Raw genomic sequence first — 126,306 nt, 5'->3', positions numbered from 1 at the left:
GGATGCACTTACTATGAGCTTGAGAAAGTGAAGAAACCCTAGCTTGAGAAAGTGAAGAAACCCTTGAAGTTTCGGCCCTATGGAAGAAGATGAGCACATTTTGCCATCTTTTTCCCTTTTAATTCTTTTTATTACCAAATGACTAAAATGCCCTTCATTAAAACTTTAGTTATTTTTATCTATGCATGCCCATTTTTGTCCATGAAAATCTAATGGTCTAATTACCATTTAAGGACCTCTACTTCAATTATGCACTTTAATTAAATCCTTTATCATCTAAAGCTAATATTTATCCACTTTTGCAATTAAACCCTAATATGCAATTTAGACATGCAATCGCTGAAATTTCTTATCGGTATTCTAACACATGTATCCAATCAATCTGTAAATCATAGAAACTAATCATAATAAACTTTTCTATCTCAAATTTATGGTTTCGCAACAACTGTTCCGTTTAGGCCCTATTTCGGGATATTACACAGAATAAACCTACTGGTTCAGTGGTTATGAGTGTGGTAGGTTACCTTCGGGTCTCGTGTTCGAGTTTTTATGAGTGTTTTAGATATTTATGTATTTTTTTATTTTATTTATTTATATTATTTTAGTTAGTGAATAAAAAAACTTAAAAAAACTTAAGCACGTTCTTTTCTCCCTCTCTATCACGTTTTGTTTTTTTTCCTCTCCTCCTTCTCCATTTTATTTTTCTTGGTGGTTTTCTTTTGGAATCTTTGTAGTTTGTTCTTCTTATTTTCTTTCCAATTTCACATGTCATTGCCTCACATTTCCGTCTAATAGGAGTTTGAACCGGGTAAGTGTCGTCTTTTGATGTCTTTCTGTGATTTTTAAATTAAAATACTCAAGTTCTTAGATTAGTTGTTTGTGGAATTGAGATTTCAATTAGGTAGGTGGTGACGTCCGATCTCTTCGGTTCCTTTATCGAATTACTGCTTGAGTTCTGCGAAAATTCGATAATTTTTGTGTATTTCTGAAATTGACTGTTTGAAGTGTTGTTTTGGTTTTGAATTGTTGTGAATCATGGGAAATTCTGTAATTTTTGGTATGTTTTTGAGCTTAAGCAACTGAGGGTCTGTTTGGTGGTGAATTATGTGTTTTTCAGGCTATTGCGGTGTAGTTTCGTGATTACACGAGTGGCCACACGGGCGATCCAAACGATCGTGTGCAATTGGGAATTTAGGGTTTCTGATATTTTTAGTGCCACGCGGCCTGACCACACGGGCATGTGTCTTCACACAGGCATGTGAATTCTCCACACAGCTGTGTCTCCTTTGCTCTTAATTTTTAACACTTTTGGACAGTGAGTTACACGGGCTGCTCACACGGGCGTGTGTCCCCTCCACACGGGCACGTATGGCCTTCACACAGACGTATGTGGCCTTCACATGGGCGTGTAGACCCCCACACAGCCTAGGCACTTCCACACAACCGTGTGGCCTTATGTCGCCAAATTTTGTACTGTGTCTATTTTTTATCTGATTATGATTCTGTGTGTTTCAACCCTTGACTAGGTCTCTGTAAGGGTGGTCGGGACTTTGTTTCGGCCTGGACTTACTCATTATTCACAATCATAGCTTTAATTAAGCGATTCGGTTGAATACTAATTGGTGTTATGTTATATATGATTCTGATTTTTGGCATTTGAATGTGTGCATTTATTATTTCGTACTCTGTTTCTGTAAGTCTGTCTTTAAATGGTGCGCATTTTGCATTTGCATTAATCTTTTTGGGTTTGGTTGTGAAGAGAAAGGAGTCTCGAATCGCTCGGCGCTTCAATCGCAACATGTCTGTCTGAGGGTTTACTGCAATGCACAGTACGACATATATGTCAGCTCTGCTGCATATTAACATTTGAGTGGCTTAGTCCACAAACTTGGTATGTATAGTTTGATGGGCCTTTCGATGTCTTATGTGGTGTGCATGGTTGGTTGAGCTTAATTAGCTCTTTTTGGGGTGTGATTGGGGGACGGAGAGGTGTTTGGCTGGTTGGGTGGGTTTTCATTGCTTGTTGCATTCATTTCGCATTTTGTCTGTCTGTCTGATTGCGATACTAACTATTTATAGATCGAGGTGTTTCAGAACTAATACGTTTGATTTGTTGGTGAAGACTATTTGTATTTCAGATTGCCATTGAGTTTTATTATTATTTTTTATTTTATTGTGACATTTTGGTGATCATTTATCTATCATTTTCGAACTCACACTGAGCTTGTGTAGCTCACCCCCTTTAGCTTATCGCTTTGTAGGTACCCTCGTTTTCTGTAGCTGGACTTGGCATGTCGGAGGTCTCACAGTGACATGTTTTAAGCCGGACTAATAAAAGGATTTTTCAGATTTTTAAATTTGTGAACTGTTTTGGACTATAAATATCTATAAAGATTGTGGTAGAATCTAATTTTGGATTTTCGTAAGTAGTTTTGTTTTGATTTCTAGAAACTTAGGAACTTTATTTCCGAGCGCTTTCAACGTGACTTGAATTCTCTATTTTGAATCCTAAATGAGCTAAATGGTTTAGTTCAATTTTAATAATTGTGCTTGAATAAGTTTTTAACAACTCGTTTTGTAAAATTATTTCAGATCACTTCAGTGATCAATGTGACCTCCGAAATTCGGTCTAAACTCCGTGGCTGGGTTATGGGGCACTACAAGGTGCTTTATTTATAAGCTCCTTTACATTCAGTCAATAAATGTAAATTAAGTCTTCTTAATTACTTCATTTAAACATCTCATGGTCATAAATAAAATAGAGAGTTTTATCTCATTATTTTAATAAATATTTAAAAGGAGTTATAGACATCCATTATTAATGTATTTATAACATTTACACATAAAAATAAAAAAACATTGGGGCATTTAAAAAAAAAAAAGAGGACCCAAAAATAAATATGAAAAGAGTTGACTAATCAGTCACATCACGTAAATTATGTCAGCGACGTGATAGGTCTAGAGGCTAGCTTGGCTTTTAACATTTAAAAAAAAAAAAACAAAACACTTACCTGACTTAAGGCTGCCTCCCTCCCACAACTCCTTATCATATATAAAGGGAGTGGACCTTTAGTTTGGCCCCCAAATTTTAGAACTAAAATTTCAAATAGAAGAGAAGAGGAGAGAGAGGTTAATTTTTTTTATTAGTTCTAATCTAAGTTTATTGTGTCTGTTTTAGTTGGTGCTATTTGAAATTCGAAGTTAATAAATATGATTAAGGTATGTAAATTATATATTTTGATGTGCATGTATTATATTAAAAGTAGTTACTGTAATGTAATATTTAATTATATTTAATTTATCAAGTGGTGGTTAATTTTTAAAATTATGTAAATATCAGAACTTATTCTTCAAGAAATACATATCACACTGCATCGAAGGTCAACGAAACAGTAAAATTGTTATATCAAAAATCATTTATTAGCATGATATTTATTTATAAAGCGTGATATGTTTTAACACTTAATTGCCCAATTTATTATCATTATGCTTACAATTTTGGATTCATTATCTTACTACCTACTTGATAGGCTTGGATTGAATTTTGAATTCAACATTTAAGAATTTTGATTGAGTGTTTTATATTATGTAATTTGTTATGCCTAATAATTTAAATATAATACTACATTATATATATGTTAAAATTAGTTTCTTAGGTTTTATATTGAAAATTCTTCTTTTTTTCAATTCAACATGTTTTTTAGAAAATAATTTATTTATAATTTAAATATATTATATTTATTTGTTAAAATTTTGGAATGAAATTTTACTAGTTAAATTTAAATATATATTTTCATTAAAATTTATTATATAATCAAAATTGCATCAATGTTTAAAATTTGAAAAACAAAAATATTTAGAAATTGTAAATTTCGAAAACGAAAAAATACTTAAATTTTGTATAAGTTAAAATGCATATTTCATTTAAAATATATATTAAGTTATAGTTAATTGAGATATTAATTTTTTATTTTACCATAAATTTTAATTTTTTAGATATTTGATTTATCCTTTTTTTTATAAAAAAAAGTTACCATACATTATGAGTATTGGGTATTGAGGTCGCGTATCCATTTTCCCAAGTACTGTGCAGATGAGCGAATCATGTCTTACTTATAGTTGGTGGGATTTGGGGACGTGGCATTGATCTGAAAGTTTGACCAGAGGGGTGGCACCTAGAGACCCACACTTTCCATATGTCCTGCGAAGAGTGCACAATCACATTAGAAGACATCACTATGCAACTTGGCCTACAAGTTGACAATGATGTGGTCACGGGACGAAGCAGAGTGTTGGAACCTTCGATGGTATGTAACAACTTGCTTGGATGGTCCCCTGGTGCTTGGAAATAGAACTTTACAACTTTGAAATTCTCATGGTTGAGCGTGAATTTCAAGAACTTTTCGAGCACCACCACCAAGAATGAGCTAAGGTGCGCTGCTCGAGCCTATATTTTGCAACTGCTAAGTGGGGTACTTATGTCAGATGAAACGTCTAATAGGGTCCACTTAATGTACTTGTCTCTGTTGGAGGATTAAAACAGTACTGGTACTTACAACTGGGGATCAGCAATGTTGGCGACATTGTACCAAGAGATTTGTCGAGCAACAAATCACGGGGCACATAACATGGTCGATGGTTTGGTACTGTTACAGTCCTGGGTGGTATATAGGATGTCTTTTCTGGCGTCTGTTAGGCACCAACCATATACGTGGCCACTTGTAATAGGTAAAAAAAATTATATTTAACATTTAACGACTCATATAAGTGTGGATAATATTTTATGGTTTATGTGCTAACATGTTTGTTCCAATTTTAGATGGGCCACGCCTCCAGGTATTGGAACAAGACACTTTGTTCTTGTACTCCTTGTGGAAGTTGACAGTGATGTGGCGAATGTAGTAGACGGACCACTACGAGACCTCAGAATGCCAAGTCGTAGCAAGAAGACCCTTGGATCTGTTAGAGACAATGCAAATGTCATCTTGCCTGACAACATACCTCCTCAAGTTCCTAATAAAAAATTCTCACAATTTAAAGTTCTCCGACTCCATGATGGCAAATACAATTGGTAGTACATTTCAGTTACCGTCCTGTGCAACCACATCTCATCAACTTGCACTAACGGTTTGCAGTGGGAGAAGACCCTAACACATGGATCGAATGTCTAGAATAATCGATGAAAAACTCTTCTCCCCGGTTCAAGCTCCCCATTCGGGCCTCTGTAAGGCAAAGTCTGTAAGTTCATGACAGTACTTTGCACGCACTCCAGAATCACTGAAATCCATCCATAAAGTTCATAGTATGACTCATCCCAATTATCGTACAACTACTCTATGGCAATTTGTTTCGCCCACCATGTTTTCCTGTACGACACTCTATACTAGAATTGGGCCTACATATTCGCAATCAGGACCAATACAGGAATGGTTGCCATATCTTTCACCAGTGGCTTGATGCAGTTACAAATACTTTTAACATCCAGTTTCTGATGGTCTTACATCATACGTGTCACGGTGCATATATGAAGCCATTCTAAATATAGCTCAAAGTCGCCAGTCACACCCTTCGTCAGCCCTCCAACATTCCCCAACATATAATGTCGGTGTAGACTTTGTGACCTTATAATCAATCGACACCTTCATGATATACTATTTTATGGAAAACACGCAGTCCGCCTTGTCCTTGAACTATTGCCCAACGAACAACTCTTTCAACTGCGAATTTACTGTTAATCTATTTGCAGGGGATATATCGGCGTACTAGAAGAACTCGGGTGAATGCATTGCATCTGGATCTACGCTCAACATGTAGGCCCTAGGGTCATTCTGTAAAACAATGTCACGACTCGGGTTCCCTAAAGAAGGGGTGTAAACATCTTCAACCTCATTCGAGCTTTCATCGTCGATATCGTCCAGAACCTTATTAAGATCGAGGTCACTAAAATCTTCAACATCGTGATTAGAATCTTCATCAGTACCGAACCCTTCTTCGACGTCCGCATCGGTGCCTATCACCTCCGGATGTATTTATAGACGAGTACTCATTGTAAATTTCGAAAACGAAAAATACTTAAATTTTGTATAAGTTAAAATGCATATTTCATTTAAAATATATATTAAGTTATAGTTAATTGAGATATTAATTTTTATTTTACCATAAATTTTAATTTTTAGATATTTGATTTATCCTTTTTTATAAAAAAGTTACCATACATTATGAGTATTGGGTATTGAGGTCGCGTATCCATTTTCCCAAGTACTGCGTGATGAGCGAATCATGTCTTACTTATAGTTGGTGGGATTTGGGGACGTGGCATTGATCTCGAAAGTTTGACCGAGGGTGGCACCTAGAGACCCACACTTTCCATATGTCCTGCGAAGAGTGCACAATCACATTAGAAGACATCACTATGCAACTTGGCCTACAAGTTGACAATGATGTGGTCACGGACGAAGCGAGTGTTGGAACCTTCGATGGTATGTAACAACTTGCTTGGATGGTCCCTCGGTGCTTGGAAATAGAACTTTACAACTTTGAAATTCTCATGGTTGAGCGTGAATTTCAAGAACTTTTCGAGCACCACCACCAAGAATGAGCTAAGGTACTGCTCGAGCCTATATTTTGCAACGCTAAGTGGGGTACTTATGTCGATGAAACGCCTAATAGGGTCCACTTAATGTACTTGTCTCTTGGAGGATTAAACAAGATCTGGTACTTACAACTGGGATCAAGAATGTTGGCGACATTGTACCAAGAGATTTGTCGAGCAACAAATCACGGGCACATAACATGGTCGATGGTTTGGTACTGTTACAGTCCTGGGTGGTATATAGGATGTCTTTTCTGGCGTCTGTTAGGCACCAACCATATACGTGGCCACTTGTAATAGGTAAAAAAAATTATATTTAACATTTAACGACTCATATAAGTGTGGATAATATTTTATGGTTTATGTGCTAACATGTTTGTTCCAATTTTAGATGGGCCACGCCTCCAGGTATTGGAACAAGACACTTTGTTCTTGTACTCCTTGTGGAAGTTGACAGTGATGTGGCGAATGTAGTAGACGGACCACTACGAGACCTCAGAATGCCAAGTCGTAGCAAGAAGACCCTTGGATCTGTTAGAGACAATGCAAATGTCATCTTGCCTGACAACATACCTCCGCAAGTTCCTAATAAAAAATTCTCACAATTTAAAGTTCTCCGACTCCATGATGGCAAATACAATTGGTAGTACATTTCAGTTACCGTCCTGTGCAACCACATCTCATCAACTTGCACTAACGGTTTGCAGTGGGAGAAGACCCTAACACATGGATCGAATGTCTAGAATAATCGATGAAAAACTCTTCTCCCCGGTTCAAGCTCCCCATTCGGGCCTCTGTAAGGCAAAGTCTGTAAGTTCATGACAGTACTTTGCACGCACTCCAGAATCACTGAAATCCATCCATAAAGTTCATAGTATGACTCATCCCAATTATCGTACAACTACTCTATGGCAATTTGTTTCGCCCACCATGTTTTCCTGTACGACACTCTATACTAGAATTGGGCCTACATATTCGCAATCAGGACCAATACAGGAATGGTTGCCATATCTTTCACCAGTGGCTTGATGCAGTTACAAATACTTTTAACATCCAGCTTCGATGGTCTTACATCATACGTGTCACGGTGCATATATGAAGCCATTCTAAATATAGCTCAAAGTCGCCAACGCGAATTTCTGTTAATCTATTTGCAGGGATATATCGGCACTAGAAGAACTCGGTGAATGCATTGCATCCGGATCTACGCTCAACATGTAGGCCCTAGGGTCATTCCAGTAAAACAATGTCACGACTCGGGTTCCCTAAAGAAGGGTGTAAACATCTTCAACCTCATTCGAGCTTTCATCGTCGATATCGTCCGAACCTTATTAAGATCGAGGTCACTAAAATCTTCAACATCGTGATTAGAATCTTCATCGACGAACCCTTCTTGACGTCGCATCGTGCCTATCACCTCCGGATGTATTTATAGACGAGTACTCGGATGGGTTGTTATACAAACTCCCACCAAAATTTAGATTTTTGAGCATTTGCGATGTCCCCACAGTCTAAATAATCTTTATGCGACATTAAGATCAAAGCCAAACTCATGATGTTGACTTATTGGACTGACATTCTCAACAAGCTCTAAATCTGTTTATTCCCGATCGGCAACCATATTGTCATCATAGTACCCAAGCCATCATCATCTAACACTTGCATCTCTATAAATTTCCACGGATCGTAGAGATTGGAAACTTGTAAAATAATCTCGACATTCTGGAAAATGTGCCCATATTATAATAAACATGTAATTGTTTTCTATTTATTTGAACGATGAATAAATAAATAAAGTTAATTTCATATTTCACTATTATGTCTTTTATATTTTGCATGCATAGTGAAATTGTGACAAGCAAATATTAGCTCATTAATTGTTTAAAGTTCAAATTGAAGAATGTTTACATTGCGAGAAAAACAACTTACTTCAGTAGATAATCTAAATGAGTTCGTAATCCCGTAAAAGAATCAAAGTGAAAATTTGATTCAAATACTGAGAAAGATTATTATGTCATCTATAATTCTAATTGGGGAGATGACTAGTATTGGCTACAGAGCAATTAACTGTACGAGTAGAGATATAGATGTATTCATTGGTAGAATGATACATTGGACTAGACCCAAGATAATTAATTCTGAATCTGTTTGTGAATTAATTCACTTATGACGTTCATGGTATGATTTACCTAAATCCTGAGTTAGTCATTGATTATGTGTATGCAACTCATGTGCTTTGATATAAGTAGAGACTTATGCTCTAAAGATGATCGAGCCCATAGTCGGTATGTTGGGTACACGGGCATGACTTTACTAGCAATAGTAGAATTCATAGCTCAATTAAATACTTAATGATACCCTCTTATTGACATTATGTAGATTGATAAATATGTAATGTGGTCATGGGTTGCTTGATCTCGAACGAGCAATTTATCACAGTCATTTATTGACAGTGATCATCTTAATCATTAAGAATATACAATGGAATCAATGAGATAAAATAGGATTGTACTAAGTGAATTAATTTAACTCAAAAGAATCAAGTATATCATATGAAGGTAACACACACATTACGAGGTCATTGGAAAAAGTAGTTGGATGAATTGCTTTCATAAAGAGTATACAATAAAGACTTTTCAATCATGGTACTTCTTATGGCCTGATTCCATGATTAAGTAATTGCAATTATCGAATGATGCTTCGGACATAATTACAATCACTAAAGCCTAATTGTATATGTCGATTGGTCCTTCCGCTAGCTCAACAAAAGCTCGATCGACTACATTTGAATCGAAGAAAATTACGATTTTGGAAATAATTTAATTGAGTCGATTTATTTGATATGGAATTAAATTAGATGGTCGTGAGAATTATTCAACTAGAGAATTTGATTAAATAATTTTCTTAAAAAATAATTTGGAAAATCTAAGTGATTTTTGGAAAAATAATTTTGATCAAGTAAAATTAAATTAATCAAATCAATTACAACTACTCTATGGCAATTTGTTTCGCCCACCATGTTTTCTGTCGACACTCTATACTAGAATTGGGCCTACATATTCGCAATCGGGACCAATACTGGGAATGGTTGCCATATCTTTCACCAAAGGCTTGATGCGATTACAAATACTTTTAACATCCAGCTTCGATGGTCTTACATCATACGTGTCACGGTGCATATATGAAGCCATTCTAAATATAGCTCAAAGTCGCCAATCACACCCCTTCGTCACCCTCCAACATTCCCCAACATATAATGTCTGTAGACTTTGTGACCTTATAATCAATCGACACCTTCATGATATACTATTTTATGGAAAACACGCATCCGCCTTGTCCTTGAACTATTGCCCAACGAACAACTCTTTCAACTGCGAATTTCTTTGTTAATCTATTTGCGGGATATATCGGCATACTAGAAGAACTCGGGTGAATGCATTGCATCGGATCTCGCTCAACATGTAGGCCCTAGGGTCATTCTCAAAACAATGTCACGACTCGGGTTCCCTAAAGAAGGGGTGTAAACATCTTCAACCTCATTCGAGCTTTCATCGTCGATATCGTCCAGAACCTTATTAAGATCGAGGTCACTAAAATCTTCAACATCGTGATTAGAATCTTCATCAGTACCGAACCCTTCTTCGACGTCTGCATCAGTGCCTATCACCTCCAGATGTATTTATAGACGAGTACTCAGGACAGGGTTGTTATACAAACTCCCACCAAAATTTAGATTTTTGAGCATTTGCGATGTCCCTCCACAGTCTAAATAATCTGTTTATGCGACATTAAGATCAAAGCCAAACTCATGATGTTGACTTATTGGACTGACATTCTCAACAAGCTCTAAATCTGTTTATTCCCAGTCGGCAACCATATTGTCATCATAGTACCCAAGCCATCATCATCTAACACTTGCATCTCTATAAATTTCCACGGATCTGTAGAGATTGGAAACTTGTAAAATAATCTCGACATTGCTGGAAAATGTGCCCATATTATAATAAACATGTAATTGTTTTCTATTTATTTGAACGATGAATAAATAAATAAAGTTAATTTCATATTTCACTATTATGTCTTTTATATTTTGCATGCATAGTGAAATTGTGACAAGCAAATATTAGCTCATTAATTGTTTAAAGTTCAAATTGAAGAATGTTTACATTGCGAGAAAACAACTTACTTCATAGATAATCTAAATGAGTTCAGTAATCCGTAAAAGAATCAAAGTGAAAATTTGATTCAAATCTCGAGAAAGATTATTATGTCATCTATAATTCTAATTGGGAGATGACTAGTATTGGCTCTGAGCAATTAAGCTGCAGTAGAGATATAGATGTATTCATTGGTAGAATGATACATTGGACTAGACCAAGATAATTAATTACGAATCATTTGTGAATTAATTCACTTATGACGTTCATGGTATGATTTACCTAAATCTGAGTTAGTCATTGATTATGTGTATGCAACTCATGTGCTTTGATATAAGTAGAGACTTATGCTCTAAAGATGATCGAGCCCATAGTCGGTATGTTGGGTACACGGGCATGACTTTACTAGCAATAGTAGAATTCATAGCTCAATTAAATACTTAATGATACCCTCTTATTGACATTATGTAGATTGATAAATATGTAATGTGGTCATGGGTTGCTTGATCTCGAGCGAGCAATTTATCACGATCATTTATTGACAGTGATCATCTTAATCATTAAGAATATACAATGGAATCAATGAGATAAAATAGGATTGTACTAAGTGAATTAATTTAACTCAAAAGAATCAAGTATATCATATGAAGGTAACACACACATTACGAGGTCATTGGAAAAAGTAGTTGGATGAATTGCTTTCATAAAGAGTATACAATAAAGACTTTTCAATCATGGTACTTCTTATGGCCTGATTCCATGATTAAGTAATTGCGAATTATCGGAATGATGCTTCTGGACATAATTACAATCACTAAAGCCTAATTGTATATGTCTGATTGGTCCTTCCGCTAGCTCAACAAAAGCTCGATCAGACTACATTTGAATCAGAAGAAAATTACGATTTTGGAAATAATTTAATTGAGTCGATTTATTTGATATGGAATTAAATTAGATGGTCGTGAGAATTATTCAACTAGAGAATTTGATTAAATAATTTTCTTAAAAAAATAATTTGGAAAATCTAAGTGATTTTTGGAAAAAATAATTTTGATCAAGTAAAATTAAATTAATCAAATCAATGAAAATTAATATGATATTTTTGGAAGTTAATTTTCAAGTCAGACAATTGGCCTGATGGGTAATTGAACTTGAAAAATGGACCTGAGATTGTAAATTGGGCTCGGGAGCCCAAAACCGAGACCAATACCCAAAAACTAGTCGAACCTAGCTCGGTATGTGAAATCATGCCCGATAAGTGAAACTAGGCCAACAGTCCAACCGATGGCTAGACCGGATTGGTCGATTCATCATTGACCCGGACCGAATCAGCTCGGGTTGCTGTAAGGGTGTTGCATCTGCACCACAGGACACGGCAGTGCCGATGGCTACTACGGTGACGTCTCGGTGGTCGACGACGGTTGGTCGTCGGTGGTTGAGTAGTGGAAGAGTTACACTCCTACTTGGACTCTATTAGAGGACTTGATTTCAGATTAATTATTCTAAAAATAATATTATTTTAATAGTTTAATATTAAATTTAATTTAATACTTATCTTAATAGTATTTTATTAATTTAATATTGATGTGATTATCTTAATATTAAATTTAATTTAATGTTTATCTTGTAGAGAAATATTCTATTATTTTAATAAGATTTAAATATTATATTAATTTAATATTAAAGTGATTAAATTTAATTATAGTTGAACTCTCTAAGCTCTCTCTATATAAAGAGAGTCTTGGGTTATTATTTTCACACACTTAAATTCAAGATAAAGTTGTAGAGAGAAAATTCTCTAAAGAGATTATTCTAGAAATTTTCTAGAGATATTTTCTAATTTACAACTTAACCCAAAAATTTAGAAAAATTACAAAATTACCCCACTGGTAATTTTTGTGATTTTTTTTTATTCGAAGAAGCTCACACTAAGCAAACGTGAGTTTGAGAATAGCGGAGAAGACTACTTGGTTGAAGTGTTCATTCTAGACGAATCGAAAATGTATAATTTTGACTAAATGTTTATTACTATAGATATCACAACCAAGATCTTGTTTTGGAAAAAAATTTTAAAACTTTGATTTTTCCCTAAATTTATTTTCCGCTGCGTTTTCCAAACTCGTTTTTCCAACAGACATCGCCCTTCCACAACAGATAGTTATTTTCGCACTGATCTTTCTTTTCATTTCTTCTAGCTTCACAATTTTATTGAATCGCAATCCATTCTCTGCCGACCTTGAAATACACAACCAACATCACCTTCTACAATTTCTCCATAAAAAAGAACGTGCACCAAAAACATGGAATTTTTCATCTTTACCACAATTTTTTAACTCTCCTAGTAAACACAACAAATTTTCTCTTTTCTGTCCTTTTTTTTTTCAATTCAATTGTTACAAGAGTGTCAAGAAAAAATTGTATATGCAGACCACTAAGGTAGTCAAGGCAAAGAGAATAACTCCACAAAAACTAAAAAAAATATATTTTTTTATTAAAAAACAATTTTAAAAAACTTTAAAAAATAATGGAAGTGGGTAGCGCCAATTTCTTTGGTTCCACCAACTTTTACTATTCATTTCTGGTCATTTACGTCCATGATAAAATAAAGTGGTGAGTTTTATAATTAATAAAAAAAACTAAAAACACGTTTCTTTGTAATTCTTTTTTAATCACGATCCACTATACAAAAATTACTTTTACATATTTCTTTAAATAAATTGATATTCAAAAGGAAAGATAAGCTGCTAAATCTTCTTTTTAAATCAAAGTGACCAAAATGAAATAAGAAAGTTATATGCTTTTTATTAAAATATATTATTTGTTATGTTTTAAGGGTAAATTTTACCAGATCAAAATAAATGATAAAATTGTTAATGAAATATTATTTCATAATAGATAATATATATTATAGTAGATTAAATATTAACTTATTTCAATTTTTTATTTCAATTTATCTCAACATAAATTACGAATATTTTTTATTGTTAAACTCAAGCTCAACTTTGGCACCTTGTATTTAAAACATTATATTATTTTTATATAAATATAATACATTAAATACACTCAAAACATTAAAATAAATATTTCCCAACAAATTGAAAATACATAAAAAATAAAAAAAGTCCTTATGCTTAAATAACACTAAGATAGTTGCAACTTAGCAAACAAATGTCTCTAAGTTAGTAGAAAAATTAATAATAAAACAACATTTACACAATATCCAAACAATAACAATAAAATAATAGCAAAATAGCTGTGAAAAGAATTTAGGCAAATTCAGGCCGGACGGGGGCCTAACCAAAAAATCTTACCTAAGGCCTGCCCCATTGAGAAAACGGGCATTATTTTTGTCCAAGCCCATTTTTCGGGCCTATATTTTTGCCTAAACCCTCCTACTTTTCGGGCGGGCCTTCGAGCCTAGGCGGATGGGCCGGCTCATGATCAGGTCTAAAGTAATCTTCCTTCAAACATTAGAGGCATTTGTTTTGCATTAATTAGGCTTGTCTTCTTCACGACTTATTACTTTCTGTCATCATTTTAGCATCACTTAATTATCATCCAAATTTTAAATCAATCCCTAAATTTTAAAAAGTTCTAATAAGTTTTTAAAATATAAGCATTATATCAATCAATCCTTCCATCAGGCTACCTCTAAATTTAAGCTTAAATGGGTCAGATTATGTACCGTCATATTTTGGTCCGTATCCTAACTCTTTTATTTTCAAACAAGCACAAAATATTTCTGTTTTTAGTCTTATGTCAAGTTAGACTGTTGGTCATCCATCACCGATGTGGTACACACCCGAGCCATCTCATTTCCTGATGACCATGATGCATACAACCGAAGGCGAACCCCAACAACCACAACCTTGACCGAAAGCTGAACCTAGAAGGAATCCAATGCGTAATTGTCAACCACCCTGATGTGGCACAGTATCATTTAAATTAATATAAGTTCTTTTGATTTTTTTATAGACTATCTGATTTTTGCACCATTAAACTCTAATCAAAATTCGAATTTACTTTGAATATTTTCACATAGCACTACAATAAGATTTGATTTGAACAGAAATATCAAATTTTTTTTGTTGAAAATTCACATGAACAAATATTAAATTTATTTTGGATTAACAATGGCTAACAATTCCCATCAAGACATACTATAATGTTTAACTTCGATGTGGACAAGACGGCATTTTATGACCCAGGTTATTACACCACCCACATAACCTTTCATTACACCAAAACAGGCTTTTAACGGCACTTGGACAAAAAAAGCTGGTAAAAATCGAGCATTAGCAAAAAACGCCGCTAAAAATAAGCATTCGCGGCGTTTTTCGAAAAAACGCCGCAAAAAACAAAAGTCCAACGGGTTGTTTTCTTACCTTTTGGGCCTTTAGCAGCGATTTCAAGAAAGCACCGCTAATGCTCGGGGCTTTAGCGGTGTTTTTGAAAATGCGTCGCTAATGCTCGGGGTTTTCGCGGCGTTTTTGAAAAGGCGCTGCTAATGCTCGGTGTTTTAGCGGCATTTTTTAAAAAGCGCCGCTAATGCTGGGGGCTTTAGCGACGTTTTTGAAAAAGCGCCGCTAAAAATATTTTATCTTAATTGGTTTATTTATATTAATTAAAGAAAATTCAATTTATTTCTAATTGAATATTTAAAATCTTCAGAAAAAAATAATGACATGTAAAAATAATTTGAAATAAAACACATGGAAAAATTAAAATACTATTATTTAAAATAATTTTAAAGTTTTTGGGTACATGATTACTGATTGTTTTTTAATTTATATATTAAAAAATTTCTTATATAGTCGTAAAAGAGATAGTATTAATTTTAAAATATTGAATTAATTATCACTATAGTTTAGGGTTTTTGGTTTAGGGTATATGATTTATTTAAGATTTAAGGCTGATTTAAGAGTTACTATTTTAAGGTTTAGAGAGTATGGATTTAGGGATTATGGTTTAAGGGTTGGGATTTAATGTTTAGGGGTTAGTGGTTATAGGTTTAGGGGTTAGACATTAGGGGTTAAGAGTGAGAGATTTAGGGTTTAAAGATTTAGGGGTCGAGTTAGGGTTTTGGGTTTAGATTAATTTTTTTAATTTATATTTTAAATATGTTCTTATATAATTGTAAAGGAGATAATAATAAATTTGTTTAGAGTTTTTAGTTTAGGGTATATGATTAATTTAAGATTTAAGACCGGTTTAGGAGTTCATATTTTAAGGTTTAGGGAGTATGGATTTAGAGATTATGGATTAGGGATTATGGTTTAAGGGTTGGGATGTAAGGTTTAGGGGTTAGGGGTTAAGAGTTAGGGATTTAAGGTTTAGGAATTTAGGACTCGAATTAGGGTTTTAGGTTTAGATTAATTATTTTTAATTTATATTTTAAATATGTTCTTATATAATTGTAAAAGAGATAATAATAAATTAAATATATTGAAATTATGAGTATAGTTTAAATTATTTAAGAGATATATAATAGATAGACTTTATATGTATTGAATGATTAATTTAGGGTTTAAGGTTAAGGTTTACTTGAGATTTAATTGTTAAATGATGAAATTTTATACAATCAATTAATGTTTTTATATTTAAAATTATTTAATCTTAACAATTTCATATATTTAAATATTAGATTTTAAAAATATTGATAAATAAATAAATAAAAATAATGATTGATATGGATAGGTAACTATCTATTTTGGATAGGACCAAATTCTAACAAATAAAATGAAATACAAAACCTAAATTCATTCCACATCGAACATATAGCAAAATAGTTATATTTTAGTTAGGAAGAAATATCTCCAATAAAATGGAGATTAGATTGAAAAAGAATAATATAAAATCATGATTAACGTCTCAATTTTTAATAGAAATTTGAAATGTGAGAGATTGATTGCTTACATTGAATAATTCTATCTTAATAACTAATTACAGTCATTTAATCATTTGTTTTCTTATTAAAATATAAGGTATTTATTTTGTTTACATTGAGAATACTTGGTTTTTTTATAAAAATTCAATTTATAAAAAATAGTAATAATAAATGTTTTATAAAATCACTTAACTAATAATTTTTAGCAGACAAAATAAAGAATTTTTAGCTGAGTAAAATGATGTCATTTTGTTTAAAATGAAATGATTTTTTTGCAGCGCTTATATGAAAAACGCCGCAAAAAATAAGAAATATCGACTTTTTTAATAAAAACGCCGCAAAAATCATTTTACTTAAAAAAAAACATGGCGCCGTTTTATTTGTGTGATTCATTAATGTTTGATTGCAGATTAGTAGGGATTCAATATGGATTTCTGTTAATGTTTTTGATTTCGTTCTGTTTGTCAATTTCCATTGTAGGATTTAGGTTACTTGTGCTATTTCAGACATCTTTTAAACTGATATTGTATGAAATTCTCTCTCTCGCTCCATGATTGCTAGGATTTTCATTCTTGGAATTTTTGTGACTGTTTCTGTATTAGGTTTTAACAAGCCGAACTAATAGCCTTGCTTAGCAGCAAGCACTACATACCAACGCCAACTGAAGAAGGAGACGAAGAACCAGAACCCTTTTCAACTTGATGTGGGAAATCTCCTCACTTTTAACCCTTTTCACAATTTTCCTTCCCTCCCCACTTCCAGGTTTGCCCCTTTTGTTCCTTCATAATTATTATTGTTTTTGTAGTAGTTTGCCTCAGTTTGATTTTTTAGTTGATCTGTTATATGGATATTTTTCGTCTTTCTCTTTGGGGTATTTTTTTTATTGGAATCATGAGAAATTTCTTAGGGGCAAAGGTGATTTGGAGCTCTAAAATAAATTGAATAGCCATGCACTATGATACTTATTTCCTTCAAACTTGGTTAAGATTGTTTTTTTCTTCAAAGCATGAACTGCAGATTTTTGTTTTGCTTATTTGATCTGTAAAAGATGTGGAATTTTATTCCTTTTTGGTTTTACCCATTCTTTGAATATATGTAGAAATTGACATTGCTATTTTCTAGAGTAAAGATTTTTTGCTCCTTTTTTTGGACAATATCTTAATCATATTCAACACATACTATTAGTGTTATTCCAACCTGCAATTCCCATTCTTTGATGGAATTCCCTTGTACCCTAATATTTATGTCATTTTAGCAGTTTAAATGTTAGCCTATGATTTTACATTTCATGCTTATGGGTGTCGATGGTTGCTGGAATTAAACTTCGATCTCTTTTCTATAAGCATCATTTTCATCCAAACTTTCTAGTTCTTCATGAGGAGATGAGAAGCTTGATGAACACGGGGACGCTTATGAAACAAAGGATAATAGTGATATGTACTTGGACAAAGATGGGAAAGATCGTGAAATGAATGTAAAGATCTTAATTTATTGCCTTTTTTTGTTTTTACGATTCTGTCTTCTTTTCTAGTGGGTTGTTCGGGAGTCCTGAAAAATCATTTGGGCAGATCTTAACTTGAGGCAATTGCTGTGTTTGCAACATAGACGCCCTGATTTTGTGCATTTGAGATTCCTTGGATAGGTTTTATGCACCCTTGAAGGCATAAGAATAGGTGGTAAAAGAAAATGTTTAGACCTGGAATCTTTTTATAGATAGATAATGATGTCTTGTAGATTTGCTGCTAAATAAAGAATTAATCCTTATTTTGGAGTTTGGCCTTCTTGCTTCTTGGTTTAGTTCTCTTTTCTACTGTTATAAAGGTGGTTTTAATATTCTTATGTGTCAACTTTTTTCTACCATTGTAATAGACAGAGCTATATTTTTAGAATTTCTTTCTGGCCAAACTATTACTCTCTTTCTGTAAGTGAAAAATTGGAAAAGGTTAAATCATTTAAAGATTAGTTATCCATGTGAGTCTGTATAAAAAAATTATACATGCAAGTCAAATTTTAAGAGATTATGAAATCAGTAAAATATTTGGTGAAGAAAGGAAAATCGTAACAAATGTAGCAAAATCATAGTTGATCCCAAGCTGTTAAACTATTATAAGTAGGCATCAACTCTTCACTGAGTTTCTCTTGAGTTGCATACTTAAACTCTCCCTTACAGCAGTTTTGGATAACTCTTACTTTCTCCCTACTCCATGGCCTTTGGTAAAGCTTTGTAAAAGAAAATTATTTAATGGGTGCTCGAAGTCAAAGAAAAATATTTAAGGTAGCTGAGATCCAACCAACTCCAGCCTTAAAAAATAGAAAGAAAAAAGAATAGAAGAGATTTTTTGACCCTGTTCTGGTTAGCTGTCATGATAATGTCAATTACCATTTATTAAAGTTCCTTTTCCATTTGTGCATTTTAACTTTTTGACCATATGATTGTAGAGTCGCATGGGAACTAGATCTGGGGTTAAGGATTCTATTCCTGCTTGGATCAAGTTCTCTGTTCAAGCACCTGGTGAAATCCCATACAGTGGAATATACTATGATCCACCAGAAGAGGTATATTTAGTGTGGTTTGCTTGGAAATATTAAATGACTTAATTCTTTTCAAACTATGAGCTGCTGAAATAATTGGAGCCTGGGTAAAATCAGGAGTGCTAACTAATGTTTGTAATACTTTTAAAATGAAAGCATGAGTGTGAAGATGCACCAGCATGCATGAAAAAAGGAGTTTAAAGAGAAATAATTTCTTATACTTCTTTGAATAATTATGCAAGGAGGTTGTTTTTTTATGAACGTAGTGTTGGTGTTAAGAATCAACTCCCTTAAAAAAGTTTATAACTAACCGATTTTGGTTGGTTCACTTTCGTATGTGAAATCAGTTTTTAAGTTATGTTATTGCATGTATCTAATCTCAAAGTTTTGTTACTCTCTTGTGTGACTAACGGAATTTATATTGTGACAGGAAAAGTACGTATTCAAACACCCCCATACAAAAAGACCAAAATCACATGCTGGAATGAGTAGCATCCTATGCATCTCTCTTTTCCCTTGCATGAATTGTTATTCCAGTCTTCTGTCAGATTGCTTACCGGTTCTAATTTGTTGTTACTTGCTATCATGCCATATTTTTTGTACTGTTTCTTCCAATATTTTATATGACATGTTCCTCCAAGACTTTGAGAATGAAAAGAAAAGCAGGAGTTTTTTATACTGAAAAATCATCTTGGTATTATATTTAAAAACATGCACTGGGAAGTGCATCAAACTGTATAGCTGTCTCAAGAAACCTGTTAATTTTAAAATGAGTCTGAATCCCGATGACAGAGTGACCTCTCCTAAAGAGAAAAGGATGGATTAAGGTTTCAGGTGTATGTGGCCTACTTCCCTTGTTCTTTGATTAAAGGAAATTAGACTGTCTTCCATTTGGATTGCATTAAATATTGAGTATTACTTCTGTAAATGATATTACAAATGCCAAATAACTAGTCACTTGGATCTCTGTTAACTGCTTTGTGTATTGAAATATCTCACTTAGCAGTTAGAAATCAACAAAATAAAAGTTTAATTGCATTTCATTAGGATTCTTCACCCATTTCTGAAACCTATTAAGAAGCCTGGATTTGCAATTAAACCAAAATCTGGAACTATTTTTCAACTTCTTGTCCATATGATGGTTATTAACTAAGGTGTCTATCTGGGTCCACAAGGTCCTGTGACATGGTATTACAAATATATAGTTTTAAGCGATTTTGGAGCTTCTTGCGTCTTAATAAGCTAAGTTGTATGCAGCTTACAGACCATTAATATTCTTAAATGTAGAAGACAACCATTCCATTTTTTTAATTTTTGCTACATGTTACTAAATAGGCTATTTTACCCAAATAGCCCAAAAAAATATTTTATTCACAAAAATAACCCAGGTTTAAAAACAATAACGAAAATAACCTGAAATAAACAGTAAAATTGGGTTGTGGCCTGTTAATGGTCGGAACCAACTCGTATTTTGGACTCATGATTGCCTAATAATTGTGTCACACTAAAAAAAAATTAATTTTTTTGGTTCTGCCCTGTCAATGGCCGGAACCAGTATATTTGTTTCTAAGATTGTATAATACTGATATACGAAGAAGAAAAAAATTTTAAAGCTGGCCTGTCAATGGCCGGCACCCCTGTACACACAAAAAAAAAATCGAGTTTTGGTCTGTCAATGGCCGGTACCAGAGTACGAGAAAAAGTAAAAAAAAAAATATTTTGTGGTGGCCTGGCAATGGTCGGCACCACTTTTTTTAAAAAATTTTTTTACTTTTTTCGTGTCAGATAAGATATCAATATACGAAAAAAGTAAAAAAAAAATTTTGTGGTGGCCTAGCAATGGCCGGCACCACCTTTTAAAAAAAAATTTTTACTTTTTTCGTGTCAAATAAGATATCAGTATACAAAAAAAGTAAAAAAAAAATTGGTGGTGGCATGGCAATGGCCGGCACCACCTTTTTTTAAAAAAAAATTACTTTTTTCGTGTCAGATAAGCTATCGGAAAAAGTAAAAAAAATATTTTTTTTGGTGGTGGCTTGGTAATGGCCCGCTCCACCTTTTTAAAAAAAATTTAATTTTTTGTGTCAGATGTCATCTTTACCAACAAATCTCCAGACATGGTTAGGGAGTATGGAGAACTGGCAATGGACTCAGAGTTACGATGAAGGGTATCGGTATGGGCAGATGACGACTAACCTCGTGGAGGCAGTGAACTCTGTATTCAGGCTCACACGCCATCTCCCGATTTCTGCTGTATTCTCGGCAACATTCTATAGGTTGGCGACATTGATGCCTAAGATTGGGTTGAAACAAACTAAGCAGATCGAAGCCGGGCATGTGTACGTAGAGGTCGTCCGAAAGGCCATGGCGGTAAATAGTAGAAGGGCACCAACAATGAACGCAGAATTGTATTCGCGTGACTTGGAGATTTTCCGAGTACAGGAGTACATCGGTCGCCGTTCAGGTCTTACACCTAGGTCGTACGCAGTTGATCTGCGAAACAGGCGATGTGAGTGCGGGATATTTCAAACTCTTCGATATCTGTGTGCGCATGTTCATGTAGCGTGTGCGCATGCTCGTATACTGATAGCTTATCTGACATGAAAAAAGTAAAAAAAAAAAATTAAAAGGTGGTGCCGGCCATTACCAGGCCACCACCAAAAAATTTTTTTTTTTACTCTTTTCGTATACTGATAGCTTATCTGACAAGAAAAAAGTAAAAAAAAATGTTTTTTTAAAAGGTGGTGCCGGCCATTGCCAGGCCACCACCAAATTTTTTTTACTTTTTTCGTATATTGATATCTTATCTGACACGAAAAAATTTAAAAAAAAATTTAAAAGGTGGTGCCAACCATTGTTAGGCCACCACCAAAAAAATTTTTTTTTTTACTTTTTTCGTATACTGATATCTTATCTGACACGAAAAAAATAAAAAAAAATTCAAAAAGGTGGTGCCGGCCATTGCCAGGCCACTACAAATTTTTTTTTTTACTTTTCTCGTACTCTGGTACCGGCTATTGACAGACCAAAACTCGAATTTTTTTTTGTGTGTACAGGGGTGCCGACCATTGACAGGCCAGCACCCAAATTTTTTTTTAATTTTTTTCTTCTTCATATATCAGTATTATACAATCTTAAAAAAAATACACTGGTTCCGGCTATTGACAGGCCAGAACCAAAAAAATTAATTTTTTTTAGTCTGACACAATTATTAGGCAATCATGGGTCTAAAATACGAGTTGGTTCCGGTCATTGACAGGCCACAACCTGATTTTACTGTTCATTTCAGATTATTTTCGTTATTGTTTTTAAACCTGGATTATTTTGTAAATAAAATATTTTTTTGGGCTATTTGGGTAAAATAGCCTACTAAATATGCTTTTAGCACTCACAAACTGTTATTGTATCAGTGTGACCATTCCTTTTGTCTTTTTCTTGGTTCTCATTAGTTTTTTCTCTGGGAATTTTAGTTTCAGGCCTAATTTGTGTTTAGATAGATTTTCTGGGAATTTTAATTATTTTTTTAATAGATGAATGGACAACTTATTTCTTTGTTGCTACTACTGATTGTGCTTAATTTGATATTAGAAATGTCCTTTCCAAATATTATAGAATTGGAAAATTAGAGGTCCATTCATCACTTTTCTTCAAACCCGAATCCTGACTTTCAACAGCTAAACTTTTTTAACAGTTTAAAAAATGGAAATTTCTGCTCATGAGAGTTGGTGTCTGGTGTAAAGCTTGATGAGGGAAGAGTATAGAACTTAGTGATATTATGATGGTTTTTGAATTTCCATTTTAGTCTATAAATTTTGAAGTTTACAAAACATGCAGTTGTAAGTCAAGTTTTTTTATGTGATTTTATACTTTTTTTTTTGTTTATTTGCTCTAACTTATTTGTTTTTTTTCTTTGCAGGATGCTGCTACAGGCAGTGTTAGTAGGAATCTAGATAATCCATTGTTAGTTGTGCCTCTTAAACCCTCTGTTGCGGAGTTTCCAGCCGCCAAGAAGGAAGAGCAAAGTGATCAATTGAGTAATTTGGTTGGAGCTGGTTACCAAGCTTTTGAAGATGCTATTTTAAATAAGCTGACTAAGGTATGACCTTGCTGCCATATATTGTACAGCCGATTCTGTGAGCTAAATTTTGTCTAGTAATTAGATTTAGAATATTTAACTTGATGTGCCATTTCTTCCTGGTCCAGAATCTCAGACTTTGGCCTTTTTTCCCCATTGTTGAGTAGGTCAGGAGTCATGAATGAAGTTTGAGATACACATTAGCCGTTAAATCTGGTTGATTTTTGCTACTATAAAGTATTTATGGAATGGAAAGAAAGCTATGCATTATTATCTGTTAGATTTTAATCTAGCTGTTCCACATTTTTAAGATGTTATTAGAATTGCATCTGCCAAGCATTAGTGTTCTTAGAACTCTGTTATATCATGTTAAATGCATCTTTTCCTACTTTTGTAATTTGAATTTCCACCATTTGTTTTTATATTTGATCACTTTTCCTCGACATTTATTATTGACCAGGCTGCCGAAAAACAACAAAAATGATGACAAAAAGGTCTTAGGAGCAGATTGCAAATGCATCAGTGGCATTTTATCCACAGATGTTTTGCCAACATGTCCTAAATTTACTAGTTCGGAATTGAATATTAGCTTTCTGAAGTATACCTTTTAAGAAGAGAGATGAACCATTCGACATAAGTTCTTATGTATGTAAATTCTATCTTCATTTATTAATGCTCAATACTTCAAACTATTTGTTTCCTTATTGTAAGAATATTTTTAACATTGTAACTTTTAACATTATTGTAAGAATATTTTGAATTATACTCCAGTTATCAATTTATATCATATATCTTTCGTTGAATTTGAAGTATCATTTAGATTTGTTGTTTTTGGTTGGATTTCATGCTACAGGAAGGGTTGTATACAGATGAAAATTGAATGTTACAAATCTAAAAAAGTTAGTGGCGTTTTTTCATAAACCCCGCTAAAGAAACGGTACTTTTAGCGGCGTTTGTGATAAAAGCGCCGCTAAAGGCCATGTTCTTTAGCGGCGTTTGTGGGTAAAGCGTCGCTAAAGGCCATGTTCTATAGCGGCGTTTTTTGCTAAATTTTGCAGTGTTGTCTATAGAGGCGTTTTTTGCGACGCTTTTAAATAGTTTTAGCGGCGCTTAAAAAAATACGCTAAAAGCCTGTTTTGCTGTAGTGTTTGTTGGTTTGAGCACTCCCAAATATCCATGTTATCACGTATTTGGGTCGAGCACAGTCAACCTTTTGGTTTGCGACGCAAGTCTCTATCGGGTAACAACTTAAATGGAGCAAGCGATACAGACGGCTACTTATGTTCATCTAGGACCGATGGGAATATGTGTCTCCACACGTGCGATTTTTCTGTTTTGTACACTTCGTCAACAAAGTCTATTGGATCCAAACAGATATTCATACAACCTGCAATTACATGAGCGCATGGATAACGAAGTGTGTCAAATATCCCACAGCCGCAAGTCATGTTTCTCACATGTACCCGGTACACCTCTTGGTAATACCTTTGTACGACCTGTCGAACTCCGTCACCCAAAATCATAGGTTGTCGCGCGAGTGAAAAACTGTGTGTATGCAATTTGCTCGTGCCTTACCATTATTAATTTCTTCTACTACCGCCGGGCACCATACATGGCCTCCCTGTAATTTTTCGGCATACTCGCCACTCACTTTGGGAACACTTCCGCCAAACGGAAGTATGTCTCTTTTACAACTGTGATTATCGGCAAATGACGCTTTCCCTTTAAAACGAAATTGATGCATTTCGCCATGTTAGATGTCATGTGGTCATATCATAGCCCATTGTCATATGCTTGTGTCCACTGTTCGAATGGTATGTTTTCGAGATATGTTGTCTCTGCCGAGTTAGTTGACCCCAATATTGTCAATATCTCATGAAAACGGTCTTTCATGATCTCGTACCCTATCAATATAAGTGCATAGCGACAATTACATACCAAAAAAATAAAAATACAAACGAGATATTACAAACCAAATAATATTGGTGGCAATCAGATACCCATGTTCATCACTTATCGTCACTCAATGGTAGACCGATGTTATTAGTAATAGTTGGACGCAATGTGCCTTAGTCAATATCAATGGTGTGTGTGATCCCAAAGGCTTATCTGTCGTTCAATTGTAGACAGTATTCCAAGTCCCCAATCTAAGATGATGCATATATCAGGTTGGGGGCAGACATGTCTCCTCAACCTAGACAAAAAGAAATATCAGTCGTCTATTTCATTTCCCGTTGTTATTGCAAACGCAATTGGAAAAATCTTTCGATTACCATTATATGCCATAGCCAACAAAAACCGATGGGTATATCTACCATACATAAAGGTACTGTCTATTTGTGCCAACTACTTGTAATACTGGAATGCATCCCGGCATTGCTTGAAGGTCCAAAACAGACGCTTAAACACGCAGCACCCACGGAGCAAGAGATTGTTGTAATATGCAAGACCCGTTTCAAGATTTGTTACGCAACCAAGTACGTACCTCTCTAGCACTTGACACCACTGTCATACCTCGTGATATGATGCGTCCCACCTACTGTGCATATTCTACAATGCCTTTTGCTTGGCTTTCTACGCCTTACAGTACAAAGGTGTATAGTTGAATTGGCTATGAATATTGGCAATTAAAACTGACACATTAGTCCTCAGATCCACCTTAACCATCAGTAGTATTAGGCCCGTGATCATATCTGAATCCAACTTCAGATGGTCCCATGAAAACTTGCAACTTCACGAGTACATTAAATTAATTGGATAGAACCTTAAACCCTAAATAAAACCCTAAAAACCCAATGATAATATACCAAAGGCAAAAAAATTTAATCGTCTATAACCCCATCTTTTTCTTAATAGAAGCCATGATTTTCCATGAGCAGCTGATGTCTCGCACTGCACACTTTCTCTCAAACTTCTCGGATTTGAATTTAACCACGTGGAAGTTAATCTCGGTCTTGATGTTGTATCGCTTCAATGCTGCGAGAAAACCATCTTTACTGAAAAACTCCCTACCCACTTCCGAATTACCCGAATCTGATAATGCATTTCTATAGCCTGGCCTCCTGTGTGAACGGTTTGCAAACTCAAACGCATCATCTGTTGAAAGATCGAAATTATGCATGTGGGTTGGCGACAAGTACACCGTGAATTGTAGATCTTCATCATCATCATCTTCATCACCCTCTTCACCATCTTCAAGTTCAGCTAGGACAGGCTTTGGTTCAAAAAGTAATCTAACTTCTGAACCATCGACACCAGGCACTCGGGGTGGATCCACATCAGATTCATTGTCATCTTCATTCTCCGACCTACTAACATTTGCCATGTTGGAGATCCCCTCACTGGTGAACATCGTATGGCGTAAATCATCCATTCTCGTGTATATTTCGAAACGTCCAAAATCACATGTCGTTTGCCAACCACTGCTATTCCCTAGTAAGTATTCCCAGTGTTGAACATCAACCTACCGAGGTGCATGTCTCATCCACTAACTAGAGATGTTCATGGTAGGGCCGGAGTTCGGCCGGCCCAGTTTGGTCAGCCCATAAAAATTTTGGCCAGAGTCCTAGGTCCCGGCCCGGCCCGAAATATGGGCCTAGAATTTTGTCCATGCCCAGCCTGGGGGAAAATTCCTAAGCCCGGGTCTGGCCCGGCCCGGCCCGGCCCATTTTTTAAATAAACACCAAAAAAATTTTTAGAAAATTAAAAAAAGTATTTTAAAATATTTTTAAAAATAAAAAATATATTTATTATATTGGTGGCCCGAGTTCTGCCCGGCCAAAAAGTGGTGCGAGGCCTACCATTTTCTAAATCAGCCTCATTTTTTGCCCAAGCCCATATTTCGTGCCTATATTTTTACCCAAACCCTCCCATATTTCGGGCAGGCCGTCGGACCGAGCCGAGCTGCTCGGCCCATGAACACCTCTACCACTAACTAAGTTTCGTATAGGGGTTGTGTATTTCGTTCAACCACCAAAACTCGATGGTTCAATGTTCTTCCTCCCACGATTGAAATCTAAGGTTGATACGGATTAGTGTCTTCCCGTTGATGATCCCGAAATATCATAATGGGAACTTTCTAATAGAGTGGTTGTACTATTGACATTTTCAATCGTTCTCACCTCTCAGACAAGAAGAGATGTGAAATCGCAAGTCATTTATTCGGTCTTGAAAATTCCACATATAACTTAAGAAACGGTGATCCACTTTCAAGGTGCATCTGCACCATCGCCTCTAAGCCTCAAGCACCTTTGATATCAAATGAGTCATACCTCGTAGGATCGACCGAAACACAAAATCAGTACTTAATAGACGAAACTCTCATTGCAATATATCCGAAGATTTTTCGCCTAATTCTTTTACGAAATTTTGTCAACTATATATTCTGGTTAAAAGCCAGTCGCACTATGTTCTCCGTTAAAAAAGTCACGTTGTTCTCGGTGTCACGGAACTTACCGTTGTAATAAATAATAGCATTAATTCGTCCACTCATTTTCAACCAATTTATATGTCAAGAGAAATTCGAAACACGAAAAATTAACACGTAAAATCAAAACGTTATGCAATAAATATAACGCTTCATATAAATATTAACACAAAAAATCAACTTATACATTCAACCCCAATTTTTATTCTTCTAAACTTCTTCAATTTCTATTGCTCCAACTTATGCCATCAGAGGCTAAAATATGGATCATTTATAACCTAAGGGAATGCATCCCACTTCTTTCTGTAAAATGCTTTGGATAATGGGGGTTGAAATTTGTAGAGGAAAAATGCTCCAAGTAGGACGCACTATCAAAAGCAATACTGAAAAAGGGTGTCCAGCTGGAAGCGTTTTCAGTACTTTTGCTGAAGTGCATCTTGCTTTGAGCGTTTTTCCTCTACAAACCTCAACCTCCACTATTCGAGGTATTTTTCACAAACCTCATCTCGGGATATATTTTTAGAACCATCTCATCAAATTTATTTTCTCAAAAGCAGCAATACTGAAAAGGGTATCCATTTGAAAGCGTTTTCTGTACTTTTGCTGACTGTGCATCCTACTTAGAGTGTTTTTTCTCTACAAAACTCAACCCATCTCATCAAAATTATTTCTTCAGAACTTATCCCCTCAAAACTATTTTTTCAAAACCCATCCTATACAAATTATTCTTTTCAAAATCTTTAAACCCTAAAAATAAATAAAACCCTAAACTTAACCACCTAAAAATAAAAAATCCTAAATCTTAATTTTATAAACCATAACCCTAACCCTAAATAATTAAAAAAACCCTAATTGGTACTAGGAAAACACGGGCAAAAGCACGCCCACGTGAACACTTTTTAGTAAAATGCTTCCACGTCAATGTGTTTTACATGTCATCAAGGAAAAAGTGTTGAGCTGGATGCACTTTTCTACGTTTCTCCTGAAAATGACGCTAACTCAACGCGTTTTTATAAAAACGGACCATTCCAGTTATTAAAAAAAAACTGGCCCATTTTTGTATTTTTTTTTTAGAAATGGGCCTTTTCTGGTCAATTGGTCGCTAATGAAAATGTTATGCTTATTTTTATTGGATGTTAGTGATAGTTAAAATAAAATGAAATGAAAATAATAGTTTAATTATCAAAATGAGATTAAAAAATTTTAAATTCGAAAAAAAAAATGTATACTTAAAAATGAAATTATAATTGAAATACTAAAACAATGGATTTTAAATCTAGACTTTCAATTGGTTCAATCATCTAGTTTAGCGCCATTTTGTATGGCGATTAGTGTAAAAACAACGATAATGGTGAAATTAAATACTACAGTAATATTATAGTACGAGACAAAAAGAAAACTAAATGCACCTCACTAGAGACAAACGTCCATCCAAAGGAACTCTAAGTTTTATTTAAATAAATTATTAAAATCATAAATATTTAAACATAGAAAGAAACTACAATTCATTTAAAATCTGGTTTAAGTCTTTTTTGGGATGGATATATCAATCTGTTGCTACTCCAATTGATTCGTTCAATTCCAACAATCATCATTGGAATCGAAATGAAAATCAAGACTAATAACACGCGTCCAAATGTAAAAACATATGAATCAATATCTATCATAGACCCGCAACACAGGTTACCAGATCTTCTCCATCTCCATCTCCACTTCTGTCTCAATCTTTTTCACAATTTATTCTCTGTTTTGTCTGAACATCTTTCTACTCTCTCGTCTTAAAGCAAAGAAAAAAAGCAGTCGATTCCCTTCTCTCTAAATTCAAATTTATCCCACTCCGGATAACAAAAAAACAATGGGCCCTGAATCGAGCTCCGCAACACCATCATCATCATCGACACCGTCTCCATCTGGGAAACGAAGCAGAGATCCCGAAGATGAGATTTATATCGATAATCTCCACTCTCACAAGCGTTATCTCAGTGAGGTTTCATAGTTTCTTTTTTCCTTGTTTTTTAAATGCCCAAATCATCAAAGTTTCAACTTTTTGTAATCTTTGTCTAAATAATTTTATAATATTATACCCGAAGTTCTGGGTAGTTGTTATCTCCACGTACGATTTGTTTGTTTCATCGGATTATTTGCATTAAAGGGGCTTCAATTATTGAAAAACTAAAAATACTTTTGGGCAGATAATGGCATCTAGCTTGAATGGATTAACTGTTGGGGACCCACTTCCTGAAAATCTCATGGAATCTCCTGCTAGGTCTGAAACCATGTTCTATCCCAGGTTTGTTGTCGGTCTCAACCTTAATCAACTATTTTTTAAGTTACCCTGAAATATGAATGTGCTATTACTGTTCATGTTGAGTTCAATACCGTTATAAGTGGATTCGATCGTGTGTAATTTATCTTTCTATATCCAATTAGCTCTCTTTTGGTGCTAGAAATAGAAGGTGCAACGGCTATCTATGGCTATATTGTAGTCTGCAACTTGGTTCACTCATCCTTGTTATCTTTCCAGGGATGAAATGTCTTGGCAATATTCATCGATGTCCGAAGATTCGGATGACTCGAGATTTTGCGAGACACCTATGATGAGTACTTGTTTATCCCATTCCGATAGCCGGCCTACTAGTCCTGTTTCTCCATACCGATATCAAAGACCAGCGAATGGTGTCACCTCTGCTCCTTCAACTAGTTCATACCCTTTGCACGGGAATGTCAGCACCATCGGTTGTTCTCAGCCACGCCAAAGAGGCTCGGATTCAGAGGGACGGATCCCATCCTCACCGAGTGATATCTGCCACTCAGCTGACTTACGGAGGGCAGCACTCTTGCGGTCCGTGCAGATGAGAACACAACCTTCCAGTCCGTCATCATTTGAAACGCCAGTTGAGGATAGAGAATATCAGATTGAGGAGTGTTCTACATTGGGTATCTCAAAGCCTGAATTTAGCCAAGAGAAATCTTTGCATAGTGAAAGTGGATGAATACGGTGATTAGAGGTCTTCCATCATCGTTCACCCTCTTGTTTCACATGCTTTTCTCAAAATCTGGCCTACGGAACCTTTGTAAAATCAGTCTACTGTTTAAACGTGTTATTTCACATCTATATATTGGTTTAATTCAAAATAAGTTTCCAGGAAATCTATAATAGTAAAAACAGGAGCAAAAATTCGAATAAATGCCGAGTGAAATCACTGGTCAAAACTAGTTTTAGGAGAAAATTTCATCATAAGAACTTTTACTAGTTACTGGTGCTGCGGCACGCAAATGGTGCTCAAGTCCTAATCAAGGCCTAGCGATTTGCTGCTGAAAGATACCCAAAACATAAAACGCTAAGATGTTCCCAGTCCTTGAAAACGTCGATGAAACTTGAACCCACCGCAGCACTAGACGAGCTGAAATACATTGATCTAAGAAGATGCAAATGTTGATAGGATGTTCTTCTTGATCGTGAATTCATCAGCTTTTGCTGGGCTTAGTGACTGCATCAAGAACAAAAGAAAAAAAAAACTCATGGTTCAGAACAATCACCACTGAATATTTTAACCGTTGGCAACTAACGGTGTAGAGCCAAGTGGATCCCAAATACTGGCAACCTCAAGCTCGACTAGAAACTCAAGGTTTTGATACTCAAGTTGAGCTCAATTGAACATCAATTTCTAAACTCGAGCTCGACTCGAAACAAAATTGAGCTTTGAGTAGCTCAATCTCGATTAACTCATTCACACTTAAGCTCCTTCAACATGAGGGTAAAAATGCAATTTCCTAATATAGAGATATATTAAAATGAATAGCTCGATTAGGCTCGTTAGCCATTCAAATCAAGCCATTATAGTGTTCGAATTCGGCTCGACTGATGGCTCGAGCTACTCAGCTCAATAATTACCGAATTGAATTCGAGTTTCTTCTAATCTCAAATAGCTTACAAACATTTTCTTCTAGTTGATCTCAAATAGCTTACAAACATTATTGTAAATGACCCTTATTAAGATATGGCAAAGATGATTCAGGGCACCATCCTGTTAATTAACTGTAACAGTCAAACCACTCACTATATGTACTTCTATTACAATAGTAACTCTTTACCTTGTCAAGCATGCGCTGCAGCCGCTCAATTTCCTTGTTGGGGTAGTCAGCACCTTTCTCTAAACAGCTTTTAGCAGCTTTCAAGTATATCTTTCCATGCCTGACAACCAGCAATATGAACATTTATACATAGAAATAATAGTAGTCCTTTGACACAAAATTTTAAAATGGAAAATAGGTACTGATGAGTTCTCCTTTGGAGCTTAATATTGAGAAACTAAATGAATACCTCGCGGTAGAACCCTTGAGCTTCTCAACTTCCTCTTCAATCTTGGAGAAGACTGCTTTCTTCTCGTCGGCAGAAGCAGCCACAAACTCCTTCACTAATGCATCCAAACTTGACAAAATACCAGCCTATGCAAAGAAAAACGAGAACAATTAATCCATATAGAAGTATTGATGACAAATATGGTGTACCAGCCTACATATGAGCTACCAACCGTTGAAGTTAACTGCCCTTTTGCATCACGACTGGTCCCACATTTCTCATTGATGAAAGAAACAAAGTCATCTAAATCCCTGCCACCGTCGTAGTCTTCGCCAGCTTTGTTACCTTTAGGGAAGAATTTCAATGTTGGAAACCCACTTATTCCATACCTGCAACAAAAGCATAGGCCTTAAAACCCACTGATAACTCCCTAATTGTTAACAAACACTTCATAAAATAAAACCGAGCTTGTTGGATAACTCCATGCTTACTTTTCAGCTAGATCCCTGTATTTGTCAGCATCTAGATTAGCTATCACTACATCTTCTTCCGATTTAAATGCCGTTGCTACCTTTTCATAGGTCTGTAGAGACAAAAACAAAGGTTTAGAATGCAGATCCCCACTTGTACCAAAAGAATAATGCCTACTTTATTAAACAAAGATAGATGCTTACAGGAGCAAGGTTTTTGCAATGGCCACACCTGGCAGAAAACCAACCCAGAACTTGGTCAAAACAAGTTCATATAAAAAGGGAGATGGAACTAGAAAAAGCCCTTCGGTTTCCCTCCAAAACAGTAATATTACCAACCCAAGAAAAAAAAAACACGCTTACCAAGGTGCATAAAACTCAACCAACACATCTTTGGTTTCATCAAGGACAATCTCATCAAAATTATCCGCATTTAGCACTGCAACATTGGATGGCAAAGTGGCTATCTTCACATTAGTCCCTGTCAATACATCAGTTTAGCAAAATCATATTGTGTTTTAACTATTTTGGGTATCAATCTACATTCAGAAAGTCAACCACACACAAGAAAGAAGTAATGGCAGACCACAATGGGAAAATTCTTCAGAAGGAAAAAGACATATGTACCTCCTTCAGTGTTAACAAATTCAGCAAGTGCCTCAGCCGTGCGTGGTCCTTCATACCTAGGTAAAACAATTTTGATTTACTAAGACCATGGTTTAAATAAAAATATGAGTAAAAGAAACTAAACATAAAACAAGACCTAACTGTCACAAGATCTGTTCCAACATGTTAATTTATACTCACTTTTTAGGTTCCAAAGAGCCTTTAGGAAACCACTGAACAGTTGGGTAGCCTTGAACACCATATTTGCTGCATAAACTCTTATGTTCATCACAATCCACCTACACATAGCAATAGCAAGAAAAAAACTTCATTATAGTAAAAAAATTTCACAATTCGAAAAGCCTCGATAAACAATAATTCATAAATCAACAAGCAAAGCTATGTAATTATAAATCAAAAAACCTTTCCAATCAAGACGGATTTAGCCTTCTTAAAACTTGCCCCGAGCTTCTCGTACTCAGGAGCTAGCTTCTTACAGTGTCCACACCTGTAGTCCGAAATCAAAATAACATATATTCAGAATATAACTAGCTGGATCTTAAGTTTTTTCCATAATCTAAATCCATACTCAGAAGTATACCAAATTCAAAACAAAAAAAAAGAGGAATATCTTTAGCAACAATTCAGTGACCTAGAGAGTATGATCCTAAGAAACAAACATCAGAACCAAAAAAATGAATAAGAGAAAACAACCGATGTTCAACTATGACTTGCTGAAGATAGATCTAACGATCGATTAATGAGGATCTACTCTAAAACATCAAAAATATACAACATAAACACTAATCTAAAAAAGAAATGAAAAACAATAGGCGATAGAAAAATTATTTACCAAGGAGCATAGAACTCGATGAGAGCTCCTCTATCTTGACCAACTTCCTTATCGAAGTTCGCTTCGGTCAGTACGACGACGTCATCGGCCAAAGCTGAAGCTAACAACAAGGCCAAAGTTCCAAAGGCTAAACAGATCTGAGACTTCATTTTTTTTTTCTCTCTTCTTCTTTTTCCTCTGTTTGAATCTCCCTCTGGTTTCTTTATTATTCTGCCGGTCTATTGAAGACTTTTTTTTTATTATAGCAAGTGCTAGCCGGTAGGTTTTTTTTTTTTTTAATTTCTACTTTTTTATATAAAATAAGTCTTTTCTTTTTGGATAAATTTATCCAAGGACGATGCTTTGAAAAACAGGGACTATGTGATGACGTGGCGAATTTTGAATTGTTGAACTGAAAATCATGAGTAGTATATTGGTGTATTGTTGTACGATGATGCGTGGCGGATATGATACGCTCCATGGCTATTGGTAAAGCGTAGGCTCAGTGACGTGTTTATAATGACGTGGCATGCTGTGATAGGTTCGATTGTCGTGGAGGAGTTTTAGGCTTGGAGCCGCCGTAGCCCAATACCTTTGTTTACAAAGGACTGTCTTAAGTCTTAACCCAATTAGTTATGTAGGATTGGGCCAAAACCCATTTTATATACTTTTCAATGAAAACTAAAAATAATAATAAAACCATTCTCCAATAAAAATGGTGTGGTTTTTTTAATTGGTATATTTACACATTTAATCCTCAACACTTACACATTCTTCCCATCAGAAATTGAAAATAAAATCCCCCATTATCTAATAGGTTAAGTTTATATCCAATAAGGAATAAAAGATGTAGAGATAAATATTATGAACTCATGAGTTGAATATGATTTGTTTGTCATAGATTGAAATGTAAAAAAGAAGAAATTTGAATAATTAAAGGTTTAAAAAGAGAAGATTTGCTAAAGAGTCTGTCGTTCCGCTCACACCAAATGATATGTATAAATGCAGTCAATGGAAGTTTGAGAATGCAAACTATGAGAAACATGCTTTCAAGTTTGAGAATGCAAACTCTTGAAACCAAGTCCCAATAGGTCTTGTAATACCACAGAGAACCAAAATCAATCCCCAAAGCCTTCGGGGAAATTCACATTAAAAAAAGATGTGGTCTCTTATTTCAGTAGCAGAGGAACATGGAAGGCACTTGTTATCAATGTTTAAGACTGTTAGAGTAGCTGTTAATAAAAGAAAGTTAGTTATTAGTTAGTCTTCTGTTAAGCTAGCAGTTAGTTTGTTAAAGAAGTTACAGTCTCATCTGTTAGTATAAATGCATGTATCAGCTCATTATAATTTTTCAATGAAGCTTATTATACTCATTCAATGTTATAGTTATTGAGTATAATTCAACATTGTATCAGATGTCCATCTCGTCCTGGGATTGATGTTTTAAGTTTCTATTTTGTTGCATGGATCTACCATTAAGTCCATCCGTTGTTCAATCTGCTACTCCCACGATGGCGTCTAATCTCACTAATGGTGTTATTGATAGTAGGTTCTTCTCTACCAAGAAGGTTAGTGTTCTTCTTGATGACTCCAACTACCTTTTATGGCGGCAATAGGTTCTGTTGGCAGTCAAAGCTTATAAGCTTCAAAGCTTTCTTGACTTGCATATTGTACCACCTCCTTCGATGGTTCCAGATGATGATGATGATGTGCCTCAAGAAAATGTTGAGTTCACTAGGTTTGAACAGCAAGATAGTGCTCTTGCTTCTTGACTTCTGTCCTCGGTAAGTCAAGATGTTCTTCATCATCTCATTGGCCTCGACACCAGTGCTCAGATTTGGAATGATATTGTGGCGTTATATGTCAGAAAACTACTTCTCGACTGATGTTCTATCGTTGTGCCTTGCACTCTCAACGTAAGGGTGATTTGTCTATGAAAGAGTTCTTGTTGAAGATCAAGTCTTACTGTGATAATCTTGCTAGTTGTGGGGAGGTCATCAATGAACATAAACATATCACTGCTATTCTCAATGGGCTGCCATCCGAATATGAGTCAATTGTCTCAATCATTCTCACTGGTCAACTTTCATACTGCGTTTAGAATGTCACAACCATGCTAATTGATACTGAGGCTAGACAGCAAGTCACGATGGCTGAGATTCCTAACTCTGCCAATTTAGTTTCTCAACAACCTGAAGAGTCAGTTACAAATAATTCTGCACCAGCTCATCATCCAACAAATTGTCGTGGTTATGGGCGTGGTCGTTCTTCTGGAGCCCGTGTTCAATGCCAGTTATGCGGAAAATGGGACACCTAGTTGATCGATGCTATCACAGGTTTAACGCATCTTACAAAAGCTCTAGTTATAGGCCTTTATCACAAGCAAATATGTGCATGTATGCACCTGGCCCATCTCTCTAGACACTACTTGTTGTGCCAGTCATGCCACCTATGTTTCCACCTTCTCCGCCCATCTGGTCCTACCAGTCGACACCTACATCTAACTGGGCACGTCCTTTTGTTGGTGACTCCTTGCAACAGGCTTCATCTTTCTCTTCTACTGTCTTACAAACGCATGCTTTAATAGCTACACTTGACACTGTAGGTGACTCCGCTTGGTATCCTAACTCTGGGGTGACACATCACCTTACTCACTCTGCTGCCTTCCTCAGTGATAATCTGTCTCACAATGGGCCAGGTAAGGTTTATGTTTGAAATGGTAATGATCTCCTTGTTTTATGCTCTGGTCAGTCCTCTCTATTCACTAGGACACGACCACTTTACATGAAATATCTATTGTATACACCTTGAATAACTAAAAACTTACTTTCTGTGTCCAAATTCACAATAAACAACTTGGTAATGTTTGAGTTTCTCCCTACACAGTGTCAGGTACGCGACTTAAGGACCAATGAGGTACTTCTTGAAGGCTCAGTGCACCATAGCTTGTACAAGCTTCATTTGAACGATGCTTTCAGAAATACTCAGCCTACTCGCACAGCTTACTATTTTACAACTAGTGCATCTGTTCCTCTAAGTGTGTAGCACTCTAGACTAAGGCATCCTTGTAAAAATATATTGCTCAAGGCTTTACAACATTGTAATGTGTCATTCGATGCCAATAAAGAATTGTTTACTTGTATTGCATGTCATCTAGGCAAAGAACATAAATAACAATTTCCTTCTTCAGTGTCTTAGTATTCTGCTCATTTGCAATTGGTGGTAGCTGATGTTTCGGGACCAACTCCAGTATCTTCGAATGGGTTCCGTTCTACGTGGCCTTTACTGACACCTACACTAGATATACATGGTTTTATTTCTTGCATAAGAAGTCTAAGGTTCTTACTGTGTTTCCTCATTTTCACAGACAAGTCGAGCGAGTTTTTTGTTTACAACTTCAAACTTTGCAAACAGATGGAGGGGGTGAGTTTCAAGTTCTCAAGCACTATCTTGCTCAACATGGAATTATGCAACGATTCACATGTCCTTACACCTCGACTCAAAATGGTCTCGTTGAACATAAGCACCATTAGATTGTTGAATCAGGCTTTTCCATGCTTGCACAGGCCTCCATGCCTGTAACCTATTGGAATGATGCTTTTAGCAGTGCTATCTACCTCATCAATAGACTACCTTCTGCTCCTTTAGGCTATATCTCTCCATATGAAAAATTGTTTCAAACCAAACCCAACTATTCCTTTCTTAAACCTTTGGTTGTCTTTGCTTCCCGAATTTCAGACCATATAATAGTCATAAACTTCAATTTTGACCCACTCCATGTACTTTCTTAGGATACTCCTCCGTTAATAAAGGGTATCGGTGTCAGGATAGTAATGAACGAATATACATTTCTCGACATGTTACCTTTCATGAAAACATGTTTCCATTCAAGGATACCTGCACCCATCCTTCCACACCCAAGCCCCGCATGCAGACCAGTTCCAAGTTGCTTGTTCTATCCCCCAGTCCTCAACCACATAACCACCCATCACCTAGCACTATAACTAACAACATTTCTCCATCATTACCCTCCACTCTACCTAATTTGTCTGTATCAACACACTCTGTTCAACCTATCTACCAGTCATCTCATTGTCCCACTAGTAACTCTGTGTCTCTACCAACCATCCCTACACGTATTCAACCTCCACTCCCTATCCCACAAAATTCACATGCTATGGTCATCCGCAGCAAAGCTGGAATCTTCAAACCAAAGGCCTATTTGAGCAGCACATGCTTACCGCCTGACACGCCTACTGATGTTCATACAGCCATGGCTCATACCTGCTGGAAAGATGCAGTTCATGTTGAGCTGCATGCTCTTGTCAGCAATAACACATTGAGTATTTGTCCTCTCCCTCCACATCGCCGGACCATAGGCTGTAAATGGTTATTTAAAGTAAAAAAGAGAGCTGACGGCACTGTGGAACAGTATAAAGCTTGGCTGGTAGCCAAAGGATCCTCTCAGCATGCAGGAACTGATTTTCAAGATACATTCAGTCTAGTGGTTCGCGTAGTCACCATCAGGGCAGTTTTTGTTGTTGTTATAATAAAGGGGTGGCCACTGCGCCACGTTGACGTGAATAACGCTTTATTAAATAGGGAGCTAACTGAAGAAATTTTCATGGATCAGCCGCTTGGATTTGAGGTGCCAAGTCTCGACAACCAGAAGTTAGTGTGTAAGTTGAACAAAGCCTTGTATGGGTTGCGCCAGGCTCTCCGTGCATGGTTTCACACCCTCAAACACTTTCTGGTCAGTAAGCTCGGGTTTCATGTGTCAAAGACCAATCCATCACTGTTTATTCGCATCTCTGGTGATAGTCAATTGTTGCTTATGGCCTATGTAGATGACATCATTCTCACTGGCAGCTCTAGTCAATATATCGATAGTGTGGTGCACCAGCTTTATAGTAGGTTTACTCTCAAAGACTTGGGCCAGCTCAATTTTTTTCTCGGTATTAAAGTACAGTCTACTTCTCAAGGGTTGTTTCTCAGTTAGCGAAAGTATGTGCAGGAGATACTACAAAAAACAAGAATGGCAGGTACAGCTGCTACCCCTACGCCTATGGTCAGCTCACCTAAGTTGAGTGCCTCTGATGACAGTCAAGCTCTTGCTGATGGTCATCTTTATCGTTGCACTATTGGCATGCTTCAGTATCAATGTATTACACGACCGGATTTATCCTTTTGTGTTAACAAGCTCAGTGAATATATGAACTCTCCCGGTGAAACTCACTAGAAAGCAGTTGAAACTATGGAGCATGGGTTATTTTTCTCATAAGGACAGTTTAAGCTCGTTTGTTACTCAGATACTGACTAGGCATCCTCAGTTGAAGATAGACGATCCACTATAGGCTATGTCTTGTACTTAGGGTCCAACCCAATAGCCTGGTGCTCCAAGAAGCAAGTAGTGGTTTCCAAGCCGTCCTCAGAAGCTGAATACCGAAGCTTGGCCAACTGTATGTCTGAGCTATTATGGGTTAAACAGCTATTGAAAAAATTGGTATATATGTGGAACAAACACCAGTGATACTGTTTCTATGTCAGCTAATCCAAATTATCATGCAAGAGTCAAGCATGTTGAGATCGACCATCACTTTGTTCAAGAAAAAGTCATTGATGGCTCTCTGCAAGTTAACTTTGTTCCATCAGCTATTCAAATTGCTGATGTGCTCACAAAACCTATCATTCCTAAGCAATTTGTAGTTTTTCGGCATGCTCTTCAAGTCACAACAAGGAATACATCATTTATTTTTCAAGAGGTTTAAGAACCGGGAGAATGTTAGAGTAGCTGTTAATAAAAGAAAGTTAGTTATTAGTTAGTCTTCTGTTAAGCTAGCAGTTAGTTTGTTAAAGAAGTTACTGTTAGAGTATGCCCAAAGATCAATCATTAGATGGTTGTAATAACATACTTGATTTATCATGTTTATTAATATAAGGCGTTATCATTATTATTTCAGTTTCTTTTCTGTGTGTATAAATAAACTGTTTTCTAATAATGTCCTAAGAATAATATGATTATTCTTAAAAGATCCTTAGTCAAGTATTATTGTTGGATAGGACAACAATAATGCATTAAGACTAACATGTAGTTGATTGATGATAAAGAGTTATCATTGATATGGAATATCAGAATCGATGCATGAATATGTGTGTTAGAGAACAACATATTAGACTGACCCATTATGAGTATGTTTCTTGGATTATTATGTAATTGTCACAACATTACTTATAGTGATTAATATGTATATGATCCTCAGACTTGAGATCATCATAATCCCAACATCGTGAGTAGTATATTTTGATACAGTCAAACGTACACTGTAACTGGTTGTTCTATAAAGGCTGGTGTTGAATATACCACAATCGATGTAGATGGATATGGTTGGTCGATATAGAATAAGTCCCTCCTACATAATGGGAGTAATATCTTAGGCCACTTGATTAAGTGATACTAGAAATGCATGGCCATGCTCAAATAAGTTGATATGAGATGTCATACTTATTTGTATATCGTAGTCTGCTTAAAATATCAAGGAACATGGAATGGACTATACAAGTGTGACTATTCCATGACTTGTGTCCAATCCAAAGATAAAGGACTTAAGGATTAATGCATAAAAGGTTAATCATAGCAGGTTATGTCGAATCATGATCTCTTGTGACTTAGGTAGCAATGATGCATTGCTAGATGCCACTCATTGTTTGTAACATTGGAATCGTTCTAGTATTACTGCTAACGTTACAAGAACCTACAAGGTCACACCCTATAGTTAAAATGAACGGAATAAACCATAGTTGGTATTGTTTTTAGGTGTCACTTGAATTAAATTAATTATAGAATTAATTTAATTCGATTTCCAACACATTATGTACAAGGTTGTTGTACACATAATGATGTTAGCATATGAATTCAAATAAATATATGGTTTACCGAAATTATATTATAATTAATGTAATTATAATTTTCTGTTTAAAATATTATTATATTTATTTTAATTCATAAATAAAAACCCTAAAAATAAATAATAAGGATATAAGTATCCTGTTTTTCTTTGTTTTGGTCTAGCAGCCGTCAAAGAAAATTCACTCTCAAAACTATTTTGGGGATTTCTTCCGTTCGTAGTCAACTGGGTGGATCACATAGAGGTCAGAGTCTCGATAGATTGCGGCTTAGTTCGACTGTAGATCAAACTACACGTTGTTGAGAAGTTGTTGTCTACTCAGAACAGCATTAGGTAATTTCGTAACCCTTTTCACCCCGATTCGTTCCTCACACATGGATCCATGGTTAGGGTCGCCGATTATTAAATTTTTCCGCTGCGCCATAGGGGTGCCGGCGACCCAACAGTTACAGTACTCATCTGTTACTATAAATTCATGTATCAGCTCATTATAATTTTTCAATGAAGTTTATTATACTCATTCAATGCTATAGTTCTTGAGTATAATTCAACAAAGACCACAAGCAATTAACCTGTCTCTTGTAGGTAGCCTGTTCAAAATAGCCATCCATGTAATAAGTGAGTGTTTAGGCACATGAAATGGAAACCAGATAAGCCTCTACCAAGGCATCTTTTCCCCTTTCATTCGAGTATCCTCCTAGAGCTTAGTGGTAGACACATAGACACCAATAGGGAACCACAAAATAGATTCAACAGTAAGATCCCTCAGCTTAAAGAGCCTCCTCCTTGTCCAGCTGCTAGAGGAATTTAAAGAAACATTCCTGAAAGAATCCCCTTTTAAAACATACATTTGGATCCAAGCAATCCATCAGGAACCCTCAGAAGCAAGCAAGGCTCGAATCAGTTGAAGCATGCAAGCCTTTTTCCACTCCTCCAAATGGCTGATGCCTAATCCTCCCTTTGACTTGTGTAAACAGATTGTCCCCCAGCTTACCCTATCCCCTGCAGCACTGCTATTAGACCCTTTCCAGAAAAATCTTGAGCACAGCTGGGCAATACTTTAGAGAATAGACTTAGGCAGAAGGTACTATTTGCTCTAGAAAGCTTGCACACTGAAGAGAACAAATTTGATCAATTGAAGTCTGCTAGCAAAACTCAAGTATTTGGCAGACTACTAATTAAATTTTTATTATTTTGTATTGTTGTTAGAAAGTGTTTTTGAGAAATAAAATGTTCATTTTATACATGATATTGTGAAGTAAAAATATGAATTTAAAAATGCTCAAATTTTTCATATTATGATATTTTATTAAAATAAAAATAATTTATTGTAGCTCATTATTAATATTTTAATATATGAAATATAAAATTTAAATATTTGTAAGTAATTAATATTAATTATTTGTAAAATTTAATTTGAATGTATAATCTATATTTTAAAAATATAATTGTTATAAATTTAAATATATAACATTTTATATTTGAAATAAATTTAAATACAAAATAATTATATACTTATATAAATATTATATAAAATATATCAAATTATACCTAAGGGTTAAAGATGTCATTTTGGCTCCAAAAATATTTTTTCAAAAGCAAAAACTAAAAAATAAGCTGCTTTTACTTTTAGGTCTTGGGTCTGATTAATATTGATTATGACTTCAAAAGTATTTTTAGAAAGCAATTAGAAACAAAACTTTAGTATGAAGTAAATGTGGATTGCAATGCAAGTTGAGCGCCAACATCGTTAAGAAATTATCATTTTAATCAACATTTCTCTTAAAAACGAATTGAGTCTTTTTGAAAGATTAAATTTAATTTAAAGAAAAAGAATAAAGACCAAATTAATAAAAGATGTAAACATTAAGGGTTAAATTTATCGCTAACCAATTAATTAATGATGTTTGGACTAATGATTTTCACCATGCATTTTCTTTATTAAAATAACAAAAGGAGCAATAGGTAGTTAACAAATGAACAGATCATCATCCAGGAGACGCACATAAAAAAACAAGGAGACAGATTTATTAATACTGTCTAGCTAAGCAGTTCACATCTAAGTGAAACAGCCAGACAACCATGGAATATCATGTCTCCCACACTAAAAACTCCTTACTTTCCAACATATATATATCCCTTCACCATTATATTCACTATCCTACAACTAAGATGAGATGCAGTAGTACTCTCAGCATCAGTTGCATCAAGTAGAACTGGCAAATTAGACAGCTTTGAGCCAAGAACCTCAAACCAATTGCTAGAACTTGAAAAGTGGACTTGCTTCTTAGGAGGTGGAGAAGGTGAAATAACAACTGTTGCCCTTTCCTGATTCTTCATGAGCAAAAATACTATCAACAACAACACTGTCAATAATAATATTATCAAACACTGAATCCTCAACCAATGTACCAATAACCACTTGATCAACAGATTTTTTTGGCACCCATATCGTATCCTTGACAGGAATCTACTTAGGGCAATTCTTCACAGAGTGCCCAAAAGAACAATAAGGAGGACAACGAGCAAACATGACACCATAACAGTAATGGAGATGAGAGATCCATCACTCAGTTTCACATTGATAGAACGAGGAATTACGGTATCAACAAAAACGAGTTTGAAAGGCAGTTACACTATCCATGTACAAAGGAGTACCAATAGCACTCGCAATGTAACTTAGGCCTTTTTGCGTAAACAATTCCAAAATGACTCGATAACATTGGATCCATACAGGCATCCAGCCTAGATTTAATTCTAACTTCCTAAGATTAGGTTCCCACTTCCTAAGGATAACATAAATATTCTATATGTGCTGATAAATGCCAAAAGCAACATGTTTTAGCCTTATTCTTAATGTGTTTTTTGGATAATTATTTGATTTAAAATGGTGAATTTTATTTTCTCAGTCCTTTAAATTTATGTTTCTATACTTAGAAGAGCATTTTGGAGCAAAAGGAGCGAAAATCAGAGCAAGTTTCAGGAGCCACATTGGCTAGGCCATTCCACATGGGCTGGACACAAGGTTGTGTGAGTCCCATGGGCTGACACATGGTCATGTACCAGACCCGTACGGATTTCACGAATCGCACTCCAAACATGCAAGAAAACGTAATTTTTAGGTTTTTCGAATATTCTAAGACATATATATGACACAAATAAGAAGATAGGAGGGAGCCATCATAGAATACTCGAGAAAACAACTTGAAAAACACCATTAGAGTAGACTCTGAAGCAAATTTCCATCAAGATTGAAGATCTCCTTTTGATTTCTTTGAAGTTTATTATGAGTTTATTTATTTCTTGTGGTTATACTGTCTTTGAGATTTTTTTATTTGTGATCATGAACTAATTTTTCAAGTACTTAGGGAGATGAACCCTAGGATGGATTTTGTTATTTGATTTCTATTTTCCGTAATAAATATTTGGATCTTGTTCTCAAATATGTGTGTTTAATTCTTGGTTTGATATTTCTATATTATTAATCCAGATTTAATGTACTTAAAAGAGGAGGAATAGACTCTATTTAAGAGTAGATCTAGCATAATTGAGTGGAGTTACGTGTAATCCTAGAAATAAGACAACATAAATCTATCGAATTAAAGTTAAATCTAATAGGGGATCCATAGATCGAGTTAATGTAATAATAGGAGTTTTAATTAGAAAGAAATTACGATTAGTAAACCTAGAGTCGATTGTTCTTAGTCTTGAAGAGATATATTAGCATAATTTAGTAATTTATATGGACCAAGATACTAAGTGAAGAAATTATGTAATTTAGATTTATAATGATGATGAAATCTAGGTGGATTCTTTCCTGGTATTCTTTCGTTTCTTGGTTGTTAATCGATTATTTTCCTAATTTGTTATTTATTGTGTTCTTTACTTAATTAATTTAGTTAATTTTAGTTTTAATCAATCACTCCAATTTGGCGATTAAATAATAGAAAGACGGTAATTACTAGTACTTTTAGTCCTTGTGGGAACGATATCTTTGCTCACTGTAGTTATACTATTAATTGATAGGCGCACTTGCCTTAGTCGAATTTTTAGTTAGTTTACGACTGCACCAAGTGTCAAGATATATGTTCCAGGGCGTAGTCAAGAGGAACAGAAGAACCAAATTGAAATATGAACAGATTGTCACCTAGTAGATGCACAGTTACTTCACATTGTTTACTCCAAAGAATGTTGACTAGTCTCTGCATTGATACAAAATTGGGCGCCTTCCCGAAGATCTAAGCCACCAAAGTGTGCTGCCATTTACGTACCACCTTCCACCAAAACATCAGCAAGGGGATTCATAGTGACCTCACCTTCCAAGGCTTACGGTGGAAAGTATGCAAGTGACTGCTCATCAGAAGAAACAAACAATGGCCTCTAATCAAGAGGGGCAGACATGAACCAAGGAAATTGAAGAGCTCAAAAAGAGAATAAGAAACGGAGATCAGAATAGCTAACAAATAAAACCAAGAGAATGAACCGAGAAATCGTAAGAGAATGAAAGTAGGCCAAGGAAAATCCGATGCAGGATAAGCCTGCTAAAATGCACCGAGAGCATTTCCCTAAATGTACGCCTTCTCTCTACCTTATGTATATATTTGAACTAACATAAGATGATGTATGTACAGCCCAATTTCAGCCCGGGCCCATACCAGCAGAATAAACTAAAAATTTATAGTCCATTACAAATGGCCCAACTGGCCCAAAAAAAAATCCCGATAAGCCCAAAGAGCTTAAAATTTTCAGAAACCCTAGGGTTTCCTTTCCCTTCTTGCGCCGGAGCCCTCGATCGGAGACCTAGGCCGGTTTAAGGGGAAGGCTGAGAAAGAATCTCTCTCTCTGGTTGTTTTTTTTGAAATAAAAGGAGAAATGAGGATTCTTTAAACAAATTTAGTTTTTATACTATTATAAAACAAATCGTTTAGTTCGGGGTTTTAGCGCTAAAAGCAGCACTGCTCATGCGACCCGTCTTGCGACGACCCGTTTACCCTCAGGATCCGCGTGTTTTAGCGGTGAAGGGTCTATTTGCGCTGCGGATCCTTCGGAATTTCGCCCATTTTGTGATTTAGTCCTTTTTTGTCATATTTCTTCTATTTCTAATTTCGCCCTGAAATTTTGTTCCGATTGCATCGGGGTCCCTTGAAGTGCTGCATTTTGGAGGGCGGGGTATTTTCCTCTTTGGTCCCTCCTTGTTATTCATGCACTCGATTGAATCCCTCTCTTTTTATTCATTTGCAAATTTGTCCCCCATATTTCCGTGTTAAGTTCAAATTAGTCTTTTTATTTTATTTATGCTATTAAATTAACTAATTTTGGTAATATTATCATTATTATTACTATTATTATTATTTTTATATTGCTATTATTATCATCGTATTATTATTATCATCATGTACTTATATATACTCTTTGATCCCAAGCTTTATTATATACATGTACATACACACATGTTTGTCTTTTCTATATATACATATTTAATATTTACATACATATATATGTTTATATTTTTTATATTTTTAATACATGTATGTATTTATATGCGCATTTTAAATTTTTACATGTATCCCTTTTATAAATATATATACACGTACTTATACATACTCTTTATATTTTAAAATCTATATTTTTCTTATGTATTTTCTATAGTCGATAATTCATATATACATATACTATTATATATTTTCCAATATATACATGCACATAATATATGTATATCTACAAACGTTTTTAATTTTTATAAATATACATATATATACCTACCTTTATATTTTTTATATCATAACTTTATATATATTTACATACTTACCCATACATATTTTTATATACATGCATATATACATATTTATATATTTTATATGTTTTATAATTTATACACATGACTATATATATCTACATACACATCTTCTTTTCATAAATATATACACCTATTTATATATTCTCTATATTTTGAAATGTAAACCTTTTATATATATTTTTATTTTATAATTTATATACACATACATCATTTATATATTTTACAATTTATATACATACATATATATATTTTACATATATCCTTGTTGCCTTGTTTTTATATTTTATAATTTCCTGTACATATTTATATTTTTCTATTTTTATATTTTTATTACTTTGTTCATGTTCATTTTAATTATTTATTCACGTTTTCATTATTATTTTTAAAAGAATATTTCAACCTAATTTGTTCATATGTTTATTATTCTACATGTTATTAATTTGTCCTCTTTATCCATTCATTTTATTGTTGTTGCTTGTATTATTATTTTTTTACTATCGCATTCAATATTGCTTTGTACGCATATTAACCTCGTGCTTTGTTTCTGTTATCCCGAATTAGATTAATTTATCTCGACGCATAAGTTTCAACTTGTTAACAAGCAAAATTTCATGTTTAGATTCGAGAGGATTGAGCACTAACGTATTGGGTTTCAATTTTCTTCGTTAAATCTAAATAATCGAGAATGCTCTTTAATAAAAAAAAAACACATAAATAAAAATCTCATTATATGGAATTCAATACGTTGTGTCCTAACGCATTGGATATGACACGTTGTTTTCTCGAGATGAGGATTTTTCTAAAAATAATAAAGGCAATAGTCAATGTTTAGAATTTTGAGAAATTGTGCCCTAACGTATTGGGCTGCGATTTCTTCATCTGACTTAAACAATTGAATATCCTTTTGAATTTTATTGCATGAGTTTTTAGGATAAACTCATTTTCGAGGATGTGAAATATCATGCCCTAACTCATTGGATGTGACATTTTCTCTCTCCGAAATGAGAGGGTCTTAACATGTAATTTGATTTATACAAGTTTTTTTAAAACAAATGACCGTATTTTAAATCTCTTCAAAGTTTTCAATTTTCGACATTAAGACATTAACTAATCAACTAGGTACCAATTTTTGGGCATTACGAGGGTGCTAATCCTTCCTCGTACGTAACCAACTCCCGAACTTATTTTTCTAAATTTCGCAGACCAAAAGCATTGTTTTAATAAATCTAAACCGTTTATTAAAAACAATCATTTTACCAGGTGACACGATCACACCTCATCAAAAAAGATTGGTGGCGACTCCAGTTTTCGTTTTCGTTTTCGTTTTCAAAACCCAAATCGACCTCGTTTCATCAAAAAAATGGAGTCAACAATGTATTACAACAATTAATGAGTCATGTACTAGCAATTAAAACTATCAATGGCAGCATCATGTCTCTGTAACTCAAAGTCCTTGGCTTCAATGCTGAACTCACCCCACTGGCTTAGTGACACAAATCATCATTTGGTCGTTGTGTTTCACTATCCATGATGTCCTTGAAACACAACACCTAACTGCTTTCAATGTCTGTCTCTTTCTCAGCACTACCTCTAGGGGATTTGGCCTTCAATTCTTTCAACTAACTATAGTTTATCCATTTATCTAACTTGTAATTTTTTTTCTTCCTTTTGTAACTGGTAACATAAAAATCAAACTCGAATATTTAATTAAAAAAATTCAAGTGTAAATTGAAAATATTATGTATTAAATTGAGACAAAATAAAACTCAAACATAAAATTGAATGTCGAAGACAACCTCAAGTATCAGATAGTAGTCAACAACCTCTAAACCCAGTAGAAAAATATTATGTTATAGAAATGAGAGCTTGAGCTTAATCCTAAGCAGCTATATTCCCTTCCCTAATTATTAAAAAAAAAGTATCAGATAATACATTAGCCCTTCTAAATTTGGTTTACGAAGGTTGGTAAAGCAAAAAAAAAAAAAAAAAAAATTTAAGTAGCATTTTTTTTGGGTAATATGTTTTTGATAATTTAGGGTCAATTTAACATTGCTATTGCAATTTAGAATTACTTTTGAAAAGCTCGGTTTGGGAAAGAAAAGTTTTATTAAAAAGTGTTGTGAAAAAGTGTTATAAAAAAAGTGTGATTTGTTAATTTAAGGTATTTGGCATTGCTCTCAAAAGTTGCGTTTAAAAATTAAAATGCTTATTTTAAACATGTTGGAAAATTGAAAAATAAATAAATTTAGATCATTTTAAATAAGTCAATATAATTATACATAAAATATACAGTTTAAATACTCTTTTTAACAATTAATAAGTTATTTATAAGCTTAATTATACATGAAATAATTTAATTTTAAATATAATAGATATTATTTAAACAATTAATATAATTATACATAAAATACAAATTTACACAAATAAAAGTATTTTAATAATTTACACTTCAAAACCCAAAAAGTCAAAAGCACTTAAACCTCCAGTTTTGCATTTGGGTGGAAAAGCCACCCTAACAAAATCCAAACAAAGCTTTAGGGATAGTTTCTCCTTCCTTTTCTAAAATGTCGTGAATAAGTGTTATTTTTAAAAGGTTTGGTTTAAAATTTAATTGTTTAGTATTTTTGTCAAAAAATATTTTTAAGAAATAAAATGTTCATTTTATACATGATGTTGTGAAGTAAAATATGCATTTAAAAATGTTCAAATTTATTCATATTATGACATTTTAATAAGAATAAAAAATTTATTGTAACTCATTATTAATATTTTAATATATGAAATATAAATTTTAAATATTTGTAAATTTTAATTTGAATATATAATTTATATTTTAAATATTATTAAAATATAACCATTATAAATTTAAATATATAAATTCTTATATTTGAAATTAATTTAAATAAAAATAATTATATACTTATATAAATATTACATAAAATATATAGAATGTTTTCCAAAACACGGGTAAAATGAGTATGAGTTAACGGAAAATGTCTTACCGGTTTTATTTCTGTAAGACATTTTCCAACTCTCACCAGGTTACTTTCTCCTTCTTCCTTCCGTTCTTCATCCCTTCTCCTTCTTCATCCAGGTAACTTTCCTCCTTCTGCTTCTTCCTTTCTTCATCTTTTATAATCTCTTCTGTTTTTCCTTAGCTGTGTCCGTCTCATATCTTTTCTTCTCAGGCAAATTACACGCTACTGTTTCATTTCACTCAAATCTTCCTCTTCGCAGGGTCTTGGCTTAAGGTATGGCATCTTTTTTCTCTTCTTTATCATTTTTGTTTCTTCTTGTTCTTGAAAAAATGCTTAAGGTATGCCATCATTTTGGTTCTGTATTTTTATACTGTTGAATACCCATTTGTTTTTTTTTTTTTTGCTGAATTAGTGGTGGGTTTTATCTGAAAATGTAGCAGCGTTGGTTTGGGTTTTATGCCTTTCTTTGTTTCTTTATTTTTAATTTTTTTTCTAGGTTTGGGATTAAAATATGAAAATGATAACCCAAATGATGAAAATGATAATTATTTTTAACTCAAGATGAGGGTAAAGTTAGATACATGAAGAGGCATATCATTTTAAAATGATGTATTATTTAGAAGTGGAAAGGGATATGCTTAAAAATGATCCTTAGAGCATAAATTTCTCACCATAGGTTGATTTAACAATGCCAATTTGCACCACATATAATAACATTTATTTTTGTTTTCTGCTAATCTCAGTCCAACCCTATTTTAGAAGCATTTGGTAATGCTAAGACTGTTAGGAACAATAACTCAAGGTGAGTGTATTTTGTTTTAACAAGTTTTACACCCTGTATGTAGTAGATTCTATGTTATAGTCGTTTTTTTTTTTACCTTTACATGCATGTTTTGAATGATGTTGTCGTTTTGGTAAGTTTGTGGAGATTCAATTTGACCAAAGGGAAAGGATTTCAGGAGCTGCCATCAGGACTTACTTATTAGAAAGATCACGTGTTTGTCAAGTGTTTGATCTTGAGAGAAATTATCAATGTTTCTACATGCTTTGTGCAGCACCACCTGATAACACTCTAGAATAACGTATTTTTATGTATTAACTATGTATTTATTCTGAGTATGATCCTGCTAATTTGAGCTATTTATGATCTTTTATCTCATAGGGACTAAATTTGAGGCAAAAGCAAAATTAAGGGCCAAAAGCATGAATTTAGAGATAAAATGGGCCAATGTGCGACACAAGGAAAAGTTGGTGCCAAAAGTGCAAGCATGGAGGACACAAGGGTTGAAATGTAAAAAGAAGAGATTTTATTATATTAAACTCTATTTTAATTATATTAGGATAATTAAATAATTATTAAGAATTTTTTTTAGAATTTTTTTATTTATCTTTATTTATCTTCAATTAAATGTATTTATCTTTTAGGAATTTAAGTAGGATTAGACTATCTCCCCTAGCACTATAAATAGGGGGTGAAGTGACTCAAAAGAGATCCGATCTTTTTCTGTAAACACTCTCTCCCCAAAAGTCTAGGCTTTTGTTCTTCTCATATTTTCTTTCAATAAAATCTCCATTTTTATTTTATTTATTTTCTTTTCCACCACAACCATGAGCCACTAAACCCATCTAGCCGAAGGTTGTCGATATTCCCCAAAAAGGGTTCTTGAGGCTTAGAGTCTGTACTTAACCTCCTCGCCGAGTATTCATCATTTCTCCGCACTACGGGGCTCACGCTTCCGTCCATGTCCCTTAGGAAGTAAGCTTTTCAATGTATGCAAAGACGGTCACTTTGTATGTTTTGGGAAGGTTGCACAGTCAGTTCGTTAGCTTATTGCGTCAGAAGTTGGCGAGCCCAAGAGAAAAAATGGAGTGGGATTCGCCATTGAGAAGCGTTGATCTAGCATAAGACGATCCCACAGAAGCGATTGTTGGCTAGAGTCAGGTTCCACTAAATCGTAAGTCTAAATCCTTGGAGCTGGTGGTCGAAGGCGTCCTCTTCCACTATAACTGGCTTATTCGGTTTAGGAAGGATCATCTAAAAGTCGAGGATTGAATCCAAGGCGGAATGAGACAACTGGAGGCTGGAATCTCCTATAAGAATTTTCTTTCTCTCAACTCTATTTTTAATTTCTCGAATTTTTGATTCAATATTCTTAATTATATTTTTATTTTATATTTCGTTTCCAGATCCAAACCTTTAATTCTGTTATTTTTTTATTTTTTTCAGGAACGTAGGTTTTCTTGGGCAAGATTCTGCTTGGGATTTCACGGAACAAAATATTGTGCAAATCTAGTCCCTGAGGATTTGACCTTACTTCCCTTTTACTATTCTTTTTTATTATTTATTAGGGATAGGATATTTTTGGTGCTTTTAACGACCGCATCACCACCAGAAGTAAGTAGTTTTTGATTGCTTTAATCAAGTTGCTTATAAATTATTTGATACAATGTGTTCTTATATAGTCTTTCCCCCATTAAGCATTTTCCATGTTTACTTTTAATGATTTCTAGATTATCTTAGTACCAAAATGTTTTGTTTAGAAAATGATTTGGGTTGGGAAGTTCCATTGTGAAAATGATCTTTCCCTTATTTTTAGCTTGTGATTTCAATATATCTGGATATGCTTAATGCTTGAAGGTTGTAATTTGGGTTGAACTATGATAATTTTTATTATCTCTCATTCTTTTCTATCCCCCTTTTCTATTTGATTCTCCATCTCCCTCTTATCTTTGATTTATTTATTGGTATCATTCTCTTAGCCAACAGAAGAACAACTTACAAGTTAAAGAGTTTCACTTTAACATTCTCTTTGCCAAATTTATTATTGTTGAACTGGGGTCTTTTAGGATGTACATTGGAGTCCCTAAGATAGCATTATTATGTGATTATGTGATGGCTTCCATGTGATGTGATTATAGACATGAGTCATTTATGGCTCCTACCTAGTTTACCTTCTTTTAATTCCAATCATTAATTTGGGTTCTAAAGTTGTGTTGGTGTGTACAATCTATTATCCTCCAAGCTTAGTGTCTAGTGATTTTGTATCAGATTTCCTAGCATGCTAGTGGTCCCAAGAGACATTCACAGCTTGTAATAGTTGTGGTATAGAACATCAAATATGAGGCAGTTTCTTGTTTTTAGAAAACCAGTTTTTAGCCTTTTGTTTAACTTAGATGTCCTATTACTGTCTTGATCTGAATAAGAAAGGCCTTCAATTTTCTAAATCATTCCACTTCCAATTTTATTAATCTTCTATTTCATGCTTTGATTTTAATTTCTGTCTACCTTTATTCAATGTAATATTAGCTAATTGGAGAGGAAGAATCAACCAAAAAAAGTTAGGTCAGCTTCCACAACTAAGCATTCCACAATTATGAAAACTCGTAGGTGGTCTGTCACTGGGTTAGGCCTCTACACAAATATGAAAACTGGAGAGCAAACATTCTATGTAAGTTTTAGTTTAGCAATATTTCAATTTCTTCTAATTTATAACTACTTACCTCACTATAATTTTACAATTTTTAGTCTGGATTGAGATCAAATACAACACAGTCAGGTCGAACATCAACTACAAGCTCTTTAGTGAAGTTGAAATCACCAAATAGGAAACGCCAAACTGGTGGAGATCCCATAAGCACACAAGAATCAATTGCAAATTAGAAGAAAGAGAGGAGCTTTGGTATTTTGTTAGTTTGATATTGGATATTGGATATTGGATTTGGTTGGTATTAGTACAGAGTTTGTGCTGGTATAGCCACTGTTTTATTTTTGGTAAAGGCAATATTTTGGTGTTGGTTGATATTGCTATAGGCACTTTGTTATTGTTAGGTTCTTTTTGCTTGTGTAAGTGCTGGATGGGTTGATAAAGGCCTACAATATTTCCACTCAATAAAGGACATACAAGGATTAATCCATACTGTTGATCACTGCACTTGTATAATTGACTTATTAGCTCGATGTGGAAATATATGAATTAACCCATACTACTGATCATTACTATTGTATAATTGACATATTAGCTCGATTTTATTGCTTTGGTTGTTTTTAATTTATGAAAGTTAATATTTTAGCTTAATAATTGAGTATTATTATTTATTTAATTTGATTTATTTATAAATAAATCATTGCAATATATATAAAAACAATTTAAAATATAAATTTATTAATATATATAATAAACTCAATTAAACAATGAAAAGATAATAACTTTTAAATATATATTTGTTTAATTTAAATAGCTTTTATGAAATATTTTCGGAAATTTGCCAAACAATAGAAAATATTTTACACAAATTCATCAAAACACCAGAAAAGTAAATCATTTCCAGAAAAGTAAATCATTTTTCAGAAATTATTTTCCGAAGAATATTTTACTAGCAAACAAACATAGCCTAAAAACAAAAGGTAAACTACCAAAATAGTCACTTTTGTTTCCCTCAAGTTACATTTTAGTCACTTATGTTAACGTGTTGTAACATTTTAGTCATTAAGCATTAATTGTCGTTGACGGTGTAACGTAAGTTGACGTGGCACGTTAAATCATTATTTCAAACGAAAATTTTAGGTTAAATTGTACAATTTGTCCCTATATTTTTTCATTTTGTGTAATTTTTTTCTTTTACTTAAAAAGATATAGATAAGGGAGGAAAGTAGAAGGAGAAACAGATGAGAATGGAAAATAAATAAAAAATGGAAAGTTACAAAAACATAAAAGAAAAAAAAATTCAAAACGAAAAAATATAGAGATCAATTGTACAATTTAACCTAAAATTTTTGTTTGAAATGATGATTTAACATACCACGTCAGCTTACAGTTACACTGTTAACGGCAATTAACGGCTTAGTGACTAAAATGTTACAACACGTTAACATAAATGACTAAAACGTAACATTTCAAATATAAGAGACTAAAATGTAATCTAAGAGAAATAAAAATGATTATTTTGATAATTTACCCGAAAAATAAACTGTTTTCACTTTTGAGTTGATTAATATTGATTATGACTTCAAAAGCATTTAAAAAAAGTAACAAGAAACAAAGTCTAAAAACCTTAAATGGGAATTGCTTTGAAGTCAAAATATCTTTAATATATTAAGTTTTAATCAAAATAAATATTAAAAAAACACAAATAATTTACATAAAATTCCAACTTTGAACTATAAAAAGTAGGTAAATTTTACCTAAGGCTAAATCGAAAAATATTTTTAGAGTCGAAATTTTTACGATAGAAAAGATATAATTCCATTATTTTAATAGACTATATATTTATAATTTTAAAATGATAATTTTATTTATAATTTAAGGATCAATTGAAAGTGTTGAAAATTTCATAGGGAAAATTTTCCATACACTACTAATTCTTAGACGTAACAAAAGTATAAACATTGGAATGTCTATTTATTGCAATGGACCACACAATCTTGACTATTTAGGATGCCCAATTACTTTCAGAGGCATGTTTGTTATGAATTTTAGTACAACAAAGTGGTACCACGTGGGTGTTATAAAACACCTATTTTTTTAAAGAATTATAGAAATGAGTCGTTTTTTTTTAATTTGACAGGAATGGTACATTTTTATTAAAACGTGTTGAGTTGGCGTTGTTTTTAGGGGATACGCAGAAAGACGTGTCTAGCTCAGCGTTTTTTTTTTCCTGTTGTTAAGTAAAATACACTAACATGGAAGCGCTTTTCAAAAAAGTGTCCACATAGGTGTGCTTTTATCCGTGTTTTCCCAATTATGGTTTTGTTTTAATTTTTAACTATTTACGGTTAGGGCTTTTTATGTGAATAAGTTTAGGATTTAGGGTTTATTTTTTCAGGATTTAGGCAAAAGCGTGCCCATGTGGACGCGCTTACACATCAGTGCGTTTTACCTAACAACAGGGAAAAAAGTGCTGAGCTAGACGTGCTTATCTGTGTATCTCCTGAAAACGACGACAGCTCGGCGTGTTTTAGTAAAAACAGACCATTTCCTTTATTTTTTTAAAAAATTGGCCCATTTTCGTAATTTTTTTTTGAAAATGGGTCTTTTCTGATCATTTGGTCATTATAAAATACATATATTATACAAAAAAATGTGAATTTAAAATACATAAGTAAATTTTATTTTTTATATGACGATCTAATAAATATATAAAATTGTTATTTAATATAAAATTATTTTAATATCAATATTATTTTTATTATGTAAGATATATAAAATTTGAGTTTTATAATAATTTATTAAGTATATGAATTATAAAAATAACTACAAATATAATTAATAAAAGTATTATTTCAACATAAATCAAATTATTATTTCAACATAAATTAAAACTGCGACTGTCAATCACCCTGACCACTTGCCCATAAATTAGCTGGGAGATGCATTTTTGTAACTTTTAATTTAAAAAAAAAATCAAATTTGTTCATCAACATTTTAAAAAATTTTAATTTTTTATTTTTAACGAAAATATTGACTAAAACATTAAATTTTTTAACATAACAATAGCATTTTTTTGGAAATTTGAATTTATTTTTATTTTTATAATTTTATATTATTTGTTGATTCAGCATTTAAAATAAATAGTATGTATGAAGTAAATGTGGATTATAATATAAGTTGAGCGTTAAAAATAATTTAACTATTTTTAAAAATTAAATTAAATTAAAATAAGAATGAAGACCAAATTAATAAAAGATGTAAATATTTAAACATGTTTGGACTAATGTTTTTCCCATGCGTTATCTTTAATAAACTAACAAAAGGAGCAGTAGGTAGTTAACAAATGATCAGATCATCATCCAGGAGACACACACAAAAAAAGAACAAGGAGACAGATTTATTAATACTGTCTAGCTAAGCAGTTCACATATAAATGAAACAGCCAAACAACCATGGAATCTCATGTCTCTCACACTCAAAACTCCTTATTTTCCAACCTTCTCCGTTATAATCACTATCCACATCCAAGATGAGATGCAGTAGTACTCTCTATGATGATCATCATGCCAAAGCTCATTCCCTTGAGCTAAACTTTCTCAGTATTCCAAAAAGATCATCATCAACAAAACATGATGTTATTGGATTCAAATCATCTTCAATACTGTTCTCACCATACCCACTTAGTGACAAATCATCATTTGGTGGTAACAGTTCACTGCCCATGATGTCCTTAGAACACGGTTCCCAAATGTCCTCACTGCCTGTCTCTTTCTCAGTGTTACAACTACTAGAGTTTGGTCTTGAAATATTCTCCATGTTTCTTTCCTCTTCTGACTCCGAATGAGAGGGTATAACAGGCACGACCTCCATAGGTTTATTTGAAGAACTGATAGCATCTTTCTGGGCATTAAAACAGCAGCTTTTGTTTTTCTTCATTGCCCATCTATAGATTTTCCTGCTCAAATGAGCGTTCCAATAGTTCTTTATCTCATTGTCTGTTCTTCCCGGTAAGTGACTAGCAATCAAAGACCACCTGCAAGTTATAGCACAAGCAGCAAAAGATTAGATTAGTACGTAAACCCAAAATGGCATTGTAGCAAAAGAGAGCTTACCTATTTCCCAAAGTAGAATGCAAATTAACAATGGTTTCGTCCTCTTTTGCAGTAAAGTTTCCTCTCTTTAAATCGGTTCTCAAGTAGTTAATCCATCTCAGTCTGCAACTCTTCCCACACCTTAACAATCCTTCAAAATGCCAGACCCTACACACCAATTAATACGCAAAAAAAAAAAAACGAAAAGAAAAACCCTTAATATGTACGTACCTGCATTCTTGGGCAATGATCTCCAGGAGCCTTCTCCATTAACTTGAATATACTTGGTCAAAATCTCATCCTCTTCATCCGTCCATCTCCCTTTCTTTAACCCTACTTTTTCACAACAAGGAGCCCTCCCCATTTCTGGCACTGCACTGCACAGCAAAAGTGGTCATTAAAAAATAGCAGACAAAAACAATAAAGCGCAATTGGGGTTTAAAAGCTGAAAGTGAATATATAGAGTTTGAGAGAGTCAGAGGGACACCTGAGGTTGTGGTGTGGATGTTGAGAGAGACACCTAGGGTTGTGGTGTGGATGGGGCAGTGATAGGGACTTTATCTATGGTGATGAATGGCGCCATGTTTGCCTTGAATAGTGATGGGCTCGTTTAATAATGGCTTCAACCCTTCAACGTGAAAAAATATAAATAGGGATAATATACTATTTCATACCTGAATTTTGTTTCAATATTTAATTTAGTACCTTTACCAAATTGTATCAATGGGTCAAATTCAAATATCAAATTAAACCAATAAATTAAATTAAATTTAAAAAGAGGCATAATGATAAATTTAGCTATCAATATCTATATTTTTATAAATTTGACTCTTATTCTTTTAGCTTAGTTTGAATTTTAACATTTTAAAAGAGTCAAATCATTTTCTTTTAATGAAAACAATAACTAAAACATTAATTTTTTAATGATATTAGAATGACAACCTACATAATAATTTACGTGTACTTTATACTAATATGACACTATTATCTTATATAAGTCAACAGATAATTTAAAATTTTAAATATATATTTAATTAAAAAAAGATAAATAGATGTTGATTATCATGCATGCAGTATTATTTTAAATTTTAATATTTTCATTAAAAAATAATAAAATTAATCATCACATTAGACTTTTTTTTTTTTTTTGTAAAAGTTAAATGTCAAATTTGCTAAAAAGAAAATAAAGGTTAAATTGATAAAGAAATATAAAACATTAAGAATAAAATTTGTAATTATGCCTAAAAGAACGAGAAAAACGTTGATGAGCTTTAATGATTTCCATACACCTTTACGCTCCACCTTCCCCGCTGCAGTTTCAGTCGTTTTTCTTTGTATGGCATAATGACTTTACACTTCAACTTTATAATTATTCATTCATTTATTTTAGTTTTATTTTTTAACTTTGTGTATTTTTGTCAAATTATTCAAAATAGATTGAAAAGTTAATGTTTTTAACTTTGCTGACATATGCACGTCGATTGTTATGTAGATGACACATTATCAATTAATTAATTTTAAAATTCAAAATAATTAAAATTTATTTTTAAAATTAAAATTATTGAAAAGGTAAAAAAATTATAAAAATGTTTTTAAAGATTTTTAAAATTTTAAAAAGTTAATTAAATGTTGACATATCATCTACGTGATCCATGTGTATCCTACGTCAATAAAACTAACAAACATTAAATTTTCTATTCATTTTTGGGTGATTTGATAACGAATGCAAACCCAAAAGCTAAAAACATTTACTATATGTGCACAAACCTCTTCCTCACGAAGGACGAACAAAAAATTGGAGATCGAAATCAATATTTTTTTATTAAGTTTAATTATTTTAATTAATTAATCCATCTTAATTTTATATGATGCATTGGTCATCTTAGGGTGAGTTTGGATGGGCAATGGGATGCGGTGCATTTAGTTTACTTTTTGTCTCATGCTACAATATTGCTATAGTATCTAATCTCATCGCAAAGTCTCACGCTACATTATCTAATCTCATTGCCATCGCTATTTTTACACTAATCGCAGGTAAATGCACCACCCATCCAAACTCACCCTTACAAAGTCAAGGAGTGTTGTTATTATAAAAGAGTTATATTGGTAGTTAAAATTATTTTTGATGAAAAAATTTCAGTCATGAAAACATTTATGTTGTATTTGTTTCATCAAATACAATTTTCAAAAAATCGAGTTAAGGAAAATTTATCTAATGGAAAATGTTTTATGTAGAATCAACCAAACACCTGAAAATCATACCATTTTCAGAAAATCATTCTCCAAAAGCAGTTTTCAGTAAATCAAACAAGCCCTTAAACTTTGTGTGCTGAATTGAGTTCGATTATTGTCAAATATTGGTGGAAGCATGATTAAGATTCGCTGGCAATATTAGCGGTCTTTGTGTTGTTTGAAGGCTTTAGGTGGATTGGGGTTTTGTATTACGAAAGAATTTTTTAGGCATAATTAAGGTATTCTCCGTGTCCATTTTTATGGTCCATGAAGACTAATCATTTTAAGAATCTCTTTTTTCCCCATTAATAATGTCGTCTCCAAAGTTCGAACTCGTTTTCTTCCCTTTGGAGTACAATGTGCCTTGCTCTGTAGGTTGTGTTATACAAGCCAAATACTTTACCGTGTATGGTTCTATGAGTTTGGACCCATCACCTACATGACGGAGTCTATGTGCAACACATCCCATTGTATAGGGGGTATCTATTGGCAAATAAGTGATGGTGCTTATGTACTACTGTGGGATCATCCATTGATCCATAGTGCTAGTATCACTAGATTACAACAATGCAAAGTTTCAAATGGTATAGTTGTTTATGTACACGATCTCTTTTGTTCGAAAATTGCCACTTGTTGTTAGGGTTCTCATTTCTTATGTTAGATTTTTGGTCATACAATTGTCCCAATCATTCTTAGTATCCCTTTGCGTCAAGTTGAATGTGATGATATGTTAGATCGGGGCTTACATATTGCAAGTTACTCTGGGAAATGCAACACATCTATTGGTGATGGAACATTTTTGGGTCGAGGCACCCCCTTCTTTGCTTCTTTCAGCCCTAAATCTACCTTGTAAATCTGTTGCATTTATTTTATAACTAGTTTTTTTTTATTCGTTGTGTGTTAGTAACTATAATTGGTAGTTAAGTTAGATAAGAATGGTAGTTTTCTATTAGATTAGTTGTTATAATATGTTCTAATTAGTTTGTTCAGTTAGAGGTTAATTGAAGAAGGTTAGCTAGGATTCTTGTTAGTGCTAATCATTCTTCAACACTCTAGTCTTTTTGTATAAATATGAGCCTCGTCCCTATTTTGGGTTTAAGTAGACCAATTCATTTTGCTTTCTTCTTAAGTTTTATCATTTGTTATTGGAGTGTTCTTGTGTTCTTTTTGTTGGAAAAAACGGGTTTGAAAAATGTAGCAGAAAATAAATTTAGGAAAAACAAAGTTTTAATTTTTTTCCAAAACGAGATCTTGATTGTGATATCTAAAAGTAATAAACATTTAATCAAAATTGTACATTTTCGATTTGTCTAGGATGAGTGCTACCGAGTAGTCTTCTCTATTATTCTCAAGCTCACGTCTACTGAGTGTGGGCTCGTTTTAAATCAAAAAAAATTTCACAAAAATTACTAGTGGGGTAATTTCATAATTTTTCTAAAATTTTAGGTCAAGTTATAAATCAAAAAAATATCTCTAGAAATTTTCTGGAATAATCTTTTCAGAGAATTTTCTCTATACAATTTTCTCTTGAATTCAAGTGTGTGAAAATAATGACTCAAGGCTCTCTTTATATAGGGAGAGTTTAGAGAGTTCAACTATAATTAAACTTAATCACTTTAATATTAAATTAATATAATATTTATCAAGATAAATATTAATTAATTTAATATTAAGTAATCACTTTAATACTAAATTAATAAAATACTATTTAGATAACTATTAAATTAAATTAAATATTAAACTATTAAAATAATATTATTTCTGAAATAATTAATCTAAAATCTAATTCTTTGGTAGAGTCCTAGTAGGAGTGTAACTCTTTCACTGCTCAACCACCAAAGACCAACCGCCGTCGTCGTAGCCGCTAGCACTGCCGTGTCCAATAATGCAGATGTGACACCTTTATGGCACCCCGAGCCGGTTCGATCTGGTCCAGTGACGACCCAGTCGGTCCGATCTAGCCACCGGTTGGACTGTCGCCCTGATTTCACATACCATGCACGGTTCGACTAGTTTTTGGGTCTTGGTCTCGGTTTTGGGCTCCCAAGCCCAATTTACGATCTCATGTCTAATTTTCAAGTTCAATTACTCATTTGGGCAATTATTTGACTTGAAAATTAATTTCTAAAAATATCATATTAATTTTAATTAATTTGATTAATCTAAATTTACTTTATCAAAATTAATTTTTCCAAAAATCACTTAGATTTTCCAAATTAATTTTTCAAGAAAATTATTTAATCAATTTCTCTAGTTGAACAATTCTCACGACCACCTAATTTAATTCCACGTCGAATAAATCAACTCAATTAAGTTATTTTCGAAGTCGTAAAATTTTCTTTTGATTCAAATGCAATCCGAGCAAGCTTTTGTTGAGCTAGCGGGGGGACCAATCAGACATATACAATCGAGCTCTAGTAATTTCAATTATGTCTAGAAGTATCATTCCGATAATTCACAATTACTTAATCATGGAGTTATACCCTTTACGAAAGTAATTCATCCAACTGCTTTGTCCAATAATCTCGTCATGTGTGTGTTACCCTAATATGATATCATTGATTCCTTTAAGTTAAATTCGTTCACTCAATACAATCATATTTTATCTCATTGTTACCATTGTGTCTTCTTAATAATTAATATGATCACTGTTAACAAACGACTGTGATAAATTGCTCATTCGAGGACAAGCAACTCGTGGCCACGTTCCATATTTATCAATCCACACAATGCCAATGAGAGAATGTCATTAACTCTTTAATTGAGCTGTGGATTCCACTGTTGCTAGTAAAGCCATTCGATACACAAGTCATGTACTCAATATATCGGCTATGGGCTCGATAATCTTTAGAGCATAAGCCTCCACTTATATCAAAACATATGAGTTGCATACGCATGGTCAGTGGCTAACTCAGGATTTAGGTAAATCACACCATGAATGTCACGAGTGAATTAATTCACAAAGGGATTCAAAATTAATTCATCTTGGGTTCAGTCCAATGTATCATTCTACCAATGAATACATCTATGCCTCTACCTGTGGAGTCAACTGCTCTGATAGTCAAGATTAGTCATCTCCCCAATTGGAATTGTAGACAACATAATAATCCTTCTTAGTATTTGAATCAAGTGCTCACTTTGATTCTTTTACGGGATTATGGACTCATTTAGATTATCTACTGAAGTAAGTTGTCTTTCTCGCAATGTAAACATTCTTACAATGTCACTTATCTTTAGTTTGAACTTAGACAATCAATGAGCTAATATTTGCTTGTCACAATTTCGCCATACATGCAAAATATGAAAGACAAAAAATACAAAAGATATAATAGTGAAATGTGAAATTAACTTTATTTATTTATTTATAGTTCAAATAAATAAAAAACAGTTACATGTTTGCTACAATATGGACACGTTCCCCAATGAAATTTAAAGTAGGGATTTCAATTCCTTGGTTTTGCTTGGCCTTCCGTTGAGTTTCGACGGTGTGGTAGATACCTCCCCTTCTTCATGTCGTTTACTATTATCTGACTTATTCGTTGTTTGAGTCATCAACATTTTCTCTTACGGGTGCGAACTTCTATGGTATAGGCCAAATTTCACCGCAACCCAACTTCCCTTACAACTAGTCGTGTTTATTTCCCTAATCTCTAATCGTTTTTTAAATGAATTTAATTGTCTAATGTAAGTGTCCCCATTTTTTCCCCATAGGTTCCAACCCTTAGTCTCCACCACTCTTGGCATATTATTCATTCGAGGTAACCCCCCATTTGAATCCTCCTCTTGATAGTCCCATTTAGTCTATCCGACATGGTTTTCTCTGTTCAAACAACCTTCCTCTTAACAAGTTTCTAACAACATCTTCTAGTCAAGTTGTTACGAAATCATTATTCCTAAGGGAACCTTGGCGGACTTCCCTATTCTTGGCTACCTTTTTTACCTGCTAACCCTTCAATAGCTTAGGTCCCACAAGATCTACATCACCTCATTCCCCACTCGGGCCTATTCGCCAAACTTGTAATGTTATCTTCTCAGCCCTAACTTTGTGACGAACTACACCTGATGCCATAATCGAGCCTTGGACTTCACCGTCTAACCCGTATTTAGTGCCCCGATAGGTTACTCGTGTTTATTTTCCCGATGAACTACCCTGTGTTTATTGTGTTAGAGTATGCCTAAAGATCAATCATGATATGGTTGTAATAACATACTTGATTTATTATGTTTATTAATATAAGGCGTTACCATTATTATTTCAGTTTCTTTTCTGTGTGTATAAATAAACTGTTTTATAATAATGTCCTGATAATAATATGATTATTCTTAAAAGGTCCTTAATCAAGTATTATTGTTGGCTATGACAACAATAATGCATTAAGACTAACATGTAGTTGATTGATGATAAAGAGTTGTCATTGATATGGAATGTCAAAATCGATGCATGAATATGTGTGTTAGAGAACAACATATTGGACTGACCCGTTATGAGTATGTTTATTGGATTATTATGTAATTGTCACAACATTACTCATAGTGATTAATATCTATATGATCCTCAGACTTGAGATCATCATAATCCCAACATTGTGAGTTGTATATTTTGATACAGTCAAACGTACACCATAATTGGTTGTTCTATAAAGGATGATGTTGGATATACCACGATCTGTGTAGAGGGATATGGTTGATCGATATAGGATAAGTCCCTCCTACATAATGGGAGTAATATCTTAGGCCACTTGATTGAGTGAGACTAGAATGCATGGCCATGCTTAAATAAGCTGATATGAGATGTCATACTTATTTGTATATCATAGTCTACTTAAGATATCAAGGAACATGACATAGACTATACAAGTGTGACTATTCCATGACTTGTGTCCAATCCAGAGATAAAGGACTTAAGAATTATTGCATGAAAGGTTAATCATAAATAGATTATGTCGAATCATGATTTCTTGTGACTTAGGTAGCAATGATGCATTGCTAGGTGCCACTCATTGTTTGTAACATTGGAATCGTTCTAGTATTACTGCTAAAGTTACAAGAACCTACAGGGTCACACCCTATAGTTGAAATGAACGGAATAAAACATAGTTGGAATTGTGTTTGGTTGTCACTTGAATTAAATTAATTATAGAATTAATTTAATTGGGTAATCAAATATCGAATACATTATATGTACAAGGTTGTTGTACGCATAATGAGAACATGAATTTGGTTCGTATATAAATTCAAATAAATATAAAGTTTACCGAAATCATTATTATAATTAATATAATTATAATTTTCGGTTTAAAAACATTGTTATATTTATTTAATTTCTAGAAACCCTAAAAATAGATATAAAATCCCATTTTTTCTTTGCTTGGTGGGTCTAGCAGCCGTCAAAGCAAAGTCTTTTCCAAAACAGTTTTGGGGATTCCTTCCGGTCATTGTCAACTGGGTGGATTACGTAAAGGCCAGAGTCACGATAGATTGCGGCTTGATTCGATAGTAGATCAGATTACTCGTTGCTGAGGTGTCGCTGTTTACTCAGAATAAAGATTCGGTAATTTCGAAACCTTTATTTCACCCTGAGTCGTTCCTCACACATGGATCCATGGTTAGGATCGCCGGATGTTTTATTTTTCCGCTGCGCCGTAGGGATGTCGGCGTTCCAACATATTGTCCCAGTGGACTACCTATGATGTCGAAGCGTCTTTCAGCTAAGGTCTTACAGAATATAATCCCCATATTCAGTGTCCCGACGGACTATCAAAGGATGTCATAGTGTCGTTCATCTATGGTCTTACTTATATTTATCGTCAATTCATCCTATGATGCCGTGGTGTCTTTCAGTCATGGTCTTACACAACATAAATCGTGTTTAGTGTCCCGACGAAATATCAAAGGATGCCATAACGTATTTCAGCTATGATCTTACTCAATTTTTACGTATAGCCTTTGATCGATCCTATGACCCAGCCATGATTTTACTCTTCCCTTTTTTCATTCCATCCATTCCTCTATTACACTGTCGTAACCTTAACGCTTGAATATCGTAGTGTTACCATCACGTGTGCTCTAAGCAATAATGTCTCAATAATAAATTATGCTATCAATAGTGTATTCAATAGATTCCTCCATTGTAAATGGAGACAAAGCATTGGGAATGCATCAACTTTCTAATAGTCCACCTTATTAGTCTTAATAATACTCTGTAGGGGAATCTCAAACCTTTCCACTTATTTTGCATATTTTTTCTACATCATTAAACATGTTGTACCAGCTTATAAGCCCAACATTGAAATTCGTTACCATCCAAAACAAATAATTTTATAATATAAATTTTTATTAACAAAACAAATAATTTTAGTTTTTCATGCATGAATATTGAAAAAAAAAACCAAATCAAAAAGTGGCTTGTTGGAAGAGACAACAGTTGGAACCGTGGCAGGTGGAGTATGAGAAATGAGATAAGAGTCAATTGAATAGAGGAAAAGAAAGGGTATTAGGGCTGTAATCAGGTTGTTTGGGCAAAAAATAACTTATTTGAGGCATGATTTATTTAAAAAATAGATCTATATTTTTTTCTAAACCCTCCCATTTTTCGAATGGACCTTTGGGTCGGGCATGAACAACTCTATAATAGAATGCTAGAGCAATTACATTAAACATTTTATTTTGGTAATTAATTTTTAACTTAATTCTGTTTAATGCTTGGATTAAGTATTATGTTTAATGCTAGCAAGGATTAAACCCGTAAGAACTAGGAAAGATTCTCTTAATTAGCCTATTCGAACAAAACCCGTAAGCCGGGTCTAAGTAAGTGCGAGTTAAAAATTTCAAGTTTTCCCACATAATTGGATAACTATATTTCTATGCCTGTACTTGGACACAAATGTATGATACAACTATTTTGTAAAACTAAAGAGTTGAGGTAACATACATGTTTCTTCATCTCATTCATTACAGGAACATAGAACTTGGTCTTAGTTGATATTTGTTTCTTAAACTTGACTAAATGTTCTGTTATGAAATATAATTGGTTTCTGCAGTGCAATGGCTTCCAATGTGACTAACCAATCGCGTAATGTTCTCAGTAAAAAAATTCATGGTTAAAAATGAGGTAAAAGAAATTAAACATATCGGCACTGAATATATATGCCTAAGTCAGAGTAATACTAACAGGTTTTATAATAATAATAACATAAGACATTGGACAATATCAATCTTTTCTCAATAATGACCACAATTTCGTTTATGCTATTAGTTCCTGCTGCTATTTTATTGGAATGGGTCAAGTTTAGTCCTTCATGCCTGCAATCTGCTGTAAGTAGTGTCGAAACCGTTTTTTGAAAAACAAAAATTTAGTTGTCGACTTTAAAAATAAAATTAGATGCACGATCCTTGATTGGGGTGTGATCGGCTCACCTTAAAATAAATTTGATCTGCGAAATTTGAGAAAAGCAGTTGAAGTCGATTCATGCGTGGAAGGTTAGCACCTCAAACGCCCAAAATCGGTACCAAATTGATTATTTAATGTCTTGGTGTCGAAAACTTGAAAAGATTTTAAAAGGAAACTTTTATCTCATGAATGAATCAAAATAATAAGACATTCTTATTTCAAAGAAATAAAACACCACACCAGTGAGTTAGGGCACAATATTTTAAATCTTCAAAATTACGAATATTGCCTTTTGCTTTAGAAATTCTTATTTGAGATAATAAAATGTCATGACCGATAAGTTAGGACCCAACATTTTGAATTCAGAATAAGCTTTTATTTGAAATTTGTGAATTTATATACATATGATTTAAATTAAAATAATGATTTCATGTTATGCATTAACATTTATCACACTTTGAAAAACATATATTTTGTTTTTTTTCAAAATTTTTGTCTTAAATCATCATATTTTATAAATTTCCAAAATATTTGGCATTCATGATTCTCGAGAAAGATCGTGTCCTAACTTACTGGATTGCGATTATTTTTTGATGAATTTAGAAAGCCAAGTATTTGTTTTGAAATAAATTCACAAATTTCAAATAAAGTTTATTCTCGGGAATTCAAAAATGTTGGGTACTAACTTACTGGTCATGACATTTTATCATCTCGAAATAAGAATTTCAAAAATGAAAAGCAATATTCGGTATTTTGAAGATTTAAAAATATTGTGCCCTAACTTACTGGGTGTGATGTTTTATTTCTTTAAAATAAGAATATTTTATTATTTTGATTCGTTTGCGAGTAAAAAGTTCTCTTTTAAAATATTTTCAAACTTTCGATAACAAGACATTGAATAATCAATTTGGTACCAATATTGGGCGTTGCGAGGGTGCTAACCCTTCCTCGTGTGTAACTGACTCCCGAACCTATTTTCTCAAATTTCGCAGGCCAAAATTATTTTTAAGGTGAGCCGATCACACCTCAATCAAGGATCGGTGGCGACTCCAGTATTTGTTTTTTAAGTCGACAACTAAATTTTTGTTTTCAAAAAAATGGTTTCGACAGCTTGGCGACTCCACTGGGGACTTTAGAGAGTTGAGCCATAAATTTGTTATTTTTTGTCTTATGATAGAAAAATCAAATTTGGGTTTTAAAATCATGATTTCCTTTCACACTCATTGATCTTTTATGATGGAATGTTGGCTACTTTGCATTTGCATTTGTATTTTTGCATTACATGGTCAATTTTACCCTTTAAGTGGGAGTGAGAAGCTAATCCTTCGTGAGGTTTTCACCTCCGTGTAGGATAGTGGACCGCTTCCGGAATACATCCGTACCTATGTCTTCGTGAGATTTTCATCTCCGTGCAGCCATAGGGAAATGTATCCCCCTGAACTGAACTTGATCCACAGGAGCCTATAATGGGTGAGGATCAAGGAATCTGCTGGTTCGGGTACCCTTACTCTAGAAACTAAGCCTCATATAGTGAGCTTTAGGAACTCGCCCTAGGTAGAGCTATACCAAACCCTAGTGGATTCCTGAATAAATGTTCTTGCTATTTCATGTTTGTATTGGATTATATCTTTTTGGTGTGATACTGACTTGGGTTTATTTTGCTTTGATTGCATGACATCATGATTGCATTGCATCTGCATCTTAGAAAAGAGATGTTGATTTGAGTTTGATTACTAGATTAGAAAGCTTGTTATGGAATACGAGTTTCTTGATAAGGTGGAAGATAATACGGTAGCCCGAAGAAAACATGGCACGAAAGGCCTAACAAGAGGAGTATACGACTTTGCTGCATTACCTGAGGATCCAAATTGTCAAAGTTTATTCAAAAGTCATCCAAGGTCCCAATCTCATAAAGAAGCTAATGAACGTGAGTGAGGAATGAGTTACGACCCAGATCAAACAAAAAAGAGCTCAAATTCATGAGATGCATCTTGACATCTGAATGGCCGGTGTCTTTACTGGGAGTACAAGGGCGAAGCCGTATATATATATCCGCTTTGTGTAAAGAGATTTGTTTTCTAGCGAGGTTTTCTAATAAAGAGTTGAACCAGAATCAACGTCTCTTTTTTGCATTCATTTCATGCATTGGCATTTCATTACATCATATGCATTAAACACAGTTAAAGGATCCTAATAAACTAAAATCATTGCTCAGTTAACCTGGAAACCAACCAACCAAATACCGTTACGGCACTCGAGCAAAGATTAAGGACATGGATCAGAGATTGAAAAAACTCGAACAGTGTCAGAAGGAGATGCAAGACCGACTTATTTACAAAAGAGGCGATTAGATAAGATGCAACAAGATATGTCTGAGAAGATGCGAGAATCCCAAGATGATATGATGGCGAAGCTAACCAAACTGTTGACTGGAGGAGGTGATAAGGGAAAGGGTCCCATGACCGATATCGAAGAGGGTAATGAGGATGAAACTCTCTATCCTCCAGGCTTTACTCTACTACATGCGTGAACTCAAGCTGAATATCCGCACAAACCTACTGTTACAATCAGGCCTCAGCAATTCCAGGCCAGTGCTTCAAACTTTCAAGCTGGATCGAGCTTTAACCTCGGCAATAACCCTATTAACTCTGCCATTCCTGACTTTGATGAAGTGGCCAAGAGGGAAAGAATAAAGGAGAAGTTACCGAAATAGTTAGAAGAAAGGTGCAAATGGCTTGAGGAGAAGTTCAAGGCGATGGAGGTCACTGAAAATTATCGGGGAATCAACGCCAAAGAGTTGAGTTTGGTCCTAGATTTAGTACTTCCTCACAAGTTTAAGATGCCAGAATTTGATAAGTACAATGGGACAAGTTGCCCAGAAGCTCATATCACCATGTTCTGCAGGCGAATGGCCGGATATGTTGACAATGACCAGTTACTGATACATTATTTCCAAGATAGCCTCGCAGGGGCAGCATCTAAATGGTACAATCAATTGAGTCGTACCATGATTGGTTCATGGAGAGATTTGACGCAAGCATTCATGAAACAGTATAGTCATGTGACAGACATGGCTCCTAATAGAATTACCGTTCAAAACATGGAGATGAAGCCGAGCTAAAGCTTTAGGCAGTATGTACAAAGATGGAGGGAAGTTTTAGTCCAAGTCCAGCCACCGCTCTTAGAGAAAGAAATGACGATGCTTTTTATAAATACATTGAAAGCCTCGTTCATCACACATATGTTAGGAAGTGCCACAAAAAGTTTTTCTGACATAGTCATGAATGGTGAAATGATTGAAAGCGCCATAAGGAGCGGGAAAATTGATGCAGAGGAGAGTAACAAGAGGTCAATCTCAAGGAAAAGAGAAAATGAGGTGAACAACACGGGTTACTCTAAACCAGTTACCGTGAGTCAGCCAAGAAAGGTGGCTACTAACCAACAAGGTTCATTAAGACAAGAATCTAGAGTGAAACCAGGTACCGAGACGCTCTAGTTCACACCAATTTCGATGTCATATAAGGAGCTGTATCAAAGCTTGTTCGATGCGCATGTTGTTGCACCTCATTACTTAAAACCTCCACAACCTCCGTATCCTAAGTGGTATGATGCGAACGCACAATGTGACTACCACGCGGGAATTACGGGGCACTCGATTAAGAATTGCACTGCCTTCAAAAAACTACTTGAAAAATACATCAACATGGGTATTGTCAAGTTGGGTGACTCATCAAGTGCAGAAAATCCGTTACCCAATCATGATTGAGGATGGAGGGACTGCAATGTATGAAGAAGTGGTGAGAAGTTTACACATCGATGCCATATATGCAGACACAATTAAAAGGGTCCTTGTCAGATATTCGCCTTAGAGGTGTTCTAAATAATAGGACTGTAAAGGAAACCCCTGAAGCATTTAGAGTCTGTTAGAGTAATGTTCATAACACACTTGTTGCTTTCAGCCTAGAAGCAATAAGAATTTCTTTGTGAGATAGGCTCACGTCTAAAAATTATTATTTTAATGAAATACATTATTGCAATCATCTTTGAGCAAATGTTCTTTCATTCTTTATGATTTTTTTCCATTCTTTTGGATTTTTTATGCCAAACCATTCATTCATTCATTCATATTATTCTTTGTATATCCTTTAGCACCTACAATAGGTCCTTGGATATCAATGACATGAGTGACGCTGCTACAGACTCAGAATCTCCTTTTGAGTGAGATATGTGTTTAGAGGGATCTCATGACTTTGAAGATGTCATAAATTATAGCTTATCTCCTAACTTGTTGATGATGGTAATGCAATGAGAGAAACAAATGAGACAATAGAGACTGTGACCTTGAGGGAACATGTATGACCAAAAAGTAAAGCAAGACGTTGTTAAGTTACTTCAAGCATTCAAAGATGCCTTCGCATGGTCATACCAGGATGTACCCGGTTTAAGCACTGTCATTGCAATCTGAACAACAGCACGATATCAAAAATTTGCAGTATGTTCAAGGTGAATATCATGAATGGAGCAATGAAAACTCTACCGGGGCAATGTCACTCTTTCAAGTTTATCACGTTTTTCATTGAAGTTGACATTCTTTCTCTTCGAGTTTTGGGCTGAGCTGAAGTAGGATGAAGATCCAATCCTGATATGACTAGTTGAACCTAGTCATCAAGGTCAAATGTACCAAGAAATGAATGATGCGAGCCAATAGCAAAAAGTTTGTCCCAGAGAATTCCACGATGGTGACCTAATGCTGAAGAAGATCCTCACTCTACAAAAAATATAACGGATTCCAAATTGGGAAGAACTTTATGTTATAGGGAATGTCTTTTCCAAATGAGCTTTGATTGTGAGTGAAATGGATGGAAAACCTGCAAAGTCTTGTAAACTCAGGTTCAGTCAGGAAATACTTCGCTTAAAGAAGGAGATGACCAAGGTAAAAACCCGCAAAGGGCAGTTTGAGTCTCAACAAAAAAAGAAAAAATGATGTGGAAAATGAAGAGATGAAAATGAAAAATGAAAAAAGTAAAATCGGAGAGGCTAATGTAAAAACTCGCAAAGGGCGCTTTAGTCCAAAGGGGATTTGAGTTGAAAACCCGAAAAGGGCGGCTCAAATGTTGATTAAAATGGCGCTTGAAATTATCAGAGCAGCTCAAATATGACCAGAATGGGGCATGCATTGGTCTTGATATACCTGAATCAATAGGAAAGGGTAAGCGACATTTTTAGGCATCGACAAAGTACTGTAGATCTCCTAAACAAATGTTAAATTCAAAATAGTCTTCAGAAAGTTTGTACAGAGAAGTTCAAGCTGCGATATCTGGGGCACCTAATCCTTATACTATTTTTGTTATTCTTGGAACACTTTATTCATTTCCAAGATACGCATTCCTAAATCAATGTCTTTGTTATCCATCTTTATTATCTTTGATAATTTATTCATTTTGAGCTATGCTCAGAATCAATTTAATTTTATCCATCATTTTGTTCTCTTTGCAAGTGTGTTGCATTAGAGTAATGATTAATAGACTAATAAAACTTTCACAAGGGAAGTTTCACATATTACTCTAGAAGTTTCTGAATAATATAGGAACCTCAAACATGACTATTATTTAGAACGCACCAGGTTGGAAATCTGATAAAGAAGAGTCTAAATTAAGATTATCCCTTTGAATTTTCTTATCTAAAGTGTTAATTGAACAAAATGGCAAGATGTCGGGTTGGTGATAAAGCTTCAATGAACAAGCAAACAATGATCACCGAATAATAAAAAGAAGTTGTTCTTGGAGAAGGAAGTTCTTCATTTATGCATGAGCATTTGGTATGACACCCTAGGAATGATGTAAGAAACCAAACAGTTTCACATCCTGTATCCTTGAATTGTGATAGCAGAGGATTGAGAAAAGGCCAAATCTTTTACTCTTAGGTTACAGCGGGAGAAAGATGGCACAATTTTTGCATCCCATTGGATCAAACTTGGAGGTTTACAGTGGGGGTAATCTGGTCAAACGTTTTTTGGAGACGCCAGCTGAGCAGAAATGAGCCATAGCACATTGACAATAAAACTTTAATAAACTTTGAGTAATGATAACCTAAGTGATAAGAAGGGATCATTATCGAAAAATGGCATTCTGCATTTATTTAAATGTCATTCATACATGCCTAGTTAGGAGCATTTGACTCATTCTGTTCATGACATCCTATTAGGCATAATTAGGTTCATAAAATGAATCATACAGGTCATGTTCCACAGAGAGCAGATCGGTGAAATCATAAGCCTTATCTTCTTGAGCAACAGTGGAGTAGGCTAGGAAGAAAGCAGATCCTATCTTCATGTATTGGCATGAAGTAGATCGAAGATAGCAGGTCTTGTCTTCCCATACTGGTGGCGAAGTAGATCAAAGAAAACAGATATTGTCTTCATGTATTAGCGTGAAGTAGATCAGGGACAACAGATCTTGTCTCCCCATACTGGTGGTGGAGTAGATTGAAGAAAGCAGATCCTGTCTTCATATATTGGCATGAAGTGGATCGAAGATAGCAGATCTTGTCTTCATCTATTGGCTTGAAGTAGATCGAAGATTACAGATCTTATCTCCCTAAGCAGTAGTGGAGCAGATTAAAGATGACGAATTTTACCTCCCTGAGGTTACAGTGGAGTACATTGAAGCCAGTAATTCTATCTCCCTGGGCAGCAGTAGAATAGATCAAAGATTACAGATCTTATCTCCCTAAGCATTAGTGGAGCAGATCGAATATGGCGGATTTTACCTCCCTGAGGTTACAGTGGAATACATTGAATCCAGTAATTCTATCTCCCTGGGCAGCAGTAGAATAGATCAAAGATTACAGATCTTATCTCCCTAGGCAGTAGTGGAGCAGATCGAATATGGCGAATTTTACCTCCCTGAGGTTACAGTGGAGTACATTGAAGCCAGTAATTCTATCTCCCTGGGCAGCAGTGGAATAGATTGAAGATTACAGATCTTATCTCCCTAGGCAGTAGTGGAGTAGATCGAAGATGGCGGATTTTACCTCCCTGAGGTTACAGTGGAGTACATTGAAGATTACAGATCTTATCTCCCTAAGCAGTAGTGGAGCAGATCAAGGAGGGCGGATTTTACCTCTCTGAGGTTACAGTGGAGTACATTGAAGCCAATAATTCTATCTCCATGGGCAGCAGTGGAATAGATTGAAGATTTTAGATCTTATCTCTCTAGGCAGTAGTGGAGTAGATCGAATATGGCAGATTTTACCTCCCTGAGGTTACAGTGGAGTACATTGAAGCCAGTAATTCTATCTCCCTGAACAACAGTGGAATAGATTGAAGATTACAGATCTTATCTCCCTAGACAGTAGTGGAGTAGATCGAAGATGGCAGATTTTACCTCTCTGAGGTTACAGTGGAGTATATTGAGGCCAGTAATTCTATCTCCCTGGTCGGCAGTGGAATCGATCGAAGAAAGCAGATATTGTATTCATGTATTGGCATGAAGTAGATCAAAGAGAGCAGATATTGTCTTCCCATATTGGTGGCGAAGTAGATCGAAGATATAAGTCTTGTCTCCTTGAAGTTGCAGTGGAGTAAACAGAAATAACCGGTCCTATCTCCTTGGAGTTGCAATGGAGCGGATTAAAACCACAGATCTTATCTCTCTGAAGTGGCAGTAGAGCAGATCGCATTAGATTTATCTTTAAGTTATGCAGAACAAATTGAAGCTACAAGTCTTATCTCCCTGAAGTTGCAGTGGAACAGATTAAAGATAGCAAATTTTGTTCTTTTGAGAAGCTACAGCATACGAATCTTATCTCCCTGATATTGCAGTGGAGTAGATTGAATCACCAGTTCCTGTACCTCTGAAGATGCAGTAGGAAGGAATGAGGCCACTTGAAGAGAAGCATTGAAGAAGTTAAGGCTCAATAAGACCGGGCAACATTGGGTCTTGTAGTCTTTGCTCTGTTCCCGTTATACGACAACGAGCAAAGAGGGGCAGTTGTACAAACCCAATAATGCCCGGGCCCAAACCAATAAACAGACCCAACTAAACCTAGAATGGCCCAACACCTGACCCAAACTAAACCTAGCCCAAAGCTTAACCAAAAACGAAACCCTAGAGCCTCCCTTTCCAAATAGCCGTAAGGATCGGAGCAAGCATCCTCCACGTCGCCGCTCCTCCTCGACTCACAAGACGTCGCGCATGTTGAACCTACAACAACAAACAATCGATGACAATATCAGAATAATGAAAAAGAGGGGATTTGCATTATTATTTTCAGTTATTTAAAGCCATAGAAAATTCGTAAAAAAGGGGGGAGAGGTAAAAACCACAGAGAAAAGAAATTGAAAGAGAAAATTTTTTGAATAAAGGTTTTTTTCTTCCTATTCTGTTCGGTGTTTTTTTTAGATTATTTGTTTTGTTTTGTTTTTTTTTAATTTTTGCTTAAAATATAAAGAAAAGAGGAGGGATTTTACCATTTTCTTCGTCGTAGTCGTCAAACGGTGGCCATCTCCACCGCGATCGGAGACTGGGGCGACTGAGGTCGTGGATCGGCCTAGACCGGCGGCGGCGGCATGGAGGACTGGGGGTTGAAAACCTAGCAGAGGTTTCCCCCCTTGTTGTAATATTTTTAGAAAAAAAATGAAATGAAATAGTTTTTTAGGAAATTTTTTGGTTTTAATAATAAAGATAAAAGACATTGTTTGATGGCGGACCAGCGCGGTGACCCGACCCGGGGAGGATCCGCGCTCGCCGAATGGGATATTTACGAAATTAGTCCTTCCTATTTTATTTTGATTTTAATGCAGTACTTCATGCTTTTTCAATTTTGCCACCAGATTTCGCGCCTGTTTCAATTCGGTCCATGAATCAGGTTCGGAGATTTCGCTGAAACGACGCCGTTGGATCCGAATGGGCATATTTCCCTTTGGGTCCTCCTTTTGTGACGTGCATTTCGATTTAATCCTTTCTCGTGTTTTCTATTTTTAAATGCGGCCCTTAAATTCTGTTTAGTTTTCAATTTGATCCTTAATCGGGTTTTTTTAATTTCTTTTATATTATTTAACATTGTATTATTATTATTATTTATTTTTATTTTCATTTTATTATTTTTATATCCATATGCATGCCTTGGTTTTTATGTAATATATATATATTTTTTGTATATAGTTCACGTATTTTGGTACATATTTTATACATGGTATATTTTATTTCCTCCCTTTTATATACATATATATACTTCTATACTTTGGTTTGAATTTTTTTTACTTTTATAAATATATATATACGTATGTTTTATATCATTTTCATTTTCTTTACAAATATATGTACATATATATGTATTTGAATATATACGTATGCAAATTTTCACGATTTACCTATATATATATATACTTATACATTTTATTTTTCTATTTTGTGAATATATATACATATGATTTAAATTAAAATAATGATTTCATGTTATGCATTAACATTTATCACACTTTGAAAAACATATATTTTGTTTTTTTTCAAAATTTTTGTCTTAAATCATCATATTTTATAAATTTCCAAAATATTTGGCATTCATGATTCTCGAGAAAGATCGTGTCCTAACTTACTGGATTGCGATTATTTTTCGATGAATTTTTAAAGCCAAGTATTTATTTTGCAATAAATTCACAAATTTCAAATAAAGTTTATTCTCGGGAATTCAAAAATGTTGGGTCCTAACTTACTGGTCATGACATTTTATCATCTCGAAATAAGAATTTCAAAAATGAAAAGCAATATTCGGTATTTTGAAGATTTAAAAATATTGTGCCCTAACTTACTGGGTGTGATGTTTTATTTCTTTAAAATAAGAATATTTTATTATTTTAATTCATTTGCGAGTAAAAAGTTCTCTTTTAAAATATTTTCAAACTTTCGATAACAAGACATTGAATAATCAATTTGGTACCAATATTGGGCGTTGTGAGGGTGCTAACCCTTCCTCGTGTGTAACTGACTCCCGAACCTATTTTCTCAAATTTCGCAGGCCAAAATTATTTTTAAGGTGAGCCGATCACACCTCAATTAGGGATCGGTGGGGACTTCAGTATTTGTTTTTTAAGTCGACAACTAAATTTTTGTTTTCAAAAAAATGGTTTCGACAAGTAGTTATATTAGATGTTGATGTAATCTTAAGAGCTTGACATGATGCTATTTTTTCTTTCCTTTTACTTGGATTAAGGCAAACCAAGGGTTTTTACAGAAATAATATAAAAAAATAAAAAATTACCAAAATGTTATAATTTTTTTTTATTTACCAAAATATAAAAAAAACAAAAAAAAACAAAAAAAATAGAAAAAAAACCTGAACTGATTTGACAACTCCCTGGGTGGAGGGAAGCAGGTTGGCGGCACCAAACAAGGGAAGCAGGTTGGCGGCACCAGTGGAGGGAACCAGGTTGGAGGCACCACCCTTGAATTTAAGGGTGGTCGGTTGGTGGGGGGAAGAAGGAGAGGGCAAGAAGAAGAAAGAAAGGAAGAAAGAAAAAGAAGGAAAAGGAAAGGAGAGGAAAGAAAGAAAACGAAGGAAAGAAAAGGAAAGAGGAGGAAAGAAAGAAAAATAAGGAAAGAAAAGGAAAGGAGAAGAGAAAAAAAAAGAAAGAAGAAGAAGAGGGAAGGAAGGAAAAAAAAGAAAATAAGGTAATTTTATTATTAATTTAAGATTTTGTAATATTTGTGTGTTAAAAATAATGTTAAGTACATTTTACGTATTTTATTAATTTATTTAGGATATATAATTTTGAGATATATTTAGCATGAAAAATTCATGTTATGTACATTATATGTTGATTAGGAATTTTTTTATGAAATTGACTTAGGATGTTGAAATTACTTTTGTTAGGAAAATAACATTAAAAGTAAAATGATAAAGAAATATATTTAAGAAAACATAAAATACGAAAAGAAAAACGAAAATTACAAATTCACGAAAGTAAGAAAATGCGAAAAATTTATATCTTTAATAAATTTTAAACATAATGCACTGAAAAAGTATAAAATTATAAAATTTAAAATGACGATATTTTTAAAATAATAAAATGCGGAGAGAAAATACGAACAAATGGCCAAAATAATAGTTTATTACTAACTTTTAAAAATTGAGAAATAGTTAATACAAATATTTTAAAAAATGTAATGAAATAATATAAAGTAAAAAATAAAAATATTTTTATTGAAAGTAATAAAAATCGGAAAAAATACGAGCAAATGGCGGGGATAAAGATTTTTTCTTACACCAAATAAAAACCGTTTTTAATATTTTTTATTTTGGTAAATAAAAATATATATAATATTTTGGTATTTTTTAATATTTTATTATTTTTGTAATGTTTTATTATGGGTTTTATAAAAAATAATATAAAAATAAAAATTACCAAAATATTATAACTTTTTTATTTACTAAAATATATATAATTTTTTTATTTACCAAAATATATATAAAAAAGTAAAAAACAAAAAAAAATAAAAAGAGGAAAAAACACACTAAATTAATAAATTAATTTTACACTAAATACACTAAATAATACGAGTAAATGGCAGGGATAATGTTTTTTTACACTAAATTAATTTTAAAAACACACTAAATTAATAAATTTAAAACATTATGTAAAATTATAAAATTAGAAATGAAGATATTTTTTAAAGTAATAAAATGCGGAGAAAAAAATACGAACAAATGGCCGAAGTAAGAGTTTTTTACTAACTTTTTTTTCAACTTGCAGGCATCGCAATGGCTTCATTGATTAGCACTAAAAGCCACATATCTGATGCAGCTAATAACGCGGTATGATTTATTATTTATTAATCACGGGTTCTATTTATTTAAAAAGGATAGATGTACAAAGAAATAATATTATCGTAAAATTTTTTCTGTAATTTAACACTATCAGGACTCGTACCGAGTTTTAAGGGGCCGTGTGAGTGTTTTGAAGAATACTCCGGATGCACGGTTGATGCCGTACTTAGAGCTAGCCGGATTTGGGTCCGTAGCACAAATCCGGTACACCGTCTTGCGCTTTGATTTATTATCTGCGCTAGTGGAGCAGTGGCGCCCGGAGACCCACACTTTTCATTTTCCATGCGGGGAGTGCACGGTGACATTGGAGGATGTAGCGTTGTAGCTTGGGCTCCCAATTGATGGGAGTCCCGTAACGGGATTATCTGCATTTACCGATCCGGATGCACTTTGCTATCAGCTTCTAGGAGACTCACCAGGGGACGGTGAGTCATATTTTTCGGGCTTACCATTTACATGGCTGAAAGCCAAGTATGGACAATTATCAGCGACAGCCACTGAAGGCGAGTTGATGTGCGTTGTTCGAGCGTACATCATGCATATCATAGGGGGAGAAATCATGTCTGATGCAAGCAACGACAATGTGCATTTGATGTACTTGCCCCTGTTAGCTGACTTGTCCAGTGTTAGCTCCTATAGCTGGGGCTCAACCGTGCTAGCAGTCTTGTATCGAGAGTTTTGTTGGGCGACAGATCCGAAAGTTCGCAACATTGGCGGATGCCTCTCACTTTATTGCGATCTGGCGCCAGATCGGATGCCGTTTTTGGCATCGGTTAGACACCAACCGTATGTTTATCCACTGCTGAACATGTGATAAAATATAACTTCTCATTATTTGTAGTCATAATATATTGACTAATGTTACCAACTCTAAACGCTATATTTGTTTTTTGTAGGTGGAGTGCTCGTCCGGGTATCGGAAGTCGATAATGTCCCGCTATACCGCCTCATGATTGAACAAGATGCGGGATGGGGTAAGATGCTATTCTAATATTCATGCTATTCTAATATTCATGACATCTTACTTTCTATATCTTACGCTTACGTTATGACTAATTATAACCATGTTATTAATCATGCGGTTTATATGGACGCCGCATCAACGCCGAAATTACCGCCGTGGTACCCTCGTCACAGTCGTGCATTTGTACATATGGTGCACTAACGCACCAATTATAAATTTCAACATGGTCGAGTGGTATCACGGGGATCAAAAGCTACTGGCGCTTTGGCTTCATCCAACCTATCCGGATCCGCCGTGTGAGGTGGGAGAAGTTCATGGCAATAATAAGAGAGAAAATCGATGATAGATTAGGGAATTAAGCACCGGAAATTTGTGGCGCGTGGAGCGATCAATTTCGTCGAAGACCTCGAGGTTATGGCTACCGACTTCGCAACCATCGAGAGAGTATATGCAATGGTACTATAGTTGCGGAAGCCATATTTATACGGAGGCGGTCGATTGTAATCCCCGCACATGCAAATGACATGGGGATCGACCACAATGACCAAAGATGATCTGGATCCCATGGCATATTATTCTCCGAACCACCGGTGCTCGGCGAGAGCCCCACCGATCCGGAACAATCTGGATTTGTCGGTTCGAGATAGCTATCATCCGGATTTGTCGCAATCGATAATTTGCCGAGCTTCGGGGCGAAATATGCATACGACTTTGAACTATTCGGATCCTACTCGCCTACCCATATCCGCAAAGATTATGGGACTCCTCGGTGCATCAAGTTCATCATTGCCGAACGAGGGACCCGCTCAAAATGATTTCCTCCTATTTTTACTACACCACCACCGCGCAAATGATAATGTCGGTCGTCATGGGCACCGAGCGTGACCGTCGACCTCCGAATAGGTATACCCTAGGACTACACCATCGAACCATCAATTTTAGGGTGTATGGCACATGTTTGTACATTAACACGTTTTACTTTTTTGTATCAATTTAATTATTCTAATTAATTATTCTAGTTTTAGTTATTGTGCTTATTGTTCAATTTCTTTTTACCAATTTAATTATTTTAAAGTTGCATTATATTAAAGCTTGATTTAAGGTTATATGCCTCCATTTTCGATATAATATTAATAATTCCAAACGCCTTATTTTTCTTTCTTTCCTCCTCTTTCCTTTTCTTTCCTTCTTTTCTTTCTTTCCTCTCATTTCCTTTTCCTTCTTTTTCTTTCTTCCTTTCTTTCTTCTTCTTCCCCTCTCCTTCTTCCCCCCACCAACCGACCACCCTTAAATTCAAGGGTGGTGCCGCCAACCTGGTTCCCTCCACTGGTGCCGCCAACCTGCTTCCCTTGTTTGGTGCCGCCAACCTGCTTCCCTCCACCCAGGGAGTTGTCAAATCAGTTCAAGTTTTTTTTTCTGTTTTTTATTTTTTTGTTTTTTTGTTTTTTTATAGATTTTGGTAAATAAAAAAATTATATATTTTTTGGTAAATAAAAAAAGTTATAACATTTTCGTAATTTTTTATTTTTTTATATTATTTCTGTAAAAAACCCGGCAAACCAAGGTTTGAAAATTAGAGAGCTATGGCTGGATTCTGTTTCCACAGTTATCAATAGGTACGTCTATTTTCTGAATGATATGTTATTCAAATTTGGAATCTTTTTTCCAATATATTACAAATGGACATGTGTCGTACGTGATATTGCAAATGGTGTCACCAGTGACACATTCAGAGTTGTGGTCATAATTGCATCAGTTATCTTCTTCCAAACGCTTGTTTCACCCATTAACTCCCTCGGTAAAAACTTGGTCATTAGTGTAGTAAAAATAATGAACATACAAAATTTATCTATATACTTAGGGGTGAGTATTCGATTAAGTTAAGTCGAATCGAGTCAAAAAATTTCAAGTTAGTCGAGTTGACGAGTCCTATTTTACCAACCGAACTCAATTTGAATTTTTTTCAAATCGGATCAAATTGAGTAAAAAAATTTTAAGTCAAGTCAAGTCGAGTTAACAAATCTTATTATTTATACTTAATGTTGCGTTTACATGAACCGATATTTAACTAGTAAACGAAGTATAAAATTATTTAACTACATAAACAATATAATAGTTTTGCCTTTTAACTTAATGAGTAAACAATTATCAAAATAACGTAGTTTTGCCTTTTAACTTAGTGGTTTTGATTTTTAACTTTAGAAAAGGTAAACATTTATCAAAATATCGTAGTTTTGCCTTTTCTAATTCGAATTTTTGGATAACTCGAATTGTGTAATTCATATTCGAGTTAAATTGAAAAACTTAATTTTTTATTTGAGTTGATCCAAATGAGTTGATCCAAATAACTTGATTAACTCAAATAACTCCAACTATTTAATTCAAAATTTAAAAATTTTATCAAGTTTTTGAATCGAATCGGATTTTGCCCACCCCTATTTATACCGGTAAAATGCTAAGTTTAGACTGGTGGGCATGCATGCAGGCACTACACTGACCTTACTGGAGTCTTCTTGTACTCGAAAGCAAAACAGCTGAAGCCAAAGCCCAGGGCTGCATCATAAATCATTGTATTTTTTTTATATCTAGTCATTCAAAAACACAACTTTAAAACTCAATCAACTTAATGTCTTTTTGGTGATAGAGATTAGGGTGGTGAAATTCTTAATGTTGCAGAATAGAACATGTAAAAGATATATACACGATGGACGTCGAAACCACCAAATAAAAATAATTTCTACAATAAAATAACTCTAAACAGTAGTAAAGAGTAGTAGGGTCGATTCTATAGGGATTGAATATTATGATCAACTTTCTTGTTTTTCTAATGAACAAAATTTTTTTCGTGCTAATAATCGTGACAATAGTTGTGTTCACGACTCCAAACGACCTGATGTCAAATAAATAGATTAGGGGAGTTTTGAAATGACTAGAAATTAAATAAATCAAATAACAAAAACAAACAATTAAATAAATAAAAAATTAAATTAAATTGAGAAATAAATTCGACTTTTGTAAACAGAGTTATAAAAGTCTTATCCCTAGACTCAGTGGATTTCAGTTTTTGAATCGATCATCAAAAATTAATTTTCTCCTCCAAAAAATAAGTTAGTTATAACAGCTAAGAACGTCGACCTAACCGCCAATTCTTCCCCTCATAGTTGATCCTGATACGCCTTGCAAACCAACCATTACCGATTATCTATTCGCGATAGATGCGTTCGCAATTCAAGACCCAGGCAGCCTTGCGTTCTGAAGAACTCAACCCGGATTAACGGCTTCAACCGTGCAGGACATTTAAATCCGATCACAATCTCCCTTAACTTGTTCACGGAAATTCGAATACAACATGATCGACTCGTCTTCCCAACTGTACTCCAAAACGACTCCAACCCAATGCGCTTTTTGAATTGAAATCAAGTTAACTTTAAGGGATGAAATTATCAATTCTGATATTCCGGAGAGATTGCGAATACCAATTTGAAAGATTTTTAGTGCGTATACAATTTTTCACGATTCTTGATCGAAAAGAATACCGACCTAAATCTAATTTGAATTTAGTGAAGCATGAATTTAATCATGCTTTGGTTGGTTATAGAGTGGATTTAAATGAAAATGGTGGAAGTTGGAAAGGGAAGAAATTTGGAAAGAAATTAAATAATTTTGCGAAGAAACAAGGAAATGAAAATAAAAAAAACAATATGCTACTGACGCGTGAAATTGGAAGGGAAAAAATTAATTCTATTCAATTCCAAGTGAATTCAAGTGTATCACTTCAAGTGTACCATATCACCTATTTATATATAAATCATATACTAAAATTAGGCTAGTTTCACACTTTCACCTACTCACTAATTACATGAAATAATATAAATTTTTATTTTCTAAATTTGGCTTTTACAATGTCAAAAATCTGGTCAGCCCCTCAAATGCCCCAAATTTACAATTCGACCCATCTTCTATTTCCCACGCTTCAATTTAATTTATTATTTACATGTCTTTGATTTAAAGCACCCGAATTTCGTCCTTGTCAATATTTAAACACAAAATTTACTGATTAGCAAGAACTAATTCAAGAACAAATCGAGTTCAGCACGAAAAATATACAAAATGAACAAGCTATCAATTCAACTAAATTTTGATCTTCCAAATGTGTTTCCATAGATGAAGAAGATTGATCTATCAATACATATTTTATTTAAATGTAAAAATACTACTTCCCTGGATACTTAATCCAAGCATTAAACGGAATTTAAATTTTTTAAAACATTTTATTTACTTGAATTGGTTTTGAAGCTATAAACCCTTGTGGATCGGTGGTGTGTTCCAATGCAGTGCGTTTAGTTTTTTTTTTTGTCTCATACTATTAGTCTTATCGTTGTAGTAATTAATTCACCGTCATTACTGTTTTTATCTTAACTAAAGGTAAACGCATCGCCCATAAAATAAGATCTTAAAATGGAATGGAAAGATGTGAAAGAAAAAGAAAAATTAATTAATTGAAAATAAAATTAAAAATTAATTTTGTGAGTATAAAATAGAAAAGATAGATGAAAATAAGAGATTGAAAATTTTGGAGATGTGGCATTAGATGATAGGTCAAAAGTATAAAAGTTAACGGTGGTAAAGAGGTTACCTAAAACAATTAATAACTTGGCTTACGATTTTCAAGTTTATTAATTAGTTTAAAAAATATATGTATACAAGTTGTCAAGTTTAAGGACTAAACAATATATTAATCCTATTATTTAATTAATTTTATGTGATAAATTACATAATAAAAAAACAAAACAAAACATTACAAAAATTACAAAATGGGTTGTATGTAGACATAATAATGGGTCGGGCTAATGCAAAATTTTAGACCCATTTTCTAGGCCCAGGTCCGACTCGAAAAATGGGCCTAAAATTTTGCCCAAACTCGACTCAAATGAAAAAATCCTAAACCGGAGCCCGACCTGGCCCGCCATTAACTTTTTTTATATAAAAAAATTAAAATTATAATAATTAAATACATTAAAAATATTAAAATAAATTTTTTTTCAACAAATTAAAAATACATTAAAAATATTTATACTTAAATAACACTAAGATAGGTGCAACTTAGCAAGCAAATATCTCTAAAATAATAGCAAAATTAATAATAAAATAAAAGTTATTCAATATTGAAACAATAACAACAAAATAATAGTAATATAACTGATTTGTTTAGAAAACGAGGTCCAAGCCTATTTTTGCTCAAACCCTCCGACTTTTTGAATGGACCTTTGGGTATGGACAAATAACCTGACCCATGATTAGGTCTAGTTGTATTGGGGCAAGCTTGAGCCTCGGATATTGAAGCCCAAGTTTGACCTTTATCTTAAATTAGCTTAAATTTTTTTCCGAAATCATAGACACTAATTGAAGTTAAAAATGTATTTTTTAACCCAAACCATGATTTCAAATTAAAATATATATAAACAATTAGCTTTTCAAATCAAATATTGATTTTAAGTTGAGATTTGAAATCAAATTTTTTTTTGAATTAAGATTTTAAATCAAGTTAAAAGGCCAAATTTTTAGTTTTTAACTTTTGAAAAATGCTTTTCAATAAAATTACATTTTATCTATTCATTAAATCATTTACTTTATACAACATTATGTCTAAAATAGACATTTTATCTTTTTAAAAGAACTTATAAATAATAATTGTACATTATCAAAATTTTAAGAACACTTTTTAAAAAGTTTTTAATAACACTTTTCAACATCAATCATAACCTTAACTATAAACTAACTTTAAAAGAGCCAAATAGATAATAACTGAAAAGAAAAGAAATAAGTGTTAAATTATGCTAGTAGTCACCATACTTTAAGAAATTTATGGTTTAGCCTTTATACTTTAATTTGATTAAATTTTCTCCTTATATTATTTGTAAAGTTGTAGATTTGGTCCATATTATCCAATCTCTAATTGGATCCTTCCAAAGCTCTTGTACTTTTTAGATTTTGAAATTTCAGCCTTTAACGCAAATGACAATAGTTAATCTATTAAGGGTGAGTTTGGATGGATGGTGGGGTACAGTGCGGTGGGTTTAACTTATTTTTTGTCTCACGTTACAGTATTGCTACAATATTTAATCTCACCACCACCACTATTTTTACACTAACCGCAGGTAAATGTACTGCTCATCCAAACCCACTCTAATTAAATTTGTAATGAATAATATATGGAAACAACAAGTTGATATGGTATTATACATATAATAATATGTTTGGCGCCAGAGGCAGATTTAAGGGGGTTGGCAGGGGCCCCGACTCCCATAAAATGAAAAATTTACCATTTTGACCCTTTAAATTTTTAGAAATTTTAATTTAATAAAGGTAGAATTGTACTTTTCCCCCTAAAAATGATAAAAATTTGATTTAATCCTTTAAAAATTGTAAAGATATAGATAATTTAATTTTAGCCCCCTAAAATATTTTCCTAGCTTCGCCCGGCGCATCAGATTTTGAAAATATAATAATTTAATGAATTTAATACTTATATTTTAATAATTATTGAAAAATTAATATTTAAAAACTACATAAACTAAAAAAATCCCAAATTAAAGTAAAAGGATTAAACCCGAAAAGCACAAGGGCTAATAGCAGAATTTAACCATTCAAAAAGAAACCAAGTTTCAGCCTACTCGTATACTTCTGATTGGGCTTTTAGACAGTAATCAGATACCCTCAAAATGGGTGATATCAGTCCACTACAGAAAGCCCAGAACTACACGTTTCAAAATATCGTTCCGTCATTATACCACGTGGAGACACCATATTCAATCAAGAAATTTCCATCTCCCGCCACTAGAACAAAAAATAAAAAAAAAATCAAAACGAAAAGAAAATTTTCCCTCGCATCGGCCCCCCGAATATAATAAACTCACTATTTTCCCACTCTCTTCCTCGACAAGTTTTGTAAAACCCCCCAAAATCCCTTTTTTAATCCCTCGCTTTCATATCATTTCTAAACTCATTTTAGTGTTATTTCCCCCATAGATTCAAAATCTCCCTATTGTTCAAATTACCCTAATTTAGTATTTCTGTTTTTAAACGCTAGTTTCCGATCCAATGCTGGAATCCGATACTCCCTCGAAAACGTTTCTCGGCGTTCGTTTTTGTCTTTACGGCTTCGATCCCGTTAACGAACATAATGTACTTCCGTAATATCCCGCGTTATCTTCTATTAGTGTTGTTTTTTTGGTGTCTTCAAAGCGCTCTGCTTCTTAATCTTTGTTTCATTGAAGTACTTATTTGAGCAAAAAATAATAAAAGCTTTTTTTTTTTGTGAAGGTTCGAGTAAAGCTAATTAACGGTGGCGGCGTTGGTGTCGGTCAGTATAGTCAGAGTTGCACTCATGTGATTGTTGATAAGATTGTCTACGTAAGTCTATTAAAGCAATGGTGCTTGCTTTATATATAATTTCTTTTGTTAAAAAAAGATGCTGAAAATCCTGCTTTTACATGCTTGTAGGATGATCCTGTATGTGTTGCTGCTCGAAACGATGGCAAAACAGTTGTCACTGGGTTATGGGTTGATCATAGTTTTGATATTGGAATGCCTGTTGATGCTACTTCGGTTAGTTTGTTTTGTTGCAGTACTTTTTAAAGCTAACTGTCTGATAATTGTTTAAGATATTTTTGAATTTTATACAATGTCTACTATTTGGAATTTTCGATTCATGAATTCAATTGGTGTAGTACATTTGCACTAAAATGATGAAATTAGAGCCGATATTTGATCAGTTTATTGATAATTTCTCATGCATACAACTTCTACGACATAGAGACGTGTCATTGTTTTGGGGTCAGAATAGCTGTCATGATCTGTATCATTTCTTTAATAAAGTTGGACTTAATTCTTATCATCTGTGTAAACTTGTGAATCTGCCATTGTTTTCTGACAGATTATGTACAGACCTCTTAGGGATTTAAATGGAATTCCTGGTGCTAAAAGTTTAATTATATGCTTGACTGGATATCAAAGGCAAGATCGAGATGACATTATGGTATTGGTCTATCCTTCACTATTGTTGACTACTTTTATTAATTGTAAAGCAAATAAAAATGTTGTGTTGTTTTACCTATGTGTTTGCAGACGATGGTTGGCTTGATGGGTGCTCAATTTTCTAAGCCTCTGGTTGCAAGCAAAGTTACTCATCTAATATGCTATAAATTTGAAGGTGAGATTTTCTTCGTTTTCCTTATCAAAGGGCTGTGAAAGTAAACTTCACAACTTAGGATCCTGTGAAGATCTTGTCAGTCTTTTCCACATTGTAATTATTATGATGAGTTTGTTCTTTGTGTCAACTCTTAATACGTTCCTGCTCTCTTTTTCTTTTATTCATTTCATTCCTCTGTGTTTCATATTTGTATATAAACTATTCATGCATCTATTAGCCAGTTTTGATGGCCTTTTCTAGTAAATGTTAAGATGCAGGTTTTCATGTGTTGAAGTTTTTAATGATACTGACTTTCAGTAGTAATTTTATTAAATATTGTTAATTTATGCAGGGGAGAAGTATGAGCTTGCTAAGAAAATCAAGAAGATAAAGCTTATCAACCACCGCTGGTTGGAAGATTGGTATGTTTGCATAAAACTGAACTTTGTAGTCCTGAAGCATAATAAATTTCAAAGCTTCCAGAATATAATTTTGCTGATAAACAGAAAACTGAATGCTTTTTCTTTTTGGGGAGCTGAAGAAACTATAATTTACATGCAGACTCTTTTGCTGCTGTTTAATCTTCTTGTATTCTTTTTATGCAGTTTAAGAGATTGGGAGCTTCTTTCAGAAGCTAATTACAGCAAGAGGTAAGGGCCTTTCTGAGAATGTTTTACGTGTTTCTCCATAGCATACCAACTCTGCATTTGCTTAGGCATCTTGATTCTCATTTATATTTGCTTAGCTCTTATCCAATGAAGAAAAAGTGAAAAAGATAGGTATAAGCCATACTGAATTATATTCTAATCTCTTCATCTCAACAGTGGCTATGAGTTAGAGGTGATGGAAGCTGAAGCTAAAGATTCTGACGAAGAGGCTGAAGAAACTACATTGAAGCATTCTGGACAAGGGAGTCTGAATAGGAGCCCTCATAGTTTGAAAGCTGGAATGACCAGTTCTGGCGAGTTGCTCTCCACAGTTGAAGTGTCCACTTCCACTGTACCTAGACATTCACCAAATACTAAGGAAGTTTTAGTGATGCCTGGAAAATCTCATTTAGGCACAAGCTTCGATGATGTTAATGACCCTGAGCTCAATTCTTTTCAGAACTCAGGTCTCAAGAATGGTTCATCTATTAAGCTAGCTCAACCAGGCAACAGAGGCTCAAATACTACAAATATGGATAGTAACTTGGCATCTACCTCTAAGAGTCCCTCATTATCCAATGATTTGTTCACTGCTATAAGTTACTCCAGGAAAACTCCAAGAAATGCTACACCTCCAAATTTATCTGGGGAGGTATCAGGCAACATTAGTGGCTCTCCTCAAGCTATGAAAATTCAGGATGTATCAGGCATTTCTTCCTCTAAAATACAGCAACCAGAGAAAAGAATCTGTGCTTCTTTTGTTAGATCTCCAAGGAAAGGAAGCGATTTGTGTCATGGAGAGGACTCTGCTGGTATATTGCCTCAGAAAAGAGCTTTGGAACTTTCTGGTAGTAGCTCTAAATCACGAAAGATGAGTTATAATGCAAAAGGTTCCATAAAGGGCAGTGCACTTGATACTGTACAGTTGGAGCCGACATCCTCGGTGGGAGATCAGCTACAGATTAATGACTACCCAGTGAATGAGACTGGTTATCCGAATGTTTTACATAGCTCATGTGCAGGCTATGTGACTACCAAGTTGTCAACTGATCTCTTTTCCTCTAAATCTGTAACTCCAGACGACAGACAGAATGTTAGAGATGAGAAGTCACCCAATATGTCCCCTAGAGGGTATAGAGGGTCCACCTTGGCAGGCAAGCTGGATATGCAAAATGAGAATGCTTATGAGAAGTCACCCCAAATGTCCTTCAAGGGGTTAAGAGAGTCAACCTCAGCAAGCAGATCAAATATTGGTGATTATGGTCTAGAACGATTACAAGTGGTAGGAGAGCCAGGTGAGCTGCAGAATAAGCAGCAAGATGTTCAGGTTCCTTCACTTGATAGAAAGCTGGGGAAGGATAATTCCCATAGCCCTTCTAAGTTGGACGTGCTTGAAGGTGGAAATGATGAATCAGTGACAAACTCAGTTAGCAATAAGCAGCAAGATGTTCAGGTTCCTTCACTTGATGGAAAGCTGGGGAAGGACAATGTCGACATCCCTTTAAACTTGGATGTGGTTGAAGGAGGAAATGGTAAGTCAGTGACAAAACCAATTAGCAAGAAGAAGCTTGCAAAAAAGACCTTGGGTTCTCGACCAAAACTAAGTAACATTGCTAACAGAAAAGGTTCTATTTACTCAAGCAAAATTGCTTCTGATAATCATTCTACAATTTCCATGGATGGTGATAATGAAAGAGCAGCTCATAAGGGTGCCAGTGAGCTTGAGACATGCCCTCCAACTATTAACCTGGATGCAGCAAAGGATGTTGAAAAAGTTACAAAATGTCAGAATATTGGTACTAGTAAGACTCAATTCATGGATGATGAAACTCAAGCTCCAGATGAGGAAGATGACAATGGTTCTAAGAAGGTGACTGGAGTAGAGAAGTCTGAGTTGGTTGAAGTGATGCATAAAGCAGATATGTTAGTAGAGACAGAACATGTCAGACATGATCCCAAAGTGGCTGTACATGCGAGTCCAGTTGCCTCTGAGAATGCAACAAATGGAGCTGATCCTGAGAGGGCAGTTGGGAGCAAAAATTCTGAATTTGGTGAACCAACGTTAAAGAGTGGTGGCTTGAGAAAAACAAACAAAAGGAAGAAACAACTTTCTGGTAAGGCCAGGATGAAGGCTGTTCCTTCTAATTCCAAAAATGATTTGGCTGGGGAAAATACCAGTGTCGAGAAGAATGCTGATGACAAAGATAATGAAAAGGAGAATTTCATGCCACATCCTGATGACAAACCAAGCGGTGCTAATGCATCTTCAAAAGTGGAAATCTCTGGGGCTGCTGGCAAGGGCGACACAGTTGGTCTCAAGGAGATTGCTAGGAAATCAGTTGGTAAACCCAATAACAAAACATTGAAGACTAAGGAAAAATCTCAGAAGGTTGACATGCAACCAGTCCAAAAGGTTTTCAAGAGAGTGAAAATTGAGCCTACATGTTTTATATTGAGTGGCTACAGACAGCAGAGAAAAGAATTTCAGTTAGTCATTAAGCGTTTGAAAGGAAAGTTTTGTAGAGATTCTCATCAGTGGTCATACCAGGCAACACATTTCATTGCACCTGATCCAATTCGTAGGACTGAAAAATTCTTTGCTGCTGCTGCTTCTGGAAGGTAACATATTTCTAACTTTCGAAGACTTATCATAGTTCCCTTTAGCTCTTACAGAAATTATACTGAAAGTTCCTCTATGTTCCATTCTCCAATTAAGAAGATTGTATGAGAACATATGCTGTTAAAATTAACTAACCTTTGTGCTCGCACTTTTCACATCTATGCTAACTATTCATTTTCAGTTTGAAATGTTATTTGAATTAGACTTTCCTGTGAATGCAGGTGGATTCTTAAACCCGAATTTTTAAGTGCTTGTAATGAGGCAGGAAATTTCTTGGCAGAGGAGCCTTATGAATGGCACAAAAATGGCCTTAGTGAAGACGGTGCAATAAACTTAGAGGCTCCAAGGAAGTGGCGTCAGTTAAAGGAGAGAACAGGCCATGGAGCATTTTATGGAATGCGCATTATTGTGTACGGAGAATGCATTGCTCCTCCTTTGGTATGCTCTTCAGCATTATTAACCTGGTTACGGTTTTTTTTCAATATCTGTAACTGTCTTGTTTCGATTAAACTAAAACAGATGGGTAAGGTTGGTTGGTTATAATGTCTTGACTCACTGCCTTTTACCAGGATACTCTGAAGCGTGTTGTGAAAGCCGGGGATGGTGACATTTTAGCAACTTGTCCCCCTTACACCAGATTCCTCAAATCTGGTGTTGATTTTGCAGTTGTTAGCCCTGGCATGCCACGTGTTGATATCTGGGTTCAAGAGTTTTTGAAACACGAGGTACCCTGTGTTGTTGCTGACTACCTAGTGGAATACGTCTGTAAACCCGGTTACTCCCTGGAGAAACATGTACTATACGACACTCATGAATGGGCAGAAAAATCATTCACTAACTTGACAACCCGAGCTGAGGAAATCGTCGATGACTTGACTCATGAATCACCAGGTAGCTCGGAGAGTAATGATATAACATGCCAAGTTTGTGGCTCTGGCGACAGAGAAGACGTCATGCTGATCTGCGGCAATGAAAGTGGTTCCGTAGGTTGTGGAATCGGCATTCACATCGATTGTTGCGATCCTCCGCTTGACAATGTTCCGGAGGAGGACTGGTTTTGCCCGAAATGTAACAAAAGCAGCATAAACAACACGTCTTCCAAAAGAAGAAAAAAGGGTAAGTAGGTGTTTTAATTGCTTAGCTTTCGGAAGGGTGGACTTGTGTTGTAGCTATTGTATAATTGTTTAGATTAGAAAGAATTTGTAAACGATACTAAAATAAAACTAGTTTAAAGTATTTAGTTGGCCATTCAAAGCTGTTTTCTTTTTGTAGGAATATTTAATATTATTTTCACGAAAATAATTCCAGTCCATTGAATCAGTTGGATGGCAGCAGTCAGCATGTGTTCTTCTGAAATTGGGGTTCTCTTTTCATCCAAATTGCCTCTTTCCACCAAGGATTATTGATAGGGGGCATCATATTTGCTTAAATCGTTTAAAATTTACTAAACCCAGCTTAACTATAACTATTCAAATGAATAAAAAATTAAGTAAAACTGAAATGAAAACAAAAAGCTAGTTTGGTTAGAATCACTTTATCAGTTAGATATAAAATATAAAAAATATAAGAACTCAAGAAAATAATAGAGATTTATTTAAAATAAACAAAAATCTTATCATATGAAAGTAATTAAATATTACCAATTGAATAAATTTATTGCTAATTTATATGCTAGAACATGAGTAAAAATCATATTTCAACAACATTATTATATAATTACTTAAACTAAAAGCATTTAATGTTTTATAATTACTCTAATTTTAATGGGATAAATATTGGACTTTGTATAATTTAAAATATCCTAAATTTTAAGTTTAACTTCTGATAATTAGGGGAGGAGAATGAGGTTGTTTGAGATTGAACCCAGACTTTCATGCCTACAACATAATCCTCTTGTCATTGAGTCAAGATATAGTTGGCCTAATTTTTAAGTTTTAGTATTATGTAGTTAACTTTGTTAAGGTTTAAAATTTTTAATTGATTTTGTGTTGTATAATTGTTGTTTAAGACATTATTATTAAAATGCGTTTATAAATATATTTCCCTTTTTTTTTTCCCTCTTTTTTCTTAATTTTCTCTACTTTCCCATTAATTATTTTTAAGCCTTTGATTGGTTGGATTTGCAGTCAATATGAAAATTGGTGGTTTAACTAGTGTGATGATATATCTAATTTTGAAAATCATAAATGGCAATGATAGAATGGAATCAAAAGATTTCTTTTAAACTCAATTCATTATTAATTAAAGTTATAGAAGCATTAATAATAGATTAGAAATGGAATCGATTAATTAATTGAATTGAAATGATTTTAATTAATTTGAGTTTCATCTTAAATAAATTAAAGGGTTTTTTTCAAATTTGTTTTAGTTTAAATTTTATTATGTGAGGGTTTTGTGTGGAGCTATATTGATTTAGGTTATTTTCGATTTGTATTTTGTAATGATTTGAATGTATATTTTTATAATTGTTAATTTAAATAAATTAAAAATTAGAAACAAAACTGTTAAACCCCCATCTGTGATAAAACATGTGGCAAGTGTTGAAGGCGGCAAGATAGTAAGCCTACCACCAGAAAAGTCGAGTAGCCACTTGTGAGCTCATCCTCCCGGGAGGACTATCGGAATAACGGATGGTTTAATCTTCATTGGAAACATGAAGTCGTTTGATCATCAAACGTTACGCGAGCTCAACTGCTTTATTCCATTAGAGTCAGAATAAATGATAGGATTTGTCTTGTTATAGATATCCTCGTCCTATCGAAGACACCTTTCTCATGAGCCCTATAATGATGGATAGATGGCAAGTCCAACACGTTAACACCATCCTGCATGGGACCCTTACTTATAAATACATTCAAGAACGATGAAGGGGGACTTTTCAAGAAGACTAAGCCTACACTCTCTCAGCATTCTTCTAGCCTCCAAATCTAAATTTTCCTCACCATCATCCTTCATAACCTCCAACTCTCTACCTCAACTAGGTGAACTAGCTTCCTCAACAACCATTCTTTTTTTTTGCTATACTCTTTTCTTGTTGAGCACTGTATCAACAATTGGTGCAATGAACGTGGATAACATGCATTCTCAATCCCAACGTGGCATCTCTTTGATCAAACCAACTAAACCAACAACCCAACTGATCAAGTCAACTTTTACATTCCACTTAACATCTCTATACCACCTATTTTAAGTATTTCTACTAGTTTGAGCTCTACACAAACCCTTCCTTTTGCCTCCATTCTTTCTGGAGCTTAGCTGCAGTATGCAGGCGGCCTTCTCCCTACCTTGGAACAACTAGTAAAGGCTTCGAAAGATCCTCTAACATTTAACTCTACCACTTCTGTTGCATCAATAATAATTGCTCCTCTAGCCACTTTGGCTCCCTTGGCAATTGCAGCACCTCAATTACAGCTTAGTGTGACCCCTCTTGGGATTTTTAATCACATAGCCTGTTGTTTACAAGAAGCTGAGTTCCCATCAGCGGATATCAAACCCTTAGGCTTACAATTCAAAGATCTAAATGAGACTGCAACACTTAGAAGAACAATTCTCTCAACAAGAATGTCACTTCAAGGAGCAGTAGTTAACCTTGACTAAAGGAATGCTCAGAATTAACAACTTACAATGGAGTTGAGAGTCGCACGGGAGGTCCTGAGGCAAGAAAATTTAGAGCATCAGAAGGAGGAAGCTCAATTAGTGCTTTGAAAGGTTTTTATAGGCACATTGCTGACCTCCCAGCGGCATCCCAACATTTTCAAGGAAACGACATCTCCGTGAAATAAACTTAAGGCCTTCAAGGCATAACTGATGCAAAAGGTAAAATGAAGGAGATCAAACGAATCTATTTGGAAGTACCCAAATGAACCATTGCCACTCGAAGTTCTAGAAAACCACATCACCAACTCTTTCAAGTTTTCAAAGTTCTTATATAATAGATTAAGGGATTCAGAAGACCATTTTTCTTGGTATAATTATAATGACCAAATTTCTAGTAGTGTCGAAAAATACAATTTTGGGATATTGTTTCTGTAAACTGAGTCTGTAAATATTGAATAGAGATATTTATAAAGTTAATATATTGATGAATTGAAATTTGATTGGACAGTTTAGTAGAAATTGTGATCAATTAGGTCCCATGGAGTAAATTGTAAAAGTTTAATTGCTATAGATTTTAATTAGGAAAAGGCTTGGGGCTTAGATAGGAATTATCTAAAGGATAAAATTGGTAAATAAACCAAAATTCAACATGTTTAGTGGATGATAGTGATGATGAGCAATTAGTTTAAATTAATGATAAATTAATTAAACAAAATATGATTAAACTTGTTAATTAAGATTAAACTAACCTAATTACCCTATATAAACTAAAGAAAGTGGAAGGAAAGGAGAAAACATTTTATTTTCTTCCTTATTGTCCTTTTCATCCTCCATAGCTAAGGAAAAAAAAAGCTTTTAACATTTCTTAACTTTTGGCCAAAACTTCAAGTAGCTCCCTAACCATTTTTCTTTAATTTTTATAGATTTGAGGTTATGGGAGCTTGATTTAGCTAGCCCATGTATCAATTTGTAAAACTTTAAAATTTTTTAAAAGATGCTATAGTTAAGAAATAGATGAATTTGATGCGAATTTGATAGAAATTAAGCTTAGATTATAAAATGACTAAATTGTGAAGCTTAATTGATAGTTTCGTACATTAGGGGCCAAATTGAATTAAATGCAAAATTTTCATGAAATTTTAATAGAAATATAAAGTAGGGGGTCCTTAATGAGTACATGTGAAATCGAATTTCAATCCGAAGCTCCATATCAAAAGTTATGCTTGTCTCCAATTTAGGGACTAAATTGAATAAATTATAAAATATATTTAAGGTTGTATTTAATTGTGATTTGAATGGAAACTGATGGTGTTATATGTTTTGTAATTATGTTTAGCTAACGTTGGTGTAGAACTGTCAAAAGGGAAAGGAAAAACAAAAGTTGTTGACGAGTAACTCGAAAATTTGGTTTGTATTTCTATGATTCAGGACCAATTTATTTATTGAATATTAATAATATTTGTACACTATATGGTATTTAGGTGAGTTAGGAATGGCTACTTGGATTGAATTACTATGATTGAGATTGAATTTCGAGACATGGACTAAATTAAATAGAATAACAAGTTGCATGACTTACTTGATCTGTGATAATTGGTATGAAATTGGGTTGAAGCATACTATAAAAGTTATGGAATTGTGAAATTTTTATGAATAGAGAATATTAGAATGTAAATTGAACTATATGTAATGAATCAGAATTTGGTTACCTTATTAGTTGTTTAAACCGAGTCGGATATAGTTGGCATGCCATAGGTCAGGATATTGGTTGAAAACCATCATCGCTGAGCAACCTGATGTGGTATATTTTTCATGTAAAGTTATCGTTATAGGGCAACTTGGGGTGACATAATAATTAGGTTGTGAAAGCCATTGTTGCTGGGCAATCTAGGATGGTAGTATATACATGTTCAGCGTTATCGTTGCCAGACAACTTTGGGTGACGGATCCGCGTATCCATTTTGAGTTTGTTTCTGGTTAATAGGGTTATAAATACACGAATTGGCTAAATGATATGTGATTGAAAAGTGGTATACGACAACATGTGAAAGATCATGTGAATAGAATTGAAAACGAGCCTTAAAGGCCAATTGAGCAATAGCGAGTCAATAGGCTTAGAAATGCTTGAGATCTTGATATGAAATGGAACTTAGGTGTTTATTTGTAGCAACGGAAATGAATAAGTATATGTACCTATACATGATACTATAAATTGGTTAAGTTATTGTGAAATGAATGAGAAATGATATGTTTGAGAACATATTAGTATAGTGGCATGTAAAGATGATCATATGCAAGTTGCTATGGTAATGAAAGTATTTTGTATACAATTATGTGAGATTGATTACAAAATTGCACTAGGTTTAATTGTATGCAATAGTTTTAAACTTTAATTGTATGCAATAGTTTTAAACTTGTTTTGCATTGGCTTGAATCGTACCACTGAGTATTATCACTTAACGTACGGTTTGTTTTCCCGTACGCAAGTTTAGGTACATCTCAAGGCCTCAAGAAGTGATTCAGCATCCAGGAAGCGATTCCCAACTCAACAAAGTTTCTATAGTCTCTTTTTATTTGTTATATGGCACGTACTTAGGTTGATCTATTTTTAATATCATATATGATCGTGTAAACTTTTAGAGTTAGAATTAGTATTTTTGAATTGGCTATATATTTAAATATATGAATTTGAGAATGCCACAACATTTGGTTAGACATAACTTGACATATACTAATAATCTATATGATAATGTATCTATATACATATATATGTCAATTTGTTCAATGACGGGCATGATGAAATAAATTGTGAACTAGAATGAATTTGTTGAAATGGATGTAAAATACATATGTATAAAATGTACTTTGGCTATAATGGAACTCATTGGATATGTATATTTGGTTGAAATTATAATTGCAAATGTGATTGAGATGTTTTAGGTGATTGCAAATAGGTGCCAAAACTTGACCATTTAAAAATAGACAGTCATGTCGTGACATTGGGCCTTTGTTGTCGCGACGAGACCTAGTAGTGTCACGTCATAATGTCGAGTAATGGTCGTTCTGACGAGGCCAAGTCAGTATGTAGCATCGCGACAAGGGACCCCCGAAGTCACGACGTCAACTTCAAACTTTGACAACATTACAATTTAGTCCTAATTTAACCTCGAGTTAATAATAGAGCTTTCATAAGCTCGTATAAGACCCAAAAATGGTTGCATATTATATTTTATGCATGTATTGCTTGTAATTAATTATATAATAAACTACATTAAATATAAGTGATCGTACTTACTTTGGCAACGAATGTAACATTTTGTAACTCAGACCTAATGATCGGGTTGAGTATCAAGGTGTTGTATTTAGTGGTATCAGAGCTATAGGTTTAGTTAATTCTCAAACTAAATCGAGCTCAAAATTGAGCCTAGAGGTACATGCCAAAGTTGAGTGGAGTTGAGTCTGAGTCGGGATTTGGATGCTGATTATAAACTTCCTCTGTTTTATAATTGAAAATGCCAGAAGAATCAAAAAATAATGTTGATGATGATATTTATAGCAGTGGTCATTCTGTTGAAAGTGAGAGTAGAGTTGAGATTGAGGTACCTGACATTGATCCAGTCGGTGCTTCTCAGAATAAAGCTGCTAGACCTCGATTAGAAAGTTTGGGAGATGAAAATTTGCTCCATGTTATAGCTGAAGCCCTTTAGCAAGTGACGGGAGCTATTGCATAGTTTGCACCAATGCCAGCAGTTCGACAAGCTTCGATGAAAGAATTGCTGAAGTATGGTGCCACCAAGTTTAAAAGATTGAAAAGGATTGATCCCTCGATAGCTGAGGTTTGACTTGAATCGACGGATTAGGTACTACAACAGCTTGAGTGTTCTCCACATGAGTGTTTCACGTGCACTATATCTTTCTTGAAAGAGGAGGCTTATCAATGGTGGCTGACAATTACCTAACATGTCTCAGCTGACTGAATTAATTGGGTTTTTTTGAGTTTGAATTCCAAAAAAAGTACGTTGGCGAGTTATATCTAGAAGAACAGAAGTAAGAGTTTATGATGTTAAGGTAGGGTGAGATGTCCGTTGTTGATTATGAGCGTGAATTTTTGCAGCTCAGCAAATACGCTCTAGAATTAGTGTCGACAGAAGAGGAAAGTTGTAAGCGATTCTTTTGAGGATTGCATGATGATATCAGAGTTCAATTAGTGTCACATAAAATAAAAGAATTTGCTAACCTAACTGAATGGGTGAAAATGATCGAGCAAGCTATGGGTCTCAATAAGAAGACTAAACCCTCCTAAGCCTTTGAAAAACGAGGTTGGACTTCTAGCTCGCATTTGTTGCTTAAGTGGGCTAGAGAGTCTCGAGAAGCCTGGAGGTTGGCTCCGAAGACTGTCAGGTCAAATAGAAGCTGGGACCGACAGGTGCTAGTGTTAGTAGGCAGTGTTAGAGGCCCTGCTAGAGATGTTAATATTCTAAGTTGTGATATGTATAAAAAAGGCATAGAGGCTAGTGTGTTGAAAAATAGGGTTTAGAAAACGCAACGAAAAATAAATTTAGAGAAAAATCAGAGTTTAAAAAAAATTTTCCAAACTAAGAACTTGGTTGTGATATCTAAAGTAAAAAAATACTTAGTCAAAATTGAACATTTTCGATTTGTTTAGGATGAATGCTTCGAACGAGTAATTTTCTTCACTATCCTCAAGCTCATGTCTATCGAGTGGTCTCGTTTCGAATCAGAAATTTTTTTACAAAAATTAACAATGGAGAAATTTCACAATTTTTCTAAACTTTTGGGCCAAGTTGTAAATAAGAAAAATATCTACAGAAATTTTCTGAAATAATTTCTTCGGAGAATTTTCTCTCTACAACTTTTTATTGAATTCAAGTGTGTGTAAATAATGACCCAAGATTCTCTTTATATAGGGAGAGTTTAGAGAGTTTAATTATTATTAAACTTAATCCCTTTAATATTAAATTAATATAATATTTATAAAGATAAATATTAGATTAAATTTAATATTAAATCTTAGAATATTAATCTACAAGATAAATATTAGATTAAATTTAATATTAAGATAATCACTCTAACATTAAATTAATAAAATACTATTAAGATAAGTATTAAATTAAATTTAATATTAAATCTATTAAAATATTATTATTTTTGAAATAATTAATCTGAAATCAAAATCTTTATTAGCTTTCTAGTAGGAGTGTTCTTCCACTACTTAACCACCAAAGAACCACCGCCGCCGACCTTTTTTCGGTCACCGAAATTCCGTTGTCGCAGCTGCTAACACCACGAGCTGGTTCGATTTCTGTCGGTTCGATCCGAGCCAGTGATGGCTCGATTGGTCCGGTCTAGCCATTGGTTGGACCATTGGCCCGATTTCATATACTAGGCCCGGTTCGACCATTTTTGGGTCTTGGTCTCGGTTTTGGACTCTCGGGTCCAATTTATGATCTTAGGTCCAATTTTTAAGTTCAATTACCTATTGGGCCAATTGTCTAACTTGAAATTTTCAAAAATATCATATTAATTTTAATTAATTTGATTAGTTTAATTTTACTTGATCAAAATTAATTTTCCTAAAAATCACTTAGACTTTCCAAATTAATTTTTTAAGAAAATTCTTTAATCAAATTCTCTAGTTGAACAATTCTTATGATCGCCCAATTAATTCCAGATCGAATAAATCGACTCAATTAAATTATTTCTAAAGTCGTAGAATTTTGTTGAGTTAGCGGAAGAACTAGTCGGACATATACAATTAGGCTCTAGTAATTGTAATTATGTACAGAAGTATTGTTTCTATAATTCACAATTACTTAATCATGGAGTCAGTCCACAAGAAGTACCATGGTTGAAAACACCTTATTGTATACCATCTACAAAAGCAATTCATCCAACTGCTTTGTCCAATGACCTCGTCATGTGTGTGTTACCCTCATATGATATTCTTGATTCATTTAAGTTAAATCCCTTCACTCAGTAAAATTCTATTTTATCTCATTGTCACCATTGTGTCTTCTTAATGATTAATATGATCATTGCCAACAAATAACTGTGAAAAACTGCTCGTTCGAGAATGAGCAACCTGTGACCACGTTCCATATTTATCAATCCAGACAATGCCAGTGGAATGATACCATTATCTCTTTAATTGAGCTATAAATTCTACTGTTGCTAGTAAATGCCATACACAAGTCATGTACCCAACATATCGGCTATCGTATAATACCCCCTAACCCCGAACCGTCGCCGAAACAAGGCTACGAAGCATTACCGAACATATTAGACAACTTACGAATAATTCATAAATAAAATAATATTCGTAATATAATTGAATAACTAAGTCCCTGTAATAAACTTTCGAAGTCTAAAACATGTATTAAAAGTGAAATGGGACTCGTTCAAGTACTCTGATTTTTTTTTTTAAATTTTGGCAGCATTTCTGCTTATTTTCACATAAAACCCCCTGCAATTAAAACCGTATCATTTCCAAACATAACCAATTCAACCAATTCATTTCACATTCTCATTTTCTATTCTAAATACCTTCTAATCAAACTCAATCAATATAATATCAATTTAAATTTATCAATGTACTAATTAAATTGAAATGGGTAAACTTCTTTCATTATAATTCTTAGACTTATAATACTAACATTTTTAACCATTTATATTCAGAACATAATAACCTTTATACACATCCTATGTACATGCCACATTACCAATAGAAAATATACATCACCAAAAATTTGCTGAAGTCGGGTCTGGCTTTGGATGCTAGTTCAGTACTTGACTTCTACAACCTGCGCACGGAAACAACCGTACGCTGAGTATGCATATACTCAGTGGTATCACTATAGTTCAATTTATAATTAAATACATTAAATCACACTCATATTTTTTCATTACAATTATCATTACTTAATGAACAATTCAATCTTTTTATATTATCAATTGATTATATATATACCATTCTTATTTCTTTATTTCAATTCTCACCTTTCACATATACTATATCATTCAAGTTTAGTTTTACCAGTAAATTTATTTCATTTGTCCCTATTAACTTGACTCGGACTCGGCGGATACACGGATTCCAACCAACACACCAATACGGCACATAGTGCCTAAAACGGTACATAGTACCGATCAAGAATCGATAAGATGGCAAGAATAATAATGATAGAATAATAAATAATGATTCGACACACAAAGTGTCAATCAGTAATAAGATATAATAACGATTCGACACATAAAGTATCGAATCAGTAACAATAACAGTAGTCGGCACATAAGTGCCTGATCAGTAAGCCGACAAAAATCCGTACTCTTCCATATCTTATGGCATGCCAACTATATCCGACTAGCCCGACTAGTTAATAGGGTATTTAATTCACTTTTCGGTACAATTTCCATCTTAGTTCAGTATTAATTATAATTCCTTATTTCAATCAGTTTCACAGTATTGCAGTAATTCATTACTTCAGTAATTTCATAGTTCAATGCGGTACACATAACAATATTTAGTAACTTCACAATTTAATTCAGTACTCAAAAACAATATTCAGTATTCCATAATTCAGTTCATTATCAGTTTCAATTTCAATACCCAATCATAAATTTTCATTTTACTAAACACTTACCTTAAAATACTTACCACACATAATAGTAAATTAAACACAATAATGATAAAGTTTGAATTATAGTGATACAAACCAGAATTCTCTTCGAATTTAATCCTCGACGATCTTTTCTTTTCCTTTTTGGGCCGATGCTTCAGGCTCGATATTAGCTACGAAAAATTAAAATAATTTCACAATCATTAGCACAACATAATTTAATTGCTAAAATTTTTATCTAACTTTTACTTTAATTTCAATTTAATCCTAACTAAACCTATATATTTTCTTTCTCAATTCATACCTTTTGCTACTCAATTTCTTGCCAAACTCACATTTAACTATCTAATTTTATCATATTTTCATAATTTCCAATTTATTTCAATTTAATCCCTAAAACTCAAAACTTATAGCTTAGTTTACAATTCAATCCTTTATTCAATTCCAATCAAAATTGCTATCAAATAAACCCTCAATTCCATCATTTATTCAACATAAACCCACTAAAAATCTATTAGCTTTCAAAATTTCAACTTAAATTCAACAAAACTTTGTTCTAAGACTTCTAAAACATCTAAATTAAAAGAAAAGGACTTGATTGACTTACCTTTAAAGCTTTAAAACCTTAAACTCTAGTTTTCCTTTCTTTCTCTTTTCTTTCTTTCTTTCTCCCTGTTTCGTCCCTACCTATTCTGTTGTGTTTCTCTTTTCTGTTCTTTTATTTCTATTATGATTTATATTAAAATAATAATAACATAATATTAATATAATAATTTTACTTAAATAATAAGTAAATACATAATAATCACAAATATATGTATTTTATTTATACACTTAGATTTATTTCTACCACACACTTGGCATAATTTTGATTTATTTTACATAATAATATAATATAATATATTTTATAATTAAATAATATATTAATAGATTTAAAACATAAAAATCTAAATTTTTTTATCATACTTATGCCGCCTCATTTATGGGACTTGGCATATTTACTTATTTAGTCCTTTTAACTTTCTTTTAATCTATAACTAGACTTTCACTCTTTATTCAATTTGATCATTTTTTCTAATTATTCTTAATTAGACTAAATTCACCTAATTAATACCTAATTAAGCACTCAACTAAACTCATAATAACTTCTAATAATTATTTATGACTCAGATTACTAAGACGGAGGTCCGATAATGTACTTTTCTGGTGCCCACGGATTTTTGGGTCGTTACATATCGACTCAATCATCTTTAGAGCACAAGCCTTTACTTATATCAAAGCACATGAATTACATACGCATGGTCAGTGACTAACTTAGGATTTATGTAAATCACACCATGAATGTCACAAGTGAATTAATTCATAAATGGATTCAGAATTAATTCATCTTGGGTCCAATCCAATGTATCATTCTGCCAGTGAATACATCTATGTCTCTACTCGTGGAGTCAACTGGTCCAATAGCCAAGATTAGCCATCTCCTCAATTGGAATTGTAGACGACATAATAATCCTTTTCAGTATTTGAATCAAATGCTCACTTTGATTCTTTTACGGGATTACGAACTTGTTTAGATTATCTACTGAAGTAAGTTATCTTTCTCGTAATATAAATGTTCTTACAATGTCACTTATCATTAGTTTGAACTTAGACAATCAATGAGCTAATATTTGCTTATCACAATTTCGCGATGCATGCAAAATATGAAAAACAGAAATACAAAAAATATAACAGTGAAATGTGAAATTTATTTATTCATCATTCAAATACATAGAAAACAATTACATGTTTACTACAATATGGACACATTTCCTAACAGAGTGTTGGAAGAAGACTGGGGCATGCTTTCAATGTGGGTCATTAAACCATTTTGCTCGGGATTGTTTGAAGAATGATGATGCTTCTCCCGTTTCCATTAGAGGTCCGCTCCTGCTGTTAGGAGTCATGGAAATCCTCGTGGTGGTTCTATATCGGGGGGTAGTTTGAAAAAAGAGACTAGGTCAACAATTTAGTAATCCGAGGCTAGAGCCCTAGTGCGAGCCTATATGGTCCATACTTGAGAAGAGGTTGATGTTACCAATGTTGTAACAAGTATATTTCTTTTATATTCAGCACCCCCCTATGCTTTGATTGACCTTGGTTCTTCCCATTCTTATATAAATTATAACTTTGTGAAATTGGGGAATTTGAAATCTGAATTGTCAAAAGTAGCAATGGCTATATCGAGTCCTTTGGGACAAATTGTGCTCATTAACCTAGTGTGTAAGTGTTGTGCATTAGAAATTCAGAACAGATCGCTCCCTCTAGATTTGTTGATCATGTCGTTTGATGATTTTGATGTGATTCTGGGAATGAACTGATTATTTTGTCCAAAGTCTAGAATGTGAGATTGTGGAAGTGGAAGGCATCAAATTGAGTGGTTCGACTCGTTGAGTCTAATTAATAACCAAAAAAACCATTTTTAAGGTAACCAAAATAACAATGAAAAAAATAAATTTTAGTTAATTTTAAGGGAACCCATTAATTTCGTTTAACCAGATAAATTTTATTGATGATCAAAATTATTTCTTTTAAAATTTTTCCTTAATCGAATCAATTTTTGTATGAATAATCGTTTAATTGAACTAAATTTTAATGTATTCATCGGATTAAAATCGAATAATAAATACTCCCTACTTACTGCTACCCATAAATTCATAGTTCAGAAGCAGGAGAATGTTGTGTATTTATATGCATTAGGGCTTTAATTGTCCAAATCCATAGAAGAAGAATTTAGCCCAATCCTAAATTATATGTATTAATTTATATATCTCATATACTTTTCACAAATTTAAAATTTAGGTCGAATTATTAATATTATTAATTTTTTATTAAATTTATTAATGTAACATTTTATAATAAAATAAATACTCATCTGATAACAACATAATTACGAAAATACAAATCAAGGAAAATAACATGAACAGTTGAAGAGAGTGAAGTCATACCCAGAAAACATTTAAACAAAAGATAAAACGACATCATGGCCATCTTTATCGACTCAGGGAAGGAGACACAAATATCAAGCATGTGTATTTCAATTCGCAAACATCCCATTAATTAATTAGGTTTGGAGGATTTCAATTTTCAAACTTGCAGAAGAAAATAGTGAGAGTGGCAGTACTGCCTGCCATGCGAGAAGAGAAGTTGTTCTTCATTTCATGTGATCGAATATTAAATACTCAGCAATAAAATCTACAATCACTTGCATTATTTGAAAAAACCATTAAAGAAATTAAAATTAAAATATCCATCGTCAACAATCTGTTAAAAATCAATCCTCCTCCTCTTTTTTTGCATTAATAATACATATATTTGCAAGTTTGTTTTGGGCTTTTATACATTGTAACCACTGATTAATTGTCATTGTCTTTTAGTAGTAAGTTCACCTAAACACAATAACTGTGCCCGCTTTCTACTTTTGGTCAGCTCTTCCTCTCATCAAACCTTTGTGTTCATAAATGTGAAAAACATTACTATAATAATTATTATTAGCTGCAAAATCCCAAAACCCCAACACATTTGTGCTTTCTTCTTTTTCTTTTATTTATTGTTATGCACAATAGTAAAGAATGAAATGGGAAAATGTGAGTAATGCACAAGTATGATTAGGTCATCCAGCTTGGACAGTATACTAGACTTAGGAATCAATTTTATAAAATAGTAAAGCCATATGATTCTTTTCTATTTTTCTTTTAGGGTATAGATGATTATTATCCATTCTTGAGGCACATGATTCCATCACATGTCACTCACAATCATTATTCATCTTCTCACCTTTCCCATTCCACTTTTAATAATCAAGGTGGGTGTTGTGGGGAAAATCATACTAAATTTCACATCGATTTTTATTGCTTAATGTATGGGATATACTAAATTTTACATCGGTTCTGGTTGAATCCCTTTAAATTCACTATTGAAATGCTAGAATAATTGTATGCTTTGAAGACTCTACACCTAAAACCATCCTTCATATAACATAAAGTCTATTAAAATATGAGGCTTGAGAGAAGTGATGCAAAACTACCCTTTTCTTTCGCCACAAGAAAATGAAAACTTGCTTATTAAAATAAACTTCATTACGTTAACTAAATTAGTTTTATTACATTTTTTTCCTGCATTGAAAATTGCTTTTGGGAAATACTAAGAGATATAATTGGCTGTCATTCACAATTCTTTTTCTATTTTTCAGAGTTTAAATAAAAAGATGTGGAAAGCATGTTCTTTTTTGCCCTAATCAGCTTTAGAATTTTTTTTCTTTAAAAAATTTGGGTTTTTAATATAATTATTATACTATCATATTTGTTTGAATATTGATTAGGTCAAGGGATCCAACTATAGCTATGCCATGTGATTTTCTATGAAAGAGGAAAAAAGGGGGAAATATTTGAAGGAAATTTGAGCTGTGATTGTCATGATGTTTTTGGTTTAATTTTAGAAACCAATACATTATTATATGGGTTTTTGTTGTGAATGACCCCTGACCTTTAGTAAATTTTTCAATGTGGTATTTGTATATTATTTTTTTAATTTAAAGCTTGGTTAATATTGAAGGTTCAGAAAACTAAACTTTTTGGTCTTTAAAGCTATTGAACAGGATAGTGAAGTAGTGAATGAGGTGGAAAAGTGTCATGTGGGATAAATAGGGGCCTTGACCTCCCTAAAATGAAAAAAAAAATTATGAATTAGTTCATTTAAAAGCTGTAATGTTATGACTATAGGCGTTTGTTCAGCACTTGATGCAGAACTATGGGCAATCATGGACAGATTGGATATAGCTTGGAAAAGAGGCGTAAATCAATTATTGGTGGAAAGTGATTGTTTGATTGCGGTCAATATGCTTAATGGTCAGACAGAGGAGATAGAAGAGAGTCTAGCACGAATATCAGAGAGCTATTAGCAAGGGATTGGCATGTGAAGGTAATGTTTACTCCACGCAGAGCAAATATGACTGCAGATTCCATGGCAGAAGTAGGAAGAAATGTTCCTCTTGGTTTGAGAATTTATGATATTCTCCCCAAGATGATTGAGATAGAGATTCTACAAGATAGTGTTGGTGTCAGATATAATTCATGTTATAACTAAATGTATTTAGCTTCCTTATCTATAAAAAAATATTAATTTCATTATTGAAAAATTTTCTGGCTTCACCCTTAGACATTGGGGGTACCATATTAGTGGAAGGAATGAAACTTTAGATACCAAAATTGGTATTTTTAAAATATGGTAGATGATTTGCTAAAATCCAAAGGTCGTTTATGCTATTATCCCTTATTGTTTTATAATGTTGGTTAAAGCAAAATCACAAACTCAATAGCTATGAATGTTCTTGAAATCCCATGCAAATACATCACCTGATAAATTATATTCAAAGATCAAAAGGAACCTGTAAGAAGTAAAGCAAAGTAAAAGCAAAATGGTTTGAGTAGCGTTGAAGGGCAGAGGCGAATTTTATGGATAAAAAAGAACATAAATCCTTGCAATGAAAGGAATGTGAAGCCTTTTTTCTTTTTTGCTTAAGGAAATAAATAAATAGAAGATTAGTGACCTTTTTGTAAAGATGAATTTTTTAAAAGGTATATCTATATCAACAGTTTCAATTAGAATTAATCATTACAAGTATTGATAGGGATGAAGTCATAAATTTTTGAGGGATCGAAATTAAATTATATTTTTATAAGAATTAAAATATAATTTTATTATTTTATTAACTTATATTTTATAATTTTTAAAAGGATTAAATAATTTTCTTTTGGTTAAAAGGGTAAAAATAATTTCTTTTCTTTCTTCTCATGATGAGGAATAATCTGCCAATCAAAAGAAATTATGCTAATTGATTGGCAGATTATTAATTTCAATAATAATATCTCCTTGTTAGGTTCCACAGGAAAAAAGTAAAAATGAAGTTCAAATTTTTATCTAATGATGCTGCCTTTTCAAAGGGCAGACATTGAAGATATATATATATATATATATATAGTTTAAAATATTTTGATATTTTGTAGTATCGATTAAATTGAATTTCTTAAAATTATTTTTATCTATAATATTTAAATTTTAAATTTTAAGTTAAAGTATTTGAAGCACTATATTATAGGGACAGGATTAAATTAGTTCATCTATTATTAAATGAATCAATTTAGTTTTATATTATGAAAAGAATCGAATAAGTTTAAATTGTAACAGAGTTAATATTTATTGTATAAAAATTTTTCAATAACAGTTCAATTTCAAACAAAATTTCATTTACGAACTATAAAACTTTTAAAATATTAATTTTGTTAAACAAGAAACAATAATTTTTAAACATTAAGGCTTTGTTTAGTAGAGTGAAAAGAAAATTGGAAGAATGGAAAATTGAAGAGGTAGAAAATCAAAAGGATGAAAATGGAAAGCATATGTGTGCTTTGTAGGAGAGATGGAAAGAAAATTCTATTGCTTGGTAGAGTTGAAAAATGTAAGCAAGGAAAATAAAGCATTTGAAAAATGCATACTTTTGAACTAAGATATGCATTTCTCTCATTTTCTCTCCTCTCATCTTTCTAATTTGGAAGAATTAATTTTTATGTATTAAGATGGAAAATAGTTATCGTTCCTATTTTCCTTTCTCTTACTTTTCTCTCCAATCAAGCACACTCAAAGTTATTTTCCTTCCACTTTTTCACTCACTCCTCCATCTCTCCACTTTTACCTTAAATGTTAACATTATTCCAATTTAACTTTTATTTAATTCTTTTTAATAATACATGGACTAAATTGAATCAAATCCCAAAATACAAGGACCTCCTAAATAGATTTAGCTAAAATTTAATGGTTTTTAATATTGATGCTGCTTGATACTAGACATTGACTTCATTGCCATATAAGTATATTAATTTGTTTTAGGAGATTATGGTAAGGTAATGGCTCTAGTCTTCTAACACACGTTATCAATATTAATTCTCTAATAATAGTTTATTTAATTTGTGACATGATTAAAGCCAATAAGAGATAGCTAGGACCAGCTACATATTTTTTTACCTATGACCCAACAGCTTTTTTTTTTTTACCAACTCCATCATACGCAATTATGTGCATTGAAGATTGAAATGGAGAAAAATAGAGTGAGGTGTTGCATGAAAAAAGTAAGCCCAAAGTGATGGCAAAGTTGTAAGGTTGATTGAATTGACATCACCTTTCTAAAATCCCTTTGTTTTCTTGTATTGGGTTGGGTGTTTTGATTAGAATTTCCTCTAATATGGATATTAATTAAATTAAAATTTATTTAATATTTAAAGTAAGATTTTTTATCACTATTTGGTGATTTCACGTTTTCATTTATGTTTGTCCTTTTAGATAAATGTTTATTTTTAATGAGGCGCGGTTAAATTTTTTGTCTCATACTATAATATTATTACAAGATTCTAATTTTATTGTCACAACTATTTTTACATTAATAAATTATGTTATTAATAAATTCAAATACATATTGGTAATATTTATAGTTAAATGATATGATTTTTAAAGAAACAATAGGGATAAAGTATTATTTAATTTTAAATTTGGTTATTTTTATTTTGGTCCTTAAATTTGAATTATTTTATAGTGTGATAATATAACACTTTAAATTCTGCTACATAATCAATTGAAGATTGCTAAATATATATATATATATATATAATTTCTTTATTTCTTTGTAGCTTTCTGATTTTATAAAAAAATTAAAATTTTCGATGCTGAATGTAACATTTTGAGAGAGTGTTATGCTATCACATTTTAATGGAATTCAAGTTCGATATCGAATTGAGAAGAATCCAAATTTAAGAACTAAATGTTGTTTTGTTCCAAAATAAATACATTATAAGTTTAATATGATTTGTTGATTAATAAGGTTGTGAATTTATACAATCAAATGACGCGAAACTAAACTAGAAATTAGATCTCCCAAACTTTAATATGAAGGACTAAAACCACAATTAAACCCTTTTTTAAAATTTTCAAAGGTTTCACCAGTTCAATAAATACCCCACGTTTAAATAACGATACACCCGAAACCACGATTAGTCCACAACTCAAAGAAGTGTGCCCCAAAGCCAATCACATCTCTTCTCCCAATATTGAGCATTACTAAAGAATATATTTTAAAGATAACTTTTTTAATAAAAATATTATATTTGGGAATATTTTTCATAATTTAATAATTAAATAAAATTATCAATTTTTGTGTTTTATTCAAAATTCTAAACCAAAAAACTTTGGGTTTGGAACTAGCAAAATGCACAATCTAGCACAATGTCAGACAAAGCCAGTTATTGGATAAACAAAACAGAGAAACCAAATTTTAATTGCCCCAACAGACAAGACAAATAAAAGAAACCAAAACCACAGTAGCTTCTGCCTTTTTTTTTTTTTGCTTTTTTATCCCTGTCTTTGCCAGACAGTACCATTTGGTCCCCAATCTAAACCAAAAATATCAATTGAATAATAAATTTTTAAGCAAAATTAAGGTTGAAACTGAAAAAAAAAAAAAAAAGAGTAGCCAAAGTAGAAAATTTTAATAATGAAAGTTTATATACAAGGAAATGGATAACATTGAAATAAAAGTGTGACAAAATTTTCCGGCAGACTAATATTTTGTACAATAGGGACACAGCCGGTAATAAACATTCAACTTAAATCAACAGCTTAGCGCTTCATATTTCACTGTAAGTGGTCGATTAAACCCGACTTGTGATAGTAAATTCCCAACTACAGTAAGATCCCTGCAAAATACACCTTGGAACACATTTGTGTTGGAATTGGTGGTTGTGTTTTTGCTGTTGTTATTGCAGCTCGAAACAGGGCTGGTTTCGTGTTCGGGTTTAGGATTAGAATGTTGGGTTTGCTGAACTTGAATTGCTGCTGCCTGTGCTGCTTGTAACGCGGCCGTTGCTTTCTTCCGTTGCTTCTCGGCCGCTTCTTCGTCCATAATGGTAGACATTACACTGGAATACCCTTTTTGAAGCAGTCTGTAAAGAAGTAAAGCCGACATTTTGGCTCGGTCCTTAATCGAGTCGAGATCACGCTCGTCGGCGAACTCGCATCGTTCGATAAAGTTTGTAGCTTTATCCGGTTTGTGCCTTAAACATAGCAGCAAATGACCTCGGTCTAGTTCGGACCTTGAACATCCTCGCCTTAAACCGATCAATGCATAGTAATCGACATTTCCAGTCTCCCCTGAAGCAACCCTTTGCTTCAATTGTTGGATTTTAGTCGTTAATGCACATAGCTTTCCCGGGATTTCCCGGTACCGAACATAGTGACGCTTCCAGGCAGGGCCTGGTAGCTTCCTATCTCGTAATATGGTATTGTAAAGCAGTTTCAAGTGTTCGAGGTCATGCAAACAGTCCGGTAAACAACGTATTGTTTCCAACAATGAGGCTCTGGTATCAAGAGCTTGAATGCAACTTGGATCAAGAGCAAGTGTTTTGTTGCAATCCGAGATCGACTCGGCTATGCGTCCCGCAGCCTTATAAGCGAAGGCTCGTTGCATATAACACTCTGCAAGGAAGCTTTGAGGTGCAGGGCGTCGACCGTCGACGATTTTAGAGAAATGGCGAATGGCTTCGGAGAATAAGCCAGCATCTAAGGCAGCAATGGCAGCGGTACGACGGCGAATGAGGAGTTTGATATGGGATAACAGCTGGGAAATGTTTTCGGATTCGGAGAAAAAGGTCGGATTCCGCGGTGGCATGGAAGGTGGCGCTGTGGTACCGGATATGTCCAATGTGGTAATACTGTTGGGAAAGGAGAAGCTGTCGTCGGACCTGCAAACGCTTTCGCGACGGAATGCGGCCGAAGCGAGGCGTTTGCCGGTTTGAAGTAGAACCATTGCATCCTCCATTAGGCCTAGGTGGCAACATGCTTGGCCTAGTACCAAGTACCTGTACCAAAATTGAGTTTCAAGTTAAAATTATTTTATTTTTACCCAAAATCTAACAGTAAAACCGACATGAAAAATACTAAAAAAAAAAAGTACCTCCATTGGCCTTCTTTTTCACAATTCTTCCACAACCCAGCCATGACTTTCTTCTTCAATTCCGAGATAGAGAAACACTTGAAAGACGGGTCACGACCAGGTGAGTCAGAGGACGAGTTATTAGAAGGGAGAAGCTTAATTCGCTCCCTCGAGAGATGTTGAGACGAGTTATCGGACGAAACCGACCCGGAATCGTCCCCGGACATTTTAAGACTAGGTATATAGTCTTGGAGCAAATCGGCGACGTCCTTAAATCGTCTCAAGTACAGCAAAGATCTAGCTTTGAGCTCAAGGGCAACCTCAAAACGAGGCGAAATAGCCAACGCTGCATCGAGTAGATTCAAAGCCGAAACAATCTCGCTTTGTTCATGGGTTGCAATCAGACTCCTCGCATCTTTAATGTACTTATCCACAACCTGCAAACAAAATCATTGTATAAAAATCAAAACTTTCTATTTAAAAGAAAATGGAAACTTTGATTGAAAAATCAAAATACCTTTCGATTGCTAAGCCACCAGTGTTTCTTTTGATCATTAACACTCAAACAAGGAGAAACAGCCATTGGGGTTGGATTGTGTTTTTTGTTTTGTTGAAGAAGAACCAAAACTCAATCAACCATGAACCTGTTTTTTTTTTTTTTGGCTTGCTCTCAAAGAATGCTGCACATTTTTTTTCTTTTCACTAATAAATAAGGATGAGAAAATGAGAGAAAAGGAAGGATTGGGAAGAGTAGTAAATAAGGGAAGGGGGTGAGGGAAAAAGAAAAAAAACAAAGGCAATATAAAAGAAAAATAAAAATGCCAGCTTTGACCTCAGAGAATGCTTTGATCCTTCAACTTCATAGCTGGCATCACACTATTTTAGATTCTCTCTCTTACACTATGCTTGTCGCCCCTAGGCTATGAGACTATGACCCCAAACCTTCTCAACAAAAATAAATTTATTGTTTTTAAAAATGACTTTTTTTTTGGGTTTTAAGATTCATGGATTCATACGATGAACAATCACGGGTTCTCGGGTTCAACTACCGGGTTTGCATTTGGAATTTGCAAATTGCTCCCGCCCAAAGTCAAAGAAACCCCATCTTCTGGTTATTTACCTAAAAAGGACTTACCTTTCTAAATGTTTTTTTTAAAGGTAAAAAGTGTTGTACAGCTCCCTTAGAATTGGACCAGGTTTATCGGTTGGATTGAGAACTAACTAATATTCTAGTCCGAATAAAGAGTTAAACTTTGAATCAAATCTTGAATGAACATGTTGAATTAGGTTAAAAAAATAGTTGAGTTGGTGATTGAACTGACTTTCTATTTTTAATAATTTATTTTATTAAAACATGATTGATCAATTGAACTGATCAAATTGGGAATCGGTTTTGATCGATTTGATTTTAAAAACTTTGTTTTAAGCCACAATTTAAGTAAACATACAATATCATATTTTAAATTGAATGTTGTAAAAATCGAACATCGATAATGACAATGAATCGCAAAGAAAGAGAGACAAAAAAAGAACACACAGGATTTTACGTAAAAACCCTTTCGGGAAAAAAATAACAGGCAGAGGAAAAGAAAATTTACCATGTCGAATTCGAATGTTACAAGAGAAGTATAGACTATGTCTATTTATAGGTTTGTATATAGACTATGTTTATTTATAGGTTTGTAAAACAATATTCTAATCAAATTCTAATAGAAATAATACAGTAAGGTTAAAACACTTATTCTAATCAAATATCAAATAGAGAAAGTAAACTTCTATACGGATTTCACTTGTGCAGCTTGTACCGTACCGCGAGGGCAATCCCCCTATCTTGCCACTTGTATTTTATTTTAACAAGAATTTAGGTCACACAACTCTAACAAATGTTACATCATTTAATTAAACCTGTCTCATAAAATTTGTTCATTTTTCTAACATATGGGGGTATTTTTATCATTTAAAAAAGATAGGAACCAAAATGGAGTGAGTGCTATACAATACCTTTGGGGATATTTTTCCTCGTTTTAAAAATGTAGGGACCAAAATGCACTTTGTGCTATAATAAAGAGACCTATACAATACTTATACCTGTTATTGAAGTGTAATTAAGACATTATTTAATTGATGGTCAGGTCCAATAAGGTAATAGTGGGATTTGGTTGGGTGTAACAGTGGTGACCACAAATTCTCAAGACTGTGAAGCTGAAGCTGCCATTAACTACTCGATGCTGGTGATATTAAATATTAATGGGTCAGAGCCATAGCTTTATTTATTTAATTTTATATTTTTTCTACTACTTATTCTTTAACTTCACCATATTGGTTTCCCAAATGACTAATAGGCTATGATTTATGAATGTTTCTGTGTCATTTACTGCTACTATACTTGGGAGGAGTTTATATATATATATATATATATATATATGTATTATTTAGCTATCACTTAATTGCACTGGGAGTGCAGATACATTATGTATTTTCCCTTAAAAAGCATAAAATTCATAATTTCATCCATCTACCCATCCAACCATCCTCCAAGGAAACACAATAAGCAATCCCCATTTTCATAAAATTTGTGATGTTTTTATCTGTTGGTTTAAGGAAAGGAAGTTCTTCGTGATAAGATTACATAAATGTAAGATTATGGGCGTAATATTATATTATCTTATTTAATTTAATTGGTTAAAATATAATATTTAAGTGTTTAGTTGATCGAATATAAAATTATTTAGAAATACATTTTTTTAAATTGTTCTATTGTTTTGCTGTTAAAAAATAATATTTTGGTTTTAATTAGCCTTAAATTTTATTTGAGAAAAATAATCCAAACTTCATTAAAATAATAAAAACAAAGGGCACATTGATTTAAAATTTATAGTTACGTTCGTAATTTAAGATAACCTAACGAATGGACCATAATGAGATTACGTACTCAATATTACAGCTAGGGGTGTAAACAAGACATTAGTGCTCATAAGCTACTTGAGTTCGGTTCGAAAAAAGAATTGGATTTGGTAATTATTGAGCCAAACTCAAGCTATCGATTGAGATTAATTTGAGCTTAGTAATTATCGAACTTTTCATATTTTTTATATTATTAAATTATGTTATTACCTTTCATATATATTATTAACCCCAAGCTTAATTATCAAACTGAGCTCGAGCTCGAGTTCAACTGCAAAAATTTGTAAACGAGCTTAATTGAGCTCGAACTTGAGTAGCTCGATTATTTCGCGAGCTGAGTTCAACCTTAAAAATAGATGTTCAATCAAGCTCCGAATTTTGAGTCAAGCTTGAGCTTGGTAGTATTTGAGCTTAGCACAGCTTGATTATACCTCTAATTACAACATCTTGACGCAATTTGAGAATTTAAGATTATAGGGTGGCCAAAATGTTGAGAATCCAAACAACACAATCTTCCTCTAAAATATAATATTACGAGTTACAATGTAAGATTAGCCAACGAAATGTATTTTGGAGAGAATGGTAATTGAATAGAATGGAGAGAGGGGGAATTAGATATTTATTGGGGAAGAGGGGAAAAAAGTCTAATTTTAATTTTAGTCCCTCTCTTAAATTGAATCTTGATACTTAATCCTTTTATTTTATTTTTCTATAATGTTTTTAGTAGTTTTAAATTGATAACATTGTTAGTTGGTCGTCAATAAAGCAATGATGTGAATTTTTTTCTTTATTGTTATTTGATAACACTATTAAGGTCACGTGAAAATATTCAATTGGTAATAAATCTACATGTTAGTGGAATATTTCAAATTATTTAACAAAAAATTCACATTATTATTTTAGCAGATGGCAACAAGTAATGGTGTTATCGATTTGAATTTACTATTAACATTAGAAAAGTAGATGATTAAATTAAGTTAAAAAAACTTGAACTTTAATCGGGGAGAAGTCGAAATTTTTTTAGGGGTGAAATGAAATTTTAATTTTAATAGTCTATATATTTATAATTTTAAAGGATTAAATTAAATTTTCATAATTTTAGGGGGCCAAAGTGTAACTTTACCTTTACTAATTTAAAATTTTAAAATTTTTTAAAGGGTCAAAACAATAATTTTCCATTTTAGGGGGCCGAGCACCTATCAACCTCCCTGGATTCTCCTCTGACTTTAATATGGTAAAATCATTATTAACAAGTGTTTAGTGCAGTGACAAAACATATTACATTCCCCAAAAAAATAAGGTTCGAATATTAAAGATTATATTGTTAAGAGAGACAACCTCAAACTCTGATCATGCTTAGAGTTTTTGAGAAACGTATTCCGACTAATCTTTACTTTAGCTCTATTGTTAAGAGAGACAACCTCAAACTCCGATCATGCATAGAGATTTTGAGATACGTATTCCAACTAATCTTTACTTTAGCTCCACTCCACGTTACTTTACTTTTACAAACAAGAACCGTTCCTGCAACGTGGAGCAACCCCATCAATTGATCCATCACAGGCTCCACTTTATGATCGTTGGATAATACATTTATAAATGGGACCCATATGACTTGTGTTCCAGATCAGCAAGAGAGTTTGTACAATAAGCTTGGCCGGCTTTGTTTTGGACAACCCCCCGGTGACTGTATTATTACATGTATATGTCTGCTATTATAGCTTCAATTATTTAAATGCTTCCAACAATAAACTCTAAAACGTTTCAACTCACATCATCACGTGTCTAGTTTTTAAACTTCTGTTAACACAAAAAGATTAAATGGAATCATATATAAATACACACCAAAGATGTTAATTATTATCATTAAATATTGATTAATCTTATAATTATAGGCTTAATAATTTTGGAAGAATTATTAATCATGAATTCCATACATTAAATTAATATTTTGAGATTCTGTTTGTACACATATATATTTAATAGGTGTCGTCTGTTGTTTCATGTATTTATTTTTCTAGGTCTGTCAACAGCCCAGGTTTATTATGGCAAATGCTTTTTTTTTCAGTTAAAATTAAATATTTTTAATTATTTAACTTTTAAAATATTGAAAATATTAAAGATAAATAGCAAAATTTAAATTTGAAGTGAAACGGGATGTGACGGGGATAGATCATCCAACATCTATGAAGGTTGTAGTGGTTTTTAAGATTATAAATTCATAGTGGAGCGAGTTGAGTTGTGGAGCAGAACATGTCAATTGTGAAGTGGTGACATCCGTACCCCACCTGCTCCATTGTTATCCTACGTTTATTCTTTTCTTTTGAATTAAATTGGTTATATTAATTCAAATTCTAGTTAAATTGTTCTTTTTAGAATAGAAAAGTTGATTGTATTGCTATTTTTTTTAAAGTGCACCAAGGACACCATCATAAATATTAGTTCAAGTAATCATAAGTATCAAATTATTACAAACGTATTGTCCAAGTAACCACGATGTAGAATCAAACTATTGCAGCACAAATAAATTAAGAATTGATATAATCCAAACTAAAGCCAACTAACTAGCCTAAAATTTCCATACATAATGGGACTTAGAGACCTACACTGTTAGAGTTGTGTGACCTAAATTCCTGTTAAAAAAAATGGCAAGATAGGAGGATTTGTGGGATCCGTATAGAAATACACTTCTTCTATTTGATATTGATTTGAATAAGGTGTTTCAACCTTACTGCATTGCTTCTAGACTTTGATTAGAATAAGGTTTTTAAACCTATAAATAGACGTAGTCGTCTCTCCTCTTGTATTATTCGAATTCAACAGTTAGTGAATTTTTCTTCTCCTCTGCCCGTGTTTTTTTCCCGAAAGGATTTTCACGTAAAATGTGTGTGTGTTGTATTTTTGTCTCTTTCTTTGCGATTCATTGTCATTATCGACGTTTGAATTTCACGTACGTACACCTCGGTACTTAAGACCCAAGGCCTCCGCCTTTGACAACTCACATGTACTTCATGTAAGATTTTAGCCCGTATTATTAACCCAGTTAAATTTAAAATCAAGTGACCCAATTTAAAGTGATTAAGTTATTTACTTTAATAACAATTTTACCACCATTTTAGTTCTATGATTCTTTGATACATTTTTCAACAATTAAACTATATATTTAAACCCGTGCCAATCAAATGTTTGATAAGAGATTTAACTATCATTCCATTCAAGTCAAGACTAACAAAGACAATTTAGTAACATAGGTTTTTAGAAAATGTTATATTCCAACTAAATAAACGAAAAAAGACAATGTGACATACATGGTAATGTGCTAATTAATCTTACATCTACATAATTCAAATTATGTATAATGTGTCTTACTACTTCGCTTAACACTTATTAATTTATCTCCTCGAGAAAATATTTGGTACCAATGGAGTTTTTTTCGATAAGGTACAGAAATTTTTCAAATCTTTTTACGTGATGACATTTTATACAATTAGTGTACTTTTCACACTACACCAAAACATGCTTTTAGCGGCGACTTTAGCGGCGTTTGAATAAAAAACGCCGCTAAAGATCAATCATTAGCGGCGCTCTATGGCAAACGCCGCTAAAAATAAGCATTAGCGGCGTTTTTTAAAAAGCGCCGCAAAAAACTAAGCCAAACGACGCCTTATTCTGAGCTTTCGCAGATTTAGTGGCGTTTTTTAGTAAGCGCCGCTAATGCTCAGGGCTTTTAGTGGCGTTTTTGAGAAAGCGCCGCAAAAAGACATAAGCCCAACGGCGCCGTTTTCTGAGCTTTCGGGGATTTAGCGGCGCTTTTGATAAAGCACCGCAAAATAATCTAAGCCCAACGACGCCGTTTTCTGAGCTTTCGTGGATTTAGTGGCGTTTTTTAGGAAGCGCCGCTAATGCTCAGGGCTTTTGCGGTGTTTTTGATCAAGCGCCGCAAAATAAACTAAGCCCAACGACGCCGCTTTCTGAGCTTTCACGGATTTAGTGGCGTTTCTTAATAAAGCCGCTAATGCTGAGGGCTTTAGCGGCATTTTTGAGGAAGCGCCGCAAAATAAACTAAGCCCAACGACGCCGTTTTCTAAGCTTTTGTGGATTTAGTGTCGTTTTTTAGGATACGCCGCTAATGCTCAGGGCCTTAGCGGTGTTTGTGAGAAAGCGCCGCAAAAAGACATAAGCCCAATGACGCCGTTTTCTGAGCTTTCGGGGGATTTAGTGGCGTTTTTTAGGAAAGCGCCGCAAAAAAAACATAGGGTTTTTGGTTTAGGGTCTATGATTTATTTAAGATTTAAGGCCAGTTTAAGAGTTAGGTTTTTAAGGTATATGGAGTATGGGTTTAGGGATTATGGATTAGAGATTATGGTTTAAGGGTTGAGATTTAAGGTTTAGGGGTTAACTAGAGGGTTACGGGTTTAAGGGTTAGACGTTTGGGGTTAAGAGTTAGGGATTTAGGGTTTAGGGATTCAGGGGGCGAGTTAGGATTTTGGGCGTTTAGATTAATTTTTTAATTTATATTTTAAATATGTTATTATATAATTGTAAAAGAGATAATAATAAATTTGTTTAGGGTTTTTAGTTTAGGGTATATGATTTATTTAAGATTTAAGGCCGGTTTAGGAGTTCATATTTTAAGGTTTAGGGAGTATGGGTTTAGGGATTATGGATTAGGGACTATGGTTTAAGGGTTAGGACTTAAGGTTTAGGGGTTAGGGGTTCAAGGGTTAGACGTTAGGGGTTAAGAGTTAGGGATTTAAGGTTTAGGGGTTCAGGGGTCGAGTTAAGGTTTTTGAGTTTAGATTAATTATTTTTTAATTTATATTTTAAATATGTTCTTATATAATTGTAAAAGAGATAATAAATCAAATATATTGAAATTATGAGTATAGTTTAAATTATTTAAGAGATATATAATAGATAGACTTTATATGTATTGAATGGTTAATTTAGGGTTTAAGGTTAAGGTTTACTTGAGATTTGTTAAATGATAAAAGTTTATAAAATATTATACAATATTTTTATAAAAAATCAATTTATAAAAAACAAAAAAAAATTTAGCATAACAAAACGGCGTCATTTTGTTCAAAATGAAATAATATTTTGCGGCGTTTTCTATAAATACGCCGCAAAAAAATCAATTTATAGAAAATAAAATAGCAAAACGGTGTCATTTTGTTCAAAATAAAATAATATTTTGCGGCGTTTTTCACAAAAACGCCGCAAAAGATAAGCAATAGCAGCGTTTTTCATAAAAACGCCGCAAACAAATAAATAAATTATAAAAAATTATTTACATAGAAAAACGGCGCCGTTTTTGATCAAAATGAAATAACGGCGTTTTTCATAAAAACACCGCAAAAAAGTAAATCAATTTATATAAAACAAAATAAAAATTTTGTGCACAGCAAAACGGCGTCATTTTGTTCAAATTGAAGTTGCGGCGTTTTCCCTAAAAACGCCGCAAAAAATAAATCAATTTTAAAAAACAAAATAAAAAATTTTGTGCATAGCATAGCAAAACGACGTCATTTTGTTCAAAATGAAAAAATATTTTGCGGCGTTTTTGTGAAAAACGCCGCAAAAGATAAGCAATTATAAAAAACGCTGCAAAAAAATAAATTAGAAAAAAAAATTTGTATAGCAAAACGACGCTGTTTTTGTTCAAAATGAAATAGCGGCGTTTTTAGTAAAACCGCCCCAAAGAAGTAAATCAATTTATAAAAAACAAAATAAATAATTTTTAGCATGCCGGTGTTTTTTAAAAAACGCCGCAAAAATAATTTGACTTTCCGCGTTTTGTTTATGGTTTAGTGGCGTTTTGGCTATAAACGCCACAAATAGGTTAAGTTGTAGACGAAAACGTCGTCGTTTTCTCTCCAGCCATATCCTTCCCACACTTAAACCCGAAATCCCAAATTTTCCCCATTTCCCCCAATTCCAGATTAATTCAAGAAATCCAACCCCAAACCCATTCAATTTATGCCATCCGAAAAATCGTCGTTGTCTTTGTCCAAGCCGACCACCGCACAAGCAAACATTAGAAGCTCGAGCATCTCCGTCACCGCTCGGACTACTACTACGTCGTCATCGGTTAGTTTCTAGTCGGGCATTTGTTTATCTGCCTGCTCGCTTATCCGCCTCTATATGTGAATGTGACCAATGAATTTCATTTTCAAATTTCATTTCTTTTCTTTAATTCAAGTAATAGAAATAGTTGATTAAATGAAAACCAAAAGAAAAAGAATCAATTTCTAAAGGAATTAATTTCAAAACTTGAAACTACAGAAAGGACTGTAGAATATTTTAAAGAGATAACTCCAAATTGAAGCTTTGAAATGCATGGCCATTATTGTTCTTCATACTTGAATTGCGGTGAACACAACATGTCATCTCTTGATATCAAAGAAGTGAACAGGGAAACACTACAAACAGATTGGAATGGGGAGTTGAAGCCCGTGCCCCATTTGCCTCTTGATTTGATCTGTCTATATATAAAGGCTTCTTGTAATTTACACCGACGGTGAACCCTCTCTGCTGCCACCAGGGATGAAAGCAGAAAATTGTTTTAAGGGGACCAAAGATGAATCATAAATTACTGGAAGGGTCAAAGTGAAAATTTATCATTATACCAACATATAATTTTATAAAAATTTAAGCACTAAGTGGAAAATCTACCATTTGGGGGCAAAGATGAATCATAAATTATTGGGAGGGCCAGAGTGAAATCTTATCATTATACTAACATGTAATTTCATAAAAGTTTAAAGGATTAAATAGAAAACTTACCATTTTAGGAAGTTCAAGGCAACTGCCCCAAACCCTGTTTCTAGCACAAGGTGTCTTCGTTTCATTAATCGGAATAATAATTTTGGCATAGGGTTACACCCTTCGCTCCTCCCATGAATTAGGTTTCTGCGAGGTGGTGAAGACTTTGTGTTTTTGTGTTTTCTCCCATAAATATTGGTCTTATTATATATTTAAACTATTTTATATGTGCTATTATTGTTGTAATTGTATACTAAGTTTTCAACTATTTTATTTGTTTTGCAGATAAAATGTCTAGAAGAAAAGTGCGAGAGCTAAGCATTCTTCAAGGGACTCCAAACTCGGCGGAAACAAACAACACTGAACAACAGACTGCTATTGGATCTTCGAATGTTCCGATTACACCAGAGGAACCTACAGAAGTTGAAAGTAATTTAACATTTAATTTACATACGTGTTGACTTATTGTTTATTTATTTTTAAAACTCTTACATTACAATATAACATTTTTAGCGGAAAATGGTGGGACGCGGAGAGTTCGAGGACGTACGCTACTGAGGGATTTATACGAGCTAGATCCAGTCGAGTGTGTCAAAGTATCCAGTAATAGCTTTGGTCAGCCTGTTGGATTAGAAGCTCGCATTTTAGCAGGATACTTGGGCATTCTAGCACGGAATACAAATATGTTGCCAATTAACTTCGAGTCATGGCATAAAATGCCCGAGAGTAACAAGAACCAAGCTCTCGGTAACATTAAGGTAACAAAACGTTAATGTCATTTATAATACTTGGGTTTAAGTTTCATTTATATTTATTTTCTTAACTTGTGTTTTTTGTAGGCGAGATTTGCTCTAGAGGTCTCTGATGCTTATGTAAAGAAGGCATTGGGAAAAAGATGGAGAGACCATAAGATACTTTAAAGAAAGACTATTTTAAGACAAAAACAACACTCGACGAGAAATTACAAAATGTCCCGCCGGGAATGCTGAGGTACCAGTGGGAAGAGGTCGTTAGATTTTGGACTTCGAAGAAAGGAGAGGTATGTGTTACTACAAAAATCTTGTAATTATTTTGGTTTATTGTATTTACTATTGACGTACTAATAATTTCATAACGTAGGATCGTGAACGAGTTGGAAAAAGTTGTAGGCAGAAGAAAAAATTCACTCACACAGCTGGGTCGAAAACTTTTGCTTCTGTAGCTCAGACCGAGGTATTTTGAATTTTTTAATACTGATAGATATTTATTACTTTCTAACAAATAATATTTTTACTACTGTATTGTAGGAACAGTCGTCTGGTCAAAAAGTTGGATGCTTTCAACTTTTTGACATTACACATAGGAAGAAAGATGGATCTCCTATGACTCCTGAAGCTGCAGAAATTATGGTACGTTTGCTTAATACAATTTGACTTGTTTTAATTATTTATAGTGTTTATTTTCTAATGGTTTATTTCATTTCTTGTAATGCAAATATTGTTAAGTTATGTTGCATTTGTTTTTTTAATATATATTACGTTCCTAACTATGTGATTTATTTTTTAGGAAAAACTAAAGGATAAAAAGGCGGAGTATGAAGCGATTGCTTCCAGTGATAGTTCTGTTCATATTGACGACATTGATAACCGGATTATCACTGAAGTTTTGGGTCCTGAAAGGTATGGTCGGGTTTGATTTCAAGGATCTTTTGTTAACCCATCCCAATATTTTGGATCCAACTCGCAACAATACATGCCTTCGGGGAGTCAGGCTCAAGCTGAAGTTCAGATGTTAAGAGACCAGATGGCTCAGATGCAAGCGACAACAGTTGAGCAAATTACACAACTTAAAGCGGAGGCAGCATCGAGAGAAGCTGAGGTTCAACGAAAGTATGAAGAACTTCAGCTGCAGCTTAAAGCAGATATGGCAACGAGAGAAGCAGAGGCTGCAGCGAGGGAAGCAGAGCAGCGTAGAAAGTACGATGAACTCCAACAGCAGCTTCAGAAAATGATGAAGATGTTTCAGCAATCGCAACAGCCGCCGTCTTAGACTATCGTGTAATTATACTTCAATTTTGACTTTTAATTATCATTTTAACTTTTAACATTTTTGTAAGAATAATACGAATTTTATTTTATTTATTGATATTTATTATATATTATTTGTTTAATCTTAAACATTATATAGATTTATTGCTTTCGGTTGGTTTAGATTTGGTTTCTTCTGATTTATTTTTATAGGAGGGCTGAAAATATAAAAAAAAGTGTTTTTACAAATCTGTCAAAATTAGTGGCGTTTTTAAAAAAAGCGCCGCTAAAAGAACCTGACCTTTAGTGGCGTTTGTGGAGAAAGCGCCGCCAAAGAACATGATCTTTAGCGGTGTTTGAGGAATAAGCGCCGCTAAAGTACATGACCTTTAGCGGTGTTTATAGGGAATGCGCCACTAAAGACCCTGACCTTTAGCGGAGTTTTTTATGTAGCGCCGCTAAAGAACATGACCTTTAGCGGCGTTTATAAAAATAAGCGCCGCAAATGTTAGCGGCGTTGTCAGTAGCGGCATTTTTTGCAACGCTTGTGAAAGTGCCGCAACTATCTTTAGTGGCGCTAAAAAACGCCACCAAAGGCCTAAAAAAACGCCGCTAAAAACCTGTTCTGGTGTAGCGTCATATGAAAACTGCTACAAATAAACAAAATTATTATACTAATTGGATCCACAAACTTTTTATGTTGTGATTTATTTTCATTCTAGTACCAAAAATAACTTTATGCACTACCGAATATTATTATTAAATAAAATAAAGATCAAAAGAAGGATATATATTTTTTAAAAAGACATATAATTTTATTTATACTCAAATAAACACTTAATTTTTATTTATTAATTTACAAATAATTTAGCATATTTTTTTACAATTTAGCATATTATTTGAAATTATCATTTATTTGACTACATACCAAAGAAGTTTTTTACATTTGGAATTTAGTCATTATAATTTTATTTTAAGGAATTTAGTCTATTTTTAAAAATTTTAAAACATGTAAGTCCAATTGTTAACACCATTTTTTTTTGTTAAATTCAGTTCGTTATAACGTCATTATTTTTTACAAGACTATCAAGTGTTCTTTTGTTAATTTCAAATTTTCACGTTAACAAATTTATTAAATGAATTTTGCATGTATTAACAATTAGATCTAAATTTTGAAATAAGAAAATTGGGGAGACTAAATTCCTTGAAATAAAAGTAGATGACTAAATTCCAAGTATGCAAAAAGTACAAGAACTTGAAGCATATTTTAACCAATAAAAAAAAAGCCTAATTTGAATGAATAAAAATAGTGTAAACTACACGGGTAGTCACCCAACTATTAGCAAGTTTCTTTTTTGGTCACCTAGCTATGAAAAGCTACAAAATGGTCACCCAACTATTTGATTTTTTCTTTTTCAATCACGTGCAATTAAATGGTTAATGGAAATATGACGTGTCTGTTTTTAAAATAGGTATAATAGTAACTTTAAGCCTCAAACATTGATACATTGTGTCAATTTAGTCTTTATTCTAAAAAAATTAACCATTGATTTTATACATTGTGTAATTTTATCCTTCTTGCAATTTTGCATTTTTTTACTCTTTCACCTAAAAAGCTTACAAAAAAAGTATCAACTAAATTTGATAAAAAAAATACCGAAAATGGAATCACCCAAAAACCCAATATCACAATTTTCACCTTTTCTCATTCTTTTCTTTTGATACTTTGATTCTCCACCATTGAATTGAACACTGTCGATTGAGATTGCTCAGTCTTTGTTGGTTCACTCTTTACCGATTTCATAAGATTCATGCTTGAATCTTGAATCATTCTACGTTTGTTCAGATAAGTTGCTCTTGATTTTATTGTCTTTCTAGCCACTCATTTAGTTAACCCACTATTAAAAGGAAAATGAAAGTGTCTTTGAAATCACCAACTTCTAGAGTTGGAGCTATAATAAGCTTAGCCAAGTTTGGAGAGTGAATAAGCTGAACGGCTTGAGGACCTAGAAGTTCAAAGAAAGCCATGATGAATTTGCATTATCGATTGCCAAAAGCTGATATTATACGAAGGATTTCGTTGATAAATAGGAGCAGTTAAAGTGTTGCCACTTCATCCCTTTATGGCGTTATCCATGTGTTTGGCTCAATGTATAAATGTTGAGGGCTAAATTTGTTATTATGCTAATTTTAGAAGTTGTCATGCTATATTTCCTTAGCCATTTAAAGGTTAGTGGCTAAAAAAAAGAAAAAGTTGAATGATTGGATAATCATTTTATAACTTTTCATACTTGAACGATAAAAAAAGAACTTACTATGTGTAATTTACCCATAAAAATATAACAACTTATTTAAAAACATATGAAATAATTCAAGATTTTCTAGAAAGAATGATGACGTTAAACATGATATATTAGTTAACCCAGTTTGGCA

General features: G+C 33.6%; 7 protein-coding genes and 2 long non-coding RNA genes across 12 annotated transcripts; 5 read left to right on the top strand and 4 right to left on the bottom strand.

Annotated features, from left to right (window-relative positions):
- Positions 1–17,010: 17,010 nt before the first annotated feature.
- LOC105764080 (1,4-alpha-glucan-branching enzyme 2-2, chloroplastic/amyloplastic) lies at positions 17,011–19,854 on the top strand. The gene is made up of 4 exons (XM_012582532.2): positions 17,011–17,398; positions 18,005–18,110; positions 19,076–19,192; positions 19,599–19,854. Exons 2-4 carry the CDS (start codon positions 18,072–18,074, stop codon positions 19,848–19,850), a joined length of 408 nt encoding a protein of 135 aa, XP_012437986.1. The 5' UTR covers positions 17,011–17,398; positions 18,005–18,071; the 3' UTR covers positions 19,851–19,854.
- Positions 19,855–23,088: 3,234 nt separating this feature from the next.
- LOC128035314 (uncharacterized) lies at positions 23,089–24,006 on the top strand. The gene is made up of 2 exons (XR_008191681.1): positions 23,089–23,264; positions 23,704–24,006. It is a non-coding gene; the product is annotated as an uncharacterized LOC128035314 (long non-coding RNA).
- Positions 24,007–29,294: 5,288 nt separating this feature from the next.
- LOC105764079 (uncharacterized) lies at positions 29,295–30,807 on the top strand. Of its 2 annotated transcripts, none has more exons than XM_052625367.1 (3): positions 29,295–29,651; positions 29,862–29,959; positions 30,194–30,807. In XM_052625367.1, exons 1-3 carry the CDS (start codon positions 29,607–29,609, stop codon positions 30,660–30,662), a joined length of 612 nt encoding a protein of 203 aa, XP_052481327.1. In that variant the 5' UTR covers positions 29,295–29,606; the 3' UTR covers positions 30,663–30,807. The 2 variants fall into 2 exon arrangements, with proteins under 2 accessions (XP_052481327.1, XP_012437985.1); XM_012582531.2 differs by having other exon boundaries at positions 29,297–29,656.
- On the bottom strand, positions 30,756–34,163 carry LOC105764077 (probable protein disulfide-isomerase A6). Its single transcript, XM_012582529.2, has 11 exons — positions 33,902–34,163; positions 33,472–33,556; positions 33,250–33,347; positions 33,070–33,125; positions 32,806–32,923; positions 32,647–32,674; positions 32,464–32,555; positions 32,205–32,361; positions 31,994–32,118; positions 31,765–31,864; positions 30,756–31,160 (listed from the first exon to the last, which is right to left on the bottom strand). Exons 1-11 carry the CDS (start codon positions 34,048–34,050, stop codon positions 31,089–31,091), a joined length of 1,080 nt encoding a protein of 359 aa, XP_012437983.1. The 5' UTR covers positions 34,051–34,163; the 3' UTR covers positions 30,756–31,088.
- A 22,083-nt stretch (positions 34,164–56,246) lies between these two features.
- LOC105762462 (transcription factor MYB12) lies at positions 56,247–57,688 on the bottom strand. 2 transcript variants are annotated; one of them, XM_012580254.2, is made up of 4 exons: positions 57,567–57,688; positions 57,311–57,456; positions 57,101–57,230; positions 56,247–57,021 (listed from the first exon to the last, which is right to left on the bottom strand). In XM_012580254.2, exons 2-4 carry the CDS (start codon positions 57,441–57,443, stop codon positions 56,562–56,564), a joined length of 723 nt encoding a protein of 240 aa, XP_012435708.1. In that variant the 5' UTR covers positions 57,444–57,456; positions 57,567–57,688; the 3' UTR covers positions 56,247–56,561. The 2 variants fall into 2 exon arrangements, with proteins under 2 accessions (XP_012435708.1, XP_012435709.1); XM_012580255.2 differs by having other exon boundaries at positions 57,311–57,451; positions 57,567–57,591.
- An 11,369-nt stretch (positions 57,689–69,057) lies between these two features.
- Positions 69,058–79,457, top strand: LOC128035504 (protein MAINTENANCE OF MERISTEMS-like). Its single transcript, XM_052625265.1, has 5 exons — positions 69,058–69,178; positions 78,454–78,515; positions 78,622–78,840; positions 78,928–79,313; positions 79,424–79,457. Exons 1-5 carry the CDS (start codon positions 69,058–69,060, stop codon positions 79,455–79,457), a joined length of 822 nt encoding a protein of 273 aa, XP_052481225.1.
- Positions 79,458–86,369: 6,912 nt separating this feature from the next.
- LOC105764074 (BRCT domain-containing protein At4g02110) lies at positions 86,370–92,269 on the top strand. 2 transcript variants are annotated; one of them, XM_012582528.2, is made up of 10 exons: positions 86,370–86,676; positions 86,815–86,904; positions 86,995–87,099; positions 87,428–87,529; positions 87,619–87,703; positions 88,035–88,104; positions 88,288–88,332; positions 88,507–90,948; positions 91,171–91,387; positions 91,519–92,269. In XM_012582528.2, the coding sequence occupies exons 1-10, from the start codon at positions 86,593–86,595 to the stop codon at positions 92,071–92,073; spliced, it is 3,795 nt and encodes a 1,264-aa protein (XP_012437982.1). In that variant the 5' UTR covers positions 86,370–86,592; the 3' UTR covers positions 92,074–92,269. The 2 variants fall into 2 exon arrangements, with proteins under 2 accessions (XP_012437982.1, XP_052480691.1); XM_052624731.1 differs by having other exon boundaries at positions 86,555–86,684.
- A 9,037-nt stretch (positions 92,270–101,306) lies between these two features.
- Positions 101,307–102,458, bottom strand: LOC128035399 (uncharacterized). The gene is made up of 2 exons (XR_008191848.1): positions 102,281–102,458; positions 101,307–101,367 (listed from the first exon to the last, which is right to left on the bottom strand). It is a non-coding gene; the product is annotated as an uncharacterized LOC128035399 (long non-coding RNA).
- Positions 102,459–110,737: 8,279 nt separating this feature from the next.
- Positions 110,738–112,969, bottom strand: LOC105764073 (uncharacterized). The gene is made up of 3 exons (XM_012582527.2): positions 112,716–112,969; positions 112,220–112,635; positions 110,738–112,124 (listed from the first exon to the last, which is right to left on the bottom strand). Exons 1-3 carry the CDS (start codon positions 112,779–112,781, stop codon positions 110,879–110,881), a joined length of 1,728 nt encoding a protein of 575 aa, XP_012437981.1. The 5' UTR covers positions 112,782–112,969; the 3' UTR covers positions 110,738–110,878.
- Between the last annotated feature and the right edge of the window lie 13,337 nt (positions 112,970–126,306).

This window comes from Gossypium raimondii, chromosome 12 (genome assembly GCF_025698545.1).
Source record: "Gossypium raimondii isolate GPD5lz chromosome 12, ASM2569854v1, whole genome shotgun sequence".
Classification (NCBI taxonomy): domain Eukaryota; kingdom Viridiplantae; phylum Streptophyta; class Magnoliopsida; order Malvales; family Malvaceae; genus Gossypium; species Gossypium raimondii.
The sequence above is the reverse complement of the archived record's forward strand: the minus strand, read 5'-3'. Positions and strand labels throughout refer to the sequence as shown.

Excerpts from the sequence above, each read along its gene's own strand:
- LOC105764077 (XM_012582529.2), bottom strand. The coding sequence starts at position 34,050 with ATGAAGTCTCAGATCTGTTTAGCCTTTGGAACTTTGGCCTTGTTGTTA. Across the intron at positions 33,557-33,901 it reads ATCGAGTTCTATGCTCCTTG|GTGTGGACACTGTAAGAAGC; the intron begins GTAAATAATTTT and ends TTCGGACTACAG. Across the intron at positions 32,362-32,463 it reads TACAGGGATCTAGCTGAAAA|GTATGGAATAAGTGGGTTTC; the intron begins GTAAGCATGGAG and ends CTTTTGTTGCAG.
- LOC105764074 (XM_012582528.2), top strand. The coding sequence starts at position 86,593 with ATGCTGGAATCCGATACTCCCTCGAAAACGTTTCTCGGCGTTCGTTTT. Across the intron at positions 86,677-86,814 it reads ATCCCGTTAACGAACATAAT|GTTCGAGTAAAGCTAATTAA; the intron begins GTACTTCCGTAA and ends TTTTTTGTGAAG. Across the intron at positions 88,333-88,506 it reads GAAGCTAATTACAGCAAGAG|TGGCTATGAGTTAGAGGTGA; the intron begins GTAAGGGCCTTT and ends TCATCTCAACAG.
- LOC128035504 (XM_052625265.1), top strand. The coding sequence starts at position 69,058 with ATGCAACAAGATATGTCTGAGAAGATGCGAGAATCCCAAGATGATATG. Across the intron at positions 78,516-78,621 it reads CTGATGCAGCTAATAACGCG|GACTCGTACCGAGTTTTAAG; the intron begins GTATGATTTATT and ends TAACACTATCAG. Across the intron at positions 79,314-79,423 it reads GCATCGGTTAGACACCAACC|GTGGAGTGCTCGTCCGGGTA; the intron begins GTATGTTTATCC and ends TGTTTTTTGTAG.
- LOC105764079 (XM_012582531.2), top strand. The coding sequence starts at position 29,525 with ATGGGCCCTGAATCGAGCTCCGCAACACCATCATCATCATCGACACCG. Across the intron at positions 29,657-29,861 it reads ACAAGCGTTATCTCAGTGAG|ATAATGGCATCTAGCTTGAA; the intron begins GTTTCATAGTTT and ends ACTTTTGGGCAG. Across the intron at positions 29,960-30,193 it reads GAAACCATGTTCTATCCCAG|GGATGAAATGTCTTGGCAAT; the intron begins GTTTGTTGTCGG and ends TTATCTTTCCAG.
- LOC105764080 (XM_012582532.2), top strand. The coding sequence starts at position 18,072 with ATGTACTTGGACAAAGATGGGAAAGATCGTGAAATGAAT. Across the intron at positions 18,111-19,075 it reads GGAAAGATCGTGAAATGAAT|AGTCGCATGGGAACTAGATC; the intron begins GTAAAGATCTTA and ends ATATGATTGTAG. Across the intron at positions 19,193-19,598 it reads ACTATGATCCACCAGAAGAG|GAAAAGTACGTATTCAAACA; the intron begins GTATATTTAGTG and ends ATATTGTGACAG.
- LOC105762462 (XM_012580254.2), bottom strand. The coding sequence starts at position 57,443 with ATGGGGAGGGCTCCTTGTTGTGAAAAAGTAGGGTTAAAGAAAGGGAGA. Across the intron at positions 57,231-57,310 it reads ATCATTGCCCAAGAATGCAG|GATTGTTAAGGTGTGGGAAG; the intron begins GTACGTACATAT and ends GGCATTTTGAAG. Across the intron at positions 57,022-57,100 it reads CATTCTACTTTGGGAAATAG|GTGGTCTTTGATTGCTAGTC; the intron begins GTAAGCTCTCTT and ends TATAACTTGCAG.
- LOC105764073 (XM_012582527.2), bottom strand. The coding sequence starts at position 112,781 with ATGGCTGTTTCTCCTTGTTTGAGTGTTAATGATCAAAAGAAACACTGG. Across the intron at positions 112,636-112,715 it reads GGTGGCTTAGCAATCGAAAG|GTTGTGGATAAGTACATTAA; the intron begins GTATTTTGATTT and ends TTTTGTTTGCAG. Across the intron at positions 112,125-112,219 it reads GAAAAAGAAGGCCAATGGAG|GTACTTGGTACTAGGCCAAG; the intron begins GTACTTTTTTTT and ends ATTTTGGTACAG.